Below are 144,179 nucleotides of genomic sequence, written 5' to 3'. Positions count from 1 at the left end.
CAGCGCCCTCTTCGCTGAAATAAGAGGCGAAGTTGCCTCTCACTCTCAAGGCCTCCCGTGTAGCGTTGTTGGCAGACATCCTGGATACTCCCCGGAGACAACTACCATCACCAGGCCCACGATAACTACCTCCACTGTGCCTTCTCCTCAGGGTCATGACACGCAGGTAGTTGTGGAGAACGCAAGTGGCTCTGACACACGTCTCAGCAGTAGTGGGGCTGACAGCCATCACTCTTCTGTACATTCTCCACTGTGAAGACAGAATGCCAAAAGCACACTCAACTACAAGCCTGGCACGACTGAGACAGTAGTTGTACACCCTCTGCTCTCCAGGGACATGGGGGCCAGGGAACGGGCGCATGAGGTTCCGGCGGAGGGGAAATGCCTCATCCCCTACAAACACAAATGGCATGTCACCACGATGCTCAGACCCAGGGATGACCGCAGATTCAGGGAGGTCCAGGGTACCATCTCGGAGGCCCTCACCAAAGGCAGAGTTGTAGAGGGATCCGCCGTCACTCGTCCTGCCATATCCACCAACGTCAACTACCCTGAAGAGGTAGTCGGCATCGACCACTGCCAACAGCACGATGGAATATGTACCCTTGTAATTATAGTACAGGGAGCCGGAGTTGTCTGGGGCCTGGATGACCACGTGCTTCCCATCCACCGAACCAAGACAGTTGGGGAAGTTCCAGCGATGGCTGAACCCTTCTGCAATGGCACGCCAGTCCTCCATGCATGGTGCAGGCAGGTACTCCGGCAGCAGGGCATCCCAGATGGCAGCTGACACCTCTTTCACCACTCTTCCCACAGTGCAGTGGCCCACCCTGTAGCTGCTAGATATTGTCCTGAACGAATCCCCTGTTGAGAGGTATCTGTGAAGACATTAACATATATTAAATATAATAGAAATTAACGGTGGGACGCATTGTTACGTAATCTGCATGCATATTTAAAAAAAAACTAATTCATTAATAACACTTTTTAATTAATCATTTTAAAGTGTTTATTACAAATAAATGAAAAAAAATCTATAAATTTTAAAGTGTTTATTACAAATAAATGACAAAATTATATAAATGTTAATGAACTAATAAATGAACTAATAAATGTAGTATATTCAGGCAGTACACATTAACCAGTATATGTAATCACTTTTAGATATCACACATTAACCTATTACGAAAATTTGAAAAATGAAATGTGGTGTTTCTCATTGAAATACCCTATTGATGTTGAGTATCTAGTAATTAAAGCTGCAGTCGGCAAGTCTGGCAGATTGGTTGACTTAGCCAAAATTTTGAATGTTTACAACTCTCATGCCCCTCCCCCACTACCAACGAGCACCCGCCCATAGACGTCGTGTTCGTCAGTGCATGTGTAGGCTACCTGATTTTCTGTGAACGTGCGCGTCTCTTCAGCATCGATCAACACCATGGACTCGGAGGTGGGCTGCCCTGGCTAATCTATCCATAGATAGCAATAACAGAGGAATTGGAAGCTTGTTTGTAGATTTTCTCTCCGCCATCACGCTTCGTAAAATCTCAGGCGAACTTCTTCAGGCGTGTCCTGTGCATGTGATATTGCAACGTGCGCGAGCCGCGAGGGGATCTGTGACTGTGGTGTGTGCACGACATGTGATTGACAGTCAGATCTCACACCCCTCTGCGCTGATTGGACCCGATGAGACGGGAGCGGTGGATTTTTGCAAAACAAATAACACGCCCCAGGTGGAGTTAGAAGCTCGGGTTTTTTTCTAAAACCACCTTATTTATGTTGTTCTGTCGGATTATAGTGTCAATTTCACTGAATATGATCAAAAAAATGTTGCCGACGGCAGCTTTAATTAAACAATGTTGCTTTAAAGGACCATTCCGGTAAAAAAATGAACCTAGGGGTAATTAACACACGGTTACCGAGTCGATCGTTCCCTGGGATGCGTTTTTCACCAGAATTGACCTTTAAGATCATGAGTGAACGTCCACTACTCAATTAATAACTGTATTATCTGAAGTAGCCTACCGTAGACAAATAGCCAGGCGCTGAGCAGGACCAATTGCTTGACGAAAAAAGGTGTTCGTCTTGGCAATCCGGGGTCCCACTCGCGCCAGCAGGTCGTCGAACAGCTCCTTGGACAGCCTGAAATGTTCCCTGAACATATCGTCGTCAAGCCGGAGCTCCAACACAAGGCGGTGGTACTCCCCACACTCGCGCCGGACAACTTCACTCCGGATATGGTGAACCCAGTGCCGACGACGTGGCTTCTTCCTCCGGAGGTAGAGCAGAGCAGCTACAATGATCATTCTCTTACTTCGATTCATGACTGAAATCCACAAAACACATCACTTCCTCGAACAAATGCTTTAAATAAGCAACATTTCCCGCTTGGTCAAAACCACGCCCATAGCGGCAAACTGAGGAACGCCCATCAACGTACAAATGTGGGGAGGCGTCGCGACACCACGCGACAGTCGTGTCGGACAAGTGGATCAGCGCCGTCAGCGCCAGCCAACTGCGAAAGCACATTTGAATTTAGCAGTTGATCACGTGATGCACTGGCCGTTCTATCATACGCTCCAGGGACTATGGAGGGATTATTGCTCCCTCTTATTATGAGCTCCCTCTGCTGTCCATAAGGTGCCTCTGCGCACCAGCCATTTCAAACCCAGCCTCCAGTATTTGGGCCACGCCTCCTTATTTGCATACACTCCTCAATCCCCAAATTCCCAATCCTAAATACCAAATTCATTTTTGACTTAGACTTTTAGTTTCAAATTTAGACTTTTAGTTTTCGTTTAAGACTTTTAGTTTTAGACTTTTAGTTTTAGACTTTTAGTTTTAAATCTGACCCAATAATCCCTCCATAAGGGACCAGCCAAGACTGAGCACACAATAATAGACAGTAAAAGATCACACCGGTTTGATCTTACGTGGAAAAATTCAGTGATTCCTCTGCGTACCACACTTTGAGACCCACTGCTGTAGATTCATCAGTAGGAAACTGCTGTTTTGATTGATCTCCTCTTGTGTTTGTGCCGCTCCAAATGTTCATTTTATTCTCTTTAGCCTTTTTGCTTTTGACTTGTGTATTTTGAAGTAGCTCCCCCTCTTTTTTGTTTTTTTTTGTGGGCCTGTGCTGTGTTCAAGTGCGTGCTGCTTTTCCCACACCAGTCTTTTCAGACAAGGTTAGAGGTCATCAGCACTGGAGTGGGGGTGTAAAGGATCTAGGCCTCATCTGGCTCTTCTCCCACCTTTATTTTTGGTACCTGCATGAGACATTCAGAACAGACATGTTTTTTGTTGTTGTGTTCTGCTTGGTTAATACTTTTTGTGTATTGACGTCTGTATAAGCATGCATTCTCTTTCCCCTGCGACAGTTTTGTATGCTGCTGTTTTTTGTAAATAAAATAAAATAAAAAAAACAACCACGGATCATCTAGCAGGGGGCGCTACACACACACACACACACACACACACACACACACACACACACACACAGGTCAGCTCCTCATCATCCAGTCCAGCAGGGGGCGCTGCACACACACGGGTCAGTTCACAGTCAGTCCGCCAGTGACTCACCCTGAAGAAGAAGCTCTTTAACTGAAGATGAGGACAGGTTTACTGCAGCTCAGGTAAATATCAGTTATGTTTTTCAGTGTTTCACACAGTGATAATGCTGCAGGTGTGAGTGTATGTGTGTGTGTACGCTCGTGCGCGCGCCTGTGTGTGTGTGTGTGTGTGTGTGTGTGTGTGTGTGTGTGTGTGTGTGTGTGTGTGTGTGTGTGTGTGTGTGTGTGAGCTCGTGCGTGCGTGTGTGTGTGTGTGTAGTCGGAACTGTCATACGGAACCAGTATGGTTATCTTCTCACTGCTGCGGTTAGTGCTGCCGGCAGAATGCAGTCTCATTCGAGAAAAATAACTGAAAAGATATGAACTGAATTAAACAGAATCGCTTTTCTCAAGTGCAATCAGTTTCCAGTAAGAGCAAATAAAATGACCATATCTATCTGAAGGCAAGCTCTTCTGACTTTAAGCTTACAAAACACAAAATAATGATCACATCCTTGCTGAACTGTCTTCTCCCCAAGTCCACACTGGATTGAGGACAGTATTTACACACTTCTGGCCACACACACTAAAACACACTAACATGCGCCAGGATTCCAGTTTTGGATGGGCCTTAAATTGAAAACATTAAACTAAAAGTAAAAACGTTAAATTAAAAACGTTATCCAATCACTGTTTAACCTAATAAAAATGACTGACAAATATACTGTTATATTATCTGTCTGTATACATAATATAGATTTTAATAGCTTGATGCTCTTTAAATATTCGTTGTAAAACGTTTCGGTGCATATATAGGACGGACCTATTTTGTATAAATTGTATCTTAATTTTGATCAATGTTTTATCAACCAATTCACCCTCAGACGGTCAATTTTCGGACGGACATTTTCTGTTTTGAATTTCTAAAAATCACAGCTTCATCGGAATGTTACAACACTTGGTGACTTTTATGACATTAGGCATGTGAACACACACAAAAAAAATTAGGTCATGAGCCGAGCATGCCAAGTCGCCGTAAAAAAAATAGTCACACTTGTGGTCTTCGGTCAAAAATGACCCCATAGAAAATGAATGGGAAATTGACAAAAAATCTAAAAATCCAAAACATTTATAAATAATAATTTTTAAATATTATTTTACATAAAGTGTTATAATTAAATGAATTACATTTTTTGTTACAAATTCTGTAAAAAAAAAAAAGTAAATGTGTCGATAAACAGCTGGGGAATTCACATGCCTCTCCATAGAGAGCTGTACATGCCATCTAGTGGTTACACCATGGTTCTACGCTTTCTCTTCATACTCTCACCAGATGGTGCTAATCTGCTTAAAACATTATTTTTAAAGGCCTAGACTCTATATTAAACTGAGATACTGCATTTAAAAAAAAAAAATAATATATATATATATATATATATATATATATATATATATATATATAATTTTTAAAATTATTTTCAATGGTAAAAATATTGCATAAATATTAATAAATTCAATAAAATTCTGTCAAAATATAAAATTAAAAAGAAAAAATATTATAGAACAAAAATAAATTGCATTGGTTTTACTGGGATGGAGGAAGTTTCATTTTTAACCCATTTTCCTTTATCAGAGTCAAGTCATAGGTTTAAGTATAACCGATCGACTTTTAGATTTTTGCCTCTGATTTCTCCCGGCATTTAAAACCCGCGTTAGTTGGGCTTATTGAAGTGCGGTGCGCATAAGTGCATCCAGACAGAGAGAGCACTGGTAGGAGGACATATATCGCAGACTCCGACTCTTTCTTGACCCAATAAATTAAAACGTGTTCTCATCTCGTGCAGAAGTACAGGCAAAATGCTGCAGATCTGTATCGGCATGAGAGGATAGTGTGTGTCCGTAAATTTCCCGCTGACTTGTTGAAATACTCCGAGTCAGATACAAGAATGATTAGGATCTTTTTTTACCTCACTATACCGGGAAATAACCTGATTTAGCCTATTAATAAACACTCCACCTTTGCTAGCAAAATAGAAAAAAAAATCTCATATTTAAAACAAAGTAATAAAACATGCAAATTGATGAGTAAATAAGCAAGTTATTAATCAAATAAGTAAGCCCCGCCCCCTCACGATAATATCGTGTATCGCCGATCTCACAGGCTGACGATAAGACGATATGAAAATGGAGCATATCGCCCAAGCCTAGAAAGCTTGCAATGTCTACTTTTAAATGAAAATATTCAAAACCAAAAGCAGGGATGTGATTTTTCTGGATTTATCCGGAATTCTGGATTTTCCGACCTGAAAATGTGACCTACGTGAATCATGCAGATCTGTAAAAAAAAAAAATCTCACAGCCGTCACCATGGTAACCCGGGACGGAACCACAATCGCCGTCCCCGCGCAACAGGGCCACACCGGGCGGTTTTTCACGTCAGTTTGGGTGACAAATTCATCTGAAGCCTATTTCATAGCTTAATGTGAGGGACAGAAGTCTATTTACATCAATAAAGTATACGGAAACTCGTTTTCCCTCCTCTGCGGCTGTCAATCATTCTCCATTCAGTATTCAAACAGCGCGCGCGCCTCCTCCGGTTACAGCAGGATGCACGGTAAAACTCTCTCCAATATGATATCCACATTATAATGCTTGATCTGTAGAGAAAAGGCTGGGGATTTGCATACAATGACTTTATTTTGTTGGAGTTTGTTGCTGTTTTTAAACGACTCGCTACCGTGTGCCTGTTACTAACAGTGTTAGATCACACACATCACAAGGACTATGAATCGGCATCAAACGCACAATAACTGGAATTTAAAACTGTGAAGAAACAAATGATCAATAAACTGTTGGACAGATGTGCCGTGAACTTTTAAATGCGCACTTGTGCAGCGCTGAACACTGTGACTCCATGTTGCTTTGAGCACATCATTCTGCGCCCGCGTGCGCATACGCGCTTTGTGCGCTCTGTTTTGAAGCGTTTCATATAGCCTAGGGACCGACCGATATGCATTTTTCAGGGCCGATGCCGATTCCGATTATTACAGATCAAGGATGCCGATAACCGATATGTGTGTAGTGTAAAAATGAAAATTAATGTCAAAATTAAGAATAAAAAGGCCTCTGACAAATACTCTCTTTAAATTATTTTAACACATCTTTAATTCTGAGAATTGTTCATAATAACAACATTAATATTAATAATAACAACAAACATAAAAAGTGCTGGGAGCATCCATCAGCAGCATTCTGTAAACAAAGTAAAACTTAAAGCAAATTTAAATAGCAACAAATGAACAAATAATGGAAAATAAATGTAATCTCTCTGAAGTTTTATAAAGTAAATTAAAATGGGTAACAATTAGTAGTCCCAATCCAGCAGCACCAGGTTGTGGTGCAGGAAGCAGAGCTGCTCCGCATGCTCTCCAGTGAGCCTGCTTCTTCTTTTGTCATAAATTGCAGACACTTCACTGAATACACGCTCACTAGGGACTGATGAGGGTGGAGAGCAAAGACATTTCCTTGCTTTTTTGACAAGTAGCTTGAAACGCCCTTCATTCTGTCTCCACCACTGGAGTGGATCCCCCTTACGCCGGTCAATCACTGGCTCTTTGAGGTACTGATGTAACTCTTCTTCAATACTGTCCTTGTCTGACAGATCACCAGTATGGGGACCAAGAAGAGAACTGAAAGTCTATTTGGCTGTGGCAAGGTGTCTCTTCTCTCCTTTGCCTTTAGAGGTTTGGTCTTCTGCTGGGGGCTCCTCTCCATCAGCCTGCTGCTCTTGATTGGCTCTCTCTGTTTGTAATACCTTTATTGTCCACCGAGGTGGAAAATTGTCTTTGGCTCACCAGCCATTCAAATAAATATACAGACAACAATAAAAACAGAAACATAAAACAGAACGATCGCATTTCATAGGAAATAAATAAATAATCAAGTTTCATACTATAATCATTTGGATTATCAGTTACTTGCAGAGTTGAGAATTTTAACAGCATTTGGAATAAAAGACCTCTTAAACACATTTTTATTTGCTAGAGGGGTTCTATAGCGTCTACCTGATTTCATGGGCTCAAATTGACTGAATAGAGGATGAGAACTATCTGCAAGAATAGTCCTTGCCTTCTTCTTCACCCTTTCAGCATATAGTTGAACTAATGGCCTCTGTTGACTGCCAACTATTCTGCTTGCCGTTGTCACAATTCTGGCAAGTTTGTTCTTAGATCTGCAGTTTAAATGATCATACCAGGCTGTGAGATGAAAAGTTAATACACTCTCTACTATGGATTTGTACACAAGTTCTAAAATATGCTGACTAACTCCAAGGCCACTAAGTTGTCTAAGAAGAAATAACCGTTGCGAACACTTTTTAAAAAGATAGTCTGAATTATCAACAAAATTCATGTGTGAATCAAGAATTGAGCCTAAATATTTAAACTTCTCCACAATTTCAACTTGTTGACCCACAAGTGAAATTGGCTGGATTGACATATCTACTTTTGGGCAAATAATCAATTCTTTTGTCTTTGCCACGTTAATTTCTACTTGGCTAAGGTGACACCAATTCTCCAAGGCCTTAATGTGAGCCAAATAGGCAACATCATGTAAAGAATTAGTTTTGTCCAATAGGCCCACTAAGGCCATATCATCAGCATATTTGAATAATCTGAAATGTTCTTCTTTAATCGTAAACTCGTTAGTAAAAAGAGAAAAGAGCACCGGGGAAAGGACACAGCCTTGTGGACAACCTGTACTTAAAGTTAGCATATCAGACACAGTCCCTCGAACACAAACCCTTTGTGTACGGCAAGTAAGAAAATTTCTAATCCAGCAGACTAAACCTGTATTAACATCAAGATCAACCAGTCTCGTTAAGAGAATATGTGTCTTCATTGAATTAAAAGCCGAGCTAAAATCCACGAATAAAACCCTGACATATGCTTTGGGATGCATGAGATGTTTTGTAACTGTATTAAGCAGTGTCAGTACAGCATCATCTGTACCTCTGTTACTCTTATATGCAAACTGAAGTGAATCTAACCTAGAGGCAACAGTCGAAGTTAGATGATTAGTTAAAACACATTCTCTCTGTCTCTCTTGAAGAGCACCCTCTACATCTTCTTTAAGCCATTCTTTGGCCTTGTTTAGTGTAGAGGCAGAGGAGAATGCATGACTCTTGAAACGTGGATCCAAAAGACATGCTAGAACCACATTTTTTGAGTCTTCAAGTTTGGCGAATCGCTTGATTAGGCTCTCCCTCATTACCTCCCTGAGCGTTCTGATGCCCTGTGTTGATGGCCCTTTATCTTCAAGTAGCATCTTGAGCACTGTCACACAGGGAATGATGCTGGATGCAGATGAGTTATTGTAGCTCACTTCTGGTGTCACTTCCTCAATTGGGATGAGTGTTTCAATCAAATTGGACACAATGTCCCACTGGTAGGCAGTTGGACATGTAAAACCGCCGTGTTCCCCAGAGTAGACATTAAGAGCACGCTTTTGTTCAAATGCCCTTTGCAGCATGTGGAGTGTTGAATTCCACCTTGTTGGGACTGTCTGGATTAAGTTGTGCTCTGGTAGGCCAAGGTCCCTCTGGATGTTTCTCAGATCCCACCACTGATGACCTGTTGGATATGGCTTCGCTTCTTGATACCAGCTTCAAAACCCAATACATTGACAGTAGGGCTGCACGATTATGACAAAAATCATAATTGCCGATTATTCCATTGAAATTGTAATTGCGATTATTATTTATGATTATCACAATTTACATTGAATGAATATATATATATATATATATATATATATATATATATATATATATATATATATATATATATATATAATATAGGCATATTATTATACTTATATTACTTAAAAATTGTGAACACACACACTGTCCCCTTTACTTAACATGCACATAAATTGTAAGAATATGACTAATAGTAAAGACTACTAAGAAATAAACATTAGGCCTATGCTAAAGCTATTAAATAGCAGTCGCAAACTAGCTTTTGTTAATACAATGTTGGTATGAGCCACCACAGTCATTTAAAAATATAAAAAAATAACACAAAGTGAAAATAAAGTGGCATTTTGGGGTTAATATTGAAACGACAGTTACCATGGTGAATAGTAGAATACACAATATTAACAACTGTTAATGAAACGTGGAAACTGTTCCTGGTGAATAGAATGAAAATTATCCCAGCATGCAAATCCTTCTCAGCTAACACACGACGTACCAGTAACGTGATTTATTGGCATTTTACTTTTATTTCGTGACTTACTAATTTACAACGTTGCATGCTCGTAGTTTCCTTTGCACTTAAACACAGCACGCTTATACACAGCGCGCCGCCGCATTTGCACGTGCATTTGAAGAGTATGCGCTAGCCATAGGCGCTAACGAGCACAGTATAACGGCTGAAAGGACAGGAACGTCCGTTTTTCTGAGGTGAAAGACTTTTTATTTCAGCGTACAAATACGTCACTGCATGGTAGTTCCTATTGTGCTGGGTTTTCTGAAGTAGTTGTGATTCGCCTCTCATAACATGCTCTAAATGCACGCAGAGTGGATTATTTTTATTTATTTTTTGTAATCGCAGCTTTGATCGATTACTTAATCATGGCATCCATAATCGTAATCGCGATTAGAAATTCGATTAATTTTGCAGCCCTAATTGACAGCGACAAGATAGCGGGAATACAAGCCAGAGCTGTATCTGAGCTGGAGTCTTTGCTGACCGTACAGTATCCAGCAGCATCGGTTCAACAGCCTACATCCGCCTCCACATCACAGAGCCCTGACGCAGAACAAACCCCACACAAGAAAGTAAAGAAATCAATTGCCAGCTGTTTGAAAACCTCAGGTGGTGTTTGTTGTGCATCTGCAATTTCAGGATCAACTTCCTTTTCTCTAAAAGAGGCAATAGAAGGGGAATTGAAGGGATACGTGTCCACACCAAATGCAGAAAGTGAGGTGAATCCCTTGGAATGGTGGAAAGTCCATGAGGCAAACTTTTCAAGAGTTAGCCAACTTGCCAGAAAGTACTTGTGCATTTCAGTCACAAGTGCTCCCTCAGAAAGAGCTTTTAGCACTGGTGGCAATATTGTCACATGCCAGAGGGCAACTCTCAAGCCAGATAAAGTCAATCAACTGGTTTTCCTCTCTAAAAATTTGTGATTGGGATCAGTCATACTTTACGTTCTTAGGATATATACTTTACACAAATGTGAAAGGTTTGTTCTAAAGCTGCTTAGTTTAAAAGAGTCAGGATTCATGTTTGCACCTTTGGTTGATTGTTTGGTTCTGAATCACATTGCACTTTTAAAAAAAATATTTAAGAGATTATAAAAAGGTAGTTTACATTTTGTATTTGACTTTTCTTTATTAAGCTATTTATTGTGTTGTGTTTTACCTTTTGAAGCAAATGCTATAGTCTCTGATAGGGTTGTGCCGATGGACGATATCATCGTCCATCGTGATGGCTGACCGACATTACGATGGAGAGCCACCATCGTGATGCCACGCCCCCCACCCTGTCAGACCAGCCCAGTCTCACGGCAGTTCGTTTTCGTGTGTACACCAGTGGTTGGGAACCTATGGCTCGTGTGGCTCGCAAGGTCTCTCACCCTTTACCAACAAACGATAAAAAAAATGAAGACGTGTGTGTTCAGTGCTGTTCGCGAGTGTCACGAGTCACCACAGCAATCAACCAAACGCTTACGTTTCTGTGGTAACCTAACAGTTACAGATCCTGCACTGGGATTCAAGCAGAACAGCTTGTTTAAGGTGATGGCGAAATTCATTTTAAAACAGCAATGAAAATGTAAAAGTAGGCTTTATAAACTTTAATATATCCTTTTATTGAAACGGGTGCTTTGCTGTGCAAAGAGAAACATTTCACCCGTTGGCCGCTGGTACTTTCACTTTTGCCGCAGAGACCTTTATGTCATAAATGTATCGTATTGTTGATAATCCGCACAGATTTCAGTTGACGATTATGTAAAGTTCATAACAAAACATGAATGAGAAAGAAAAGAGCAGGATGTGCTATTGAAAAGAAATATTAAAAGCACGATAAGTCGCGAAAGAGAACTGAATTCTACTGACAGGATGGTGCGCGCGCGCTCCGAGCGCAACATGGTCAAGTAGCCTAGTCTTTGTCTTCGGTTGCGCGCCTGAACGGCCAAATAAACATAGAAATATTTCAAAATGCCAAGCCGAGTATTCCCGTGGCGTAAACACAGTAGATGTAAGTAGCTACAATGTGCACTATCCCTGTCTCTTCGTGATCGTCAGCAACCCCCCCCCCCCGACGATATCATCGTCCATCGCGATGTTTTACTGTAAACATCGTCAACTGCCAATTTAGGGGACATCGCCCAACCCTAGTCTCTGAATGTACTTACATTTATAACTAGTTAAATTTTATTTAAACATTTTTATTTAACCTTTTTAAAATAAGCTTAAATTTTTTTTATTGTTTTTGATGCATCTGTTTATCTATATTTTTCATGCTAGATGCTACCTCAAAAAAATAAAAAGAGAAAAACATGCTGACAAGGGTTTTGCTCAGGGTTTACAGCTGTTGCCAATGTTTGATTTTTTTTAAAACAATGTTCATTTTGTGATGAGAAGTCTTTGATTGTAATGCAAGTCCTGTTGAATGTTCTTACTTTGCACAATTGCACTTCCATTAAATATACACTTGATTAAAATATGCTACTTTGTCATTTTTTTCCCTTTTATGTTTTGTTACCTTGTATGGCTATATTGTTTTAAATGGGGATATTAGTTTGCTTGTATTGTGGCTCAGTAATTTTCAAAATAGTCTAAAAAATCAACATGAAAAAGAATCGTGATAAAATCGTGAATCATGATTTTTCCTTATTTTTTCCATATCGACCACCCGTACTACTCAGTTTGAGGAACATTATGAGATGCTGCAACTGTAATTCCTCAGCATCAGCATTAACAAGTGCATGTCCATCAACTGATGATTTTACTTATAGGCCTACTTATTTATTTATGGTAAATGGTAAATGAACAGCATTTATATAGCGCTTTCACAGACCCAGACCTGCCAACCTTGAAAAACTTTTTTGAGTAGCAACTTACTGATTTATTGTCGAAGTTCTACACGCGGAAAAATATGCTATCACCACTGTCTTTGATGTCAATTTGGCTGGTTGGGCATTAGTATACTATAGTGTATCGTTTAGTTCACATGCTTACCAATCACTTCACCTGGTCCTGGGCCATTGTCATTTCCCCACCCACCACCATATTCAGTTATTCAACATATAAATCCACTATGAAGAAAGCAAGAACATTTTTAATAAAAAGATATATATCCACATCATAGAACATTCACTTCAACATGGACATCTGACAAAAGGGAAATGAAAATCCCAAAAGGTTTATGACCCTTATCAGAGACCTTCATAGACCTTCAACGTCATATAAATAACTCAAAATCACAAAAGAAAATATGTCCTTTTGAACATTGACAACTGGCAAACTATTGAAAGAAAGATAAAATCACTAAAGCTGTGCCATGTCCTTTATTAATAAACATTTTACTGTTGAGATGTATCACTTGTGGCAGTGGCAGCTGCTCTAGACTGTTTTGCCCCATAGGTAGCTGACTTGGCCTTCCTGAGAAGCTTGTCACTGAAGTCCTCCATGTGGCAGACAGTGCCCTTAGCAGCCATGCTCACCTTTTTCATAACCAAAGCACTGATCATATCAGTGCTCAGGCTGGCTCTTTTTTGGGTCTTGTTCTTGGTAACAAGACTGAAAACCCTCTCACAGTCAGCATTGCTATGGAATATTTCTAGTATTCCAAGTATGACTGCTGAGAGCTTGGCGAAGACCTCCCGGCCTCCCCTCTTCAACAGGCCGATGTCTCTCCAGGCCTCATCAATATGTTTCCTAAGGATGCTGGAATCAAAGCTGGTGGTTTGATACATCCTGAACTCATCCTCTACCTGATCCACTGTTACACTGCCCGGCAAAATGGAAGGAAAGTGGCTGAAGAAGAAGTTAACAGAACAGAATTTCACCTCTCTATGTCGGCCACGCAGCTCATCCCCAAACGGAAATTTGGAAGGCATGTAGTCAGCTGCAGATGAAAAGAACTTCCTCACATCCCTATAGAATGGCTTCAGCTCTAAGTTACCCTGGCTTTGGATAAAGACTTGGGTCTCATGCCCAATTGAGAGTTCCTCGTCAGGCAGCTGCTTTTTACTTGTGATGGTTGGCCTGATACCTCTACCAATTTCCTTCAACATAGTGATGATATGCTCAGTCTTACAGAATGAAAGCAATATCTTTTGCAGTTGCAGCTCCAAAGTTGGAAGCAGAATATGTAAGCATGGCTCATCTTTTTGAAGAATTTGGTTGCTGATGTCAAAAACTGGTATGACCCTCTTCAGAAAGAGTGAATACACCTTTGAACATAGGGATGGTAAGGAACTGAAGAACCTTTTCAGGTTTTGTCAGATCCTTTTTCTCTTCTTTCTCTGTTCTTTCCGCCTTTGTTTTTTCTTTTTCTTTTGCAGCTCTTTTTCCAATTTCGTTTTGCTTGAAGAGGAAATTGGTCAAGTCAAACTCGGCAGCAAGATTGCCAGGAGCTTTAGGCTTCTGGGTAGGACCAGATGGAGGTGCAGACAGCTTTGGTAGCATAGAGGATAGCTTGAGCTGCACTGTAGCTGGCATGCTGGTGGAGGGTGTGGCATTTGGCTTCTGGGTAGTACCAGGTGGAAGCTTTGGCAGATTGGAGGAACCTGAGGACTTTGTCCTCTTTTTCTTTCCTGCATCCACCTCATTACCAAACAAAACAGTAAGAGCATCCCACCGTTGCAGTAAACGGTTCACACACTGCCCCAGAGACAGCCATCTTGTGGAGGCCAGCTTAAGGATCTTTCTCACCTCTGTGTCACACATGATTTGAATATCACGTAGGCTTGACTTTCTCTTGCTGCTTTTGTCTAGATAGTAATAGATGGTAATGAGGAAGTCTTCGATGTCCACACTAAGCTGCCTGGATGCCCTCTTCGTTGTACGAAGAATGAGTTAATTATAGGCACTGAGTCTGTAGCAGACACAATTTTTAAATGTTTTTCCCCTCCACGTGCCGTCGACAGTCTGCAAAACGCATACGTATACACACACACACACTAAAGCTTCTCTTCATAATTTTAGGTTAGACTGTAAAAGTGATTAGGCAAAACTATGATTTCACCGGATTCTAAAAATATCACTTGCTCTGCACTACTACGCTATACTTCTTTTCAGTACACTTAATTTTTTTTGTTCATGATCAATATTTAATTGTATGTTATGTATGCTTATATAAACTAATAACCATAAATTAATTGTATTCAATTGTTTAATTAAAAGGGAACCAACTATTCATATGATAGCTATATTATTACCTGTAACTCCTTGATGGCTAATGTCAAAATTATAATTACACGAAGTGCAAAAGGCATGATTGGGCAGTTTAGAGGGGTGGAGGCAGGGCCACTGCTCCTGATATTTTGTCAGGAACTTCTGAGGGGCACAGACCCGCTTCTTTACAGCATCCTCTTAACATCATGTAGGCCAGGGGTTGGGAACCTTTCTTGTCCAAAGAGCTATTTTTTTATTTTTGGTTAATGCATGATTTTTCCAAAAGAGCCACAGTAAAAAAATAATCTAATATTATTATTAAAGACATACTTTTTTTTCCAATTAAATTTCCAACAGTAGCCTAAGCTTTAGTTGTCCATGGAATTAATTGTGCAGGGCTTTCACAGTGAGGTTGAGTTACTGATGAGCATAAATCCTCATCGTGTGTGTGAGAGAGAGAGAGAGAGAGAGAGAGAGAGAGAGAGAGAGAGAGAGAGAGAGAGAATGCACACAGTACTTACATCTACTGTGTTTACGTGAATACTCGACTTGGCATTTTGATATATTTCTGTGTTTATTTGGCCGTTTAGGCGCGCAACCGAAGACTCGGAGCGCGCGTGCAGCATGGCATCCTGTAAGCAGAATTCAGTTCTCTTTCACGACTTATCGCGCTTTTAACCCTCTGGGGTCTAAGGTGTTTTTGGGGTCCTTGAGATGTTCTGACATGCTCTGACATTTGTGCTTTTTTCAGTTGCTTATAAACATATTAATGGCAAAGGTGTAATTACACTCTATTTAGCACAAACAGGGCTACCATAATATGTGAGCAACATGTATGTACATGTTTGTATTTTTGAGAAAATAATGTTTAAAAAGATCTTTTGGTCACAGTGGCCAAACAAAAAAAAACATTTAAGTCAAGTCAAGTCATCTTCATTTATATAGCGCTTTTAACAATGTAGATTGTCTCAAAGCAGCTTTACAGAGATAAGCGTATAATTTAAGGTAACAGAGATTGTTTCGGCTTTACAGCAGAGTTAAGTTATTTCCATCTAAAGTTAGTTTTAATTGATTTGGTTCCGTCGCAATGATCATTTGTTATTAAATTAGGGGCCGCTAAGACGACACCATTCTCTCTACACAGACTTTAAACGCGGACCTGTGAGAAACGCTGATGGCGTTCACATGAGCATTTAGAATGGGTTCTATAGGTATGTGCGTTTGAATATACGCAGGTTTGGAATTCCCTACAAGCCAAGCCTAAACAAAATACTTGTCTTTCCTTATAAATTTTGATAAGGAATTTTATTTTATTTGTTGCTTTGGGGTAGACCGCGAGACGAATTTTCCCGACAACGCCTTATCTGTAGAGTGGTAGTGGGATCCTCCATAGGGAGAGACTAGTTGGCACTTCAGCACTGCGTTGTCATCGGTCCAGGTGAAGGTCCTTCGTCAGATCTGGATACGGCCTGGATCCGGCAGGCTGCAGGAAAAACCTTGGGATAAACACAGACACTAAAATTAGCGTAGATGCCATTCTTCTCATGATGTAACGAGTACATCAGGATTTTTGGGAAGTGTTCCCGGTTCCGGCTGACCTAATCTATGCAGCATAACATTAAATTATAGAAGTCTATAATGTATTATGTGAAAGCTAGGTCAAAGAGATGTGTCTTTAATCTGGCTTTGAACTGACAGAGTGTGTCTGCTTCCCGGACAATGGTAAGCAGAGCTGCGGAGTACTGCGGAGCTAAACCATTCAGTGCTTTGTAAGTAATCAGCAATATTTTAAAATTTATGCGATGTTTAATAGGGAGCCAATGCAGTTTTGACAGAACTGGGCTAATATGGTCATACTTCCTGGTTCTGGTAAGAACTCGAGCTGCTGCGTTTTGGACCAGCTGTAGTTTGTTTATTAAGCGTGCAGGGCAACCACCTAGTAGAGCATTACAATAATCTAGCCTTGAGGTCATGAACGCATGAACTAATTGTTCCGCATTTGTCAATGAGAGCAAATGGCGTAATCTAGATATATTTTTAAGATGGAAAAATGCAGTTTTACAGATACTAGACACGTGACTTTCAAATGAAAGATTGGTATCAAAGAGCACACCCAGGTTCCTAACCGACGACGAAGACTTAACAGAGCAGCCATCAAGTGTTAGACAGTATTCTAGATTATTACGTGAGGAAGTTTTTTGTCCAATAATTAGAAACTCTGTTTTTTTCAGAATTTAGAAGTAGGAAATTACAAGTCATCCAATTTTTTATATCCGCTATGCATTCCGTTAATTTTGTGAATTGATAAGTTTCGTTAGGTTTTGAAGAAATATAGAGCTGAGTATCATCGGCATAACAGTGAAAGCTAATGCCATGTTTCCTAATGATATCTCCTAAGGGTAGCATGTACAGAGTGAACAGCAGCGGTCCTAGTACTGAGCCTTGTGGTACGCCATACTGAACTTGTGATCGATGAGACATCTCATCATTTACTGCTACAAACTGATAACGGTCAGATAAGTATGATTTAAACCATGCTAGTGCATTTCCCGTAATGCCAACATAATGTTCTAATCTATTTAAAAGAACGTTGTGGTCGATGGTGTCAAATGCAGCACCAAGATCGAGTAACACTAATAGAGAGATACAACCACGATCGGATGATAAGAGCAAATCATTTGTGACTCTAACGAGAGCTGTTTCGGTACTATGGTACGGTCTAAATCCTGACTGGAAATCCTCGCAGATATTATTTCTTTCAAGAAAGGAACTTGATTATTTATTAATCATCGCTGCTGTTCATCGTAAAGAAAGTCTGGCTGCTGCGTGCAACGTGCATCATGGAGAGGTGGGCGGGGGCAGACCTTACGCCGCTGCGTGCACGCCTTTAGCCTGGAGAAGAAGATGGAGTTGGTGAAAAGTAAACTTGCCACTTGAATTCACCGTCGCTACTACAGGAGTGGGAAAATCAGAGGTCTGGAAAGTGTTTGGAGTGGTGCTGGTGCTGGTGCTGGAAAGGCGTGAACATTAAAGGTTGATTTGAAGTCCCGTCTGCTGGTCATGATAATACGTGTATGAGAAAAAAAAGGGCGCCGTCGGGCCGCGGGCCGGGCAGATAATTCATGTTGATGTGTCGGGTTACATCGGATCCGGGCTTTAAAAGCCACGGGCCAGGTCGGGTCGGGTTGTAATTTTCAGGCCCGCTGAGAACTCTAATTGCTCTATAGTCTTCGTCAACAGCCATTTGCACCCCCTGCTGGTGAGGTCGACTAACAGCAGATGGAGATTATGAATCAACACACTGCTATTCCTGCAGTTCCCGGATGTGAAATGTTGAATTTTCTGATGAATTTGAACCACTGAATTTGTGGGAGAATTTGTAAAGAGAAATAAAATTAAATTGCCTGTCAAATATAATAGGGTGTATAAACAGTATTTAAAAATATAAACAGTGTATAAAAAAAAAAAAAAAAACATTTTGGAAGTGAAATCTGAACGATGAATATGGATTACTGAATTTTTAATAATGAAAATGTGTGTGATTTTTTTTTAATTGAATTATTCACAGCTTAAATATACAACCATGTTGAATTTCAGACAATAAATATGCAAGCTCTAAAAATACAATGCATTAAAATCCAACCATGGTTAATGCAATGCATATTTTTTTCAACTCAACAAGCTTTTTTGTTTCAAATACATTTGTCATTATTTTATTTCCATATACTTGTATTGTAGAGGGTTGTAGTAGGAAAACTTTTAGATTGAGTGTGTAGGAAATGGGCAGTATTGCTTGGATTATTACTAATAATGACTTTCTAACTTTACTCCAACAGTTCAAATTTATGCAGCGATTATGATTCACATCTGCGGTGAAGCCATAGAAGTTCATCGGAATATACAGGAACCTTCCCACCTTTTTACAAGTGAACAAACCACTCGGATGCGCCATAAAACACATTACAGAAGAAATAAGTCCAGTTCAAACAAATACTGAGGGTATACAGTATACAGGAGGTTGTCAAAGAGGAGAGTGACAACATGAGTGAGGCATACAAAGATGAAGATACAGAGGAACAAAGAGGTTGGTGTCCATTCCTGATTCTTTTCACTTTCATTTAAATTTTCAGCTTAATTTGACTTGTGTACATCTTCATTTTAGACCTGGTGAAAGTTAAAGAAGAAAGTCAAGAGCTGAATGAAGTGGAGAAACAGGTGGAAGTTAAAGAAGAAAGTCAAGAGCTGAATGAAGTGGATAAACAGGTGAAGGTTAAAGAAGAAAGCCAAGAGCTGAATGAAGTGGAGAAACAGGTGGAAGTTAAAGAAGAAAGTCAAAAGCTGAATGAAGTGGAGAAACAGGTGGAAGTTAAAGAAGAAAGTCAAGAGCTGAATGAAGTGGAGAAACAGGTGAAGGTTAAAGAAGAAATTCAAGAGCTGAATGAAGTGGAGAAACAGGTGGAAGTTGAAGAAAGTCAAGAGCTGAATGAAGTGGAGAAACAGGAGGAAGTTAAAGAAGAAAGTCAAGAGCTGAATGAAGTGGAGAAACAGGAGGAAGTTAAAGAAGAAAGTCAAGAGCTGAATGAAGTGGAGAAACAGGTGGAAGTTAAAGAAGAAAGTCAAGAGCTGAATGAAGTGGAGAAACAGGTGAAGGTTAAAGAAAGCCAAGAGCTGAATGAAGTGGAGAAACAGGTGGAAGTTAAAGAAGAAAGTCAAGAGCTGAATGAAGTGGAGAAACAGGTGGAAGTTAAAGAAGAAAGTCAAGAGCTGAATGAAGTTGAGAAACAGGAGGAAGTTAAAGAAGAAAGTGAAGAGCTGAATGAAGTGGAGAAACAGGTGGAAGTTAAAGAAGAAAGTCAAGAGCTGAATGAAGTGGAGCAACAGGAGTTTGTCACAGGAGAGCATTCTTCTAATAGCTCACAGATTGAAATGCCTGGAGATGTTTTCACCTGCCCAGAATGTGGAAAGAGTTTCAAAGTAAAAGGACACCTTAAGGCTCACATGAGAGTTCACACTGGAGAGAAGCCGTACCCATGCCCTCAATGTGGAAAGGGTTTCAGATATAAAGGACACGTTCGCCCTCACATGAGAATTCACTCCGGAGAGATGCCTTTCAAATGCCATCAATGTGGGAAGGGCTTCAATGAAAGAGGAAATCTTAAGGCTCACATGAGAGTTCACACTGGAGAGAAGCCGTTTAAATGTGAGCAGTGTGGAAAGACATTCAAAACCAACAAAAGCCTTAAGACACACAAACAGAACGATACTGGTGAACGTGAAAGGCCTTATAGCTGCAGTCAATGTGGAATGAGTTTCTCACAGAAAAAAAACCTTTCAAAGCATGCACTAGTTCACTCTGGAGAGAGAGCTTTCACATGCCATGAGTGTGGAAAGAGTGTCAAACGTAAAGGAGAACTTCAGAGTCACCTGAGAATCCACTCTTCTGAGAAACCTTACACATGCAGTCAGTGCGGAAAGACTTTCAGATGGGCACAGATCTTCAAGAAACACATGCTCTCTCACGCTGGAGAAAGTCACTTTAACTGTGATCAGTGTGGCGAGGAGTTTAGTCTGGCAGAAAACTTGCAGACGCACCTGAAAACCCATGCGGATGAGAGGCCTTTCTTGTGTTCCTTCTGTGGAATGAGATTTCCACGACTGGACTATTTGAAGGAGCACCAGAAATTACATTCAGGAGTGAGCGCTCACGTGTGCACTGAGTGTGGGAATATCTTCACTAGTGCCACCTGTCTGAAAGAGCACAGGAGAATACATTTAGTCGTAGGAAAACCTCAGAAGTCAGGAGAGAAATCTCACAAGTCAGGAGAGAAACCTCACAAGTGTTCCCAATGTGGGAAGAGTTTCTCCCAGGCAGGAAACTTGAAGACACATGCGCGAGTGCACACAGGAGAGAAGCCGTACCCATGCCCTCTGTGTGGAAAGGGTTTCAGATATAAAGAACAAGTTCGCACTCACATGAGAATTCACTCCGGAGAGATGCCTTTCAAATGCCATCAATGTGGGAAGAGCTTCAATGAAAGAGGAAACCTTAAGGCTCACATGAGAGTTCACACTGGAGAGAAGCCATTCAAATGCCATCAATGTGGGAAGAGCTTCAATGAAAGAGGAATCCTTAAGGCTCACATGAGAGTTCACACTGGAGAGAAGCCGTTCAAATGTGAGCAGTGTGGAAAGACATTCAAAACCAACAAAAGCCTTAAGACACACAAACATAACGACACTGGTGAACTTGAAAGGCCTTATAGCTGCAGTCAATGTGAAAAGAGTTTCTCACAGAAAACAAGCCTTTCGAAGCATGCACTAGTTCACTCTGGAGAGAGAGCTTTCACATGCCATGAGTGTGGAAAGAGTGTCAAACGTAAAGGAGAACTTCAGAGTCACCTGAGAATCCACTCTTCTGAGAAACCTTACACATGCAGTCAGTGCGGAAAGACTTTCAGATGGGCACAGATCTTCAAGAAACACATGCTCTCTCATGCTGGAGAAAGTCACCATAACTGTGATAAGTGTGGTGAACAGTTTAGTCTGGCAGAAAACTTGCAGACACACCTGAAAACCCATGCGGATGAGAGGCCTTTCTTGTGTTCCTTCTGTGGAATAAGATTTCCACGACTGAACTATTTGAAGGAGCACCAGAAATTACATTCAGGAGTGAGCGCTCACGTGTGCACTGAGTGTGGGAATATCTTCACTAGTGCCACCTGTCTGAAAGAGCACAGGAGGATACATTTAGTCGTAGAGAAAACTCACAAGTCAGGAGAGAAACCTCACAAGTCAGGAGAGAAACCTCACAAGTGTTCCCAATTTGGGAAGAGTTTCTCCCAGGCAGGAAACTTGAAGACACATGTGCGAGTGCACACAGGAGAGAAGCCGTACACATGCCCTCTGTGTGGAAAGGGTTTCAGACATAAAGGACACGTTCGCCCTCACATGAGAATTCACTCCGGAGAGATGCCTTTCAAATGCCATCAATGTGGGAAGAGCTTCAATGAAAAAGGAAACCTTAAGGTTCACATGAGAGTTCACACTGGAGAGAAGCCATTCAAATGCCATCAATGTGGGAAGAGCTTCAATGAAAGAGGAATCCTTAAGGCTCACATGAGAGTTCACACTGGAGAGAAGCCGTTCAAATGTGAGCAGTGTGGAAAGACATTCAAATCCAACAAAAGCCTTAAGACACACAAACATAACAACACTGGTGAACTTGAAAGGCCTTATAGCTGTAGTCAATGTGGAATGAGTTTCTCACAGAAAACAAACCTTTTGAAGCATGCACTAGTTCACTCTGGAGAGAGAGCTTTCACATGCCATGAGTGTGGAAAGAGTGTCAAACGTAAAGGAGAACTTCAGAGTCACCTGAGAATCCACTCTTCTGAGAAACCTTACACATGCAGTCAGTGCGGAAAGACTTTCAGATGGGCACAGATCCTCAAGAAACACATGCTCTCTCACGCTGTAGAAAGTCACTATAACTGTGATCAGTGTGGCGAGGAGTTTAGTCTGGCAGAAAACTTGCAGATGCACCTGAAAACCCATGCGGATGAGAGGCCTTTCTTGTGTTCCTTCTGTGGAATAAGATTTCCACAACTGGACTATTTGAAGGAGCACCAGAAATTACATTCAGGAGTGAGCGCTCACGTGTGCACTGAGTGTGGGAATATCTTCACTAGTGCCACCTGTCTGAAAGAGCACAGGAGAATACATTTAGTCGTAGAGAAACCTCACAAGTCAGGAGAGAAACCTCACAAGTCAGGAGAAAAACCTCCCAAGTCAGGAGAGAAATTTCACAAGTCAGGAGAGAAACCTCACAAGTCAGGAGAAAAACCTCCCAAGTCATGAGAGAAACCTCACAAGTCAGGAGAGAAACCTCACAAGTCAGGAGAGAAACCTCACAAGTGTTCACAATGTGGGAAGAGTTTCTCCAAGTCAGGAAACTTGAAGACACATGCGCAAGTGCACACAGGAGAGAAGCCGTACCCATGCCCTCTGTGTGGGAAGAGTTTCAGCACAGCAGGCGCTCAAAAGAGACATAGCACTAATAACTGTCCAAAGCTTCCAATGTGAGCACGCTTCGTTTCAACCCTGAACTCTTTCAGTGCATGGGTTTAAATTCAGATAAACTTGTTCCAAATAATAAAGTTAACGTTCACAAGTTTTTGAGCATTCAAAGTTATTTTTTTGCTATTGAAAAGATATGCACAAAGAACTTAGAAGTGATCTTTTCAAGGTTAAAAGGGTTCCCTGTTGGAAGCGTGACCAACATCCCTGACAGTGTGTATGTATGATGAGCATGCTAATCACTCCTGTAAACCGACTGAAGTGGCTCCCCACATTAAACTGAACTCGTTGGAACGTTGTGCATCTTGATCAGAGAATCTGTGACCTCTTTACTTCACAGATACTAAGGCGGGCATACACTGTGTGATTTCAGTCCGATTTTGACCCAAATTCTGACTCGTGTGACACTTTTTCAGGTCTGGCCGTATTTAAATATCCATATTTGAAGCGTGTCATTTTAGTTTTTAAAGTTTTAAATATGGATATTTTTCTCACAGAAACACATCGCTTCATAAGACCTTTATTAACCCCCAGAGACATATGGATTACTGTTATGATGGATGGATGCACTTTTTTGGGCTTCCAAATCTGATCCTCCATTCACTGCCATTGTAAAGCTTGGAAGAGCCAGGAAGTTTTTTAATATAACTCTGATTAGTCTGAAAGAAGAATGTCATATACACCTAGGATGACTTGAGGTGAGATTGAACTATCCCTTTAAGGGAAAGTTTTCATTTTTGGTTGATCCCTTTAATATAGAGACCTTTGGCCTGTAGAAGGTGAACGATCCCATCTGAATGAAGTGTCTATGGGCAGTGATTTGTTGCCTACTTCTTGATCTGTGTAAATAAAGACTGATCCGCAGCATTATACCACATTCCATCCCAGATATAAATTACTTTCAGATGAACATGGAGATTTTTAGAAAAATAATCCATCGCAAGTGTACAGGACCCCAAAGTTTATGCTTCATAATGTACATAAAATCAACAAAGGTGATCCACATGAGCCCAGCTGATGAAGTAAGATAAATACTAATATTTTAAACTATAAACCATCACTTTCACTATTTACGTTCATCAGTACAATTACCCAGGTGGCTTTAACGATTTGGCCCGATAATGGCCCAGATCCGGCAGCCCGGAAGAAATAACTTGGCACAGTTGCGGTTGCCAGACTTGGGATGAATGACACCCCAGAATCAGCCCAAACACACTGACCCGAGCAGTGAAGAACTCCGAAGAACTGCAAACCTGCCGGCATTGGGCCACAACCACACCGACAAGAATGGTACACACCGAGTCTTGTTTGCCAAATTAAAAAATATACTTGCACTTACTCGTATGCAAAATAAAAAACATTTTTGTGTGTTCACTACAACTTCTAAAATATGTGTATTAAAGACTCCTTCCAGTTTTTATGGAAGGCATTCTGTCATCCAAAATGACATTGTTACCTTAAAATCCTTAAGATGGCATCTACTTCCAAATAAATGGAGTTTTAACCTTTTTATTTTTTACAGTGTCTTAGTTAAAGGTGCTCTAAGCGATGTCACACGTTTTTTAGGCCAAAACATTTTTTGTCACATACAGCAAACATCTCCCCACCATCCGCTAACTGCCTGTCCCCTGAACACACTGTAAAGACACACGGTCTCTGTAGACACCCCAGGCTCCACAAACAGCAAGAAAAACAAACTGGGCTAACCCGCACCACGAAACACAACAAACTGTTCCAGCCAATAACCGACAAGAATGATTTGGGGGTGGGGGTGGGGGTTGGGGCGTTAGTGCACGGATGAGGAGGAGGGAGGGTCTAGCTAGCCTCCGTTTTGTTTGATAATACTTCGAACGTCAACAAGAAGTGACGTCACCCAACATCACTTATACCCCTTTTCCACCAAGGCGGGGCCGGTTCGGAGTCAGTGCTGTCATAACCCGGCTCGGAGTTTATGACAAAGAAGTAAAAAACGAAAACCCTTAATAAAAATATAACCAATTTATTTACCAAACAGAACCAAAACTAAACACAAAATGCAGGCAATAACAAAAACATTAAGGAGAAGACACGCCGGGGTGAGAACCACTCTCTCCCTCCCGGAAGGCAGGGAGTAGGAAGCTTTTAACAGGACGTTAAACTCCAAACACAGGTGTCCTCCATGCACCCTCAGGATCGCAGCCCCGCCCTACTGAAACAAAGAATAACAAAGACAGGTATGCAGGCCGTCACACTCCCCCCCATAAGAAAGGGGTTCCCAAATGGAAACCTGACCACAACAATTACTCCAACTTAAGCCCAAACAATTACCCCCAACCAACATTCAGAAATAAATGAATAAATACTTAACACAAGCGATGACTGTTTCAATCTTCAGCATCTTTCATTCCTACTTCTGGTTCAGTAATCGATGTACCTAAAAAGCAATTTTAAGAATCCAGAAGAGGCAGACAACTGTAGGAACAAAAACAATTACCCTAGCGGCGCCCTGGACAGCGCATCCGCAATTACATTATCAACTCCTTTCACATAGTGAACGTCCAAACAATAGGACTGCAAAAACAATGACCATCGAATCAATCTTTGGTTCAGACACTGCAAGGAATTTAAGAAGGTCAAAGGATTATGATTGGTAAAGACCACCACAGGAGCACTGCCACTAACATACACATCAAAATGTTTTAAAGCCATAATCAAAGCCAGCGTCTCCTTTTCGATCACAGAATAATTCCCCTGGTAACGATTAAATTTCTTTGAAAAGAAACTAACTGACCTCTCGATACCACAGTCATCCTCTTGCATGAGGACCGCCCCAGCCCCTACCTGGCTCGCATCCACATACATTTTAAATGATCTGTCCAAACACGGAGCCGCTAACACCGGAGCGGTACATAGAAGCGTTTTGACATGCTAGAAGGCACTTTGACAAACAGGAGACCAAAAAATTTGACTTTATCCCTCAACAAATCAGTGAGAGGTGCCACAACACTAGAAAAGTTTCTACAGAATGCTCTATAATAACCTACCAGGCCTAAAAAACATATCAACTCTTTTTTGGAAACTGTTCCACCGCCTGAATTTTTGCATTCACCGGACGCACCTGACCCTGCCCAACTACTCGGCCAAGATAGGTCACGGTCGCCCTCGCAAACTCACACTTTGCGAGGTTGACCATGAGCTTTGCCTCCGCCAAATGAGTAAACAATTCCTGCATACGTTCTAAATGACTATCCCAAGTGTTTGAATAAATGACTACATCATCAAGATATACAGCGCAACCCTGCATGTCACCTACAACGTGATTCATGAGACGCTGAAAGGTCGCAGGTGAATTCCGAAGCCCAAACGGCATTACCTTATACGTATATAAACCCTTTGGAGTAATAAACGCAGCAATCTCACAAGCACATCTAGACAAGGGCACCTGCCAGTAGCCTTTAAGTAGGTCAAACTTACTGACAAACTTCGCAGCCCCCACCTGATCGATGCAGTCATCCATTCTCGGCAGGGGAAACGAATCCGGCTTTGTAACAGAATTAACTCTACGAAAATCAGTGCAAAAACGCATAGTCCCATCCGACTTCGGAACAAGTATACAGGGAGAAGCCCAGCTAGAAAAACTAGGTTCAGCAATGTTATTTTCCAACATATATTTTACCTGGGCCTCCATTTGTTTTTGCTTGTCCGTATTTACCCGGTAGAATCTCTGCTCTAACCATCCCATCGACCACCTCAATGTCATGTTCTATCAGATGAGTGCACGTAGGCGAATCAGAAAATAAACAGGAAAACCGATTAATTAATTCTGTCAACTGCTCCGCACGTTGCACCGGCAAATGAGCAAACAGTTTTTCCAATTCAGCCAATGTCTGTGAGTTATTAAAACCACCTATCAACATTTCTTCTACCTCATCCAATGTTTTTTCAATGTCTCTATCGTCAGCTTTAACCCTCTGGGGTCTGAGCTGTTTTTGGGGCCCTTGAGATGTTCTGACATGCCCTGACATTTGTGCTTTTTTCAGTTGCTTATAAACATATTAATGGCAAAGGTGTAAATTCACTCTATAAAGCACAAACAGGGCTACCATAATATGTGAGCCACGTGTATGTACATGTTTTCATTTTTGAGAGAATAATGTTTATGCATGGTTATTGAAAAAACTAAAAACTAAAATTTCTGAAATAAGGCCACAAAACACATAGTAAATATGTGTCAATAAGACTTTTGAATAATGGATGTCCTCGCCTAGTGTTTTTTCTTCAAAATCATGTGAAAATAGTCTTGCTTTATCGTTCACATAAAACCATACATTGATTTAAATTGATGTAAAACAGGTTTTGCTTGGAAAGCCAATATGCGAGGAGGCGTGAACGAGGAGTGGTTTACAACTTAGAACACCCACTCTGCATAATGACTGCATAATTAGCCATTCATTCAGGTGTGACACTGACTGAGCCACAATGCAAGGACAAAGGATATTTAGAAGAAGACTTATATTGATCATTTAAGATTTTGCTTACATCTATCTTGTAAATATGTTTTGCCATTTTATTAAAAAGGTTACAATTACAACAATATTACAATTTCAACAATATTTCAAGTGTACTCTTTCTTTGTAAAAAAAGAAAATGATTATAGGCCTACATTTTATCTATGTATTCATTACTTTCATATTTCGCCTGACTGTAACGTTGTTTTCATGAAATATTAGGGCATATTGTTAATTTGCAGTTTAATACGTTGCTTATACAAATAGCCTACATTTTATTTCAACATATTTCAGTCGATTTTTACTCATCTCAGTATAGCAATACAGTTTGCTGAAACATCATCAATCATTCACACACGCGATTTAAATTTAAACTGTCTTTGCCAGCTGTGGTAAACAGCGCGCATCTCTGCCGTTCATTCATTCATAAACAGAAACCCACGTGAAGAAATTCACGTGAGAAGGAAAAAAACTTACTAGTATTCCTCAGCTCGCTCCTCGATATACCCGCACTTCTGGGGGACATTTTCCATTATTATTCCTCACAGCTGCAAGACGGTGTAAACAAGTAATGATCTGAATAAACTTGTGTTTTCTCGAGCTGATATGGGGGCGTTCACAGGTTTGCGCGGATTGCCTCAGTCATTTGCGTTTGAATAGCGCGCGCTCTCCGTGGGCGGAGTCACATTACATCTGAATTAGATGTAATTAGCTCGACTGGAATCGCTCTCTTTTAATACAGATTTCACAAGATGAGAATATTTGTTTTTTATATAAATTACTTCATTAAAAAGAAGAGAATTCAAGCTTCATGCCTGTGTGACTGTATGCCTGTTTGACTGAGTATTCACTGAGTTATTGTTCATTTTCGGACGCGTTTCAGAATGGACGACACTGGCAGAGAGAAGGCAGAACTCGCTTCGTGTTTATTTTTCTTTATTTGGCAAAAAGCACAGCACTTTGTTTTTATTGTGAGTATACACAAAAATAATACACATTTAACAGAATCGATTGATGTATGAAACCTGTTTTGTAAAATCAAATTCAAAAGAGTATTTCGGGTCTCAATTCAACTCATAAGGAAAAAAGCGAGCAGATCACGCCGGCGTGATCTCCGACCTCTGAGGGTTAACTAAACCTGCAGAGACCGCGACACATGCCGCATGAGCTTGAACTACTGAAGGAGGATCTCTACACGCAGAATGCTGAAGTACACCGGTAAAATAAGGTTTTAGTAAGTTCACATGACAAAGCTGTGTACTTTTCCTACGTTCAGGAGTTGCTATAATGTAATTTTGCTCTGACACCTTCTTTACAACCGTATAGGGGCCTGCAAACTTTGCCTGAAACGGAGAACTAATTACGGGAAACAGAGCCAACACCTGGTCCCCTTGGCTAAACGTGCGTAACTCAGCATGCCTATCATACCACGATTTCATTTTCTCCTGAGATGACGTCAAAATTGTTTTTGGCGATGTCGAAACCCATTAACAAAATCTATCAGGTTTACAGGAGATTCAACATCCTTCCAACCATCTGCCAATGCTCCTAACGGACCCGCACTTTATGCGCAAACACCAGCTCATTCGGAGAAAACCCCAAGCTCTCTTGTGTAACTTCTCCAGCTGAAAGCATTAACCAGGAAAGACCTTCCTCCCAGTCCCCACCTAGTTCAGTGCAATACGCTCGTAACAGGGATTTTAACGTTTGATGGAAACGTTCTAACACTCCCTGACTCTGAGCATGATAGGCCGAGGCTTGGACATGACGGATACGAAGTTGTTTTAAAACTTGACCGAACATATGAGAGGAGAAGTTAGATCCTTGATCTGATTGAACTACCCTTGGAATGCCGAAAATCGACATAAACTGAGAAAGTGCACGAACCACAGACCTAGTAGTTATTGCCCGTAAGGGATATACCGCTGGATAACGGGTGCTCTGACACATCACTGTTAGTAAATAATTTGTCCCCGATTTCGATCTAGGCAAAGGACCTACACAGTCAATTATAAGATGTTCAAACGGCTGTCCCACCGCAGGAATAGGAAATAGCGGAGCAGGTTTTAAATTTTTATTCGGTTTATCTGTAAACTGACATGTATGACAAGTTTTAATATAAGCGGCAACATCTTTTTTTTACACAAGGTTATGTAAAAATACGTCTTCTAAATATGTAGCCTAATGTAACAATAATTATTATTATTATTATTTGTGTTTAACTATAAATGAGTTCACTTACTAATACAGTAATATGTTTGTCATAAAATAATTTGAATAATTTGAAAATAATATGAATGCTTTATAATTATAGGCTATAACCTAACATTTACTGTCTTAAGTGAACTCATTTCTAGTTATAAACTCTAATAATAATAATAATCAGGGCTTGACATTAGCACCCGCCAACCCGCCAAATGCGGGTGGATTTTGCTCGTGGCGTGTAACACAGTCACTCCAACTAGCCACTTTGGCGGGTTGAATAATTGTAGTCTTTTCAAAAGGCATCTGAAATAAGTGTGACACTACGACACTACAACTCCCATAGGGCTGTCAACGAATATTCTAAATTCGAATATATATTCGAATAGTTTTAAAAAACAGAATTTCGAAGGTGAAAATGAATATTCGAATGTGGAAAAAAGCCCGCGGTAGCAGAGGCGCGGCTGTCTGCTTTACAGGGACAGGTAACAGGAAGAAGTGTTAACGTTAAACAGAAACATTACTGAAGTGTAGGCTACTGTACTGACTGAATAGATATCGCATGAATAAGGTAGGTTAGATACAGCAGTTTCATGCACTGCAGGCTTCCACTGGTTTGATTATTTACCGTTTCATGTCAAGGAAAAGTTCCATGTTTACCACAGCACTGCTCGCTCGGAGCGTTCAATGTCGGTTCTATATACTGTAAAACTTCAATTAATGTTAATAATATTTGTTTCAATCACTGAATGAAGCCTGCTATATAAGAGTCGCGACCTTAAATTGCTTTCACAAAACTCTTGATCAGCACTCAACATTTGCTTATTGTTGTTGTTCATTAAACTGTTATGCACAGAGCGCGTGACGCCTCATTCGCGCCGCAAGACCTCCAGACGCGCGTAAACACGTCTTTACACTCGCGCCAGACGCTCTATTCGCATTTGGTGTGAACACAGCATGAGTGTGAGTGCGAGAGAGAGAAAGAGTGCCTGCGAGTGAGCGAGCGAGAGTGAGGTCTGCGGTCTTGGCCATTAGTTGATTTCCTTGTTTTCGTGTAGGTAATACGTTGTCAAATATGTTTAAACTTAAATAAACTACCTATACAAGTAGTTATGTCTCTTTGTATTAATTTGTCCTGTTATTGACGTAATGCGCGTCATTGACAAAATGCGCAACCAGATGTTCGAATAGTTCGAATATAAGCTATGTGGTTTTTTTTTAGAGGGAATATTCGAAGGTCATTTTTGAGCAATTTTGACAGCCCTAATGAGTATTGTCGCTAGTGACCGACAACACAGAATCGAAGAGACAGCTAGCTGCCCTGTTGGAGTTATGTCGTATGCCGGTGGATCAATGTGGCGACATATAATACATAATACATGGTTTTATTTTAAAAAAGGAGCTTTACACACAACCTTATCAGAGCTAATGATAATGACCTGTATTGTTATATATTTATGTAGTCTTCATTTGGGTGTGTACAGTGGTTTTACATTTAAAAGGGTTGTAAATCTAGTTCAAATAAATTTTAGCATGCCATAGTCAACTTTTATCAGGTAATTTCACAACAACAAAAATGTGGTTAGTAAAAATGCTGTGTGGCTAGTAACTTTGGAAAACCACTAGCCACATTGGCTAGTGAGCAAAAAAGTTAATGTCAAGCCCTGATAATAATAATAATAATTTATTATTATTATTACATTTTAGGCTACATATTTAGAAGACACTTTTGTCCAAAAGGGGTTTAAGCACGCAGACGCAGTCAAGACAATTTGATGTATTCCACTTAAAGGTCCCATGACATGCTACTTTTTGTAGGCTTTAATATAGGCCTTAGTGGTCCCTAGTACTGTATCTGAAATCTCTTTCCAAAAATTCAGTCTCTGTGCAGAATTATAGCCACTACAAGCCAGTCCCAGAATGAGCTTCCTTCAGACAGGCCGTTTCGGTGTCTGTAGCTTTAAATGTTAATGAGGAGGAGAAAGGCGGCGCAAGGTGGAGGGTGTGTGTGGCCTTGACCATCTGCGGCAACGGTAGACCATGCATGTTTACATTGGATATATTGCAATGGCACGAAGACACGCAGTCGTTCAAGCATTTCAGTTTGACCCAGAATCTGATCCAGATGGAGAAGCAACGGATGAAGAAGTTGCAACTCAGCGGCACCAGCAGGACGTTTCCGAATGGTTAGTTTAAAATATTATGTCTGGACTTTATTCGGATGGTTTAGTTATTATCATGTAGCTAACGCTAACCTACTGTTGCCTTTTCACGAGAGATCTGTAACGTCTGTAATTTATCTTATTACAATTACATCAAGCTCTGCGATCTTGAAATGCGGATATCGCGCACGCCGTATAACCAACAGGAAAACGCTATCCAAATAACAAAGAAGTGTACAACACTCGCGTTACAGTGTGTGTATTCACACACATACTTGATGCTATCTAACTTTACATTAGCGCAAGTAACTGCATAGCTAATGTTACAGCCACATTCTACGTGTAACAAGCTAGGTAACCATAAACAGTAAAGCAACAACTTGTATTATTAGTTGACTTACTTTGCCGAGGTGTGTAACGTTAGCTGAGCCAAAGAGAGTTGGTACTGATCCAGACTTTAGTTTCAGACGTTCAGCAAGCCCAGCTCTGTATTAACCCCTCGGTGTTCATTTGTACATCCAATTATTGAGCAATTATTATGCTTCGCTCGCTCAAAAGCCATTATATCTCTCGTGGACAAACTAAAATCGCGCGCGCGCGTTCCTACTTCCTATCGCATTTTCTCATGGGCGGAAAATATTCTCTGGGCGGGCCGGGCAAAGCAGAGACAGGGGAGGTAACATTCCTCCTTATAACGTCATAAGGAGGAGATTCAAGATCAGCCTGATTGAGCGTCCATTTTCTCAAAGGCAGAGAAAGATAGCAAAAGCTCAATTTACACCGATTAAAATTTCTAGAAACTTGGGGACCATATACAGGCTAGGGGAACTCATATTAATGTTAAAAAACCCCAGAAAGTGAAAATTTCATGTCATGGGACCTTTAATACACAATAAAACAATATAAGATTCGTTTACAACGTCGTCTTCTAAAATGAGAGTGAGTCACAAATCCGTGAGTACAGATTACAAACCCGTGGGAACGGATTGCGAAAGCGTGGGCACGGTTTATGAATTTGTACAGATGCAAAAACTGAAGGCAAGGTTTTCAAATCTGAGAGTGCGGATTAGAAACTCGTGGGTACAGTTTATTAATCCGAGGGAACAGTTTGAGAATTCGTGGATATGGTTTATAAACTGAGCGGACGGATTGCAAAACCGTCGCCACGGATAGTTTTTTTTACTCACACGGGTGACTTCCCGGGCTCCGTATCCTCCCTTAATGCTGACTTCTGTTGACTTGGTACAAGGAAATGACGCATTTTAAAGCTAATACTCACACACACAATTACCAATATAAATAGAGCTGCATAGTTATTTTTTCTTTGCGTGTCGCGCCTCCCCTGTGGCTCTTTGGCTCCCCCAGGGGAGGCGCGTCTCACCTATTGAAAACCGCTGGCCTAAACGAAATAACACTGACAGAGAAAAGATGCGTTTAAATTTAAGGGTCACTGCTACATAGAATTGACCACATTGTAAAAGGATTGCCATGAAGGACACAGATGAAGTACATGAACAGACATTCAGTACTGAAAACACAGCACAAATCTTCCATTTATTTCTGTTCAGTATGCTGAGATTGAGTGTGTGTGTGTGTGTGTGTGGTTGTGAAAATCACCAGTGACTTCAACAAGATCAAGTATAAATAATCAGAGCCCTTAAAAGTAGTGTGTGTCTCACTGTAGTGTGTACATATAGTCAGCACATGTTTATCATAACAGACTGAAACAGGCTTTACATGTGTGACAGCCGCTCACCGGCTCAGTTCTGTTAATGCGTAACAGTCCATTAATCCACAGAAGAGTCATAAAGCCAAGCCCAAATCTCAACAAACTTAATATAGATATTGCTGTACATCACATAACCTCCGCCTCTCCTTCACAAATACTGCTATCAGTTTATATAAGAAGATGTCTTAGAGCTGTAAGTTCAGAAGCAGAAGATGTGAGGACTCTGCCAGCGCTGAGGACGTTACCAAAGACTTGCACTGAGAAACTAGAGACATTTTAAAACATTTTATATGCATAACATTTCTTTTTTATATGAAATATAAACAGTTCTGATTTTTTTTTTCTCTAGAAAACTTGGCAAATGGAGATTTATGAGTAAAAAATATGATAAAATACTAAATATATAGACATCTAGAAAGCAATGACATTATAAAGACGTTTTTGGTTTATATCATCAGTAGTAGAATACATTAAATCACAGAAAACTATCACATACACGCATATATTGAGATTTATTTTCAGTAAGAATAATTCCTTTGAGTCTGTGTCCACGATACATACACTTTCAATACAAAAATATACAAAACAATGTACACGTTTCATTTCAGAAGGTTTGTCATGTGATCAAAAACGGTCTTTCAGCTCATTGGAGGAAATCTGTTGATCAGCACAAGTCTCGACAGGCCACGCCCTCTTCATGACATCACACCCTCTGTGAGCCAATCATGACTCTGGAGACGAAGTTGACGATGGCGCTGGCGGGCTGCTCGGGGTCGTGCTCCGCGAACACGTGACACTCGTTCTCCATGCCACTGCCCGCCTTCCGGGCCACGAACCCAAAGACCCTGCCGGGGGGGGGGGGAGAGTTATTACTCCTGTTAACATGATGAAGGAGACCTGACCCGTTCTGGGCTACACCTGAAACACAGTCGTACTCACTTCGCTGAGCTGCAGCCGTCTCGTCTCCACCTGTGGATGAACACGGAGAAACAGTGAAAAGGCCTATAGAAACTCAAGAGGAAGTGCATGAAAGTGCAGAAGGGACTCACTTCCGGTCCTGAGGGTCCAGCGCACAGAATATGACTGTGCCGACAGCATAGTGTCTTCTGAAGAACAGTCTGGAAAGACAACAGGTTTCATCAGCTCCATGAATATTTTTTATATTCTACAACGCCAAGGTCATGGGTTCGATTCCCAGGGAAAGCAAGAACTGATAAGAATGTAAATGTGTACCTTGAAATGCTATGTAAGTTGCTGCCAAATGCATAAATGTAATGTAAATCTAATCTAAATTAGTGCTGAAGCCCTCGCAAATCACAGCGACTTCAGGAACTACGCATCTAAATGTCTGTTTTGGTGACAGTAGCCACACTTCCATTACCCTTTAAATTGTGCAAATTGAAATTGAAATGGAAAATACACCTAATGGAAACACGTCAATTTAGCAAAAACTCACATAAATCGCAAAACAAAATGTTACACTCGCATGAGGTGGTGTTGGGAATATTTGGCAAAACTGCAATGGAAACAGATGTTGTGCGTTCACAGGTCACATGACGTGGATGGAGCGGTGTGTTTGGACAGAAGACGAGACAGAGTTCTTCATCTAACTCATAAAAGACAAAAGTATTACGGAATATTGGATTCTAAACAAAGAAATGCCATAACTTATCAAGAGCTTGAAGCAGAAATGAGGGAGAAACTCCTCATAAATGCCGCTCACAAGTGTAAGACTCTTTCCTGTCCATTAATGTTGGAAAACACGCCTACCTCTCCTTCCAGTAATAATAATGGTTAGTGGGTTGACTGTGATGTACATAAACCTACCAACATCCGTTGCCATGATGTTTGGAAAAAATGAAGTTTTAGTCACATAACGTCGGTTAATGGAAACACCGTCATTTCGCAGTAGTTTATTATCGTCATTTAGAAAATATCGCAGAAGTGGGTTCGTGTCCCAGGGAATGCATGAATTGGAAAAAAGTATACAGTCAAACCAAACATTATTCAGACACAGATATCATGTGTGATATTGTTTCACTAGTGTGTGCAGGACACTATAGTTCATTTCTGTAAGTGAGGAGAGCAAAATAAAGTAAACTGTGACATATTATACCCAGAAACTCTTCATACAGTGACTACCAGTGACATTTATAACATTTGGGCCCAGAAATGATTGGGACACTTTGAGCTGATCATGTTTTGTTGAAGTGTGTTTTCTTTAATTGCTAATGCTCTTTTTACACACAGACTGAACACAATGAAGCATTGCTTGGTGATTGGTTGAGCTAAACTGGTATTATCTAATTGTGTAGTTAAATTTAACAGCTGACAGATATTCAACATAATTCATGTGTGAGACAGTCAAACAGAAGGACGGACAAAACCAGTCAAACATCAACTGAGTTCTGCTCATATTTCATCACCATTGTCTAAACTATAGCGAATAAACTGTGATAATGTGAGAAAAGTTGAAGGTGAAATCTCTTTGAATAACAGGCATGAATGCAAGGTAGTGTTTGATGTAAGGTAAGGTAAGAGCGAGTTACTTTCTCCGGTTGTCGGTGAGCGTGATTCCCTGCGAGGACACTTTGAAGTGCACTACGGTGGAGGCCGGGAGCGCGTGCGCGTTCAGGATCTCGCTGGTGGCCTTCTGCACCGCCTGATACCCCGTCAGAGACTCCATCTCCACCGAGCCCAGGAACCACACGTTACAGGCTGGGGAACACACATCACACACGCGATCTGAGACTTCAGCAGTCACGAGGACTCGTCGCTGATCCATGCGGTCATCGCTCAGTCATTGTCCTGAATATCGTGTTTTGGACTCACCTGCTCCTTGCTTCAAGAGTTCAGCTGCAGAATTGGTAATGGACTGTGAAGATGCACTAGCAGCCTCCTCTAGAGGATCTGAAGAGACACAACACTCATGTGATCAAACATCCCTTAACCTAGAGCAGCGATGGGTGCTTTGAGAAGCTTCGAAACCTTTGCCAATCGTTTGTTTGAAACCAGTGTATAAAACCACCAAAGTCATGTGATTTCAGTGAACAAGGCTTGGTTCTCCGCTAAGATGATCTCTGTGAACCAATGAACCAGTGTCAGTATGTGATTTTGACCTGATCTTGGATCATTTTTTCCCTTTGTAGACAATTAATTACACATTTGCATAATAAAATGGAAGAGTTGTAGTTATTACTCTCTTATTGGGCTGATTAATCAAGCTCTCCACTATGGAAGCTTCCGCCACAGAGTGAAAAATAAAAAAGGTAATTGCGACTTTTAATCTCACAATTCTGACTTTTTATCTCAGAATTGCGTGATATAAAGTCGCAATTGTGAGAAATATACTTGAAATTCACTTTTTTTCTCAGAATTGCATGTTTATATCTCGCAATTCTGACTTTATAATACGCAATTGGGTGATATAAAGTCAGAATTGCATGATATAAAATCGCAATTGCGTGTTATAAAGTCAGAATTGTGAGGTATAAACTATTCTGAGGTAAACAAATAAATAAAAAAAAGTTTTTCCTTAGAATTGGACTTTATATCTCACAATTATAAGATGTCAGAATTCTGACTTTATAACACACAATTGCGACTTTATGTCACGCAATTCTGACTTTATATCTCGCAATTCTGAGAAATAAAGTCAGAATTGTGAGATGTAAACTCGCAATTGTGAGATAAAAAGTCACAATTATCTTTTAAAATGTTTTATTCTGTGGCGGAAACAAGCTTCCATACTCCACAAAACAAACAAAAGAAGCCCTACAATTTAATAAAAGAACATTATACAGACACTTTATATTTATGGTATAAGATGATTTTGTTCATTGCGTTTAGTAGATTACACTGTCAACTAACTATTTTCCATTGGTTTGTAAGAGCTGTTAAATGAGTTTTTGAGCTGCACTTACACTGTTCTGACCAGCAGAGGTCGCCAGCCTGTGGAGTTTCAATGCTTCAAAACTGGGAATTGCTTTGTGAAACAATTGGTTCAATGTTCTGAGAGCTTTGTTTCCCTTTCTGTCACTCGCTTCGACTCTTTGGAGCCCCAAACACCTCTGACGTATTCAGAATATCCGGGGAGTGTCCAGGCATGCAAATTCCACACGCCAACTTCATTGGCCTTTTCTGAGTTTCGTCAGAGGTGTTTGAGGGCTCCCAAGAGTGTCTAACAAAGTCAAATTTAGTTCAAATTGAATAACATATAAATAAAGTTGTCCTGCTGTACCTCTGTCAGGTATGATGAGTTGGCATGGAAGAGCCAGAGGAGTGATGGAGTGCTGACAGACCAGAGCCGTCAGACTGCCTGAGGAGTAGCACACACACACACACACACACACACACAGCTGATGTGAGCAGAACTCGTGTATATATGTGAATGTGCCCATCTGTGGCAGGTTTGGTAGACTCACCGAAGTAGGGTTCATTGGGGCATCCCTTGAGCCGAACGCCCCTCGGGGTGCACTCGATGAGGAAGTGCCGCACCAGCTCGCTGGACGGGTCGGCTCCTGAAACATCACACACATCAGGATGACCCAAAGTGACGGATGGCTGAGGAATATTGACATCTTCACCATTTACTCAAATATTACTATTTTTGATTTTGTAAGCACATTGTATAGTTGTGCTTGGAGTCGACTGTTTTATTTGTGATAGTTTGCCAGAAATTATGAACGTGTTTTTTTTTGCATAGTAAAATAAAAACTGTAGCTGTAGTTTGTGATTTTTGCTAAATAATTTTGTCAGATAAATACCTTAACCAAGTTTAGTGTTTTGTTCTTTCCCTCATATTTAAAATAGTTCAAACATAAGTATATTTTGATGGTTTAATTGAAGTTGTAGGGTCATTATAAACAAACATCCGCTTCGGACATCACTTTTGGCCTTTAATGTGTATTAACTTTAACTGTTGTATATTACGGAAACGGCACACATCAGTCACGACTAGCAGATTGATATATTCAGCATGAGCGGGTAACGACGCGCGAGGAAACGCTGGGTCTCTCTGGAGGTGTGTGTGTGTGTGTGTGTGTGTGTGTGTGTGTGTGTGTGTGTGTGTGTGTGTGTGTGTGTGTGTGTGTGATGTTTCTCTGCTCACCTCTCTTGCCCTGCTGCAGTGCCGATGGAGGCGCTGTGGACACTTTCATGGCCAGGCCGTACGCGCCGCGGAACGAGTGACTGTCCCGAACGATGAAGGAGCCGGGCTCTGTGTCCTTCAGCAACGCTATAGCTGTCAATCACAAGCCAGAGGTCAGATGAGAGTCAGAAACACAAGCCAGAGGTCAGATGAGAGTCAGAAACACAAGCCAGAGGTCACGGGGTTGGCTCGTACCTTGGTCTCGTGCAATGTCTGGCTTGTACCAGTATTTGGAGGTGTCCTGGACGAAGTTCACGGTCAGCTGCTTGCTGGAGAGCACCTCTGCCGCATCGGCGCGGGGGTCCGGCGCAGTCGGGGACGAGCCGGGTGGCAGCTCCGGCAGCACGCTGGGAAACGGGACACTGAGCGAGCTCCTGCTGTGAGGACTGGAGCAGCCGCTGGGAGATGTAGACGCTGACCCCTGCGAGGTCTCTCCGTCGAACGGCGGCGGCTGGCAGTCGAGTCCCTCCAGCGCCGGGCCCAGGCTGAGCATCTGCTGCAGGGCTCTGGCTCTCGGCCCGCTGAGAGGAGAGCTGTGGGCGTTCGGCACAGGGAGAGAGTGCTGAGACGGGACAGAAGACACTGGGGCGAAGCTCACGGAGTCCGAGGGATGAGCAGAGATGGACTGTGGAGACCTGCATCAACCACAACACACACTATCGTTAACTATAAAACTAGCACTGCTGGGGCTATTCTGTTACCTCGTCGTAGTGTTCACCTCTAAAGTGGACATACCGTGAACAACCCAGAAAACGTGGGTGTTTTTTTGAGCTGAGATTTCACACACACATTCTGGGGACACCATAGATACGTCACCTTTACAATCATTCAGAGCTGCAATCGGCTCTTCAGGCAGTAAAAGCTCGATTAATGTCATGAAATTATTATGATGGCTCAATTAAAATAAGTGGTAATTGTAATACAATTCACCAAAAAAAACACATTATGATAAATATAAATTCTTAACCTTTGAAAAAAGAAAGAAACAGTGAAACAAACATAACAAAATTATGACTTTACAAAAACTCATGACAAACATAAAACTTAAGAGAGCATTTGAGAAATCTAAACACAGCCTGGATGGAGCGCAACCCTGACCTAAAAGCCAACAAATCCTCCAGTTTCTCCAGGGTTTTCTGCAGAACTGAAGGATCCTCAATCATTTAAAGTCCACATGAAATCAAAATGGACAATTCTTGTTTATTTTATGGGATATTGTAGTGTTTAATATAAATGATTTTGTTGTACACATCATTATATTGTTATAACTTCATTAGGCTCACAGGGGTGTAAAAAGTACAGAAAAAAAAATATCCTCAATTAAAAGTACCATTACTTTCCAAAAGATGTAGTGTGAGTAAAAGAACTTGTCCAAAGAACAACTAGAGTAAGAGTAAAAGAGCAGTTTAAAGGGACACTTCACCCATTTGCATTAAGCTTTGCATTGTTAGAAACCCAGTCATACTATTGAATGGTCGTGCAACACTCTCTCATTTTCCCCTGAGACGGGAGAAATCCGTTATTTACCTTTTACACTTCCTCCTACAATGACGCAAAAATCATCATTTTGCGTCATTGTAGGAGGAAGTGTAAGAGGGGGGGATTTCTGTTGAGACTACAAGCACTAGTTCCTCATCTCTCCCAGGGGGCGGGACCCGCTCACGCTACAGACCTATTACAGATCAGTGGGTGGGACTTTACTCTCTGAAACTGAAAGCAATATCCTCCATCTTGTTTGAAGCTAAGCTAACAGGCGCTGTGGAGACAGATGTAAAGTTATGACAATAGCGGAGTGCTCAATATGATATAGAGGAAGAGGATTTCGGAAGTCTGATGCTTGAATCAGGTGTTTGTGGCTACCTTTACAAGCCGCATTATAGCGAAGAGCAGCCGAGGCAGAAGACCTGCCTGCCGCGGACGAGGAGCCCGGACTGGCTCGAGTTAGGACGGACTGGTGGCGCCGGTGATCTCACTATGCAACTACGAACCGCTACGAACACAGAGATAGAGTCCGTCTGCGGCAAAGAATTTCAACGATGACAATTTCTCCTGGACGAAATCTCTGAATCAGACGAGGACACGGACGTTTGTGTTGAGAACTATCCTAGATTCGCACCGCATATGTTCTGACTGAACATCCAGGTACCATGCAATAATTCACCTTTTCGAAAGAAATACAAACGAGGAGTAATGCACTATATGAGTTCGCCAACTAACTAGACATTTTGTGTGAATGTGAAATGAATTTCAAGCTCTGGTGGTAGCTAGCCTGGTAGACGGAAGAGTGATTTCTCTTATAGGCATATATGCGCTTTCTGGATTAGTGGGAGTGGCTTGCGGAGCTGTGCAATGTGGTGCATTGTGGGAGTTGTTGTCTTTCATACAAATGCGTCCTGAATTTATTTTTTTTCTTTTCTCGGTCACAAAGGCACCAAATTCAAAATTTCTTTTACATTTCGACTACATATATGACCCACTTTAAATAAAAAACAATGTTCAAATGGGTGAAATGCCCCTTTAAGCATTCGTGAGTAGTGAGTCCTGAGCTGCGGATTCTGCCCTCTGTACATACTGTAATTCACATTCTCTTTGGCTGTTTGTCAGAAAGAATAAATAATGAATAATATTGCGGCTACAATACAGCTGTACTGTAACGGACATGAAGACACACACTGCTTCAGTTTGCTCACCATCTTATTCTCAGCTTTTACTTTAGACAAACACACAATAAACAGACAGGCGGTTGATAGCGCGTGAATGATGATGATGATGATGATGATGATGACTGTACCTGTAGCTGTCGGAGAAGAACATGATGTCCCCGATGGCAGGCTGGACGAACGCTCTGTGCTGTGAAGCTTCATCTGACGCTGTGTGTCCCATAAACCCTGCAGTCTCTCTCGTGTCTGAAAGAAAACATGTGCACTGCTTACATATAAAACAATGAAATGTGAAGCGTGTCAATAGTGGAATCCCAGCTGTGCACGCAGCATCAGTGTGACACTGCATCTGTCACTCCATGCACACAATCGTCTGTTTGAGTGTCACCATCGACCCGACCGATCTGTTCAATCCATCAACCCGGAGCCATCTGCTGGCAGCCCGACCAATGAGGTGAGGGTGGGCGGAGCCATCTGCTGGCAGCCCGACCAATGAGGTGAGGGTGGGCGGAGCCATCTGCTGGCAGCCCGACCAATGAGGTGAGGGTGGGCGGAGCCATCTGCTGGCAGCCCGACCAATGAGGTGAGGGTGGGCGGAGCCATCTGTTGGCAGCTCGACCAATGAGGTGAGGGTGGGTAGAGCCATCTGTTGGCAGCTCGACCAATGAGGTGAGGGTGGGCAGAGCCATCTGTTGGCAGCTCGACCAATGAGGTGATGGTGGGCGGAGCCATCTGCTGGCAGCCCGACCAATGAGGTGAGGGTGGGCAGAGCCATATGTTGGCAGCTCGACCAATGAGGTGATGGGAGGCGGAGCCATCTGCTGGCAGCCCGACCAATGAGGTGAGGGTGGGGCGGGGCCATCTGTTGGCAGCCCGACCAATGAGTCGAGGGTGGGCGGAGTTATGTGTTGGCAGCCTGACTAATGAGGTGAGGGTGGGGCGGAGCTATATGTTGGCAGCCCGACCAATGAGTCGAGGGTGGGCGGAGCTATGTGTTGGCAGCCTGACTAATGAGGTGAGGGTGGGGCGAAGCCATCTGTTGGCAGCCCGACCAATGAGGTGAGGGTGGGCGGAGCTATATGTTGGCTTGTGTTTGAAAGCTTGTTTAAACTGGCTGTAACATGAATTAATGCATTTACTAATATTAATAATGAGCAATACATTTTTTACAGTATTTAAAGAATAGGTAGGTAGGTAATAAAAATGCAACTGTTCATTGTTAGTTCATGTTAGTTCAGATCCATTAAATAATATTAACAGATACAACTTTGATTTTAATAATGCATCAGTAAATATTCAGATTAACATGAATTAATATTAATAAATGCATTTAAAGAAAAAAGTTCCAAGGTACTTCCTCCGGTTCAAAAAAGTTTAAAAGCGTTAATTCAATCATGACTCACTCTGGAAACACTAACAGTGAGTAAAACACTGATGCATCTCCGCCCTTCAGCCTTCCCTCCTCACAGTGTGTGTCAATGAGTCACAGTGTAGTTCACTACTCTACACATACCTCTGCAGGGGGGCCTATTATATCATTAACCAGTACAAGTGTAATGTATTTGTTCAAAGTATAATGTATTTGTCTGTATGGGGTGAGCAGTGAGTCTATGTGTGTGTGACTTACCATGTTCAGCTCTATAGGATCCGAATGAAGGAGACAGAGTCTGTCTGAACGGAGGATAGTTCATCATCACACTCTTCCCTGGATCAACACACACAACAGCAGATCAGTCACACACCAGTGCGGCAGTGTGTGTGTGTGTGAGAGTGAGTGTGTGTGTGTGTGTGTGTGTGTGTGTTACCGTAAGGAGTGGATGGTGAGATGGGGAACGCTGGTGTTAAGGGCATCACGTCACTGCCAGTGTGAGATGAGAACTGACCACCGTCTGTACTGAACACTGCCGCACACTGACACACACACACACACACACACAAAAACACACACATACACACATACAATCACTGGAGTTAACAAGCAATTCACCTAATGCAGGAATAACACAGATGTTATTTGACTGTTGGTACTTTCCGAGTGTGTGTGAAATGATTGGTTACAGAGGGACTTCAACATAGTTTAGAATCATTTGAATTACTAGAAGGAATTTCACTGACTCTGAGTGTGTGTTAATTCTGCTGATAATATTATAAATCAGGGAACTGGACGAGTAAATGAGTAAAATAAAGCGTGCGTACGAGTCGACATCCTCTTGATATGTGCTTATAGGTGAAAGTGCAGTAATTCTGATGAAATGTAACGAAATTTCTCTCATGACAACAATCATGATCAGTAATCAAGATTACAATTTTGAGCAAAATAACTGAGATGATCAGTTTACCCATAATATAGCATGACTAAAACTAGAGTAAAAAAGCCCAGTCCATGAGGCAACGAGAACTTGACTGAACTTAAGTAAAGGTTATTGCTGTACCTGTGTGTGTGCGTCGCGGTCAGTGCTGGGCGTCAGTGTGTGTGTGTGATCCAGAGTCCAGGACGCGTGTCCACGAGCTGCGCTGGGATGAACACCATCTGAGGAAACACACATGAACACGGACACACACGGCGTGAGTGTGAACGAGACATCACCCGTCGTCTGGCTCGTAGTGTGTCATGAATGAAGACGTGAGAGTGGAGAGATAACAGCCACGACTCCTCAAACCTGTTTCTGTTGAGGATCTTCATCTGTGCTGAGAGTAAAGGCCCGTTACACAACACCCAGAACTATACAGACACCTATAATAGCGCCCACAACATTCACTGTAAGCGCTGCGGTTTTATCGTCTGTCTCTTTAAATGCTCGCGCTCTGTAAAGCAGGGTGGACTCTGGTGATACCGTGATATCGCTTCTCTGTGCAGTCATCATTATAGTTGCAGTGGGATATTCTTTTACATTAAGAAGGAAAAACTGTATCTTTATTATTGTTATTGTTATAGTCTTTGGTGTGAATGAGCCTTGAGACACGTGTAGCCACAGACAATCACTGAGAACACAGATAAAGCTCTGGCTCTGTTTACTGCTGGTATAAGATGCAGATCACAGGGAGACACATTCCCGTTTACACCTGGTGTTTTAATCCGCCTCTTCTGTCCACTTTACACCACAACTTCTGTCTGATCCGCAAACTACGTTTCACAACCAAACACACGCGAGAAGTGATGAGGAAATAACGCAAGATCACGCGTGCGTGTGACCGGAGTTTTCGCTCGAGACTCAAATTGTTATTAAAAATGAACGCCTGCAAGAAGCTTGCGATCCATATCGTCTGTGCAACAGATTCTGCAGGAGGAAATGTTTGGGGAGAGGCGGGGAGCAAGGAGTGTGTGTTCTGCAAAGAGAGTTGAGGGTAAATAAATACTTTTGCAATGTGATGCTGACGGTCTTTTAGTGGCTCTTTGAACACATTCGACCACATCAGCGTTTACGCTATGAAAGCAATCCGGTCGAATGTGTTTCAACTACCTCTGGAAGAGGTGAAAGTGGACAAGCTCAAAACGCTTTAGACCCGCTTACACCTGTGTTCAGTGTCGGCCTCTTGTGATCCGATCTACAAAGACGTATCTTAACACCAGGAGGAAGCGGAGCGTTTGCTAACCGGCTAACCTGAGCAGAGCTGTAATACTGTGGGTCAACAGCTGGATACACACATCACAGTAGATGTGAAGACGACTGACAGCACAGGAACAGGGACACTTCTTCACACAGATTCAGAATCATTGTATTTATTAATGCAAGACATCTGCTTCATGTTCCCGATAACTCTTTCAGGCTTATTTTATGAAGACCAGATGAATATGAATTATTCTGTGCTTGTTTGTGTCACACTCAGGTTTAATAGTTAAAGATCTGAGCTGCAACTCAAAGGTTTCCAGGTTAAACCCCTGAAAAGGCCGTTACTGGACCTCATGCTGAGAGGAAGCACATAACCTCATGCTGAGCATGTTTGATCATGATCTTACCCATCTGCCGACTCCTCTCGCTGTCCTTCTGCGCGTCCCCCGGGGCTGAGCTGGGTTTGGTGGAGATGGGCACGAAGCTGGGATCCAGGTCCAGGATGAGCTGGTTGAGCTGGTGAATGGAGTTGTCGATGTCCAGCGTGAGTGAGCTGAACTCCTCGTCATGTTTGTGGTCCGGCTCCTGGATCCGATGGGTTTCAGGCCGCTCTTTCTGCTCTGAAAACAGCCACATGACCGTCATTTATACTGGTCTAATCCAAAATCATGGTTTAAACCGGTTTTGTTCAGTTTGTCTAAGCAAATTAACACTCCCCATAGAAAAAAGGAAAAGAAACAAATGACATTAAATAGTATTTTAGCTTGATGTGCACAACAGATACTGGCAGCTTTACTGACTGCAGAAATTATTGCGGGTTTTATTGTATTTTTATGATTTTTTTTTGTCAGTCCGTCACAGAACATATGAAGCATATTTTGAGAAGAGATCACAAGAAACATTAAAGTCCCCCTGTAGTCATTAATTGTATCCCTTAAAACTCATCTTTGATCACCAAAATCATAAACATCTTTAAACGTTTTCCTTGGAAAAAAAATCGGTCATACCTTAAAATATCTTGAATGTAACTCGACACCCTTGCCTCATTTAATATACGCGGTTCTATGAATATGCAAATGAGCCCCGCCTCCAATCACTCACTCAGCTCAGAGATCCACTGGTTGACGATCACACGTTGATCTGATTGGTTACTAGGTAGTTTGTGACGTCAGAAACACCAGCGATTTCAAAGCGTGTTTTTGAGACTGTCTTTGGTTCACTGCAGTTTTAAGGAGGAAATACTCAGCAATGCTGTCGACTTATGAATATACACATATGCTTTGTTTTAAAGCATATTAAAAACACCACATAAGCCCTATTCGGACGGGATTAGCTTTACAAGGGTAGATGGAGTGATGTAATTTTACCACAGGACGTCTGTAATATTAATGGCCAATTCGCACGGGATAAGATATCTCAGTAAAACTAGCAGAAGTGGGAGAGTAACTTGATTTACTTGATTTACACACCGCCGTCACTCCAGTCATTATGTGTGTATTACATTGCTTCCTGATATCATGTGCGCAAACACATATATTTATATATATAAAACAGTTATGTCCGGTCGAACGATAAATTAATTAACTTCAGTTTGGATTGTGTTGGTAAAAGGCTCTTACCTAACGCTAAAAGATGATTCGTGCCTCTAACAAGTGCTGTCAATCTTCTCTCTGATCTGAATGCTGTGTGGAAAACACCTGAGTTGCAACTGAATGCTTTAAGCGTCTCCATACTTGAAAAACCACAGAAAAAAAGGACGGAATATTTACGTACATATTTACAGCGGGTCTATTCACACGGGATTAGTATCACCTGAGGTAATTTTTCCAGACCTTTTTACTGAAGGTAAAAGTCACCGTAATCTTTCCTGACATTGTCCGTGATGATCCACTGAGATGCACATTCGGATGGGACTAAAATCACAGAGAAGCTCTGGTAATTATTACTTTACCCCTCCTCTCCATGTTAAACGTATCCCGTCCAAATCGGGCTGGGCTATAGACATACAAACAACATTAAAAGCTGGATTTTCACCACAAGGGGACTATAAGGTCTTTCAAAGTTGTCTTTGCTTATAGTAAGTAAACTAAATCAAACAAAATGTTTTTAGTTTTATTTTGAATGGAAACTTTACTTTCGTATTACAGATAATTTAAGTTTAAGGTGAAATTAAGTTGTAAAAAGCCCCAAAGTTATTATATTGACCTGCATTAAGTAACTGTCAAAGTGTTTAGAGTACTTGGACAGTTATTTTGATATTCTTTTGTCTTGCTGTGCCTTTGTTCTCTCCCTGCATTTAGTTCCTATCTGCCTTTGTTTCCATAGTTACTATTGTTTGTTACTATGACAATTAATTAGTCTCACCTGTACCTTGTTACCTTCTTGTTATCCAGTGTTTTAGTCTTTGTGTTGGCAGGTTTTGTCTTTACTATGCCATGTAAAGCTGTTGAGTTTCTTGATGTTGAGCTGTCGAATTTTTGCTCAAAATGTTGCTTTTTTATGAAACTTACCCACATTTAAATGTTGATAAAAAAAAAGAAAGAATGCATTAAAACAGGTTTTTTGTTTAAAAGCAGAGGCTCTGTTCTTTCCTTTGATATATTGCATGTTAAGATATTCATTCAACAAAATATTCTGGGGGCCTTGACGCTTTTGTGAAAAGGTTTAAACCAAAGCATAACTGTAATGAGAGAAAGCTGCGTGTGCTAACCGGCGTGTTTGGGCAGGAGCTCCTGCGTGTGGCTGTGGAAGCGCTGCTCGCCGGCGTCCTCCTCTGGCAGGTACAGGTACTGCTGTGCCGTGACCAGCTGCTGCTGATGGACCCAGGTCTGTGTGGAGTATCCCCCGTGCGGGAACGGGTGCCTGGGGCCCGGAGAGCCGGCGGGGAGGGAAGCGCCTCTGTGAGCGACTCTCCGCTCGTACTCCTCCATGGCTCCCGTGTGCGTCTCCTCCGTACGCCCAGGGCTGCCGAAGCCGTCTGACAGCAGTGAGTTCTGGCTGCTCTTGTGGTAGGACGAGGAGAGCGTGCCCAGGCTGTCCGCGCTGTGCAGGTCGTGCCGCAAGCTCAGGACTTCGTCGTCCAGGATGTCGGTCTCACGCTCCTTGGGCCGCGGGCGCCCGTTCAGGTGGTTCTGCGGAGGGGCTCGGTTAGCCTCGTCCAGGCCGAAGCCGCTGAGCAGCCGCTTGAGCTCCACCCGCTCCTGCCGGCTGGGCTGAGGCGCTCGGGGCCCCGGGGTGGGCCAGCAGTCGGGGGCGCTGGAGAGGCCGGAGTCGGTGCTGGCCGAGAGCGTGTGGTCCGGGCTCCGCGTGGCTCCCGAGGGGGTGGAGCCTCTGCTGACGTCACGCTTCACCAGTCGCTCCAGGATCGGACCCGCTGGGGGGGGACAAACACACCTCACTCAACACGCTAAACACTGCATGAAGGAAACAAGCACGACATCTCACACTGCTCATGCATTTAGGGCCTGTTTATACCTGGTCACTTCATGCGTTTTTACTGATCATATATCTATCTGATTTATCAAACGATTCCATTTACACCTGGTCACATAAATGTGTTTTCACAAAACCGATATAAATTCGATCTTCAATTCCCGCACTATATGCAGATTTAATGGAGTGCACGTCACAGAAAGCCACAAATATGAGCTGCATTTGATTGATCATCAGCTCATTTCAAGATCAAAGACCGCAATAGGAGAGAGAGCGGCAACAGCCCTGGTAAGATCATTTTGTTTCTTTTCTTTTAATGAAGATGATTGTGTGTTAAGCGTCTGCGACTTACTTTCACTCTGATTTGCAATAGTTTGCGCGTTGGCTTGATGAATAGATGCTCAGCTGCGGTGATGCGTGTTGCAGTAGCGCTGTCATATCTGGCTATAACATGACATATAGCCTAAAACACGCTCTCACACGTTTATTTTTTAGCATTGTTGGGAGGAGTGAAATGTACATATGTGGTTTCAACAACTAGATATATTTACACTTGCCCAGTTTCGTCTGGAATGCGTCTCAGATCTCCTCCTGATGTGGTTTAAGCGATCGGATTCAAATCCGTCTCGAATGCGTTTCGGAGGGCATTTACACCTGGTCTTTTCACTATCGGATAGCTATCAGATCACAGAAAACACATGAACTGGCCAGGTGTAAACAGCTCCATAGTGGCATGAAATGAAAACTGCATTCCCTCTAATGTGAACCAATGCTGAATTAAACTGTAACTGCATTCTGTGATGAAATACTGCATTGGTGTCACGTCCTCTATGAAATTAGTTATTACACCACATTAAATCAGTGATTTTCTTTATACTTATAGCTGTTAATATTTTGAATTAGATTTAGTTTTTTCTGTTTTCCTTTTTTTCCTAAAGTTTTAATATTTTTGTTAATGCTCATGTTTTTGTCTATCTAAACGACAGTGTTTCTTATGCCTAGAAAGACTCCAGTAATGCGCTTCTCATCTTGTCTTCCTCCTGAACTGCTGAAGGTGAATTAGTTGACTGAGACTCAGGGGCGGGGCTGTTCTTCCATGTATGGAGATTGGAATGTAAAGACAGGGGGTAGGGCATGAGAGAAGAGGGCGGGGCTGTTCTTCTATATATAGAGATGGAATGGAATGTCGGGGGCGGGGCATGAGAGAAGAGGGTTTGGCTGTTCTTCCATATATGGGGTTGGAATGTAAGGACAGGGTCGGGGCATGATAGAAGAGGGCGGGGCTGCTTTTCCATATATGGAGATGGAATGTAATGACAGGGGGCGGGGCATGAGAGAAGAGGGCGGGGCTGCTCTTCCATATATCATGGAATGTAAGGACAGTGAGCGGGGCATGAGAGAAGAGGGCGGAGCTGCTCTTCCATATAGAGCTGGTAAGTCCCGCCCCTTCCGCAAAACCCCGCTGGACCTCAAAGTTGAAAAACCGTCAACGCAAGTGTATAGGAGAAAATAATTATTTTCTGGTCCCGTTTGAATTGTGCCATGAATGTGAACATATGTTGTCTGTGAATTTTTTATATAACTTTTCGTGTAAAGAATGATACAATTTAGCGGGTAGAAGTTTGATACGGTTAGATTTTGTGTGAGAGCACTTTGTGGACTACAACTCTGGACGCGTTTGAAACGTCACCACCACTAGCACACGGACACTAGCTCACGGATCCCGCTAAACATGGCTGTGTCTTTGGTGCACTTCACCGCCTTCTTTCAGGGAGAGGACAAAATCGTTGAGGTTGGTGAAAACCACGGGTAAGTCAACTTTATGGGATGACGTCACATAGGCGATATGTAGTCTTTCTCATTATGTCTTTTCCACAACTGCTAGCCGAAGAATCATACCATATACTGTCAAACTCGTAACATGAAAAGTTATATAAAAAATTCACAGACAACATATGTTCAATTCATGGCACAATTCAAACGGGATCAGAAAATAATTATTTTCTCCCATTCACTTGCATTGACGGTTTTTCAACTTTGAGGTCCAGCAGGGTTTTACGGAAGGGGCGGGACTTACCAGCTCTATATGGAGATGGAATGTAAGGACAGGGGGCGGGGCATGAGAGAAGAGGGTGGGGGCTGCTCTTCCATATTTGGAGATGGAATGTTAGGACAGGGGGCGGGGCATGAGAGAAGAGGGCAGGGCTGTTCTTCCATATATGGAATGTAAGGACAGGGGGTGGGGCATGAGAGAAGAGGGCCGGGTTGAGGATGTGTTATATGCCGTTCATTTCAGCTCAGGGTGTGTTGTATGCAGTTCAGCTCAGGGTTTACAAAATTTCTGTGTATTTTTTTTAGTTATTTTTGTAAGCAACATTAAACACTAAAATATAAATTTATATTATATTAGATGTTTTATCAGAGTTTGTGTCTATATATTGTACGAGTACTGGCCTTGTTTTATGGACAGGCAACTTTCTATTGTACCACCTGTATTATTATAGTGGTTATCACTACTTTGATCAAGGAGACTGCTATATTAACATTATATAAACTAATAAAATATATTGTTATAACCACACTTATAACTTTTGGTGTATGGCTATAGTAAAATATGCAGGCACTGATATGCCATCCAATAAAGCTGAGCTGTAAAGCTGAGATGAGAAATGACAAAGCAGAGCAGTTCTTCAAACCGAAGATGAAAGCAGACTTTTTCCACAACTAACAGATCATCCAGGCCTTCAATTAACAGAGGCTGGATCCCTCGCTCACTGCTGAGAGAGCAGATGTGCTCAACGTGTAGAGGAATGTCCAGGTTCAGTTCAGCTCCATCAGTGTTCATTAACAGAAAATACCATTACTGTCCATCAGTGTGAGAACAAGACACTGACAGCTGAAGACTCTGAGCAGGTTTCAAAGCAGGAATGCCAAGCTCAGATTCTTATTAAAGCACTCCAACGTTAATGGGATTGAACCCAGAATATTCTATAAATAGCGCTCACTGAAACATCTCAGCAACGTTCAGTTAGAGTCATTCTAGCATTTCGCCTTAGTCTGCAAAAGAAGTGCATTCATTTCTTGGCTTCCAGACGCATCTTGAGGGAGGCCGTGGGAGGAAGTTATATGGTGTTTTTCTTGTGTTTTGTCATCCGAAGCAGCCAGAATTAGCCAGCGAAAACAAAACACTGTAATTACAATTCCAGTCCCTCTTCCTGCCGAAGCCTCAGCATCACTACTGTGTGAGTCAACACCAGTTCAGCTAAACACACACTGCGCTGACCAACACACTGCTGTCACTGTACGAAACAAGCAGGACTGAACCGTGTCAAAGCTTCATTACCATTCCCATAGTGTCTGTCACAATACCAGTCCAATACGAGTCAACAGACATTAGAAACATTTTATGGAGAAAATAGCGTTGGCATTTTTTCACCCCAGCCCACTATGGCTCAGTTGTTGTGGGTGGTTGCCAGGGCGTTGCTATGCAGTTCTGTGTGGTTTCTAGGTGTAAAGTGACTCCTGATCCTCTGGTCTGTAGATGTGTCTCGAGTTCCTCTTTCAATGAGCGATTGTGAGTTTTTTCCAGCAGTTTTCTCGTCCAGCGTGTGAAAGCAGTAGCTCATTCTTCTCAACAAGCACACTAGGATTCACACTAGGATTCATACTGGGATTCACACTGGGATTCACACTAGAATTCACACTGGGATTCACACTAGGATTCACACTGGGATTCACACTAGGATTCACACTGGGATTCACACTGGGATTCACACTGGGATTAAGGATTCACACTGGGATTCACACTAGGATTCACACTGGGATTCACACTGGGATTCACACTGGGATTCACACTAGGATTCATACTGGGATTCACACTGGGATTCACACTAGAATTCACACTGGGATTCACACTAGGATTCACACTGGGATTCACACTAGGATTCACACTGGGATTCACACTGGGATTAAGGATTCACACTGGGATTCACACTAGGATTCACACTGGGATTCACACTAGAATTCACACTGGGATTCACACTGGGATTCACACTAAGATTCACACTGGGATTCACACTGGGATTCACACTGGGATTAAGGATTCACACTGGGATTCACACTAGGATTAACACTGGGATTCACACTGGGATTCACACTGGGATTCACACTAAGTCTGGTGGTCTGTTCAAATCACTTCACTAACTATGAGCAATAGTGGTGCACTTCCCTAAAGAAACAGCTCTAAAATCACACTCACAGCATGAGTCTGCCAGTGCTGTTTCCTCTAGCCCTTATTAACAGAGGCAGAGCTCAGGACGAGATGCTGAATTCCTGTGAGCTTTAGGCGTGTGCGTGTGAAAACAAGGCCTGGCGTTTGCCGCAGGAATGCACAGATGTCTGTTTGTGCTTGATCAAACCCTCTTTATTAAAGGTGCTGCAACTAGTTTCCATCAATGTGTTTTATGCAAAACAGCTGTGACTGTGGCCAAACTATTCCTGTGCCTGCCAGTTTAAGAAGGGTGTGAGTTCTGTCCGGCCATAAGCCTCACCGCAGTCAGGAAAACATGCTGGACTTCTGGGGTGGTTTTAGTATGTGTGTGTGTGTGTGTGTGTGTGTATGTGTGTGTGTGACAGCACAGCCACAGTACAGAAAAAGACTGAGTTTTGCCCAACTATGCAATACAATAAACTGAAGTAGTGTTCAGTATACAGTATACAGTATACATAGGACTGCCCTCAACTAAAGATTTTTCTAATCGACTAGTGGTCATTCATATAATCGATTAGTCGACTAATCACACGTTTATATTAATAAGCCATAAATCATAATAATGAGCCTTTAATTACCTATACATGGCCTAATCAGCGCTCTAATGCATGCATACATGTTGCCACAGAGCGCCGGCAAACGTAATAGTTATGAAAAAACAGAAGTAGACTGTTTAAACATTTTAATAATTTATTGATGTTTTCTGTGTTTTCAGCTGCAGAGATTAAGTCAATGATGCTAACCCGTCATCTATGTGCATGTTCATACGGATTACATAATCTGAGAATATCTATTTTCCATTTGAATGTGTTTATTTAAAAGTAGACAATTCAAGCTTTCTATAGATATATTTCTCAAGTCTGTGAGGCAAGTATACCTGAGTTTTGCTTCATTTATGTGATGCGCTCAAGTTCACTGAGAGCGAGACGACAGAAAGTGTCATTACTTTACAAAAGCAAAACGTTTTGTAGTTATTGTGAATTTACAGAAATAAAAAGTAGACAGTTTGCATTACTCTTATCTGAATGACGGAGTATGAGTGAGTCATTGAATCATTCACTCAACCACATTAGTGTGTTTGTGTAACCAGAGCTCAGGTGAATGTCCTTTACTAATAATCATTCGGACCATCCCTACCTTCACTGCAGATGTTTCCATACGAGTCCCATTTAGAGAGTGACTCTGTGCTGGTGTAGTCGACCGTCACATCTGGACCGTTCAGCCAGCGCTCTGAACCTGCCGATCACACAACAGAGAGATGCCAATTCAAGGTCAGCTGTAAAGCAGCTCTACAGAAGACAGTAGAGTCATTATTCAGATCAATTCAGTACAAGTTTTGTTCAGGACATGAAGTGCAAACAAGCTCTGATGTGGAGAAACGCTGGCATTCAACAACTTTAGGATTAGCAGTAAATTACAAACGAACCTGACATTGGTTCTGGGCCATCAGAGAACACTAGCTCCACTTTGCCATAATCTGGAAACCTGGCGTCTGAAAGAGAAACATCAACAGATGCTGAAACACTGACAGAAAACATCTGGAAACCCGCTGATACTGTCGCTCGCGTACTGAACCGAACTCCTCAGTTAAGGCCAAGGACAAAATACACTTTACTAACAAGACACTCGCTTTAACATTTAGACAAAGAGAAAATTTCATTCATTTATAGCCTATATTCGCTGTATGAATGCTTCATATGTTTGTACTTTAGTTTTAGGCCTTCAGGCTATATATATATACATATCACAATCCTGTAGAAGCTGGTTTTTGCCAATAAAAATAAAAAGGTAAATGCAACTTTTTACCTTTTTACTCAATTCTGACTTTTTTTTCCTTGCAATTCCGAGTTGACATGTAAACTTTGAATTGTGAGATAAAAAGTCCTGGTAATGCTTTATTTTAATGGTCTCCTTTAGACATTCTATGACCTATCAGTAACTTTGCAACTACTATTGGGTTAGGTTATTGCTGTATCATATATTTCACTGCTCACAGTCTGACTGTGAGATGTCCCCATGGTGATCACACTGTGTGTGTGGTGTTCTTGTGATGCAGTGTAAGCGGTGTGTGCGGTGACCTTCAGGTGACCCTGAAGCTGTCTGACCTTTGTTGGCGTGCTCCATGTCGTCCTTCTGAAACACAAGGCTGTAGGCCTGAACCGCTCCCGTGTGGAACTGAACCCTGAACATGACGTCTCTCTCGGACCGGCTGCTCTGCCGGAAGCCCTTCACCTGCAGACACAGCCATCGTGAGCAACACACAGTCTCTGGCTCGTCTGAGGCACACTCTGAACATCCCTTTATTCTTCAGCTAACTCATAAAGTCCTGTCTATAGGAAGTCTTTATCACCATTATCAGGCGTCTGAAGCTCTGACAGTGTTTGAAACTATCCATCTGTTGTTTGGTTCTCTGTAATGCTCTTATATTCTTCAATCCTCTGCTCTGATGAACTCTTCCTGTTACTCACTGTTATCCACAGAAGTACAGTATAGAAAGGTGAATGTGTGTTTGGTGTTAGTCAGTACCATGATGTCTCCCTTCAGCATCTGTGCCGGCTCCAGCGCTATACAGATCCTGTCTCTGTGACCGGCTCCCATGTGGCTGAGAAATATCAAATATCATATCATACACGTCATGCCAACAACATGTCAATACAGGTCTGTCAGACCAGAGCTATCGTTCTTAGCTAAAGATACAACTATACACGTCTTTTGCTGTCAAATCGATTAATCACGTTTAATCGCATCGAACATAAAAGTTTGAGTTTATATAATATGTATATATATATATATATAGGTCCCACTTTATATTAAGTGGCTTTAAGTACTATGTACTTACATTGAAATTAATAATTTGATACAATGTACTTATTGTGTAACTACATGTTTTTACATTGTACTTAAATTTAAAAATTTCCTGCATGTACTTACAGCTGTAATTAATTTATGTAATTACATTTGTAATTACACAGTTGACCCTTCACTTACACCTTAAACCTACCCAATCCACCACACCTGTCCCTAACCTTACCCGTATCACACCTCAATAGCAGCAAAAGTGTTTTACAATACAACATGAACACAATAAGTACATTGTACTTATTTTTTTATGTAAGTACATAGTACTTAACGCCACTTAATATAAAGTGGGAGCTATATATATATGTGTGTGTGTGTGTGTGTGTGTGTGTGTGTGCGTGTGTGTTATAAACACAAACTTTTATGTTAGATGCGATTAATCGATTTGACAGCACTAAAAATACATTTTTAAAATAAAATAAACATCAATTGAAACATAAAAACATACTTTAAAACTATATAGACAATAAATATGACAAACACACACAACAAAAGTTAAATTAAAGTTTAAAATTAAAATGAAACAGAAAATATTAAAATAAAATCTAATTCAAAATTTGAACAAAACTATAATAGTACATCAATGACACTAAAATAAGACTGAATCAAATAAGACAGAGTCATTAAATCAAACCTGTAAATGATTGTAATTTTAATGGCAAAACTGTAAAAGTGTAATTGGTTAAAAGTAAGTGGGAAAGCTGTAATAAATCTAACAGGATATTTCATTTAATTGTACAGGTTTTGGAAGTGTAAAACAACAAATCGTCTTATAATTCACAGTGAGAAGCCATATGCTGACACTCCCTGCGACTTCTGGAATTCTGGCTTCAATAATCAAGTTTCTTCTTGTTTTCTGGTCTCAGTGGGTTTTGTGTTGTGAAATCAGTGTGTACTGCAATACTTCAGTGTCGTGTGTGTGTGTGTGTGTGTCTGGTGTGTGTGTGTGTGTGCAGTAATGCTGATGTTCAGAGTAACTCACTATATTCCTGAGACGTACACCAGCTGCATCGCCTGATACACCTTCACATACGGCTGACACACTGCAGGAGAAGCACAGGGTTACTGGGAGAATCACACTGGGAACCAGTGTTGAGATGATGCAGGGGTTTCATGGAGTCAGATCCAGCAGCAGTTAGACTGAGACTGAACACTAATCAGCTTCAGTGTTAATGTAGTGAAGTGGTGTTGTGTGAGCGAGTAAACACACACTGACCCGCGGCGCGGTCGAAGCCCTGAAGGATGACGCAGTGCAGGAACAGAGGACTCGTGTTCATCTTGATGGAGCCGCTCAGGAGACTGTTGAGGATCCACACGTACCTGCACACACACCAGCACACACAGCTCATGATCATGTGTGTGTGTGTGTCACAGCTCTTAAAACACTTCCTGTCTACTTACACACACAGAGTTGGGGAAAGTTCCTTTGAAAAGTAATGCATTACAATATTGCGTTACTCCCTTAAAAAGTAACTAATTGCGTTACGTAGTTACTTTTTAAGAAAAGTAATGCGTTACATTATTTGTGCGTTACTTTTACTACTCTAGTCTGGGCCTTTTACGATAAAAAAGTTATATTTTTGGGCAAATGTAAAGCCCTTTAACACCAAACAGGGTGTCTACAGATATAAACAAGTAAAATTTAAGACTTTTTAAGACCTTTTTAATGCCACTTTGAATTAAATTTAAGACCAAACCTGTGATGGAAATGCACATTATATTACATGCGAATATGTAATATTTAACCTAAGTAATTGAAATAATTTAATATTCACTATTTGTTTTGAACTAAAATCAATGTAACATTTGCAATCGTGAGAATATTCAGCAAAATAGCTCCTGTCATTTTATGTTACTCAGGGCTTTTCCTGGCTCAAAATGAGGTGGAGGTGGTAAAATTGTAATAATGTATTTTAATAATAAGATAATTAAATTTGTTTTTGTTTTGTAGATCATCATATAGCCTAATGTGGGAAACACATTATTTTTGTGGGTGGAGCTTGGTACCTCTTGGGGGGTCCGGGGTAGAGCCCTGCACGGTCCTCAAATCTAGGCCCGAGCCCGGCCCTGGCCCGAGATGCTCAGGCCCTAGCCCGACCCGTGTCCGACAGCTCATCAGAATTATCAGCCCGAGTCCGACCCGAGCCCGTTTTTTTTTTTTTTTTTTTCACAGCGGCAGACTGCCATTAAAATTTGACCGTTTTGTTCGTTATGTTTCTTTTCTTTTCATTTCTTTATTAAGCTAATTTAGACAAATATTTGGAGCATAAAAAAAAAAATTACGGACGACCAAGCAGCCGAGCCAACAGCGAGTAAAACATGTTTGATCAATTTAGCCTCTCAAATCAACGCTAATACTTTACTTAGCTACAATAAAATCCATAGATATAAAACACTTCAAGCATATCACACAGACAGTTAGTTTAATGTTTATTTATTAAACCACAGTGAGTAAATTTTTTTGAAATACTGAGGCAGGCTCAGGCTGCTCGCAACAGCGCTCGCAAACGAAATGAGCAATAGTCAATCTAAACAAATTAAATTAAATAAATCAAAAACAAACTTGCAGGTTATCTTACCTCAAAAATGCACCACAGAACATGGCCATTCTTTTTTCCAGTAGTTTCCAACAGTTAAACGAAAATAAAGTCCAATCAAACGAAAAACGAAAAACATCAGTAGTTTCCAACAGTTAAACGAAAATAAAGTCCATTCAAACGAAAAGTTAGAACAGTCTCTTACAGAGCATCGCGGAGAAAAAGAATAGCATCCACAGAGGAAGATTTTAACCCAGTCCTCTCTTCTATCACGCGCGATTTTTCTCTTAATATTCTCCATTATTTGCACATGAGGTGAATCGTTGGTTCTGCTGACGGGAAACCTTCTGTGTGTGTGTGTGCGTGCTGTCATGTCAATCATATGTCAGTGTAATTATAAGATTATGAAAGTTATGAGATTATTAAATGTCTTTCTATGTTTGTTTTTCTATCGTCGACGTCAACTTCTCATTTTTTTTTAAATTAATGTCTAAAAATATAAAAAGATGGATAACTCAAAAAAGGCCCGGCCCGCATGTGAACTATGACGTGAAAATTGGCCCGAAGCCCGGCCCTAGGGGCGTAAAAAAGTCGGGGCCCGTCGAGCTCGGGCTGAAATGCAGGGCTTTAGTCCGGGGGCATGCTCTCTCTTTCATTTCAAATTCTTAAATTTGATCAATATATTCAATTAAAATAATAAGACACAGGCTGTTACCTATCAAATTAAATAATTTATATTGAAAAATGATAACTGTATTAAATGAGATTATTTTAAATATTTTTGAATATACAAATAAGGAATGTTGAAAAGAATGATACTTTATGAAACTAAACCGCCAGTAGGAGGCGGCAGGCGACCGTCTTAATGAGCGAGTCATTGAGTCATTCATTCAAACGATTCGTTCAAAACACTGAATCATTCAGTAATGCTGCTGCAACAAGTGTTGCTGTGAGATGCGCGGTGGTTCTGCGGTGATCTTTGTTTGGAACTATTTTCGCTGCAGAAACAGAACAAAAACAGTCATTGCGTCTAAAATGTAAGTGACTTAATTTTAACGATTTGTTTATTGAACTGTTATGAAATCAGTCTCGGTTTCAATCTTGATGGCATTCAGGAAAACAGCTCTCTGGTCGCGTGTAGCCTAGGCTATAGTTTCTTAACTATAATATGTTATAAATAACTGCGCGAGCCTCAACAGTGCAACATTGTTACCATCAGTACATTAGGTAATAAATAAAACAGAATCATTCTCACGTTTTCGGTGATTCCCATAGTTATTTGTTATTAACTATGATGACAAACATTTTGAATTTTTACCTCAGTATGTTTCTTTATGTTTGCCGTTATGCTCATTTGTTTTGATTTCTTCCTATAAAATCGATCACAGACACAGAGACAAGCAGCGCGAGCCTCAACAGTGTTACCAGAAAAAGCCTATTATCGTTATCAATAGCTGTTTATGTAAGAAAATCTGAATCAATCTGGCGATTCGATGCTTCACTGGTTATTTGACGGACATTAGGTCCGTCAGACTGGAGAAATTTTTGTGGTAACGTGACCAGAAATATTTAAGACCTATCGAATCTGAATTTAAGACATTTTAATACTTTTTAAGGTCTTTTATTAGGAAAACTTTATTTAAGACATTTAAAGACTTTTTAAGGACCCGCGGCCACCCTGCCAAAAGTGAAATAATAAGCCTCAGGCTGAAGGAAGTGCAGATTCACGTGTGTACAGTAGAGGGCGCCGCTCAAACTAACCTTTCAGCTTTCAACACTTCACCAATAAAAACTACAAATATTAAGTAATTTTTAGTAGTCAATATAAAGTGCATTGGTCAATAAAGTGACATTAAATGCATAAAAATATTTGTTTTATCTAACATATTTAATTTTTGGAGGTTTGCATAGTGTTCTGATTCACTCATTAAATATTCATTTTGAGGAATATTTAATACTTTTTTTGAGTGCAAGTGAGATGAGTAAATGCACACATTTAGTCTAGAACTACAATAACAAGATAACAATAAAAAATAATCTAATTACGTAACGTCTCGGTTACCCTATGTTACCCTCGATTCCTATTCGTGGCGCCGGAGTGGCCGACGGAAAGGGAACTCAAGTTATGAGACTTGATAATGTTAAAACATTAACAGTTACTGCAAACAGCAACATTTGGTAACACTTTATTTCACAGTGTCCTTGTTACAGTCATATGTTACATGTACTTACCATAGTAATAACATTTAATTATGCATAATTACATGCAACTAACCCTAAACCAAACCCTAACCCTATAGTAAGTACATGTAGTTGCTTAATATTACTCAGTACTTAAATATATAATTACACTGTAACAATGACACCTTAAAATAAAGTGTAACCAAACATTATTTCAACACCATTACAGAACAGATCAGTGCAATAGTGTGTGTGTGTGTGTGTGTGTGTGTGTGTGTGTGTGTGTGTGTGTGTGTGTGTGTGTGTGTGTGTGTGTGTGTGTGAAGGGTATCACCTCCTCTGAGATGGAGTCATCAGCGCAGAAACCTTGTCGTCGTAGAACTTCCTCATGGCGAATCGGTCCAGCGCCTGATCTGCACTGTCAGGACCAGAACATTCACATCAACTGATCCAACTCATATCAGTCAATCAAACTAAACACATTAATAAAAGCCACTGAGTTAGATCAGCTAGAGAGAGCTCAGAGTGAAGGTGTGATTCTCTACGCCTGTGACTGAAGATCACTGAAACACTCGCTTATTCAAACACTTCAAACACGCTGAAGACGTCGTTTACGGACTTTTTAAATTAAATGAAAGTAATTAAAATTGATTGAAATCACGAAACGTATATTATTTAACAACATTTTATTAAAAGTTTAAACAAAATAATTTTAGGCCCCTAAATTCCATTTTATTTTCCCCATATTCCATGTTTTCCATTTTTAATTGTTTTAATTAAACTCAATAACCAAAAATTATGTCTAATCAACTGAATTCATAAAACTCCAACTTAACTATTATTATTATTTTTTTTACAATAATAATGCCAATGAAGTGCTTTGTTTTCCAGAAATTCTGTGTTGTGCGTTGGTTATCAAATATATAATATTAACAATTTATTTAATCGTTAAAAATGTAATCAAATTAAAATTGAAAAAAATACCTTTTATTTTTTGGCAAACAATGTCTATTGTTAAAATTAAAACATGATAATTCCTTTGAGTTTTAATAATTGTACTACTATTATTATTATTATTATTGCTTTCAGAGGTACATTTTACTGTATATTTCTGTCATGATTTATACTAGTTAAACTTGTTGTGGGACAGAGCTGTGTGTGTGTGTGTGTGTGTGTGTGTGTGTGTGTGTGTGTGTGTGTATGTGTGTGTGTGTATCTGACAGTTTTCTCAGATAAAATGGTGAAATGCTGCTGAAGAGTGTCCAGCCCTACGTCTGATTTATTCATCCAAATGTTGCCAGATTCTGTGACAGGTGTGTTTTTCTGACTGGACTGGTGTGTTTTGCTCCTGGCAGAGATCATGTGACACACAGCGTGTGAGCGAGGAGTGTGTGAAGAGCGCTAGTACCTGGCAGAGACGTCTGTGAAGTGAACGAATGAGGAGATGACGACTCCGATCCGACCCTTCCCACCCTGGTGGATCAGAGAGGAGAAGTGTTAAACACACACTGATCTCCACAGCGTGTGTGTGTGTGTGTGTGTGTGTGTGTGTGTGTGAGGCGCCTCACCCTGCAGTGAATGACCACCACGTGCAGCGGGTCAGCGCTCAGCCAGTTCTCCATGGCCTTACACACAGTGCAGATCTTATCCAGAGGAGGAGCGTGGAGGTCCGGCCAGCCCGTGTCCAGAGTCTGAGGAGACACACACACACACACACACTCTTAACACTCATCCTTCCCTCTGGTCAGTCTGACCCGAAACTCATCTTGTCAAATTTTTCATCAGTGTTCATCAGAGGGGTCCAAGACTCTAGAACTTTAGTCACCACGGATACACACACAAAATTTTTTAATTGATTTGAGGAGTTTTGTGGTTGAAATTTAAAAAAGTAACAAATCTTTCCCTGGCGGGTCAGTTTGACCCCTCCAGAATGAATGGAATGCGAGGAATGCTTCAGGACACATAGAAAAACATAAAAATGCTCAAAATTCAAACTAAAAATCCTAAAACTTCTCCAAAAAAATATTTTATAATGTCCTCATGTGTATCTGAATGCACACTGAAGATGACCCAGAGGAACAGCTTATTTGCTCCATATAGAGATATAAGGCCATCTAGAGTCATGAAATATCATCTTATATATTTATTTCCCACAAGATGTCGGGAGACTCCCAATGTGAGATATTTAGAGCTGAATTAAAAGGGTTATGCATGACATTTGTGAGTTATTTTGAATTTAAGTTGAAAGAATGTGAGGAATGTGCTTAAATTATTATTTATTTATTATTTATTGACAGTGTTGGGAGTAACGAGTTACAAAAGTAATGTATTACAGTAACTTATTACTTTTTGTTGTAACGCAGTAGTGTAAGGCATTACTAATAAATTTTCAGTAATATATTACTCGGTACATGTTCAGTAACGCTTGCGTTACAACACACTTTTAGCCCAAAATAAATTGTAAAAAAAAAAAAAAAAAAAAAAATTTTCCCGGGGGAAAAACAGCCAGACCACGAGACATTAACGAATGAAAAATGCCTATAAGTTATTACATGTTCGTGGTCAGTCAATAGCCGCGTGTGGTGTCCAAGTTTGTAAATAACGACTAAATGACAGCTTCTGATATATTTGTATGGCGATTTATTTCATTCATCTCCCTCTTGCTGGTGTACCTTTGTATTGTGTGACATAGTCCAGTAAAAGCGTGTTTAGGACAGGTTTAGCAGGAGTGCAGCGAGGCATGATTTCAGTCTCTGTGCTCGCGCTGGCCCGTGGAAAAGCGGTTAATGAGAATATGGTAGAAGAAGATATATGCGCATTACTCTGTTTGTTCTGTGTTTTCTTTCTAACCAGAGAGCAGTATGTTTTCTTTTGTTTTGAATTGTTCTGTTTAAAAGTAGACATGTCTGACTGTGAGGCAAGTGCGCTGAGTTTCGGTTCATTTATGAGACGCGCTTCAGTACACGCGCCGGCGCCTCCATGCCCTGATTATCTCGTCTACTATACTACTATTAACTTCTTATTTATTAAATCCAAGCAATTGGTTGACGAAACATTGATTAAAATTAAGATACAATTAATACAAAACGAAATTCACTTTAAAGAAAGGCTTTGTGCTTTCTGTTTGAGGTCTCTGTGAAAGCTTTAAAGCAGTCTTTTAGTGCCGCTTTCAGAGCGCTCACGTCCGTAACTGAGAACTGACACGACCATTGTTTTTTCCTCATAATGCGAACACGAAAAATAAAATAAAATAAAATGAATATATTATGTTCTGTGGAGAGCCAACCCTTCTTCATCCGGTGGGTAGTAGGGTTGGGCGGTATTACGGTAATATCGGATACCGCGGGATCTTAAAATAGCACCGGTATCAGTTTCAATACCGTCATTACCGGCACTTATATAGCCTATAATATATATAATTTATTTATTGCCTAAAAAATGCTTGTGTGGTTGCAGTTTGGTAATATTTCTGGTTCCAGCCAAATGAGAAGGGAGAGGCGGTAAATACTGACGAGGCAATTTGTAAATTGTGCCATAAAAAGGTGACCGCGAGAGATGTAAACACCTCTAACCTAATGTCGCATCTCCGAAACTACCCCCCACTCACTACTGCCAGGATGCATTTTGTTCTCGAGTTCATTAAATAAGCGCATTAAGTTTCGTATTTGTTAAAATATTTTAATGTTATTTTTTCCATCTTTGTTGATTATGGAAAGTGAACAGCACAAATAAGATAGGATGCATCGGGAGTCAGACGATTTGACCACTTCAATAAATTTTGTTTTGTAAAAGGCCTCTTTAAAACGAATTTCGTTTTGTATAAATTGTATCTTAATTTTAATCCATTTTTCATCAACCAAATTGCCTGGATTTAATATAATCATGACATGATGGGCGCTGGCATGCCACGGTCACTTGCATTGAAATCTCATAAATTAACCGAAACTCAGAGATGGCGATCATCAATTTCTTTAAACAAAACAATTCAAAACGAAAAGAAATATAGGGTAGGCTACTCTCTGATTAATCCATGATGTGCATTTTTCTCTTTAGCGTTCACAGAGATGCCGATCGTCAATTTCTTTAAACGAAACAATTCAAAACGAAAAGAAAAAGGCCACTCTGATTATTTAATCCATGATGTGCATTTCTCTCTAGGCGCGTTCATACAGAGATGCGATCATCAATTTCAGTAAACGAAACCATACAAAACGAAAAGAAAAGAAATAGACTAGCCTACTCTCTGTAATCCATGATGTGCATTTCTCTCTATCGTTCACTATGGAGATGGCGATCGTCAATTTCTTTAAACGAAACAATTCAAAACGAAAATCTGATTGATCAATGATGTGCATTTCTCTCTATAGGCGCGTTCACTACAGAGATGGCGATCGTCAACTTCCATCTTTGCAGAAAAGTTTTATTAATAAAAATCAATGGACATGCGTCACCGGATTACAAAGGCACTTCTTGCTTGTTGCACGCACACAGATATTATGTTGAATAATGGTGGGCTCGGGCTCAAAATAACAGTTAATGCCGTCGGCCGGACTCAGACACAACGTGCACGGCTTGATTTTATTTTTTTTATTTTTTTTTTATCTGGCTTTCAGTTTCTGAACGGTGTAGGCACAAGCCAACAGTTTAGTGACGCCATCTGAGCCCATTATGTCATAATTTTTAATTAGTCACGGTAATACCGTATACCCCGGTAAAATAGGGAGGAGGTTTGACGGTATCAAAATTCCAATACCGCCCAAGCCTAGTGGGTAGTATTAATTTTGGTTTGCTTAGCGTAATTCACAGAATTACTAAAAAATATTTTGCTACCTAAAAGTTAAAGATTTTTTTTGTGTCACGCATGCATGCATGTCTATTTCCCTCATATTAAATATAAAATGCATGTGTGTAGATTTATATTTTTCTAATATCTGGTCTCCTTTATTAAGGGAGTAGCCTATGGATATATAAACAGCTGTTTCAATATATTGGTATTAAATGCATTTTCTGCGAATTTATATTTCACGTTTTTACAGCAAATGTCACGACCATCCATAACGCTGGAATTGCTCAATTTTAAAGAATTTATTCTCAACTAGTTTTGTGGTGTAAGTCCGTATTTTATAATGTTAATTTCAAATAATACTAATAGTAATTCAAAGATGTGGTAGCTTTGGATCTGGACGGGAAGGATAACTCTGGGAATTGGAAGGGGAAGTCCTGCCTTCTCTCACCGCACACCGTGACACAGGTTCGTGGATCTGAGTGTCACAGTTTCATATCACATATCTTTACAGCCCTAGTCATTTTAGAATGTTAAGTTCTACTTCTGTAGTTGTTTTGGTGTAACTCAAAGTAACTCAAAAGTAATACAGGAGTAATGTAACGCATTACAATTCTGAGACAGTAATATTGTAAGGTAAAGAATTACTTTTAAATAACAGTAACAAGTCATGTATAATGTATTACAGTTTGGAAGTAACTTGCACAACACTGTTTATTGATCAAATCTAGTAATTTAAAGGTAAATTAAAACAAATATATATAAAAAAAACTTGCATTAAAAAATAATAAAAGTATTATCAAAATGAAATAAAATAAGCTTTCTGGACAAAAAGGGCTTTAGGGCTTTGGGACATTGTGACCAGTGAGGGAAAGTGTGTTACAAAGTGCGAGGGAAGGATGAGGGTTAAAAATAAAGCTTGTTTATTGGCATCGATGGTTCCACGAAGAACCTTTAACATCCATGGAAACTTTCCAAGGTTCTTTATGATGGTAAAAAAGGTTCTTTAGGTTATTAAAATGTTTGTTGCACTACGAAAACATGGTTCTTTCAGGAGCTGATCCCTGAAATGTGTGTGTGTGTGTGTGTGTGTGTGTGTGTGTGTGTGTGTGTGTGTGTGTGTGTGTGTGTGTGTTCAGCGGATGCTCCACACTACCTTCGGGTTCATCTTGGTGAGCTCCTGCTTTCTCTCCGACAGGTTGATCACCTGAAACCCAGCGAGCGAGAGTTAGAAACACTATGCCGATGCTCGGGGACACGGCGAAGGGAAAGACAGAAAGCGTGTTCACCAGATAGTTGTCTGCGTGTTTGGAGCGGAGCATGCGTGTGACGTCCCTCAGGTTGCGCAGGTACGTCTCCTCGAAGCAGTCCTGAGGGAAGGACACCGCGATGATGCGCTCCGTCACGTAGGTGAGGTCCAGCTCGTATCCCTCCTCCATCTGCACACAGGGAGACCACCACTGAGCCTCAGATCAACATCATCTACCACGTGTCCTCTTTAACACTTCCAAAACATTCAGGATTTACCACAGTTTAAGTTCAATTCCATTTTCAGGTAATGTATATACTTAAAAAGTGAATAAATAGATTATAAGTACTACTTTAGTACCATAAAATCCCCTAAAAATACAAAATATTAAGGATTATCAAACTAAAATATAATACAATCATTTCATTGTAATAGAAAAAACTATTTGGTAATATTTGACTAGGGTTAAGTGCACCATCAGTGAGCGTTCATGTGTTCATGTACATGATGTGATGTTCATTCATCAACATACGTGTTGGTCAGATATTACCAAATTTTCAATACTTTTTTACAAAACATGTAAAAAATGGGTGGGGGGGGGATCAAATACATTAATCTAAACAAGTTGTGTTCCAAATTTGAGGTTGATATCTATGGAAGCTTGTTTCCGCAACAGAATAAAACATTTTTAAAGATAATTGCAACTTTTTATCTCACAATTGCGAGTTTACATCTCACAATTCTGACTTTATTTCTCAGAATTGCGAGATATAAAGTCAGAATTGCGTGAAAAAATGTCGCAATTGCGTGTTATAAAGTCAGAATTGCGAGATATAAAGTCAGAATTGCGTGATATAAAGTCAGAATTATGACTTTTTTTCTCGCAATTGCGACTTTATATCACGCAATTCTGACATCTTTTCTCAGAATTGTGAGATATATATAAGTCCAATTCTAAGGGAAAAAAAAGACAGACTTTTATTTATTTTTTACCTCAGAATGGTTTATATCTCACAATTCTGACTTTATAACACACAATTGCGACTTTATATCATGCGATTCTGACTTTATATCTCCCAATTGCGTATTATAAAGTCAGAATTGCGAGATATAAACATGCAATTCTGAGAAAAAAGAATTTTCAGAATTTCAAATAAATTTCTTGCAATTGCGAGTTTATATCTCATAATTCGGACTTTATAACACGCAATTGCGACTTTATATCACGTAATTCTGAGGTAAAAAGTCAGAATTGTGAGATGTAAACTCGCAATTGTGAGAAAAAAAGTCAGAATTGTGAGATTAAAAAGTCGCAATTACCTTTTTTATTTTTCACTCTGTGACGGAAACAAGCTTCCATAGATATCTGATAAAATGAGCTTTCGGTTTGCTTGTGTGCAGTACCAAACGCTTCCACTAGAGGAAATTCATTTATAAATGCGCTCATTTGTGAGCGCTGACAATACAAGAGCGACTTTTGTTTTCAGGACCGTTAAACCTTTTCGAATCATGAAACGATTTTTTTTATATATATATTCACACAGCAAGATGCAAAATCTTTACCAAGTTGTGTACCACTCCAATCAAGTAATACATTCTACAAAAAAACAAAGCGAAATATGTTACGATCAAAAAATGACAGAACAGTGTTTTGTTCAATAATCTAAAGAACACTTATTTAGATGTACCGACTAACATACTAAAGCACATGTAAATTACTTGATTATAATTTTAACTGTACTGTGTTATTCAATATTACATTTAAATTGTATGTATTTACTTGATTGCAACATTTTAACATGACACACAAGTTTCAATAGAAATGATATTAAATTATACCATGCTTGTCAGTACATTCAAAGACAATAGAAGTAATTATTAAAATTGCATTTGAGATGTACATGTTAATTTAACTGCAAGTAACATGCTATTAAGTGTCCAAAAGCATTACATTCACTCCGCACTGTGTTATTTCCATAATAAGTAAGTTAGGCTATCCTGTTTTTAAAAGTAAGCTAAAGTGCACTTCTTCTTCACAAGGACAGAGCTTTAGACATATCTGTGTAAAACTATGGTACTAATAGCCTATATTCCCAATCATTCTTCTATTAATGTTAAAACACGTTTGAACTTTCTATGTAAAGCATTTTGAATAACTGTTTTAATTTTCCTTTTTCTTTTAATTTTTCTTTTATTTTGTGATTATTTTTATTCCCATCTATGTAAAGCATTGTGAATTGCCATAGTATATGCAATATAAATAAACTTGCCTTGCCTTGCCTTGCCTTAATTGCCTAATGTTCCACTAGAACAAGACCAAAACATGCTAACGTCTTTGTAGCTTCCCTGAACTCTGGTGTTTTGATGCTCTTCTGGTTGTAAACACTCTTTACCTGCAGTCCAGACTCGCTCACACGCGTTGACAGACGACAGGAGACATTCCCCTGTTTTGCTCACTGACTCTTCTACAGTTTCTTATAAAGTATCCCGATTCTATTTCGGCTTGAAGAATCGCTGTAAATGATTCAGTGTGTGAGTGAACTGTCCGAGTGAATCAGATTGAACGATTTCAAATCTTTCTGCAAACCCGTTTCGTGAATCTTTTAACCCTGTCTTTGATTACTTTTAGAATAACTGCCTTTAGACATGAGATGCCATGATGACAATATTCTCCCCAAAACTCAATATCTTCCTGCATTTAATTAAACTTGTAGTTTTACAAAAAATATCATGTAGATTGAGCATTAGAGTTATGATCACATTTTCAGGGTGTATTATTCTTCACATTAGACTCACAGGTTAATATAGGCTTGAGGTTTTACCTAACCGATCTCACCAAACTTCACCAGCTGATTAATCACACTACATTCACACTTCATATTTTGTATTACAAGTTTCAGAAATGTTATGTTTTAAATATGCAACTGAGGTATTATCCAATTAAATATGCACTAATTTCCGTACATTTCCAGAACTGAAATCTGAACACTGGATAAATCCAGGTTCCTAATTCATGTTTAATTTTGTTGACATTTCTGTCAGGGTTAGTGTGTTGGTTAGGATTAGTCTTTACATGCTGTGTATAAAACAGTAGAAGCCTGTGGAATGTAGCCTACTCATTTAGATAGCTGAGTAAACGTGTGTGTGTGTGTGTGTGTGTGTGTGTGTGTGTGTGTGTGTGTGTGTGTGTGTGTGTGTGTGTGTTGGGCTCAAGAGGTCATTCAAATGTAACAACCCTAATGTAGGGTGTGCAATATTGACAAAATATCTTAATATTTTCTGGGATTTTATCGATAACGATAATTGGACGGTATATATTATAGGGATTTTTTTAACCTAATTATATGTATGCATAATCTTTTGTGTAAAATTCTTACATTTAATCAATAAATTAAATTCTAATAATAAGACACAATAGGGCTTTTACCAATCAAATTAAATCTGTATCAACACAATCTTAGCAATGCCGAGGAAACAGAAGCTACTGTACATATGAAGTGATTTAGATGCATTTACGCAGTTTAATGTAGATCAGAAAGACAGCAATGAATAAACTGCAATTACAAATGCATCACGTTTTGATGATTTAAACATGAAACCAGAGCCCGTCTACGGAGAGCCTGCCCACTCCCTATTAAGCTCTATTGTACCGAATTTTGGTTGTAGTACTACCAGAGTTCCACTGGGGGCGATCGCCATGAGTGCAAAATGAATGGGAGTCTATGGGGCTAGACGGCTAAATTTGTCTCTTTCACCCGATTGCCGTTGAGAAATCTTGATCTGATCTGATTGTAGATTTTGCAAGTTCAACATGGGTTTTAGGTCGAAAGTTGAATGAACGAGTACTTATGTCCTTTCGATTTGTTACAAGTTGAGTTGTTGTTGCCCATAACACGCTAGCATTCTGCTAATGAACGCTGATTGGTCAGTGAAGGACTGATTACGACCAGAGATACCGCTTGATGGCATCGTGTCATCCGCAGCGGGACCAGAAACAAACAAAACAAAAACTCTTCTAGCAAGTGTGTTTACCTGTGTCAGCTGTGTTTACCTGTGTCAGCTGTGTTGTCGATGCCTCGAGTGAAAAGAAAGTGCAGAGCGCGAACTCACCAAAGTGACTGAAGGATTGCCGTGAAGCAGTATTTCTGGTCGTACATGTATATGACGTCATTGACACTTTAAAATACTTTTTAAAGCAAATAAGTGACTCAAAAAAAATCTAACACCCAGCAATCTGTAATTTATTTGCATCTCCTTTCGAATACAACATTCAAATTACTAGACAAAAAATTATATCCTGAGAAAAGTGGATTTTTATTGGTATAGCGCCATAGACCTCCATTCATTCTGCACTCGTCCTGTGAGCGCCCTCATGTGGAATCAGAGTGGAACTGCAACCAGTTCAGAAGCCGGAAGTGTACTGAGAGTGAAACTTCTCGCCATATTAGACATTCTCTGATGAAACGTTGAATATTGATATTTGAAACGATTTAAAAAATGAACAGCCAGTAGGTGGCAGCAAGTCACTGTTAATGAGGGAGTCATTGAGATTCAACCGATCCATTCAAACGGCTGATTCATTCAGGAACGAAGCATTTGACTGTCTTAATGAGTGAGTCATTAAGTCATTCATTCAACTGATTCGTTCAAAAAGCTGATTCATTCAGTAATTAAACGCCGACATGTGTTTTAGAGGCGCAATTGCAGTCCTGTGGCTTTGTTTCAAACTATTTCTGTTGGCGAAATAGAGGGAAAAATTTAACTTGTAAAAAATCAAAATCACATTTGTTTTAATGCTGATATCTGGAGAAAAACAGCACTCTTCATGTGATATTGATTACCTATATTAAATTATATAAATATAAAAAACATACAGTGGCATTTTTCCAGCCTGATGATGAATTTTGGGGACATTTTAGCATTTCAATAGACTACCTTCTAGTCTAATCTACTAGACTACACATAGTGTATGCGTGCGCTGTCTGGGTGTGTGTGAGGGATATAGGCCTACTCGATAATGTCAGATTACACACCGTTAAAAGAACAGTTACAATATTATGGCAGACGATATATCACACACCCTTGAACACTGGAACATTAACTGCGCCTTGCAAATAAAATGAGCATTTTGTATTTGTAATGTGATTAAATCTGATCTGACAGCACCTCATACTGGCTCAAATACTCTTACTTGACTTTTATCACAACTCTCAAAATATTGTTATTCAATATGGCAATGTTACTGTATTCAGTCTTGTTGGACTAGATCCGCTACACACACACACACACACACACACACACGCACACTGCTGTGAGCCTGTAAGATCTGCTGCTGCATCAACAGACACACATCAGTCCTGTATCAGATCTAGACAGGTGGAGCTGGGGAGGTGGAGGCGTTCAGAGAGACTCCGATAGCTCAAACACTGAGCCATGACAATGTGTCATCAGTAATGGTGGGATTGCATGTAAAGGACCGAAATCTCTCAGATTTCATCAAATAGATCTTCATTTGTGTTCTGAAGCTCGAAAATCTTATGGGTTTGGAACGACATGAGGGTGAGTAAATCACTATCACTGCGAGTGGTGTGAAAATTCTAAACAAAAATAAGGCATGAGAAAACCAGGCATGAGTGGACAGACATCTTTAGCTCTGATTCTGTATATTAAGAGCTGGATCGTGTGAATACGGCAAGACCTGAAAACCTTCGGCAGAACATTTAGAGTCTGAAGACTCTGATATACGTCAAGTAACATCAAAGAATGAACTGCTGTGATGTCATCTCGAACAAAGTCAGGCCAAAACGAAGTTCATTTGGAGTTTGAAACAACTTGTCAAAACGAACCTTCTGGAAAAGTTGTTGTGTGTCACTAGACACCTTCGAACTCCCAGTGGTTTATGTGTCAATTATGTAATAGGTGGGTGTGGCTTGAGGCTCCGCCTTCTTTAAGGTGTAAATCTTGTCTGGTTCATTTCTTCTGTTCAGACGCGAGTAAGAACATGAACACACTGAGAGACGCTTTATAGAAGTAACTGAAGCTGTGATTCTAACTGAAAGAGACACTGTTTATCATGTTTAATACTGTAAAGCTGCTGCTTTAGATCAATCTATTGTATAAAGTGCTGTATGAATGAACGTGACGAGACATTCACGAGGTCAAACATATCTACAGTGCATCTCTATGATCTGATGCTTTCTGAACTGCTGTTCTCTCACCACTGTCATTTCTGTTGTGTGTATTTTGCAGCATATATTTACATATTTATCTAAACGCCGTGATGGACGCCGTCGGGATGTTGGCTAACAGTAAATAACAGTGCAAGAGTATTTCATACTCCTTTTTAACCCTAAGCAAAGAATGAAGAGGAACTTTGCCATGAGAACATCTGTGCCTTGAGGAGACCAAATCTGAGTGATTCGATCTGAAAGCCCAGGATCAGGGGTTTGTGTCTGAGGCAGAGGAAATCACATTGACTGTGTTGTTTCATTGAGAGGAAGGCCTGATCTAAGGTTGAACAGCAGTGGTGTGTGTTCAGTGACGTGCCCCCGCAGGTCTAACACACATGCCTGGGTGAAGGTGTGTGTGAGGAGCTTCACCTCCTGCAGGCACAGAAACACCAGACCACGTGTGTGTGATCCGGGCCTGTGGAAACAAGCTGCTGCTGGATCAGGTTTCTGTAGCCTTCAGCTAGAAGAAACACACAGGAACACACACACACACGACTGAGCCGACGAGAGTCACACCCACAGACTGCAGTCAACACCGTGGAGAACAGGTAACAGGGAACAGGGAACAGAGAACGGGACACGGGGAACATAGAACAGGGAACAGAGAACGGGAAACGGGGAACAGAGAACAGGGAACAGGGAACAGAGAACAGAGAACAGAGAACGGGGAACAGAGAACAGAGAAAAGGGAACAGAGAATGTGGAACAGCGAACAGAGAAAAGGGAACAGAGAATGGGGAAAAGCGAACAGAGAAAAGGGAACAGATAATGGGAAACAGTGAACAAAGAAAAGGGAACAGGGAACGGGGAACAGCGAACAGAGAAAATGGAACAGAGAACAGAGAATGGGGAACAGTGAACAGAGAACAGAGAAAAGGGAACGGGGAACGGGGAACAGCGAACAGAGAAAAGGGAACAGGGAACGGGGAACAGAGAACGGGGAACAGAGAACGGGGAACAACGAACAGAGAAAAGGGAACAGGGAACGGAGAACGGGGAACAGGGAACAGGGAACAGCGAACAGAGAAAAGGGAACAGAGAACGGAATGGAGAACGGGGAACAGCGAACAGAGAAAAGGGAACAGGGAATGGGGAACAGCGAACAGAGAAAAGGGAACAGAGAACAGGGAACAGGGAACAGAGAACAGAGAACAGAGAACGGGGAACAGAGAACAGAGAAAAGGGAACAGAGAATGGGGAACAGCGAACAGAGAAAAGGGAACAGAGAACGGGGAAAAGCGAACAGAGAAAAGGGAACAGATAATGGGAAACAGCGAACAAAGAAAAGGGAACAGGGAACGGGGAACAGCGAACAGAGAAAAGGGAACAGAGAACGGGGAAAAACGAACAGAGAAAATGGAACAGAGAACAGAGAATGGGGAACAGTGAACAGAGAACAGAGAAAAGGGAACAGGGAACGGGGAACAGGGAACAGGGAACAGCAAACAGAGAAAAGGGAACAGAGAATGGGGAACAGCGAACAGAGAAAAGGGAACAGGGAACGGGGAACAGAGAACGGGGAACAACGAACAGAGAAAAGGGAACAGAGAACGGGGAAAAACGAACAGAGAAAATGGAACAGAGAACAGAGAATGGGGAACAGTGAACAGAGAAAAGAGAAAAGGGAACAGGGAACGGGGAACAGGGAACAGGGAACAGCAAACAGAGAAAAGGGAACAGAGAATGGGGAACAGCGAACAGAGAAAAGGGAACAGGGAACGGGGAACAACGAACAGAGAAAAGGGAACAGGGAATGGAGAACGGGGAACAGGGAACAGCGAACAGAGAAAAGGGAACAGGGAACGGGGAACAGCGAACAGAGAAAAGGGAACAGAGAACGGAATGGAGAACGGGGAACAGCGAACAGAGAAAAGGGAACAGGGAATGGGGAACAGCGAACAGAGAAAAGGGAACAGAGAACGGGGAACGGGGAACAGCGAACAGAGAAAATGGAACAGGGAATGGGGAACAGCGAACAGAGAAAAGGGAACAGAGAACGGGGAACAGGGAACGGGGAACAGAGAACAGAGAAAGGGGAACGGGGAACAGGGAACAGCAAACAGAGAAAAGGGAACAGAGAATGGGGAACAGCGAACAGAGAAAAGGGAACAGGGAACGGGGAACAGAGAACGGGGAACAACGAACAGAGAAAAGGGAACAGGGAACGGAGAACGGGGAACAGCGAACAGAGAAAAGGGAACAGGGAACGGGGAACAGCGAACAGAGAAAAGGGAACAGAGAACGGAATGGAGAACAGGGAACAGGTAGCGGAGAAAGGGGAACAGGGAACGGAGAACAGGGTTCAGAGAAAGGGAAACAGGGAACAGAGAACGGAGAATGGGGAACAGGGAATGGGGAACGGGGAAAGAGGATGGGGGAACGGGGAAAGAGGAAGAGGGAACGGGGAAAGAGGAAGGGGGAACGGGGAAAGAGGAAGGGGGAACGGGGAAAGAGAAAGAGGGAACGGGGAAAGAGGATGGGGGAACGGGGAAAGAGGAAGGGGGAAAGAGGAAGGGGGAACGGGGAAAGAGGAAGGGGGAACGGGGAAAGAGGAAGGGGGAACGGGGAAAGAGGAAGGAGGAACGGGGAACAGGGAAAGGGAAGGGGGAACAGAGAACGGAGAATGGGGAACGGGGAGCAGGGAACAGGGAACGGGGAACAGAGAACGGGGAAAGAGGAAGGGGGAATGGGGAACAGAGAACGAGGAAAGCGGAAGGGGTAAGGGGGAACGGAGAACGGGGAACGGAGAATGGGGAACGGGGAACAGAGAACGAGGAAAGCGGAAGGGGTAAGGGGGAACGGAAAACGGAGAACAGGGAAAGGGGGAAGAGGGAACAGGGAAAGGGGAAAGGGGAACAGAGAACACGGAACAGGGAACAGAGAATGGGAACTGGGAACAGAGAATGGGAACGGGGAACAGATAACAGGGAACGGGGAACAGAGAATGGGGAACGGGGAACAGAGAAAGGTAACGGGGAACAGAGAATGGGGAACGGGGAACAGAGAACACGGAACAGGGAACAGAGAATGGGAACTGGGAACAGAGAAAGGTAACGGGGAACAGAGAATGGGAACTGGGAACAGAGAAAGGTAATGGGGAACAGAGAATGGGAACTGGGAACAGAGAAAGGTAATGGGGAACAGAGAATGGGGAACGGGGAACAGTTAACGGGTAATGGGAAATGGGGAAAGGGGAACGGGGAACAGAGAATGTGGAAGGAGGAACAGGGAACAGATAACAGGTAACGCGGAAACGGGGAAAGGGGAACAGAGAACAGGGAACAAGGCAAGGCAAGTTTATTTATATAGCACATTTCATACACTATGGCAGTTCAAAGTGCTTTACAGAAAGGAATTAAAATTATCACAAAATAAAAAGCAAGGAAAATGAAAGCAGTTCTAAAAGAAATTAAAAGAGATATATGATACAGTTATAAAATTAATTAAAAGAGTACAAAGATGATACAGGGAACAGAGAACAGAGAACGGGGAACATGGATTACACAATTACTTACATTGTTCATGGAACATTTTGTCCTGAAATATTTTAGTCAGACGTTCATCTAACAGTCTTTAAATTTTGCTACTTGTTTTAAAGATCATACAAATGTAATTTTCCCATAATTTATGAAGAATGATACAATGGAATGTTCCCTTAACAATCATATAACCAGGAAGAAACGCTTTTAAAACATTTAAAAAACTGGACATTTTGAAATGTTCAGAGAACATTCCAAAATAATGTTAATAAAAATGTTAGAAAACCGTTGCTAGAATGTAATTTTGTGAGCCGGGATGTCCAAGAAGGCCATGATAGAAGAAATAGGAAACAACCCTTGATGCATCAGACAGGATTTATATTCATAAGAAACAGCAGAGAAGCAGATGGTCAGATCTCTCTCTCTCTCACACACACACACACACACACACACACACACACACACACACACACACACACACACACACACACACACACACACACACACACACACACACACAACAACAACAACCTGCGTTAGATGCTGTGATTGACTGCTCACAATCCTGCTGTCCTACTGAATACACACCTGAAGCAGCTGAGAGAACAGGTGAACTCACACACACACACACACGTTTACATCTGTGCCTCTGACAGACACCTGAACACACACTAACGGTGAACAGTTTGGGGTCGGTAAGATTTTTAATCTGAAAGAGTCTCTTCTGCTCAGCAAAGCTGAGTTTATTTGATCAAAAATACAGTAAAACAGTGAAATATCATTCCAATGTAAATCATCTTTTTTCTATGTGAATATATAGTAAAGTGTAATTTATTCCTGTGATCAAAGCTGAACTTTTAGCATCATTACTCCAGTCTTCAGTGTCACATGATCCTTCAGAAATCACTCTAATATGATGATCTGATGCTCAAGAAACATTTATGATTATTATCAGTGTTGACCAGTGTGGATCAGTCCATTTCTCGTTTCAGGGACAGACACTGGACTAGAGCAATAACTGAGAGTATTTGTAGAATAACTGAAGAATTATAACTTAATGCTTTTTAAATATGATAGAGCACTAAAGCGTTGGACGTGTTACAGTGTATGAGGCGCATGAGCTGAAGCAGATACAGAGACGTGGAGCTGCACACACACACACACACACACACACACACACACACACACACACACACACACACACACACATGTGTCTCTCAGATCAGCACTCAATCACAGCCTCATTCACTAGATGATGTATTGATCAGGTTCATACTGTAGAGGATCAGTGATGAAGCTCAGGTGAGGACGTGTTCTGACTGTGTGTGTGTGTGTCTGTGTGTGTGTGTGTGTGTGTGTGTGTGTAACACACTGGTCAGTTTTCCCGGATGCTTCCCGTAGTGAGCTTCTGCTTCTCCTTCACCAGCTCCAGCTCTTTAACCCTTCAAACTCTCTCTGTCTCATCCGCTGCACTGCTGTACATGTGTTTCTCTTTATGTGTGTAAGTGTGTGTGTGTGAGGGACTGTGATTTATCACTGCAACACAAACACTCGACAGAGTGTTCTTCTTGGATCAAACTGAGGATCTCCAGTGAGATTTATCAATGAAAGTGGCTGTGATGGCAGTGAAGGGTGTGTGTGTGTGTGTGTGTGTGTGTGTGTGTGTGTGTGTGTGTGTGTGTGTGTGGATGTGGGGACACACTGAACATTCCTGGAGTAAAGCTTCTCGCAGCACTTGTCATTAAATGCCCAACCCTGAGGACACACACACACACACACACACACACACACACACACACACACACACACACACACACACACACACACACACACACACACACACACACACACACACACACACACACACATCAACACCGAGCCTCCATTATTCCTCCTGCAGTGAGAGACAGTGAGCGCAAACACACACTTCTGCTCATGTCTCAGATGTTGCTCCTGAGAAACAGAAGCTTGACTCCAACAGAGTCTCCAAACAAACAACTGTGCTCAGATTCACCAAGATCTCAATGATCAGAACTCTAACAGAACTAGCAGAACTCTATCAGAACTCTAGCAGGACTCTATAAGGACTCAAGCAGAACTCTAGAAGAACTCTGACAGAACTCTAGCAGAACTCTAGCAGAACTCTAGCAGGACTCTATCAGGACTCTAACAGAACTCTAGCAGAACTCTAGCAGAACTCTAACAGAACTCTATCAGAACTCTAGCAGAACTCTATCAGGACTCTAGCAGGACTCTAGCAGAACTCTAGCAGAACTCTAGCAGAACTCTAACAGAACTCTATCAGAACTCTATCAGAACTCTAGCAGAACTCTAGCAGAACTCTATCAGGACTCTAGCAGGACTCTAGCAGAACTCTATCAGGACTCTATCAGGACTCTAGCAGAACTCTATCAGGACTCTATCAGGACTCTAGCAGAACTCTAACAGAACTCTATCAGGACTCTAGCAGAACTCTATCAGGACTCTAGCAGAACTCTATCAGGACTCTATCAGGACTCTAGCAGAACTCTAACAGAACTCTATCAGAACTCTATCAGAACTCTAGCAGAACTCTAGCAGAACTCTAACAGAACTCTGACAGAACTCTGACAGAACTCTAACAAAACTCTAGCAGAACTCTAGCAGAACTCTAGCAGAACTCTAACAGAACTCTGACAGAACTCTGACAGAACTCTAACAAAACTCTAACAGAACTCTGACAGAACTCTAGCAGAACTCTAACAGAACTCTGACAGAACTCTGACAGAACTCTATCAGGACTCTAGCAGGACTCTAGCAGAACTCTATCAGGACTCTATCAGGTCTCTAGCAGAACTCTATCAGGACTCTAGCAGAACTCTAGCAGAACTCTGACAGAACTCTAGCAGAACTCTATCAGGACTCTAGCAGGACTCTAGCAGAACTCTATCAGGACTCTATCAGGACTCTAGCAGAACTCTATCAGGACTCTAGCAGAACTCTAGCAGAACTCTAACAGAACTCTAGCAGAACTCTATCAGAACTCTAACAGAACTCTGACAGAACTCTGACAGAACTCTAACAGAACTCTAGCAGAACTCTAGCAGAACTCTATCAGGACTCTAGCAGGACTCTAGCAGAACTCTATCAGGACTCTATCAGGACTCTAGCAGAACTCTATCAGGACTCTATCAGGACTCTAGCAGAACTCTAGCAGAACTCTAGCAGGACTCTAGCAGAACTCTAGCAGAACTCTGACAGAACTCTAGCAGAACTCTAGCAGAACTCTTTCAGGACTCTAACAGAACTCTAACAGGACTCTAACAGAACTCTATCAGGACTCTAGCAGGACTCTAGCAGAACTCTAGCAGAACTCTAGCAGAACTCTATCAGGACTCTAGCAGAACTCTAGCAGAACTCTATCAGGACTCTAGCAGAACTCTATCAGGACTCTATCAGGACTCTAGCAGAACTCTAGCAGAACTCTGACAGAACTCTAGCAGAACTCTAGCAGAACTCTATCAGAACTCTAGCAGAACTCTATCAGCACTCTATCAGAACTCTATCAGAACTCTAGCAGAACTCTATCAGGACTCTAGCAGAACTCTAGCAGAACTCTAACAGAACTCTGACAGAACTCTGACAGAACTCTAACAGAACTCTAGCAGAACTCTAGCAGAACTCTAGCAGAACTCTGACAGAACTCTAGCAGAACTCCAACAGAACTCTGACAGAACTCTGACAGAACTCTAACAGAACTCTAGCAGGACTCTGACAGAACTCTAGCAGAACTCTAACAGAACTCTAGCAGAACTCTAGCAGAACTCTAGCAGAACTCTGACAGAACTCTGACAGAACTCTAGCAGAACTCTAGCAGAACTCTAGTAGAACTCTGACAGAACTCTAGCAGAACTCTAGCAGAACTCTGACAGAACTCTGACAGAACTCTGACAGAACTCTAACAGAACTCTAACAGAACTCTAGCAGGACTCTAACAGAACTCTGACAGAACTCTAGCAGAACTCTGACAGAACTCTAACAAAACTCTGACAGAACTCTAGCAGGACTCTAACAGAACTCTAGCAGAACTCTAGCAGAACTCTGACAGAACTCTGACAGAACTCTGACAGAACTCTAACAGAACTCTAACAGAACTCTAACAGAACTCTAGCAGAACTCTAGCAGAACTCTGACAGAACTCTGACAGAACTCTGACAGAACTCTAACAGAACTCTAACAGAACTCTAACAGAACTCTAGCAGGACTCTAACAGAACTCTGACAGAACTCTAGCAGAACTCTGACAGAACTCTAACAAAACTCTGACAGAACTCTAGCAGGACTCTAACAGAACTCTAGCAGAACTCTAACAGAACTCTAGCAGAACTCTAACAGAACTCTAACAGAACTCTAGCAGAACTCTAGCAGAACTCTAGCAGAACTCTCATACCCCTTTTCCACCAGCATGAACCTGGTGCTAGTTCAGAGCCAGAGCTATTGCCAGTTCGGAGTTGGTTCAACTGACGAGCCTTCTCTGAACCGGTTTGCCTTTCCACAGGCCAGAGAGCCACCACAGAGCCAGATCTCACGTCACTGTATAAATCTCATGTTGCCCAGCAACACTAGCGCGGCAGCGCCACACACAAACACACCAGGCTTGTTCGAGATGGTTCGGCTTCTCGCAGACCGATCGGCGTATGACATCGAAGCACTGCGAGAACGGTCCAAAAGCACAAGGAGTCGTATGCTCTCAAATCACTCCCGCAGCTCCCATCGGTCCACGCCGCTCCGATGCATCTCCAACAAGCCTTCCATCAACAATGGCGGTCGTTGCGTTACTATTGATGCTCATGCCTTTGCGAACCTGACATCGGCATCCAAACACGGCGAATCCAGTGCGTTCCTGCAGCTCGCCATAACGTGCATAGATGGAGATTACAATCGAGCTTCTATTAACTCGATTAGCTGCTATTTAAAAAATGGCGTTCACAAGTTTGTGTTCGTCTTGTTGGTCACGATAACTCCGCCCCCAACCCCTGACGCAAGCGGTTCTTACCTCTAGACCAGCAATGTTTTGGTTCTACTTACAAACCACTTTTCATGGTTCAGAGCTGGTGCTTTGAGAGTTGAAAGACAAAGAACTGGTTTGACTAGGCTCTGGCTCTGAACCAGCACCAGCACTGCCTTGGTGGAGAAGGGGTAAATCAGAACCCAGAACTCTATCTGGACCATCAGCTAACAGGACTTCACATAACGTTCTCTCAGAGTTATGAACACACGCTCGTCTGCTACACTTATAGAACATTTGTTCAAAGTTATCTGGCCTTTAATAATGTTTTTAAAATGTTAGAATGTCACGTTTTTCAAACATTCAGCAATTACATTTTCATAACTTAATAATAACATTTTCACCATGTTCTTAGACCATATATTTTGTTAGCAGGGACACGACTGACTCATTTGTGTCTTGAGATTTTAGGGGGGAAAACCCTCTGATGTGACAAACTCATAAAGCTCTGGAAGAGAACACACACACACACACACACACACACACACACATCTGAGCCATTCAATACAGCTGTCATCAGAACCAATAAAAGCCCTGAACGCAGTGTGAAGACTGATTCATGAGAACAGAGAGAGAGAGCGGGCGAGAGAGCTGCTGCTTACCTTGGCTTGCTGGAGAGTTGGCTGGTCTTGTGTTTGTGAGATGAGAGGGAAAGGAATCTCACTTCACGTTGTCATAGTTTAGTTGTAAATCTGCTGAAGGCCGTCTGTGCTGAAGTCTCAAACTTTAGTCCAGATCTCCGAGCAGATCATTGCTTTCTCATTAGTCTCTTCCCAACTCAGATCCAGAGTTAGTGAAAAGAAAGACGGATCCTCCCTCTGCTCTCGTTCTCCCTCCACTGCTGTTCCCATGAGCCTCCCTGCCTCTCACACACACACACACACACACACACACACACACACACACGAGGGTGGGGGAAGGGACTCCAACAATACCAGCAGATTCCTCCACACACACACTCACACTGATCGGCCGAATGAGATATTCAAGACAAACACAAACGCACTGAACCATCAATATGATGTGCTTAGAAACACACAAGCTCTCATTGTCACATCATTCAACAAGGAACAATCTCACAAAACCTGTCATCATTTCAGCAACACATCAAAAACTAAGATGAAACTAACAGGAAACAAAAAGTAACAAAATGTTTAACATGAATTTTTAAATATTACTTTAAAATTGTACAAATTACAACCACAAGGAAACAAACTAATAAAAATGTATAAATAAATAAATAAAAAAAACTATATATTTAAAAATATTAAAAAGGAAATGTGAAAAAATATATAAAAAATATATAATAAGAATAAAAATGTGACAACATTTAAAATATGTATTTTAAAAAAAAATATATGCAATATAAAAAAATTAAATAACACTTTTCCCTACAAAGAAGAAATTCGCAAGTTAGATCTTTAACCTTCCAGTTGTTTGTCAGCCCTGAGATCATGTGGAGGCCTCAGATGTGTCTTATAATCTCACATATGTTTCAGAAGATCTCAACAGTGTCTCAAATCTGTGCTCACATTCTAAACTCACTACACATTTTCCATCAGATGAGACTTATTTTATAGCTCTATACACTGCAAAAAAAAAAAAAAAAAATAGTTTCTCAGTATTTTGTCTTGTTTTTCAGTACACATATCTAAACATTTTTAAATCTAGACTTGAGGAGCAAATTTCTTGCGACATTGGGTTTTGTGTTTTGAAACAATGTATCACAATGAAGTGGTTATGCTTAAAACAAGAAAGCATATCTGCCAATGAAGTCAGAAAAATAAACTTGTTTTCCCTTTTTTCTGACCCCATTGGCAGATATTTGTTCTTATTTTAAGAAGAAACTTTTTTTCTCCAGAAAACAAGACTTGATATCTTCAGTCATTTTTCTTCTCCAGTAAATGTATCTTTACTTAAGAATGTTTGTACTGGAAAACAAGACAAACATTCTGAGGAAGAACATCATTTTGTGCAGTGTAGATGTCATCTGGATGCCAACTATGTCTCATGTCTGTCTATTGTTATTTCCTCAAGTATTAAGTCTCCTGAGTTTTTAAAGAGCAGCATCGAGCAGTAATACAAGCGTCCTCTGGCTCAATATAACTTTAGCGTTCACATTTTGTTCATTGTTGTAGGTGTAACCGAACGCAGTTAGTCACATGAGCTCGGGCCAGACACTTGAAGACAGCCGTTCATTGGTCTTCCGAAGGCGCAGGAATGTGGCATTACATAACATGGCTTTGTGTGTGGTGATCTCTGATAACTGCTCAATGATTTACCGCGGTTCCAGACATCAGAGAACAGCGCACGAGACGCTGATCTGCTTGTGAATGTCTTGTTCCTGCACTGATTCATGTGTAGGCTATAGTTAACCCTGATGAATGAGCTGCTTCTGTGTGCGATACGCCACCTACAGGTGAGCTGACAGCACTGCAGCCGTCAGGTGTTCCTGCCCTGATATTAATGTCTGCTGTGTGCAAGCTAAGACAGGTTTGAGACACGTTTAACAGTCTCTGTATGAAACTGTACAATGGTCCTCCTTCGCCCTCAGAAGGAAAGTCAATTTATTGATTTGTATTGCTAAAGCACTAATGGGTAAATTACCCCTCTACATGTCAAATTTGCTTACTTACCAAAATAGTGTTTACAGGACAAGGTTGTCAAAAAAATACTATTAATTATTCCATCAACAAGAACAGAACTTGGTAAAAAGCTTTCTCATCATATGCACCAAATGTCTGGAATGAAGTCCAAAACACCTTAAATCTAGAATCAATTGCATCTATTAATACTTTTAAAAACCTTTTAAAGTCAACTCTGACTGAACGGTGTGATTGCTTTTAACTAGGTACCCTTTAAATTGTATGTCTGCATTTGCTTATGTTAAGGGGACTTTTCCTGGTTAAATAAAGGTAAAAAAAAAAAAAATTAAGGGAGTCTTATTTTACTTTTTTTAGTTATTTAATGTGTAAAGTTCTAAAGCACAAAGTCACTCCAAGTGGAGTAATTTTCTATATCAGTGTCAGTGTTTCTGAACTCCCTGAAACGAACACATCACAATATTCCTCATTATAATAATTAATACGCAGAATAAAGGGGCGGGGCCTGGTTGAGTTAGTTAGTAGTGTGTTAAACTGGCGGTTATGGTAAGGGGCGGGACAGTTCCCAAACACAATCAGAGCACAGTGTGCTTTTCAGAAGGAGGGGCTTCATAGAGACAGGTGTGTGGGCCCTTGGAATCATCCAAACTCCCCTCCCACCTTCAACTCTCGTCTGAAGGAGACACACAGGTAAGGCATGGCAACAAAATGCAGCATCTTGTTCTCCTTCTCAGGGAACCGGGTTGCAGGGGAACCGCTAGCAATTTGCAAGCCCCCTACCACACCCATTCCATTAATAAAATCGATCTCTAGGGGCCCCAAAAGTGTGTGGGCCCTTGGAATCGTCCAATCTCCCCTCCCAGCCCCTTAGCGGCGCCCCTGCCAGGTTGCATAAACAACTTGAGACATTCCCTATCGAACGTGGAACTTCGATACTGGTCTTGGTGTCGCTAGGCGACTTACGCCACAAGAGTAACCCCTAAAACGATGTATGACGTAGGATGTAGGAATATCATAAGCTTTGACGCCTCTCGCGGTTCAAACAAATAGAGCTGGGCAACAAACTCAACAACTCCTCTTATATCAAATTTGCGAAAAATTTTAGACTTCATTTTAGACTTCTAATTCTTTGTTTTGCTCCTCAGGCTGTATCTCCCGTCCAGAGGGTGAAAGTTTTCTTTTTTATCTTTTTAATGCCTGAAAGATTTAACCAAAGATGCCTTTCTGCAACCACCATCCCGGGGATCAAATGACTGATATCAGTGGCCATTTGTTTGGTGTCACGGAAAGCCATGACACCAAACTTAGTTCAGCAATCACTTCAGGAGACAATCCCTGCCCCTGATGCAAGTCTTTCAGCAGGTCAGCTTGATATGCAGGGCACCACCAGCTTGACCCGCTGCCGCACACACCTTGCACCTTCAATGAGGGTGCCTCACTCTACGAGAGATAGCTAGCCATATCACATATCCTTACTCATGCAATCCTTTCACATTTGCGTAATTCTAATGTTGAAAGGGAATAATGCATGCCGAATATGGCTTCTTCCAGGACTTCTCCATCTCGTTGAGAAGATCTGGAAGAAAAGTAAGGCTCATGGGGGAGGGATGATCATGGCTCACCAGAAATCGCTCATCCAGTCTACCGAAGTGAGAGAACAGTGTTTTTCACGTGACCAGGTCAGATTCCACCTGGCTATGACGCAGGCCATTACATACAACAATTCCTCATATGCGGGGCTGACAGAAGGCGGAGCTCAACAAACTCACTTTCTTCACCCCCTCCAACCACGTCAAGCTCCTCTAGAGTTAGACGCCGCCAGCAACATGCTTTCTGCTGGATCAGTAGATGCCAAAGAGTGGGCTTCCGGATCCAGAAGATCACTTTACATAAGCAGTGCCAGCCCGACCTGTGAGCGCTATGCCCTGCTCCGCTCTCAAGTAGACAACGCAAAAACCATGGGTGTCCTCAGGTGTTATAAAACGAGGACACAGAGACATGGACTTTCTAAAATATTGAAATATCCAAAAATTGGAATCTTCTTTTCCACGTGCTACAAACAAACAGCACCTGCAGACAAAATAGTTGATGATGTGTAACTCGGACAGCCATTTATCCTCACAGGCACTCCGTGTGCAACGTCCTGGACTACCGTCTGTCAATGAATATTGCTGTGTGTTTACATGTGACACCGGTCATGCTGTTGGAGTTTCCCATAGCATCAACACCAAGACACAGCATCAGAGATCCACTTCGAAAAGTAAACTATTCTAGTAGAGCCCAAAATCAAAATCAAGACTTTGCAAAAAGGGCATAATAAATCCCCTTTAAACACTTAAAAATACGGTTCATTGGTCCAGAGAGCTGACACATACTGCTATGTTATAACTGCTATGTACAAATGCTATTCCAATTGCACATTATTACTTATTGCTTTTAAAACAGCAGCATGGATGTAAGTACAACTAAAGAATGAATGGTTTGGCTTGTTGACACACTGTGGCTCTGTTTACAGCTGGTATTAAGATGCGTTTTGGTCGATCGGATCATAAGTAGACAACGCTAAATACAGGTGTAGACAAGGTCTAAAACGTTTTGAGCTTGTCCACTTTCCACAACTTCCAGAGGTAGTCGAAAATGCATTCGACTTGCTTTCATAGTGCAAACACTCATGTGGTCGAATGACCTGCAAACAGCCACTAAAAACCTGCAAAACGCCTACTCTCTGCCTACTGACCTAATGCGTAAACATTACGGGGAGCGTACTAGCCAGACAGGATTTATACTTTGTCGGCTGAAGACCCAAGTTTGGTTTGAAGATGAGAAACTTAAGCTGCTGCTCTCTGTGTGTTTTTTTTTTTTCTCCAGTTGCATTCATGTGTATGGTAATTTGCAAGAGCTTATTTCGTCCATTAGATCGAAAGATCTAAAAATACCCATACATTAACCCGCCCATAGACCATTCCCTCGAAGAAATCAGGACAGACGTGGTTTAAAGTGGACAAAAGAGGCGGATTAAAACACCAGGTGTAACCGGGAATGCGTCTCCCTATGATCCGATCGACCAAAACACATCTTATACCATCAGTAAACAGGGCCTGTGTTGTGGATGAGTCTCATGACTGTTCTTTGACCCACACGGGTCCAGTTCATCCACCTCTCTTATCACATCCCTCATTGATTCATCTCCGCTGTCATGAGTCTGGCTTACGCTTGGGTTAGTCATTAACATACACCAGTGGAGAGAATCAGCTCTACATCAAAGCATTCTGGGACTCTGTCAGAAAAGATGGCAAAAAACGTCAGCTTGTGATTGGGGCAGAACCCTTAAAGCGACAAGTTTATACTTTATCCACCCTAAAAGTTCATAGTAGCACTTTAACCATATAACGGCATTATAATTGATATGCACATTTCTAGGCGTCTAAATTACCAACATGATCAAAACTTTGCTGATAAAGCTCTTGCACACAATCTACTACAGCCCTTCTGTGCTTCGATTGATAGTTTAGGCTTTTTTAGCAAGTAAAATGCCTTTTGGTATTACAGTACAAACGTCCTCCTTCAGCGCGTGGTTCACGTGTCTTTTTGCTGTGAAATATTTATTATTTTTTAGCCAGCAAATATAAAAATAACTTTGATATTGTTTTTAGTTATATTTCAAGAAGAACACTTACTGGACGGAAGCAACTGAGTTTTACTTGATTATCCATACATCATTTTATAGAAAATGGAGAAATGTTTATTTATTCATCTCTCAATCATCATTGTATTACATGTTTTAAAACTACAGAACTTTAATCATAAAACTAAGCATTATAATATCATCTTACTAAGACATATTATTGGCAGATATAAAGTGACTACCAATATGTGTATGAATTTTATGTAAGTATCTGCTATACTGTTATAAAGATCTCATTGATTTACATAACAAGCATCAGAAGTTTATATAAATATCAGCATGTGCACCAAATTGCACATTTTTGCTCAGTTTGAGCCTCTAAATAAAATTGAGCTGTTTTCCCTCCATATTCTCAGGATATCAGAATATTTGAGCCATAAAAGCCTGATGTACCAAATATGATATAAAACCTAAAACGCATATGCAAACAAATATGTATCTTTTTCTTTTTTATATATATTTTGTCCAAAGGTTCAACAAACCTTAAATTGAAAAAAACAGTACACTTTTTGCTCTTTTTTTCTGAGAGTGTATGAGGTTGGTTCTTTGCCGTGTGTGCTGTTGAACGAGAGCACTAAGCCGTCCCACTGGAGCATCCGGCAGGCGCTGGCCACTCTTTGCTCACGACTCTTTCTGATTCACTTCCATCCCCAAATTCAAAAAGAGCCTGAAACTTCACGCTGGTGCATTTAGTGAGTTTGCACTGAACAGTTGCCTGGCCTTTGAAGTTTCGGAGTGAGCAGTGAACGCCACCATCGCCATCATCGCCATCAACTGGGATCTCGGTAACGTTTGTCTCGGAGGAGCTGGAGTTTTTCCCACAGACGATCCGCTCCTCGTCCACGGACACCAGGCTGTGCCCTCGGATGAACTCGGGAGCTTGACAGTAAACCCGCGTCACATCCTCCACGTTCCTGAGGTTGTTCCTGATCCAGTCGGAGAGGTAGCGTATCCCACAGTCGCAGTGCCAGGGGTTCCCGTGGAGCTGAACGAAGCACTGGAAGTCCAGATCGTCGAAGAAGCCGTGCGGGACTCTCCGGAGCCGGTTCATGGACAGGTACAACTGCTCCATGTCGTGCTGATCCTTCAGCAGATCCTCCTCCAGTGAGCTCAGGTTGTTCTTCTGCAGATGGATGGCTTTCACACCGAAAAGCCCTTTGAAGACGGTGCCGGGAAGCGTTGTAATCCGGTTCTCGGACAGATCCAGCTTTTTCAGCGAGATGAGGTTCTGGAAGAGATTCGCAGGAACCTCGGAGAGACGATTCTGAGACAAGTCCAGATAGGTAATGTGCAGCAGTTTGTGGAAGACCGAGGGGTGGAGCTGCACCAGATTGTTCTTCTTGAGGATCAGCTTCCGGAGGCTGGGCGGGAACACGTCGACGCTCAGGTTGCGTATGCGATTGCCCCGGAGGTTCAGCTCCTCCAGGAGATCCAGGTGGGAGAAGATCCCCTCCGGAAGCTGCGAGATCATGTTGGCCTGCAGCGAGAGCGCTCTCAGGAGAGAGTTGTTCTGGAAAACATCCGCCGAGACTGAGCTGATGTGGTTGAAGGACAGGTCCAGCTCCTGCAGTTTGTGGAGACGATGGAAGGGACGAACGGGAAGAGACAGCAAGTCGTTCCCTCTCAACTGCAGCATCTCCAGCTTCTGCAAAGAGTCAAAGATGCGGGCGTCCAGAACGCCGATCTTGTCGTGGTTAAGCATCAGTCTCGTGAGGTTGGCCAGCGAGCCGAAGGTCTGCACTTCAAGCCTCAGCCAGGAGTTCCCGCTGATCTCCAGCTCCCGCAGCTCCGGCAGCCGGTCGAAGGCGTCGCCCGAGACAGACTTCACCTGGCCGTTGAGGAACACCAGTTTGCTGAGTCTGAGGTTCTGTCTGAAGGATTGTCCGTCCAGACGCGTGAGGCCCGACGCCACTACGATCAGCTCTCTGACCTGAGCTGAGATGTTGAGCGGGAGCGCTCTCATGGCGTCGTCTGCGCAGACCACCTTAGCAGCCGAGAAGCACTGGCACAGTTCAGGACAGCCACGACTGCAGTGCAGCTGGATCAGGACCAGCAAAAGCGCAGGCCAGGGTTTGCTCATGACTTCTGGGAATAGAAAAGCCACAGGTCAGCTGCAGTTGCTGCGTCTCTTCCAGTTTTCAAAGATAATAGCATTTTCCTCTCATATGCAGTTTGCAAATGTTACGTGAGGTTCAAAGATCTCTGCATTTTCATGAAGATTCATTACAGTGAGTAGAAGAAAACACGCTGGATGTCATCTAATGCACATTAGGCCTTGATGATTGAAAGCAAATGAAAGGTTTTGCTTAACCTTTCAGTATATTCCCTCAGAAATCAGACCCATTACTTTTACACTTCACAATAAGGTTTTACTTGTTAACGTTAGTTAACTACATTGACTGACATGAACTAAGAATGAAAAATACGTCTAAAGCATTTGTTAATCTTAGTTAATGTTAATGTCAACATTTACTAACTTATTGTCAGAAATAACATTTAATAACTTTAATAACTGAACGAATATGAACTAACAATGAACAGTTATTTTTATGAACCAATATTAACAAAGATGACTAAATACTGTAACAGATGTATTGCTCATTGTTAGATAGTGTTTGTTAATGCATTAACTAACTTTAACTAACAGGACCTTATTATTGCGTAAACAATGAATTAACAATTAACAACAGTATATTTATGAACTGACATTAACCTAGATTAATAAAAGCTGTAAAATAATGTTGTCTATTGTTCATGATACCCGACTAATGGTAATGAATTCAGTTTTGAATGGTTAAGATCTCATTTATCGGCTTATTTATTCCAATGAAAAGTATTTATATTAATAGTATCCAAAAAGTACATTTGGTAACACTTTACAATAGGGTTCATTATTTAACATTAGTTAACATGAAATAAGAATGAACAATACTTCTTCAGCATTTATTAATCTTAGTTAATATTAATTCCAACATTTACTAATACATTATTAAAATCAAAGGTTGTATTTGTTACCATTAGTTAATGCACTGTGAACTATAACATGAACAAACAATAAACAGCTGGATTTTTATAAACTAACATTAACAAATAGAGTAACAAATGTATTGCTCATTGTTAGTTAATGTTAGTTAATACAGTAACTAATGTTAACTAATGAACCTTATTGTAAAGTGTTACCGAACATTTAAATTTGGTTGTAAAATAGGATCAGGGGACTACAAGTAAAAATGCATGAAATAAAGAAACAAAATGCATGAAAGTAATGCCTTGCTCTTCTTTGGAAATAAACAGTGTTGTGACGTACCGCTGTTGCACACATCAGCTCCAGGAGAAATGAGTGACTCTGAGGATCTCCGTCTGATGATATCTCTGTCTGAGGAGGCTCACTGTGATTGGTCGAGTTGATCTATGAGACCGACTGTGACTGCTGAAACACAATGAGTGCTGGTCAAAATATCATTCATTTAGTTCAGCATTAATGAAGAATTCTCCCGAATCCAGAGCTGATGTGTTGGTAATCCCCGGACAGAGGAAGGTTTGAGCGGAGCGAGACTAATGGATTGACACACACGGACCGTTGAGCAACACCAGAAGTGCAGCCTTTGATTTATTTGCTTTTCTATAGTAAACAGAATTCAGGTGGATTTCAGAACTGACAGAAACTCACATAAATCAACATCATTTACAAATTCAATCTCACATTTTCACAGGCCAAACATCTGTTAGTTTGTGAAAGTTTAAAGTGTCCCAAAAAATCCTAAAATGGATTTTTGAGATTGTCCTTTCATGTAGTGTGTAACACAGCTCTAAATGCATGAAAACATCCTGCAAAGTTTTAAATCTGAAAGTTCACCGTATTTGAAGTTATTGTCATTCAAAAGTATGAGTCGACTCTGAGTCAGTGAAGTGAATCGTTTTTTCAAATGAGTCATAAGCCGTTTCGTTGTGAAGTCAAGACGAAACATTAGCATATTGCCCGCCCACTTATAGCGTGCGCAGACACCAGGGAAAACTCAAACCCCAAACCTGCAGCTGATCCTGTGGACACTGGAGAGCATCATGTCCAGGAGATGCTGTGCTCTACAATATGAAGGTAAAGACAGTGTTTTCACTGCCCAAGGACGAGCATGAGGAGAATCAGTGGTTAAAGGTCATCTTTCCCACGGTAGTATAATCTTAAACTTTTGCTGTGTTCCCTTTATTTTACTGATGACTGCTTTTCAGATCTCGAAGTTCAATGCAGGATTCGCAAACCACTTTCTCGTGAAAAATGGTGTTCAAAATACTTAGTTTTGAGTTTTATATTGTGTAGGTCTCCTGCTAACTGGCTAACTCACGTTATCACTGTCTTACTGAAATACTTCAGCTAATCAGCTGTAGACACGATTACCTATAACTGTGTCTATTAATGCAGATCGTCTGTCGTTCTCACTACTTTGAGGAAAGATTGAGCATGGAGCAAGATTTATTTTACGTTTATATTACACCAGTCATTCACGCTAGAGCTCGGCTAATGTATGCACTGTTATTAATACAGTTTCCACATGTTCACCACAATATATTAGAAAAATACTCTGCAAAATAAATAAGTAGGCCTATAAGAAAAATAATGGGTTTGTTGATGGACATGCACTTGTTAATGCTGATGGTGAGGAATTACAGTTGGAACATCTCATAATGTTCCTCAAACTGAGTAGAGATTCACTGAGAAACACTGAGTCCTGCTCGAGTCGTCCTGATGGAGGTTTCATCATCGGACTCGCGCTCGCACTGATATGGTCAAATCAACGTCCTTGTTCGTTACTGTTTAGTTTACAGTGTAGGAAGCCTCAGGACACGCAGAGCTGATGTTGTTATGGCAATGGGCGATTTTGTTTTCTTGTTGTTATTTTGCTGTACGGGTAAACCAATCACAACAGACTGAGCTGGCCAATCAGAGCAGATTAGACCAACAGACTGAGCTGTCTGGCCAATCAGAGCAGATTAGACCAACAGACTGAGCTGTCTGGCCAATTAGAGCAGAGTAGACCGATCACAACAGACTGAGCTGTCTGGCCAATCAGAGCAGAGTAGACCAATCACAACAGACTGAGCTGTCTGGCCAATCAGAGCAGAGTAGACCAATCACAACAGACTGAGCTGTCTGGCCAATCAGAGCAGAGTAGACCAATCACAACAGACTGAGCTGTCTGGCCAATCAGAGCAGAGTAGACCGATCACAACAGACTGAGCTGTCTGGCCAATCAGAGCAGAGTAGACCGATCACAATAGACTGAGCTGTCTGGCCAATCAGAGCAGAGTAGACCAATCACAACAGACTGAGCTGTCTGGCCAATCAGAGCAGAGTAGACCAATCACAACAGACTGAGCTGTCTGGCCAATCAGAGCAGAGTAGACCAATCACAACAGACTGAGCTGTCTGTCCAATCAGAGCAGAGTAGACCAATCACAACAGACTGAGCTGTCTGGCCAATCAGGGTAGAGTAGACCAATCACAACAGATTGAGCTGTCTGGCCAATCAGAGCAGAGTAGACCAATCACAACAGACTGAGCTGTCTGGCCAATCAGAGCAGAGTAGACCGATCACAACAGACTGAGCTGTCTGGCCAATCAGAGCAGAGTAGACCAATCACAACAGACTGAGCTGTCTGTCCAATCAGAGCAGAGTAGACCAATCACAACAGACTGAGCTGTCTGGCCAATCAGAGCTGAGTAAACCAATCACAACAGACTGAGCTGTCTGGCCAATCAGGGTAGAGTAGACCAATCACAACAGATTGAGCTGTCTGGCCAATCAGAGCAGAGTAGACCAATCACAACAGACTGAGCTGTCTGGCCAATCAGAGCAGAGTAGACCAATCACAGCAGACTTAGCTGTCTGGCCAATCAGAGCTGAGTAAACCAATCACAACAGACTTAGCTGTCTGGCCAATCAGAGCAGAGTAGACCAATCACAGCAGACTTAGCTGTCTGGCCAATCAGAGCTGAGTAAACCAATCACAACAGACTGAGCTGTCTGGCCAATCAGAGCAGAGTAGACCGATCACAATAGACTGAGCTATCTGGCCAATCAGAGCTGAGTAAACCAATCACAACAGACTGAGCTGTCTGGCCAATCAGAGCTGAGTAAACCAATCACAACAGACTGAGCTGTCTGGCCAATCAGAGCAGAGTAGACCAATCACAACAGACTGAGCAATCTGACCAATCAGAACAGAGTAGACCAATCACAACAGACTGAGCTGTCTGGCCAATCAGAGCAGAGTAGACCAATCACAACAGACTGAGCTGTCTGGCCAATCAGAGCTGAGTAAACCAATCACAACAGACTGAGCTGTCTGGCCAATCAGAGCAGAGTAGACCAATCACAACAGACTGAGCTATCTGACCAATCAGAACAGAGTAGACCAATCACAACAGACTGAGCTGTCTGGCCAATCAGAGCTGAGTAAACCAATCACAACAGACTGAGCTGTCTGGCCAATCAGAGCAGAGTAAACCAATCACAACAGACTGAGCTGTCTGGCCAATCAGAGCAGAGTAGACCAATCACAACAGACTGAGCTATCTGACCAATCAGAGCAGAGTAGACCAATCACAACAGACTGAGCAATCTGACCAATCAGAGCAGATTAGACCAACAGACTGAGCTGTCTGGCCAATCAGAGCAGAGTAGACCAATCACAACAGACTGAGCTGTCTGGCCAATCAGAGCTGAGTAAACCAATCACAACAGACTGAGCTGTCTGGCCAATCAGGGTAGAGTAGACCAATCACAACAGACTGAGCTGTCTGGCCAATCAGAGCTGAGTAAACCAATCACAACAGACTGAGCTGTCTGGCCAATCAGAGCAGAGTAGACCAATCACAACAGACTTAGCTGTCTGGCCAATCAGAGCTGAGTAAACCAATCACAACAGACTGAGCTGTCTGGCCAATCAGAGCAGAGTAGACCGATCACAACAGACTGAGCTGTCTGGCCAATCAGAGCAGAGTAGACCAATCACAACAGACTGAGCTGTCTGGCCAATCAGAGCAGAGTAGACCAATCACAGCAGACTTAGCTGTCTGGCCAATCAGAGCTGAGTAAACCAATCACAACAGACTGAGCTGTCTGGCCAATCAGAGCAGAGTAGACCAATCACAGCAGACTTAGCTGTCTGGCCAATCAGAGCTGAGTAAACCAATCACAACAGACTGAGCTGTCTGGCCAATCAGAGCAGAGTAGACCGATCACAACAGACTGAGCTGTCTGGCCAATCAGAGCAGAGTAGACCAATCACAACAGACTGAGCTGTCTGGCCAATCAGAGCAGAGTAGACCAATCACAACAGACTGAGCTGTCTGGCCAATCAGAGTAGAGTAGGCCAATCACAACAGACTGAGCTGCTGCTGTCTGGCCAATCAGAGCAGAGTAGGCCAATCACAACAGACTGAGCTGCTGCTGTCTGGCCAATCAGAGCAGAGTAGACCAATGCAGAGGTCTAATCCTCCAAAATATTTTCCCACCTCAGGCACAAAATCCTTGATAAAAATATTATCCTTTTTATTCAGGCAAGGGAGTCTTTCTTGTACCACCCATAGACAGTATATAAACTGGACACAGCGACCCCATAGACTTCAACGGAGACAAGTGAAGTCAATTAGAAGCTCTTCTTCCTGATGGCTGAGCGTACTGCGCAGACTCACACTGAGCTTGACGACGTACAGTGCTATGCATAAGTTTAGACACCCATGCTAAAGTTGACTAAAAAGAGGAATAAAAAAATCATCTTTTGGAAATTGAACTTAATGCCTTAATTAAAAAAATTAGGAAAAATCCAACCTTTAAGGACACCAATTTTCTTTGTGAATGAATAATGTATCGTAAATAAATAAATGTTCTTCCTTAAAATACAGGGTGCATAAGTCTGGACACCCCTATGTTAAATTCCCATAGAGGCAGGCAGATTTTTATTTTTAAAGGCCAGTTACTTCATGGATCCAGGATACTATGCATCCTGATAAAGTTCCCTTGGCCTCTGGAATTAAAATAGCCCCACATCATCACATAGCCTTCACCATACCTAGAGATTGGCATACCTTATGCATAGCACTGTAGATGTGACGTGAGCAACCCGTCTGTCTTCTAGTAGCTGTGCCGAGAGAAATCTGAATCATTCCCTTCCGGAACTTGCAGAGACGGAGAGTGTGAGTAGGAGCTGTCCATGAGCTAGGAGCAGGAGCAACTTTATGACTCTCTATGGGCTTCTCCCTTGAGTTTATCAGACTTTTTGCCTCCACGCCCCCCCGATTGCCTGTGAGCTTCTCCTCCCGTCTATACGGTAATCTCTCTACTGTGCGACAGAGAGCGCGTGGTTATTACGCAATCGTTAGCCTATATTTACAAAAACTGCTTCTACGGCTCCATAACGTAAGATACAAGGTAATGGAGCCTTTTATACATTGTCGTGTTTCTTTAGAAATAAATCACGGACAACATGTGTGCCAGTAGAGTAGTAAAAAAAGAAATGTATTTTGTTAAATCTAATGTTTTCCTAATAGTAAAATGTTCCTTTTTTGGAAACCATCAATAGAAATTCTCATTGTTTGTACTGAAAAAATGAATACACTTAAAAAATACATATAAAGTGACATTTATTTGATTAGTTCACACAACAAGAACATCATTCAACAATAAAATTTCATTTCTTTTACATTTTTAACAAAAGGACCCAGTGACGGGGTGGTAACCTATGGTTGACTGTGATGGGGTGGTGTGGAAAAAGTGTTTCTTTATATCATATGCTTGTTTTAAACTTTATAAAACTGGGGGAGGGAAACATTAAAATTGGAGATTTAATGGAGCACATGCAACTAATTTCTGTTTGGTGAGTGAAAGAGATAGTGAGTAATAAGTGAGTGAGTGAATGAACAAAAGAGGGTTAAAGGTAAGTAACTAAGTAACTTTTTTAACTTAACCGAACAGCTTCGGAGTCATTGGAATAGTTATATAACTTTTTTTGGGTTGAATGGTGGTCGTCTCTCAACCCCCCAGCGCCTGTGAGCCGAAAAACCACCCTTGCAACTTTGTCTGTTTAAAGCAACATCATGTAGTTTTTGCTCTCAGGGTCCCCCTACAGTTGGGAAACAGTATTGTCTTCAACTACTGTCGTAAAATCTGTCATGGTAACACATTTGTTGATAAGCCGATACCCTGAACTCTGCAGAAGGAGTTCTCACGTCTTGGGCAGACTGCCTGCGCTGCGTGTGAAATGTCTTCATCCCAGGTACAGTGGCATATATTTCAGCATGTCGTATGAATATAATTTCATGGGTTTTGTTTTTTCAAACGGCAAAAGATCGCGTAGCTCACGTTTACAAGCCAGCGTCATTATAGTAGCCTATTGGCTACTGTTTTACAGAATGCTAATTCAATTCAATGTTTGTGGGGTAGGTAATAGCCATATATCGTCAATATTATAATATCAACCTACCATAGATGAATCTGCAAAGTTGAAAAATCGATTTGCATTATAGCCTGAGTCAAGACACTTTCACCAGAAAAATAAACAAACAAACATGACTATCAGCCTGCAGTCATTAGGCTAGTTAACCTAAAAGATGATTTTGTCTGTCTAATCATGTATTATTTACTTGCAAGAATGTAGACCCTACCAAACTTGTACACGCCGTTTAGACACACAGTAGGCTTACTTCTGACTTTTTTTTGTCCGTTGCTGCTTCGGCCATGACAAAAACATACGCGCGAAAGCCGGAAAACAAACGCTGGTTGGCCTCTCAAGTCCGAATTTGAGGAAGTGGTGGGGGAAGTGACGTATGCAGTCAAGCAGTCGAATTTTGTAGTTCTTTTTGTGCTCGGGTTACTACCTGAACCCCGAAGTTACGTAGTGCCAGTAAAAGCGATACAAACCCCGTCAGGCTATGGCAGACGTGTCATTCAACCTACTGTAAGTCGATGTACCATCACAAGGGTCTTGGAAATATATTATGAAGGTTGAAAAGCTACATAGTGTTCCTATAATGAACATGACTTTAAACTCATGACTTGTATTATCTTATGGACATTACTTTTCTGCCAGAAGATGCTCTCCAGTGAGTAGCAGTCACATCTAGCTGATTAAAGGATGTTCTGCTATTGTATAACCTTGAACAAGCATTTTCTGTAAAGCTGCTATGAAACCATTTGCATTGTGAAAAGCACTAGGCTATAATGGTTTTACTATGGTAAAACGGTACCAACCATGTTATTGTTTTTTTTGTTTTTTTAAACCATGGTTCAATTAGTAATACTGCTGTAATACTAGAGTAAAACTATGGTAATTGTGACTATAACCATAGGTTTTGAAACCATGGTTCATTTTGTTAGCTACAGTACTTTTTACTGCAAATGCTGTGGTAAACCCATGGTTAATTTTCATAAGGGTACAAATATACTTAAATTCTCCTATAATGTACTTGACTAATAGTCACATTAGATAAAAGAATCTGATAAAATGTACTTGACTAATAGTCACATTAGATAAAAGAATCTGATAAATGTATTCATTCAGCAGACGCTTTTATCCAAAGCGACTTACATTTCAAGGTACACATTTACATTCTTATCAGTTTTTCCCTGGGAATCGAACCCATGACCTTGACGTTGCAAGCGCCTACTGTTCTCTAGCGCTCTACTCTGTGAGCGACAGCAAACCTGTAGCTCAAACATTTAACCTGTTCACTGGAAATTTAATACAAATAAATTTGCAACTGCTATTGAAACTGGTGTGCATTGCTTATTCTTTTATCCATTATAGTATCTGCCTTCTGCAAACAACCTCCAGATCATGTTTTCTGGAGAACACAAAACATGAAGATAGACTAAATCTCAGTTCGAGCTGGAACTGAAAACTGCTAATGTGAACACCAGTACACTTCATATTCTAAGCGCTGCAATTATACTGAGAGAATATTTATCTTAATTTAGATTATTCTCACTTTTGTTCGGGTAGATTTCTATGCTTTAGATTCTTTACTGTCTTTAAAGCGTGCACCATGTATTTCCTGTGACCAGTGTTTTTTGTGATACTCTGGAAATGTTGTGTAAATTCTGCGGGGTGAGTGTAACCGGTACAGAAATTATACTGTTAAATACATTTAGTAGACTTAACACAATAGTTAAGTCATTTGCAGCTCCTGATCAAAATGAGTGCTTTCCCTATTGTTGTGATGTCACTTCCTGTTCTGGCTCCTCCTCTTCCCTTTTGCATTGACATCTCATATCTATATGTTCACTCCAATTCATGTGTATAATGTTAATTTACTTACCTATGTGACTGTCTTTGCCATTTCCCCCTGTCTGAGTTATGTTCTTGTCTTCTGCTGAGGATGTGGACATGAAGCACACAGTAGCTGTGTCCCAATGTGAAGACTGCATCCTTCGAAGGCTGCGGACTTCAAACGATGCAGCCTATGCGTCCTCCGAACGACACACCATGCAGCCTTCGTAGGATTTCCTAATTGCGCAGCCAGGTGTTCCCGATTACCGCTCCAGGCGCCAAGCAACGGTGCGAGAGTAGCCTATGCTGCCATCCTGACAATTCATTTGATAAAATTAAGTAAACAGCTATGGAGCCAGAATTGTCATTTTTTATATTTTACTGGAGGACATGGTATTAAGGATGTTTCAGGTCATGTACTTTCGGCTTAGCCGAAGATTCAAATGTTCATTTATATCTTACCTTGATGCGATTTTGTAGGCTAGTGTATTCTTTTTTTATTATGCACATAAATGGACCTTGGTAAATATATTTACACAGGTTTTCAACCCTATTTGAATATAAAAACCCAGTTGAATAAAGTCCAGTGCGAATGTAACTCCCGCTTGTGATCGGCAGCTGTCAGTCACTACTGTTGCTAGGCGACAAGAACAATCCTCCATAGGCTAGACCGGTCCGGTAGGCTACTCGAAGTGATTTTCCCACACAGGACTACAAAATTATGTTATTTTATAATATGATGCATTGTTTTACAATAAACTACACAAAAGTACATAAATGTATCAACCTTAAAAATATTCCGAAGTAAAATGCAACATATGCAGTAATATAAAAGCAGAACCATCATAAAAACCCTGACAAGTTTTTTTCCCCTCCAGAATTCCTTTACTTTTACTCTTGATACCTTAAGCACATTAGAGTATGCAAGATAATTTTGCTTAACTAGGGTTAGAAATATATGACTAGTAGTTTTTCACCAAAGCGGTATTAGTGGTTATTAAAAGTACTTCAGTGTAATAAAGTATCTCAATATTTATTCCATAAGTCATCCCAGCAAACCTGTTGGTAGACAACTTAGTGGATAGTGAAAATATGCAGTCAAACACTCTGGAGCCCATCCCAGATGATGTCCCACCAGCAGGAGGCGTTACCAGGGACTCTATTGTGGAGCCCATCCCGGTCCAGCAGCACACCAGTGTCTCCAACTCAGCTGAATAAGTCTACATCATTTTTCTTATTTTATGTACTGTACAATTTAAATGTTTATGTTGATTTTGAGATGTTTAACGTTTGTTGTAAATAGTTGGGGGAAAAACGTTATAGAAGAATTTGTTTCATGTAGAAATTATGACTGTCATTACAAAAATAAACAATGTCCAAAGCAATGAATTCTCTTTTATTTACACATTTAAAGTTGCATAATTTTTTTCCTTTTAAAAAAATATAAGTGAAAAAAGTTAAAGAATATAATATATATACATATTTTTCAATCATTCTTTCAAGAAGAGAAAACAGCCTGTCCATTCTCTCTTGTGCTCTCCTCGCCTCTGCAGTCCCATGTCTTCTCTAATCAAGTCCAAAACCTCGTCCTCTCTGTCTCGCCTTCATTGTGGTGCTGGTGCTGCTGGTAATGATGCTGGTGCTGCTGCTGCTGCCCCTGGCTCCTCCTCTTCTTGGTCACACACTGCTGAACTCGGCCCTGGTGTGTCCTCAGGGATTGAGGCAATGAGGGTGCAATGCCTCTGTCCCAACATCTCATCCATGAGGACAAACTAGGGCCTAGTTTCAGCAGTGGGTTTCCCACTCACACCATCACCTGTCCCAGGACACGTGCAATCCTAAGGCAGAGCAAATTAACCATGGCTTGTTAACAACAACAGCACAATACATTTCAGCAAAGATGTGATCTCAACTTTCTTACTTTGTATTTTTAAAATCATTCATATTCAGAAATCATATTCATGAATACTCAAATTTGGTTAAAACCTTTGTAGACATGGCTTGCATGACAGCACTACAAAAACACATACAAGTGAAACCCCATTGCCTCATCTATGGTACTGCTTTTCCTATTGTTGTGGGCTTTATAGGGTGAGTGATATTTCTTATTTACACAAGTTTGACAGACTAGTGCAAATATTACAATAAAATGTCATTTAATTTATTTAGTTTTTTTTTTTTTTATTGCAGTTTAATAAATTGAGCTGTCTGCTCCTTGCTCCCTGAAACAATTATTAAACTATTAGCACAAGTTTTGCCTCAGACCACCTGACAAATGAAGCCACGCAATGGTGATGGAGTTAAGGTGAAGTTTATAAGAAAGAAAAACTTGTGGCTTTTAACTCAGGTTCCCTTTCGTTGTCACTCCGAGTTACGTCGGATGACGACGAATGGGGTTTCGCTTAGAAATCCTATCATCTTCGAGTATTAAAACACGAGCCAATGGCAATGAAATGCCATGGGTCTGCGGAATTTGCATAGCGTAACTCCGCCCCATGCAGGGGGTATATAAGGAAGTGCGCGAGCAACATGCAGACTATGTTTTCGCTTCGGAGCCAAGTTCAGTACTTCACTCCACAAGCCTTTTGAGTGTCATCTCAAATCTCTTCGAGACGAGCGGCTCTTCAGTGTGTTGGTGTGACGGCGCTTCCAGCGAGATCGCATTTCCTGCTGCTGATTTGTGCAGTAATCTGCCGACAGTGAGTGTGTTTCTCCCTGGGTGCTTCAGCACTCTGCTGAGCTTTTCCACTCTCTAAAAGAGCTGCACGCGGCACGTCTTTTTCAAGACGGTTCGCCCGTGTATTTTCTGGATGTGTGTGCGTCAGTCATCTGCCTAACGGTCGCGAGCGCTGTTTTGCGTGTTGGGCTTAATCACGCTTGGCAGCGCTCGTTGATGAGTCATGTTTTCATTGCGGGAACATGACCATCGCGATGTTTATAGATCAAGACTCAATGATCTCCATGTGATTAGAGTCCCCTCTGCCACACCCCAATTTATCTCTTCCTCGAGAAGGGATACTTTGGCTGGTGGCCAGGGTGATCTGAGGGTTTGGTGTGGCACAACAACCGACGAGTCAATTCCTCGGGCCACACCCCCCTCCACATCGCAGACCATGCACTCACAGCATCACAAGGCGGGCTTGATTCCTCTGGAAATGAAGTTTCGACTGCGTTGCCTCCCACGGGAGTGCCATCGTTGCCGGGACCGATCCAGAGCTGTCAGCCATGCTTTCCCGGGCAGCTGAAAGCATCGGCTGGAGTGGCCCCGCCCTCCCCCCGAGCGCTGTAAGCTTCTCCCGGACGTGCATCAGGACACCTGCGCTGCGCGAAACTCCACGTGACTTTCGCGGCCCGCGGGTGTCCTCCGCCTTCGCTGCTTTCGATCGCACGGCGATCATGGTCTGTATGTTCCCTGTCACTATAGTGGCACGGTCATGCAGTGCTGTGTGTCGCCTGCGCCTTCGATGCAGTGCTGTCCCGGGAGTTCTGTCGAACCGGCCGCAGTGGAACGCTAGTCCTTCCCTGGCCAACCCTGGCAGAACGCGGAAATTCTAACCACGCCCCTATGCTGGGACGCTATGCCTCCCATGCCCGGCCTGGTTGTTCCGCCACGCACACTACTGACCTCGCTCTCGGGCGACATCGGTACCTGCGTGATCCTGGGTCAGGTGATGTCCACTATGTGGTCCAGACATGGGCTTAGCCAGGTTGATGTGGCAGGGTCTGAGAATTCATTTTCTCAGCTCCCCCATGTCCCAGGCTGAGCTCTTTGGCGGTGTGGCTTCGACCACCTGAAGCAGACTCGGGTCCGGCACCGATGGTCATCCATCCGTGCGGCCTCCTCAGTCTGCTTCCCGCCAAGCCCCCATCCATGCAGCTGCTCCCCTCTGGCCTGCAAACGGACCTGAGCAGGAGGAAGCCGCAGGAGGGCGGCGCTGCCCGTCTCCGCCCCTTAGACTGCCACGCCAGCCTAAGCAGCACCTTGAGGCGGGCTGCCTGGTCGGCGGGGTGGTTGAGGACTGCGCCCAACAGTCTTCGATCAATCCACAAGCAGACTGAGGCTTCTGCACTGACGGTCATCTGTCGGTGTGGTCTGCTTAGTCTGCTTCCCGCCGACGCCGCCTCCTTGCGGCTCCTCCCCTCGAGCCTTCACTGGCCTGAGCACAAGGGGGTCGCTGGAGGCTGGCACCGCCTGTCTCTGCCCCTTAGCCGGCTAACACCTGGCTGAGCAGCACAAAACCTGAGACAGGCAGCTTGGAGTTAGGGCTCAGTTCTTCAGGAGCTGGTAGCAGGATCACTCCTTCCCCCGCTTGAGGGCTGGGTGAAGATCTCTACAAAAGAACTAATGCTCTTTCTCTGAGCCCCAAGAGGCTGTGGATGACAGCACGCGCCGCCCACGGGCCACGCTCCTCTCATCCCCCTCTGTCGCCAGACCCCTGCCAGAGCACGCCCCCGTGGGACGCTGGTCCTCCCCTGGCCTCCTCTGGCAGGACACGGTTTATGGCCGTGCCCCCGCACCGGGCCGCTATGCCACCCACGCCTGGGCCGGTCATTCCGCCTCGCTGCACCCCCGACGGTACGTCTGTGGTTCGAATAACCCCGCTGGCGCAGTTTCTGGAGGCCTGGCTAGAGCTTTCCGGACTGTCCCGCCGGGTCGGAGAACCATCAGGCTCGGCTACGTGATTCAGTTCGCGTGGTCTCCTCCCCGCCTCAGGGGAATCCACTCACTATGGCCGGTGGCAATGCCCCTGTCATGAGAGCGGAGGTCGCTACCCTACTGGCGAAGGGTGCGATCGAGACTGTCCCTCCAGCCGAAATGAAGTCTGGGTTTTACAGCCCCTACTTTATTGTACCGAAGAATCCGGTGGGTTACGACCAATCCTGGACCTGCGCGTCTTGAACCGCTCCCTTCAAAAAAGAGGACGCCGTTCAAGTTGCTCACGGCCAAACGCATTTTCGAATGCGTGCGGCCGCAGGATTGGTTTGCAGCGATCGACCTGAAGGACGCCTACTCCCATGTCTCCATTTTTCCTCGACACAGACCGTTTCTACGGTTTGCTTTCGAGGGACAGGCATACAGTACGCGGTTCTCCCTTTCGGGCTAGCCCTGTCTCCTCGCGTCTTCACGAAGGTCGTCGAGGCAGCCCTTGTTCCCCTACGCGAACACGGGGTTCGCATCCTGAGCTATCTCGACGACTGGCTGATCCTAGCTCACTCTCGAGACCAGGTTTGCGAACACAGGGACCTTGTGCTCCGGCACCTAGCTCGTCTGGGCCTTCGGGTCAACTGGGAGAAGAGCAAACTCTGCCAGTGCAGAGGATCTCTTTTCTCGGTATGGAAATCGACTCGGTCGCCATGTGCGCGCAGCTTACGAGCGAGCGCGCGCAGTCACTGCTGACATGTCTTCGTCAGTTCGAGGGCAAGAGTGCGGTCCCACTGAAACTTTTTCAGAGGCTCCTGGGGCATATGGCATCCACAGCCGCAGTAACGCCGTTCGGTTTGCTTCATATGAGACCGCTTCAGCTTTGGCTTCGTGATCGAGTCCCGAGGTGGGCATGGCAACACGGCAGGCTCCGAGTCCCAGTGACTCCGACCTGCCATCAGACCTTCTCCCCGTGGTCGAACCTCAATTTTCTACGGGCCAGAGTTCCCTTAGAAAGAGCTTCCAGGCATGTTGTTGTATCAACAGATGCCTCCGCCACGGGTTGGGGTGCCATGTGCAATGGACATGCTGCCGCGGGCTCCTGGACAGGACCCCAGCGCCTTTGGCATGTCAATTGCCTCGAGTTGCTGGCTGTACGCCTTGCCCTGCACCGCTTTCGGGCGTTGCTCAGGGGTCAACACGTACTAGTCCGATCAGACAATACCGCCACAGTAGCGTACATCAACCGTCAAGGTGGTCTACGCTCCCGCTGTATGTCTTAACTCGCCCGCCACCTCCTCATATGGAGTCAAGCCTCTGAGGTCGCTTCGAGCCATTTATATCCCGGGAGACCTGAACCAGGCGGCCGACGAGCTGTCTCGGCTTCGGCCTCTCGCTGGAAAATGGCGACTCCATCCCCAGACGGTTCAGCTGTTTTGGGATCAGTTCGGGGACGCACAGGTAGACCTGTTTGCCTCCCACGACTCGTCCCACTGCGACCTGTTTTATTCCCTGACCGAGGGCACGCTCGGCACGGATGCACTGGCGCACAGCTGGCCGCGGGGCCTCCGCAAGTATGCGTTTCCCCCAGTGAGCCTTCTTGCGCAGACCTTGCGCAAGATCAGGGAGGACGAGGAGCAGGTAATTTTGGTTGCCCCATACTGGCACAACCGCACCTGGTTCCCAGAACTAGTACTCCTCGCGACAGCACTTCCCTGGCCTATTCCCCTGAGGAAGGACCTGCTTTCTCAGGGACGGGGCACCTTATGGCACCCTCGTCCCGATCTGTGGAACCTCCACGTGTGGCTCCTGGACGGGACGAGGTAGGTTTGAGTACCCTACCACCAGCGGTGGTGGCTACCATCACTTCCGCTAGAGCATCGCGAGACATGTCTATGCGTTGAAGTGGAACCTCTTCGTCAACTGGTGTTCTTCTAAAAATCTTGAACCCACGAAATGCCCCATCAGTGTCGTGCTTTCCTTCCTGCAAGAAGGGTGGAGCGAAGGCTGTCTCCCCCCACCCTGAAAGTGTATGTTGCCGCCATTGCCGCTCATCACGACGCAGTTGATGGTAAGTCCTTGAGGAAGCACGACCTGGTCGTCAGGTTCCTGAGGGGAGAGAGGAGATTGAATCCTCCTCGTCCTCCCCTCGTACCCTCTTGGGACCTCTCAGTGGTTTTAACTGCCCTGCAGAGTGCTCCCTTTGAGCCTCTGCAATCAGTGGAGCTTAAGTTCCTGTCAATGAAGAAGACAGCGCTCCTGGTTGCATTGGCCTCCATCAAGAGGGTAGGGGACCTGCAGGCATTTTCGGTTGACGAAGCGTGCCTGGAATTCGGGCCGGCTAACTCTCATGTGATCCTGAGACCCCGGCCTGGATGTGTGCCCAAGGTTCCCACCACACCTTTTCGAGATCAGGTGGTGAACCTGCAAGCGCTGCCTTTGGAGGAGGCAGACCCAGCCTTGGCACTGCTCTGTCCAGTACGCGCCCTCTGTGCTTACGTAGACAGAACGCAGTGTTTCAGGACCTCAGACCAGCTCTTTGTCTGTTATGGTGGGAAGCTGAAGGGAAAGGCTCTCTCCAAGCAAAGGTTGTCTCACTGGATAGTGGACGCCATTGCTTGGCTTACCAGCAGCAAGGTCGACCATGCCCCCTTGGTGTGACGGCCCACTCCACCCGGAGTGTGGCATCCTCTTGGGCTCTAGCGCATGGCGCCTCGCTAACAGACATCTGCAGAGCTGCAGGCTGGGCGACACCTAACACATTCGCGAGATTCTACAATCTCCGAGTGGAGCCAGTTTCTTCTCATGTACTCGCCTCAACTAGCCGGTACTAGATTCTGCTCAGGTGTCTTCGCTTGCTCGCCATTCCTCTCCACGGACGGGATACGTGCGATATTTCCTCAGGTGAGCCTAATAAGCCCTGAGTCTCCTCCAGCACTGACGACGTCAACGCCAGAGTTATGCCACCGGCAGCTTTCGCGTTGGCTAGGTGCCTCCATGTGCATGGTTCCCCTCCGGGCGACCCCCACATGTGTATTCCACTGTAAGCCTCCTTGAGCATGTGTCTTTCCCTTGGCAAGCCACCTTGCCACCCCTGGGGTTGAAATATTCCACCTGCGGCTGGACACCCCAGTGATTCTCCTTATGCAGTTCCTTCGGGTCATATGTGTATTCTTAAGTCCCCCCCTTCGGGCTGGGCATGATTGCATATTTCTACTGGATATGCTTCCCAGTGTACCTTGGTATTCCTGTGTTAAGTAGGAGTCCTTCGTCCGTGCTAGTCTCACGACAGGGAGCTCAGACTTACGCAGGGCACTGGAAGACAGTCGAGAGGTGGCGTGATTACACTGGGAACCCCATTCGTCGTCATCCGACGTAACTCGGAGTGACAACGAAAGGGAACGTCTCGGTTACGTATGTAACCCTCGTTCCCTGAGTAGGGAACGGAGACGTTACGTCTCCCTGCCACTTCCGCTGTACCGCTGGAACGCCTGAGTTCAGTCTCGGCTCCTCAGCGAAGACATAGTCTGCATGTTGCTCGCGCACTTCCTTATATACCCCCTGCATGGGGCGGAGTTACGCTATGCAAATTCCGCAGACCCATGGCATTTCATTGCCATTGGCTCGTGTTTTAATACTCGAAGATGATAGGATTTCTAAGCGAAACCCCATTCGTCGTCATCCGACGTAACGTCTCCGTTCCCTACTCAGGGAACGAGGGTTACATACGTAACCGAGACGTTTCACTAGCTAAGTTATTTGAGTAAATGAAAACATAATATTTACATTTAAATGTGAATTTGCCGTCCACCAGCGAACTCTCGGCCGTCTTTTTTTTTTTTTATAAAAATGTTGTCGTCACCGCCGCGCGATGAATTATGGGGTAGGATAGTCCGCAAAGTGTCCATTTATGTATCCTTCCTTTCACGGGGAAACGAAGGGTGCATTTGGCGTCGCTTTAGCCTTCGTCGCGCCGCGATGACGCAACCGGCCTTCGAATACGGACTTCGGAGGATGCAGAATTGAATTGGGACAGCCTTCATAGCGCCGCGGTGACGCAATCGGCCTTCAAATGCGACCTCCGAAGTGTGCAGCCTTTGAATTGGGACATCCTTCGTCGCTCCGCTGTGACGTTTCGACGCGCCGATGTGACGCAATCGGCCTTCAAATACGGACTTCGGAGGATGCAGACTTCACATTGGGACACAGCTAGTGACTGGTGTACATCTCATGAACTCAGTACTCATGAACTTATGTTTCATGCTTTTTCCCTTTTGCATTCTTAATGCATGACATAACAAGGGCAGGTTTGCAGGGAATGCTTGTTTGATTGTCTTTAAAGGTGCACTATGTAATTTTTTTTGCCGCTAGGGGTCGCTAACTTCTTACAATAACAAAGGCGTAGGTTGATGACACAAAGCATTAAGCGGAATTATGGATCTTGTCGTCAAGCTGATGGATCTAATAATGTACCAAACTTCCTGCAAGTTCTGAATTACTGCTCACACAGGTCAGTTCATCAGACGAATTAAACTTGTGAGGAAACGCAGCGATGTTTCACTTGGTCTAACATTACACTATCACTAAACTGCATTTGAGTGTGGTGAAAGCTAAAATTGTATTCTGTGTTAGTTCGTTTGCTATACGAGACTAGCAGTAAGCTAGATCAACATTAGAATAACATACAGATCATATTCTAACATTTCATCATGTTGAGCTTTATAACATTGATTAGTTTTATGTGCATTTGCTCACCTGTCTAATAAAGTACATGCAACACTCTTGACAGACGCCGCTTGCGTCTCTGTCGAGTCGAAGTCAGTCACGGACGCATCACCATGTTTACTATGGCAGTACGAGCGGTAAACCAAGGGTAACGCGGTTTGACGCCATTGACTGGCGACTCCCTCACACATCCTTGGTTAAAATTGCAATTTTCTCACGGTTTACAAATAGTTGGAAACATTTGGGATATTGTAAGTAATCAATTAAACAAAATATATAACACACACACACATATATATATATATATACACACACACACACAAATATAGCCAAGTGTTTTTTTTTACTTCATTTTACTTCATTATATTATATATATATATTATATTTCAGCCATGAACTTCAGTCCCCATAATCCTTTGCCTGGACTCGTCATGAATTATTGCATTCACCTGTTTGTCATTATTGTTTGTCTCAGCCTATTTATACCATGTTCTCTCAGTCATTTCTCATCGAGGTTTTGTAGTTGTCACACTGCACGTCTGAGCGCTCTCCCTTGTCTCTTGTGTTTTTATTGTGGATTGTTTGCAAGTGTTTTGACCCTTTGTCTGGCATATGACTATGATTCTGGATTTTCCAATGAAGCTGCGCTTGGATCTCACTAAAGTCTCAGAGCGATCCGTGACGTGTTCCCCTCCCAGTCTAGGGGTCGGGAGAAGAGGTAACGAAGGAAAAGAAAGTATGATAATGTAGAGATCTAAAAATATGTGCAGAACACACTTCAGTCTCAGAGTGAAAATATAACACAACTTTAAGGAAAAGTAAAAGTATTTATTTCCTTCATATATCAAAAAGGTTTAACAAAAGATGGGAATAAATCTTCAGGAGAGAGTAATACCTAAAATAATAACATTAAAGAATCAACAACACAAACTTCCCTGAGCTTCCTCTCTACTGAAAAAAAATAAATAAATATATATATATACAGGGTTTTTCCTGGCTCAAAATGAGGCTGAGGTGGTAAAATCGTAACACTAGGGGGGTCCGGGGGCATGCCCCCCCGGGAGAAAATTTTGTACATTTTAAAGATAAATTCCTTAATCTGGTGCACTTTGAGTCACTCGAATCTGTTGTTAAAAATGAATAATAATCCACCCGCCAACCACCCATATTCTTTGATTTAGATATCTGCATCTGATCATCACATTACAATTATTCAATTAAGCATGATAATATGGTAACATATCACACTGAAGTAGGCTGATTTAAAATTAACATTTATTTAAATTAAAAGTTCTTTTGGCAAAATTACATTTCATTTATAGCCTAAACAGAGGCTTTACTCCCTTTAAACTTAAATTGTCAATGTTTCATTTTTGAAAACACTCTTATCGGAATAATTTTTGTACCTTTTATAAAGAGCATTTTCCCCTAATTTTATTTAATGTATGCTCTAAATTTCATTTCAAATGCTTACATTTTATCAATACATTCAATTAAAATAATAAGACACTAGGCTGTTACCAATCAAATTAAATAATTTACATTGAAAAATTATAACTGTATTAAATGAGATTATGAGATTGTTTTAAATATTTTTTAAGGAATGTTGAAAAGAATGCTACTTTATGAAACTAAACCGCCAGTAGGAGGCGGCAGGCGGCCGTCTTAATGAGCGAGTCATTGAGTCATTCATTTAAACGATTCGTTCAAACCATAGACTGGTTCAAACGGCTGATTTATTCAGAATGAGGCGGTTTAATAATGGGTAATTGAATCTTTGACTCGAGTGATTAGTTCAAAACGCTGAATCATTCAGTAATGAATCATAGATGCGTGTTGCTGTGAGATGCTCTATGTTTCTATTGTTTGGAACTATTTTCGCTGCTGAAACAGAACAAAAACAGTCATTGCATCTAAAAATGTAAGTAATTTAATTTCAACTATTTGTTTAACTGTTATGAAATCAATATCTCGGTTTCAATCGTGGTGGCATTCAGGAAAACGGAACTCTGGTCGTGTGTAGCCTATATAACTAATATATTATAATTAATATGTTATAAATAACGGCGCGAACCTCAACAGCGCTGTTACCGTCCGTACATTAGGTAAGTTACCATGATGGGAGTTCCGTGTCTTTATTACACTCAACACATTATAATGATTTATCTGTCTTCCACCTTTGATTGAATGGAATGTTGTTATTACTTGGCCCGCTCGGCCCGCGGATTATGATCCGTGCAGCACTATGGACACAAGCGGGAACCGCAACAGAACCGTCACGGTGGAAAAAGTGTATGAGCACGTGACTGTCTGTCCGAGTTTTGTCGAGAGGCGGAGGCGGCACGAAATTTGACGGAGGCGGCCGCCTCATAATTGTCTATGCAGGAAAAACCCTGATATATATATATATATATATATATATATATATATATATATATATATGTGAAGAGTTCAGATGCAAAAGCCTCTAAGTGCCATCTGAAATTTTCCTCTAGAATGATCATTTTTATCAAGCTTGTATATGTTAGTTCAATAATTTCACTTAAATGGCAATGCAAATGACCTATTAATTGTCATTTAAGTGAAATTACTTAACTTAAATATACAAGCTTTATAAAAATAATTTCAGATGGCACTTAGAGGCTTTTGCATCTGAACTCTTCATATATAGACACACAAAAAAACTCGATCCCTACATTTCCCAGATAACCATAATCAAGTGAACCGAGCTAATAAGTTATACAATACATTGTAATTACCAACAGAAAATGAAGTAAATGCCTCCTTTCACAATATCTTTTAGTTATCCACAGGTAAAGAGTCATCACTAAAATGATATATGTTCCAGGTCCCTCACAAGGATAAACTGGCAAGCCAACTAACCGTTGTTGGCACACAGCAAAGTTTGACAGTTTTTTTGACAAAAACAGAATTAAAGACAATTATGACAAAAATTTGTCAAGGCAAATCAAACACTGACACAACAGAATAGAGAATTTCAGCATCCTAAGCAAACAGAATATTAATATGCACTGTGAGTCAATCAACCAAAGGCTAGATTTAAGGCTTTACAGCAACTTACAGGGACTAATTAGCAGGTAGGTCAGTAGAACAGTAATGTGAAGCAGTGGTAATTATCACAGGAGATTACAGCGATTTCTTCTCTAGTTCATCTTGAAGGATTTCACTCTGTCCTTACAGTAACTCATATCCATCATGTTCTTCCTCCAGCTTATGCCTGAGAGCCCAAATCTGCTCCTTATACATTTCCTCTGCTTTAGTTCTGCCATCATATTTCTCCCGAATCCTGTATAATTACATTTCATACCATGTTGTTTTCTGTCTTTTAAGATCTGCCATCATCTTCTTCATTTGTTCTCTCCAGGGCCGGATTATCCATAGACGGGATTGGGCGAGTGCCCTGGGGCACCAGCCAATAGGGGGGCACCAAGTGATTAAGAGAATGACTAGACTTTAAAATATTTTTCATGTTTTGTATTTATTATTTTGCTGGAAGAGATGCAGATACAAAATGATCAGTTAATAATACAATATACACAGAGAGAATATTAATTATATCCATAAAGAATTGAGATTGGGTCAGGTGACAGGTCACAGTGCATTTGCCCCTCCCCCAGTCCGAGTCGAGCCCGCCGATTTAAAACATTAAATTCAAAATGGATAGGCAGCATCAGCTTAGCGGTTGTGCCAAACGTAAACTAAAAAAAGAGAAAATAACACGACAGATAGCCACCCTTCAAAAAGTACCTGCTATATCCAGTTTTTTTCTTCGAAATGAAGAAAAGACAGAGACATCAGCATCACCAGCAGAAGTCACTAGCAGCAGCGAAACTAATGCCTCAAACGGTCCGACTGAAGCAGCTAATGTGAGCAAAGACGATAACGTGCTGGAGAGTGGAGGCAACGGAGAGGATGAGGGCGGGTTGGCTCACGAGATTGATGGAAATGCACGTAGGTCGGAGGATCAGGTGCAGCAGTCGCCGGCGCCGCCAGAGGATTTTACCATCTCAACGGACCCTGAACTATGGGGAGCTATCACGGACCACGTCAGGGAAGTTGCTGTTTCTCAAGGTCCCGCGGCCTATCAGAATAGGGCGCCTAAATACCCAGCATCTGTGCGGGACATCGGTATTGGAAGTGAAACGCGATCACTTACCAATGATTTATTGCATTGTTGCCTCCCAAACAATGAGGTAGTGTCTAGAGAGTGGTTAATATACTCACCATCAGCAGGTATGGTTTACTGCTTTGCTTGTAAACTACTATCCTCACAATGTAATGCTTTTACGTCTGGGTTCTCTAACTGGAGACATCCTGAGCGAATTTCGGACCATGAGAAGAGTGCAAACCACAGGCACAGCATGCTGGATTTATTGTGCCGATCGAAGAATGTGGGCACAGTGGTTGCTTCGCTCAGGCGGCAGAGGGATGCTGAGGGAAAATACTGGAAGGAGGTCTTGAGGCGCATTGTGGCTGTAATTAAATTCTTGAGTGAGAGAGGCCTAGCATTCAGAGGCGATGATGAACTTTTGTGCTCTTCAAGTAATGGCAATTACCTCGGATTACTGGAACTTATTGCACAGTTTGATCCGTTTTTAAGAGAACACATAGAAAAGTATGGTCAAAAGGGACGAGGGACAACATCATACCTGTCATCCACTGTGTGTGAGGAGTTCATTTGCTTGATGGGTGAAAAAGTAAAGAAAACAATTGCAGACACACTACAGCATGCTAAGTATTTCTCAGTCATCGTAGATTCAACCCCTGATATGTCTCACGTTGACCAGTTGACATTGGTTTTTAGATTTGTCAGCGAGGAAGGGAAAGTGGCGGAGAGATTCATTGGTTTCGAGCCTATTCACAGCCACACTGGAGCAAGTCTTGCTGAATGCGTTATAAAAATGGTTCATGATTTGGGGTTAGACTTGGCAAATTGCCGGGGACAAAGTTATGACAACGCCAGTAATATGGCTGGTAAATATAACGGTCTTCAGGCACATCTGAAAAAAGTTAACCCTCTGATTCATTATGTGCCTTGTGCTGGACATTCACTTAATCTTGTTGGTGTAAACAGCATTGACAACAGCTGTAAAGATGCGAGTGATTTTTTTTATCTTCTTCAGTCACTGTATGTGTTTTGTGCCGCATCCCCTCACCGTTGCAGTCGGATATTTAACAACAAAGATCTGAAGATCAGCTGTACTCTTAAACCACTTTCAAATACTAGATGGAGTTGTAGAGCAGACTCCACCCAAGCTTTGAGAGAAAACTACAGTGCAATAAGAGAGGCCTTGGGAAGGTTCGCCACAGATGCAGAGGAAAAAAATTACGCAAAGCGCGAGGCTGCTGCGCTCGGTCATAAACTTGATAAATTGGAGACTGCAATAATGGCAAATCTATGGGATACTGTGCTGAGTAGGTTCAAAGCCACAAGTGACACGTTGCAGAAGCGTGATATAAACTTGGATACTGCACAGCGTTTGCTAGAATCTCTTCATTTGTTTGTGGCAACACTCAGAGATCAATTTTCTCAGTTTGAAAAGTCATCACGGGACATGAAGTGTGTGACTCATTTCTATCAACACGAGACACAGCGGGTGAGAAAAAGAAAAATATTTGCAGATGAGTCCACGGAGAATGACGAGATCCTAAATGGAAGTCAGCGATTTAAGGTGGAAACGTATAATGTGATCATTGACAACTTGCTGTCCTGTCTTTCTAAACGCATTGATGCATACAGGGACTTGAATGAACTATTTGGGGTTTTGTTTGATACCGATACAGACTGTGATTGTGTGCGCAAACGTGCTGCTGCGCTCTCATCCACATGACCTGGACAGAGACTTTGGAGATGAACTTCTTCAGTTCAAGAATTTCGTGCGGGAAGAGAAAAATCGTTAACCAGAGGATATGATGCAATTTCTACGAAAAAATGGGCTACAGACTACTTTCCCAAGTGTATTCGTTGCACTCAGACTGTTCTTAACCCTGCCCGTTACCAACTGCGAGGGAGAGAGATCATTCTCTCAACTTAAAAGAGTGAAAAATGAACTCAGGACAACCATGAGACAGAAGCGACTGTCTGCACTCTCCCTGCTGGCTATTGAATCCGAACTAGTCAAGGGAATGGACTTTGAGGAATTAATTAACGATTTTGCATGCACAAAGTCTAGAAAAAAGATATTATGCTAAAGGTAAGGCTTATTTGCCATTACTTCTGTGCACATATGTGACGATGTTGTTGAAAAGAAATTTGTGGAATGTTTTTTTTTCTTTTAGCTGGTTGCTTTAGAGATGCTTGTAAAGTTCAGTATGTGTGTGTTGCTGCCATCCGTCTCTATGGTGCTGAATTCAGCTGTTGATATGGTTGCTTAGTTACAACAGTCTTTCTTGGGTCTTTCTTGAGCAGCTCTTGGACTAAAGATCTTCTTTATCAGATCTACTGTGTCCATCTCTTCTCTTGTAAATCTTCCCAAACTCAACCCAATGATGAACACATGAGGTGACAACATGGAAATACATTTCAATATTTATTTTACTGCTTGATCATTCGTCAGTGTCGTGTCAATGGCCTCGTTTACACTGTCAGTGAAATGTGAACCAATTCCGATTTTTTTGCTCATACGATTTTCTGAGGCATTAGGCAACATCTCCGCGGTTTAATGACGAGAGAAACCCCGACGCGCGTCTGCAAAGGGACGGATGACCCGACGAAACGTGTCATCGTAGAGGAATGTGGACAGGGGCACGGGAAGTGTTTTCACAGGATTGTAAATGTAACGAAAATTTGTTCATTTACATTTATTTTAAGCATTTAGTAATTTATTTGTAATAAACACTTTAAGTGGGCTATTTAAAAAGTGTTAGGACTATTTACATGTCAATTATATTTTTTAAAACATACGCATAGAGTGACAATATTGTGTGTGCATAGAAAGAATTCATCAGCAGCCGCTCAAAAAAGAAAAAGAAAACAGCTGCTCTACTCCTGAGCGCTACTCCACTGTCAGTGTTAGGCTATATAAGTACAGGCGTTAGGCTGTTTTTTTTGTGTTCATTTCTATTTCCTGTCGCTGTGCATGCTCTTTAGTATGACAGTGAACAGTCCAATAACCCCTTTATTTTAAGGCTTAATTTATGTCCCGTAGATCGGTCCGTTGCATTGCGATTGAAAGCAGTATCAATAATGTCAAATAGCCATGTGATGTGTGCAGTCAAGTTCGATTGTGTGTGTATTCTGTTTTAATGAGTGTTCTCGCTGATACGCTTGTGATTCGTGGAGTTTAAATGAGTTTTATAGACAATTTTTTTCTTATTCAAAAGTGGTGTTTGGCAACTTCGCATATCGCAGAGCATGAAGCATATTTCGTGTTCGTCCATCTGTGCAACAGAATTGAACCCTTTAAGCATGCGTGATACTGTATGTTTCAGATAGTAGCCAATGGCAAGTGTAAACTGTAAACACATGAATTGGATATGGGTCACAATTTAAAGAACGTGTAAACAGACAGTCAGAAAAATCGGATATAGGCAACAAATCAGAATTGGGCATCAAGACCTGCAGTGTAAACGAGGCCAAAGAGACCTGGAGTATCAACAACAGTTACTGGTCGACCATCAACTTCACCAACTCTCTTTTCACAAACTGAGTCGTGACTGAATCTAGTCTTAATTCACTGACAAACTCATCTCTTCCCAGAATACTGTTTCCTGTTGCACTCTTCCCATTTCCTGTCTTCCTGATCAGAGCAATCCTCAGACACTCCTGATCATCTTGTTCATCTTCAGCACCTGAAAATCAGAGCGGTAGAAAACTTAGTGAAATGAAGCTCAGAACTTTAATATTGTTATGTTGGATTGTAGAAATTGCAGCTGAATGCTAATTATGAACTGAAAAAAACTTGTCAAGTCACTTCCAATAATAAAAATAATAATAATAATAAAAGCTGCAAGCAGCATTTATCGGGGTTCAAGCAGTTAATGCCTTTAAGCACAAAAACATCAAAATACATCAAGTTTTATTTAGCAAGCATGTAACCACTGATATAATAGATGGAAAAGAGCATTTACAGACAATATAGGCAATGTCCCATAGGAAACATATCGTTTTCAAAGCTTTTCGACAGTTATAGCGCCCATAATGATTCGTTCTGCTCGGCCTCCCTTAACCATGTCTTATAGGCGCACAATCTTCATTGGCTGATGGCGGCCAATGTTTTTCGAGATAACTCGAAAACTAAGCATGCTTGAACACTCATGCACACACATTTTGTTGTAGATATAGATATTATATGGAATAAATGATAGGTAACAAAATTATTATTGCAAATCTCCTCTAGACCATTTTCAGGTTTCACATTAATCATCAAGAGGCAGAATTGTCGAAACTAAGAGCTCAGTACAAATGGAGTTATAATAGTGATTTTCATGCAAGTCATTTTATATTGTCTAAATATGAATTCCAAAGTACATGTGAAAAGACTTAATTGATAAGTAGAAGGTCCAGGAGAGGGCAGTAGAAGACCACTTATTGGCTCACTTTAATTTTAAACTCCTTGGTTTCCACCAATAAAGCAAAGCAGTTTTTCCATGTGAACTCCATGAAGCATGCTTACACGCGCACACACACACACACACACACACACACACACACACACACACACACACACACACACACACAAGTATGTTTTCAATGTTTTTGGGATATGTTATTGAGAAAATATATGTAATTGCCTATAGGCATTTCTTTGTGATCTAATAATATAAAACTTCATAATCATAATAAAAAAAATTATACAAATATCATAAAATAAAAAAGCTTTTTAAAGCATTTGTTTGTTTCCCAATACTGAAGGCTAATGAAAAGATCATGTGTAATCTTGCTGCTCCGTCTAGTTGACAACAGTGGTATTACAGCTTACATCTTACAGTTTAAGTGATTGAATGAATGAATGAATGGGAATTTGGTTTTTCATTTATATCTCGGGAACCAGAAGGCGAAAAATTCTGAAACTCAGAGCATAGATAGTGCTTGAGGAGCCCTGTTGAATGAGACCATTGTGGTGTTTTTGGGTGATTGGGGCCGGGAGTTATGACCGTTCAAAGGCATATCTTTTGGGGCTTTTAACTCTGGAATGCCCAGGGCAAATTACACCAAATTTGAATCAAAGCTAGTCAAGGATGGGCCCTTTCCAACGAGCTCTCACCAAGATTCTGGGTGCTGCTCTGGGTCGGGAGTTACGGACCACAGAGAGTCAGGATCTCGGTTTTACGTCTCATCCGAAGGACAGTATAGTGTCCCAGTTACTACACTAGGGCATTAGGACCCACACAGACCACAGGGTGAGCGCCCCCTGCTGGCCTCACTCACACCAAATCCAGCAGCAACCTGGTTTCCCCAGGAGTCTCCCATCCAGGTACTGACCAGGCTCAGCCCTGCTTAGCTTCAGTGGGAGACCAGTCTTGGGCTACAGGGTGATATGGCTGCTGACTCTTTAAGAGAGTCTATCATTCCAATGGCAGTGTCCATCGAGATGTTCACTGCTTGCATTGCCTTGCTGACATGGTGATCTCTGACAATAGATCATACCAAACCAAGAGGCACAAGGAACACCATGCTGACAATCTCGCCAGACAGAGACAGTTTTGCCATCTTTTTCCACTTCCTCAAGCTTTTCCAAAGCATCAAGAACCCCCCCCCCCTCCACTCTAAGTGGAGTCTTAATGTACCTTACATCTATTGGTTGTGATCAGCATGATGAGAGAAATCAGGTGTACTAAGCTTCATGTCTCTAGATCAAAGGGTTCAAAAGTTAACCATTTCAATGTTGAATTTTTTAACTGGTGGTGGCGCTATAGAGTTGGTCCTAGAGGCTCAAAAATTTGTCCAATTACTATTCATTAGCATCACTAGAAGTGTACCAAATTTCATCATTTTTCTATGTACGGTTCATAGGGCTGCAATAGACTTACATTGGTGGAAGAATAATAATAATAATAATAAATATAGCTGCAAGCAGCAATACAGGGGACAAGCCCTTAAACACACCGGAAGCAGAACAAGTATGGTGCACAGCAAGCACATCAAGCACAGCCAGCACATTATGTACAGCAACACAACAAGTACTGTAAGCACTGCAGCGCAGCAAGCATTTTAGCACCAACAGCAGTGCGGAGCCAGAAGTACAAAAAGAGCAGAAATTGAATATACATGTAAATGTACATAAAGCACAGCGAGCATGTAAGCACCAACAGCAGTGCAGCGCCAGAAGGAATTGAAATTACAACTTAATACAGAATTTTAAAGTTGTCCCACACAGGACTCGAACCCATGACCAGAATGGTTAGGGATTCATGACACGTGGTTTAACACATTGCGCCACTCAGAGGACGTGAATTGCAAAGCTGCAGAGGAGAGGCTTCAGTGTAAGAATAAGCACAAAAAAGCATGTTAACCAGATTAGCATGCTAAGATATCTTAATGCTAATGTAGCTTATGGTTAACCTGATAGCTGAAGGGCCACATTAGAAAGAATGGCATCTGGTTAGCATGCTAACCAATTATTAGGCTAAGCTAACTAGCATAAGGCAACAAACACAGGCTAGGTCAATTTTGCAGATGAATATCTCGGGAACGGTAGCGAATATCAAAAATCTGTTCAGTCATTTCTGTGCGGCTCGGTCCAATGTAGCTTATGGTTAACCTGATAGCTGAAGGGCCACATTAGAAAGAATGGCATCTGGTTAACATGCTAACCAATTATTATGCTAAGCTAACTAGCATAAGGCAACAAACATAGGCTATGTCAAATTTGCAGACGAATATCTCGGGAACGGTAGCGAATATCAAAAATCTGTTCAGTCATTTCTGTGCGGCTCGGTCCAAAGATCCTTTGGGCAAAATTGAGCAAGATTTGAAGGAGGAGTAGCGAAAACACTGTCCGTCATATTGAAGCAAATGGTAAACAGTCACATTCTTGGAAAATGAGAAATGTGATATCGTCGGAATCGGCATAATCCAAGGAACATAATGACATAAAGAAATTAAATTTTGACTTATGTTTTCAAAAGTTATAAACGTATTGGCAAAACACCTTATACCTCTGGAACACTAGGTGGCGCTGTGTTCAAAGTTCTCAGGTACCTTCAGGCCATGCTAAAGATGATCCTTACCAATTTTTGTGCCGATATGTCAAATATTTTATAAGATATTGCAATTTATGACAAAATTCAAAATGGTGGACACATGGTTCATCCAATCTCAGATAATCCAGTATCCACGGATTCAGCATGACACAATGAATCCATAGATACCACATTTATGATTTTCTGACAAACTGTTCAAAAGTTATTGGCCAAAATAACCATTTTCCATATCTCATGACCCGCTGTTCCCAACTTTGGCATGGAATCTCAGAGCATACTTCCGATGAAGTGTACCAATTTTCGTTTCGATTGATCAATTTTTGGCTGAGATTTGGCTTAGCCAATTTTGGGTCGACCTTGTTAACTTTACGTCATCATAACTTTTTTTTCCCAGTATAGCAAACAATTCTGTTCAGTCATTTCTATGCGGCTCAGTCTGAAGATCATTTGAGCACCTTTGGCCAAAATTAGACCAATTTTGAAGGAGGAGTAGCGAAAAAACGGAATACTGTACTTTCCAAAATGGTCACTACTGTAATGGGCAGAGTCTTAATGTAAGGTATTGCTTGTGATCAGCATGATGAGAGGAATAAGGTGTACTAAGTTTCATGTCTCTAGATCAAAGGGTTCAAAAGTTATAACCATTTCAATGTTGAATTTTTGAACTGCTGGTGGCGCTATGGAGTTGGTCCTAGAGACTCAAAAATTGCTACATTTACTATTCATGGCCATCACTACAAGTGTGCCAAATTTCATAATTATCCTACTTAGGGTTCATAGGGCTGCCATAGACTTCCATTGGCGGAAGAATAATAATAAGAAAACTAACAGATACAATAGGTGCCTCAGCCCCTTCGGGGCTTGGCCCCTAATAAGAAAACTAACAGATACAATAGGTGCCTTGCCCCTACGGGGCTTGGCCCCTAAATAGGCTACATGTACAAACACCGTTTCACCAAGGCACAGTGGCCCCCTCAGCAGTCAGCAGCACACAAGAAAAAAAAGAGAAAAAGCACGGACTTACTAATTACGAAACTTAGATGTGGTTGAACAGGTAAACAAGTCACAAATTCTCCTGGAACCAAAACATTAAACTTCAAAACAAAAGTTTGCGCAGCTACACAACTATTTACACAAATATATCCTTCTCAGTAGGCTACGAGTTATGAAGGAAGAAAACAGCGTTGAGAGTTGATGGTTTCAGCGCCGCCCTCTGATTAGAGTGTTGTGTCTGAAATAGCACGCGCAGGTGCGCAAAACAGTTTTGTAACATGATATAGGCTATGATCAAATAAAAATTATTCATATATCATTTTACAAAATTTTAAAGGAATACTCCACCGTCTTTTCATATTAAACTATGTTATTCCCTTAACTAAAACGAGTTGATGCATACCTCTCTCGTCTCAGTGCGTGCACTCAATCGCTCTGGCGCGCGGAGAAACTTTGTTCACTCAGTTCATTCAATACGGGCCAAGCAGAGAAGCTACCAAACACCTCCACGGTTTCCCTATTTAAACACAGTTACTCGCGTAGTGTAACTCGACCTAGGACGGTGACACAAAACAAAACGTTGCGCTTTTCTAAGCATGTAAAATGGATAACTATATTGTATGGCGGAATACCATAGCAAGTGCTTATGAGCACTTCGACTTGGCGGAGTAATATCTTCACTCGTGAAAAATCCTCTCACCGGCCCCCGCTCCCTCTGGTGAGGATATTACTCCGCCAAGACGAAGTGCTCACAAGCACTTGCTATGGTATTCCGCCCTACAATATAGTTATCCATTTTACATGCTTAGAAAAGCGCAACGTTTTGTTTTGTGTCACCGTCCTAGGTCGAGTTACACTACGCGAGTAACTGTGTTTAAATAGGGAAACCGTGGAGGTGTTTGGTAGCTTCTCTGCTTGGCCCGTATTGAATGAACTGAGTGAACAAAGTTTCTCCGCGCGCCAGAGCGATTGAGTGCACGCACTGAGACGAGAGAGGTATGTATCAACTCGTCTTAGTTAAGGGAATAACATAGTTTAATATGAAAAGACGGTGGAGTATTCCTTTAAGCATGTGCTCCCTTACGCACTATTTCGGTCACAACACCACAATCAGAGGAGGGCGGCTGAAACTGCGCACGCAACCTAATTTCTCTCTTGGGTGCTCATATAAATATGATAACAACACAGCAAGCAGCCAAACACACGGCACGCAAACTGTATACAGTGGGGAGCACAAGTATTTAATAAATTGCAGATTTTGCAGGTTTTCCCACTTACAAAGCATGTAGAAGTCTGTCATTTTTATCATAGGTACTCTTCAACTGTGAGTGACAGAATCTAAAACAAAAATCCAGAAAATCACATTGTATGAGTAAGTAATTAATTTGCATTTTATTGCATGACATAAGTATTTGATACATCAGAAAAGCAGAACTTAATATTTGGTACAGAAACCTTTGTTTGCAATTACAGAGATCATGCGTTTCCTGTAGTTCTTGACCAGGTTTGCACACACTGCAGCAGGGATTTTGGCCCACTCCTCCATATAGACCTTCTCCAGATCCTTCAGGTTTCGGGGCTGTTGCTGGGCAATACGAACTTTCAGCTCCCTCCAAAGATTTTCTATTGGGTTCAGGTCTGGAGACTGGCTAGGCCACTCCAGGACCTTGAGATGCTTCTTACAGAGCCACACCTTAGTTGCCCTGGCTGTGTGTTTCGGGTCGTTGTCATGCTGGAAGATCCAGCCATGACCCATCTTCAATGCTCTTACTGAGGGAAGGAGGTTGTTGACCAAGATCTCACGATACATGGCTCCATCCATCCTCCCCTCAATACGGTGCAGTTATCCTGTCCCCTTTGCAGAAAAGCATCCCCAAAGAATGATGTTTCCACCTCCATGCTTCACGGTTGGGATGGTGTTCTTGGGGTTGTACTCATCCTTCTTCCTCCAAACACGGCGAGTGGAGTTTAGACCAAAAAGCTCTTTTTTTGTCTCATCAGACCACATGACCTTCTCCCATTCCTCCTCTGGATCATCCAGATGGTCATTGGCAAACTTCAGATGGGCCTGGACATGCGCTGGCTTGAGCAGGGGGACCTTGCGTGCGCTGCAGGATTTTAATCCATGATGGCATAGTGTGTTACTAATGGTTTTCTTTGAGACTGTGGTCCCAGCTCTCTTCAGGTCATTGACCAGGTCCTGTCGTGTAGTTCTGGGCTGATCCCTCACTTTCCTCATGATCATTGATGCCCAACGAGGTGAGATCTTGAATGGTGCCCCAGACCGAGGGAGATTGACCATCATCTTGAACTTCTTCCATATTCTAATTATTGCGCCAACAGTTGTTGCCTTCTCACCAAGCTGCTTGCCTATTGTCCTGTAGCCCATCCCAGCCTTGTGCAGGTCTACAATTTTATCCCTGATATCCTTACACAGCTCTCTGGTCTGTTTGTTTGAGTGTGTGGACAGGTGTCTTTTATACAGGTAACAAGTTCAAACAGGTGCAGTTAATACAGGTAATGAGTGGAGAACAGGAGGGCTTTTTAAAGAAAAACTAACAGGTCTGTGAGAGCCGGAATTATTACTGGTTGGTAGGTGATCAAATACTTATGTCATGCAATAAAACGCAAATTAATTATTTAAAAATCATACAATGTGATTTTCTGGATTTTTGTTTTAGATTCCATCTCTCACAGTTGAAGAGTACCTATGATAAAAATTACAGACTTCAGGAAAACCTGCAAAATCGGCAGAGTATCAAATACTTGTTCTCCCCACTGTATATGTATAAGCCTATACAGTTTTACTAAGTTATAAACCCGAAACCGAACCTGACCCGAACCCAAGGCTATTCATTAAACATTAACCCGAACCTGACCCGAAAGCCGTGAGCTTTTCGGGACCCGTCGGGCTCGGGTCGGGTAGCAGACCTCTACTCTGGACACTTCTTCTGCACCAATGCTTGCACACCCTTGTGTACCACTCATATTTGAGCCATTGTCATAGCTCTGCCCCTACAGTTAGCCAACTCCAACCCAAGGTTATCCAGCACCCCAGTCAGTGTTTCTGTGAGGCCTTTACCAGTTGTGTCCTTCACGACTGTGAAGCCAACAAAAGACTCATTGATGGTGGCATTCTTGTTGTCGTCTGTATGAACATACAGGATTATTACGGAGGCCAGCTCCTGCTTTGAAATGTCAGGTGTGCAATCCAACTCCACTTCAAAGTACTTGGAGGCTTTGAGCTGGGCAAAAATTTGACCTAGTACACATTCAGAAATTGAATCTAAAAATTAATTTTGAGTGCACCAGGAAAGATATCCTGTGGTTTCTTTAGAGGCTACCTTTCTAAAATGCTCTGCTAGTGTGACAACATATTGTGCTATGACATCAAGGACACCCAGGAAAGTTCCATTTTTAGGATCTCCTAACTTAGCATTCTTCCCCTTCTGTTGCAAGCATTTATGTGATCAACACTGATTTCATGATGCTGCAGCATTTTTTGAAAGACACTGAAAGTTATTGTACCCCACCACAAAGCGTGTCAACAACTCTAGCTCCACCAAAAAGCTTACACGCAAAACAATACACTTTATTTGTCCTTTTGGAGTACAGTAACCAATCCCACTGCACTTTTTCTCCATTGGACATTGAACAAAAACAGTATGCTTTGGAAAAACACTGTCTACTCTTGTCTGATCTTGGATATGGCCCATCAGGACATTTCTGTGGGCCATTCTCAACCATACAATGCCTAAATGAGTCCCCAATCTGGTGTGGTGGTGGCCAGTCAGATGGATCTTTTGAGTAAGGCCTTGTCTCAGCTCTCTCCTCTTCACCTCTCTGTTCCATTTCCACCTCCCTCTCCTCTTCACCTCAATGTTCCACATTCTCTTCCACCTACTCTGAGCAATGCCTGAACTTTGTACTTTGGAGCACTTCTAGCATAGTTTTTTGCCTCTTCACGATGACTTGCTTGCTTTAGTCCTCAGTTGTAAGTCACTTTGGATAAAAGCGTCTGCTAAATGACTAAATGTAAACCTCATCTTCACCTATATTTTACACATTATCCTCCAATTCCTCCTCAGTGGTGAGTGGCTTTCCATCTCTGTCTGCACTATTTTTTACCCAAAAAGGACAGTGAATAGGTTGGTCAACAGAACTTCAGACCATACTGGACATTTAGTTTTGTGTGGTCTAACTAATAGAACTCCTACCTGATGTCATCACTGGTCTCATCTGTACTTGATGCCTGTGTTCTTCTCCACTAAGACATATTGTCAAACAAACAGTATGTAATAGATTTTCCATATTACTTTTTCCATATTAATAATATTAAGAAATTAATCTGTTGGTATCAAGTGGCTCCCCTATACTTCCAAATAATGTTAGACCTACCTGTTGCCTTCCCCTGTCTTTCCTGATCCACCATCCTCACACCTGAATGAAATGAACTCACTGTTAAATATAGCAGCCTAAATTCAACTCTTAAATCAGCCTAGTGATGGCATCAGATCTCTTGAAAGAGTCCTGGCAGAAAGCGATGCATAAGTATGTAGTGTAACGACGCCCAGTTCCAGGAATGCACTAATATTTTGTTGGTTGTACCAGTTTGCAACAATTATTAGTTAACACTAAGTTGTCAACACTTCGGAAAAAAACAATAATTCGTCGTTACACTACATCCTTATGCATCGCTTACTGCCAGGACTTTTACATGCTTTTCCCAAATCACTGAAGTGACCTCGACGTCCGGGTTAGCAGTAGCATGAATCTGCCAGCTCTGTGTAGTAATGGTGTTGCGTGATCAAGATCGGCCCACGAGTAAACCGCTGTCTAGTATTGCTCTGAGCTGAAAAACTTTGCGCTGCGCAGCTCAAACAAGTAGCGTGGTTTCATTCTGCTTTCGTTTGCCGTGTGCCAGGAAAAAAAGGTCGCAAAATGAGACCATTTACTTGCAGTCTAGAGCCCTGTATAGTGCTTTATTTCTGCTTTACATGAGCGCCACCTACTGTCAGAGCGAATTTGTGTTTTTTTTGCATTGATCTGAACTGACAAATTAGACATTCCTGTTGGTTGAACACAAGTTAATAGATATCAATCAACAGTGTCCTGTGCTCATCACACCGGCTATAGGTGGAGAGGAGAGATTTGGCTATAGGGTAATGTGTGGCTAACTTACACAGAAGAGACTTTGTTGCTCAGCACACGAAAACAAACTACTTACTGTGATCTCAGACTGTGCTTAAGTGGTTTCTCCACTGCATGGATCTTCATGTGTAGATTCAAGCGACTTCTAATAGTGAAACTCTTTCCACACTGATCACACGTGTGCGTCTTCTCTCCAGTGTGGATCATCTCATGTGTTTTCAGCTTTGCTGACAGACTGAATCTCTTGTCACAGTGTGAACACTTGTAAGGTTGTTCTCCAGTGTGGATCATCTCATGTGTTTTCAGATGTTCTGATCGACTGAATCTCTGGTCACAGTGTGAACACTTGTAAGGTTTCTCTCCAGTGTGGATCATCTCATGTGTTTTCAGATGTTCTGATCGACTGAATCTCTGGTCACAGTGTGAACACTTGTAAGGTTTCTCTCCAGTGTGGATCCTCTCATGTGTTTTCAGAGACGATGAATGACTGAATCTCTTGTCACAGTGTGAACACTTGTAAGGTTTTTCTCCAGTGTGGATCCTCTCATGTGTTTTCAGATGTGCTGAATGACTGAATCTCTTGTCACAGTGTGAACACTTGTAAGGTTGTTCTCCAGTGTGGATCATCTCATGTGTTTTCAGATTTGCTGACAGATTGAATCTCTTGTCACAGTGTGAACACTTGTAAGGTTGTTCTCCAGTGTGGATCCTCTCATGTGTTTTCAGATGTGCTGAATGACTGATTCTCTTGTCACAGTGTGAACACTTGTAAGGTTGTTCTCCAGTGTGGATCCTCTCATGTGTTTTCAGAGTTGATGGCTGACTGAATCTCTTGTCGCAGTGTGAACACTTGTAAGGTTGTTCTCCAGTGTGGATCATCTCATGTGTTTTCAGATTTGATGGCTGATTGAATCTCTTGTCACAGTGTGAACACTTGTAAGGTTGCTCTCCAGTGTGGATCATCTCATGTGTTTTCAGAGTTGATGGCTGATTGAATCTCTTGTCGCAGTGTGAACATTTGTAACGTTGTTCTCCAGTGTGGATCATCTCATGTGTTTTCAGATTTGATGGCTGACTGAATCTCTTGTCACAGTGTGAACACTTGTAAGGTTTTTCTCCAGTGTGGATCCTCTTATGTGTTTTCAGAGATGATGGCTGACTGAATCTCTTGTCGCAGTGTGAACACTTGTAAGGTTTTTCTCCAGTGTGAATTCTCTGGTGCAGTTTTAAACTGTTTGCTGTAGTAAAAGTCTTCTCACACTCAAAGCACATGTACTCTCTGACACCAGTGTGAATTTTCTGATGTGCGTGTAAATACAGCAGAAGTGAAAAACTCTTTCCACACACAGAACATAAATGTGGCTTCTCCTTCGTATGAACTTTCAAGTGTGTCTTCAGGACTGATGCCCTAAGAAATGTTTTGTCGCAGTGATCACATGAGAACGGCTTTTCTCCAGTGTGGATCCTCATGTGTTGATTACAATTTGCTCTGTCTTTGAAACTCTTCCCGCATTGATCACATGAGAACGGCTTCTCTCCAGTGTGGATCCTCATGTGAACATTAAGGTATGATGATTGACTGAAACCCTTCCCGCATTGATCGCATGAGAACGGCTTCTCTCCGGTGTGGATCCTCATGTGTTGATTACGATTTGCTCTGTCTTTGAAACTCTTCCCACATTGATCACATGAGAACGGCTTCTCTCCGGTGTGGATCCTCATGTGATTCTCAAGATTTTGTTTGCTTGTGAAACTCTTTCCACACTGAGTGCAGGTGAAAGATTTCTTGGCTCTTATTTCCTTTAAAAATGTCAGTTCTTCACTCTCCTCCTTCACTTCCATCAGTTCTTCACTCTCCTCCTTCACTTCACTCAGTTCTTCTCTCTCCTCCTTCACTTCACTCAGTTCTTCACTCTCCTCCTTCACTTCACTCAGTTCTTCACTCTCCTCCTTCACTTCACTCAGTTCTTCACTCTCCTCCTTCACTTCACTCAGTTCTTCACTCTCCTCCTTCACTTCACTCAGTTCTTCACTCTCCTCCTTCACTTCCATCAGTTCATCACTCTCCTCCTTCACTTCCATCAGTTCATCACTCTCCTCCTTCACTTCACTCAGTTCTTCACTCTCCTCCTTCACTTCACTCAGTTCTTCACTCTCCTCCTTCACTTCACTCAGTTCTTCACTCTCCTCCTTCACTTCCATCAGGTCTGACATGAAAGAAAAAAAATATTCAATTTAATTTTCAGTACATCAAAATAATTAACCGAGAGAAATATAAAGTGAAAAGACATGAAAGTGAGCCCTGATGTAATGGTAGAAAGTGGACAACTGCTATAAAATATTATGATAATTTAATGCCTTTTTATGAATTGATTACATGTCCTTGAAACTTTCCATGATTGTGAAGAGATGGAAAAGTTAGCGTCAAAATTGAATTGATAATTTGTATCTGCCTATTATCATCTGGAGATATACAGTCCCCTCCAAAAGTATTGGAACTTTTGGCAATTCCTTTCATTTTTCTGTAGACTGAAAATATTTGGGTTTGACATCAAAAGATGAATATGACGGAAGAGATCAACATTTCAGCTTTTATTTCCAGATATTTTCATCTGGATCTGATACACAACTTAGAAGATATAACCTTTTGTTTGAACCCAACCATTGCTCATGTGACCAAAAGTATTGGAACATGTGACTGGCAGGTGTGTTTTGTTGCCCTGGTGTGTCCTATTACATTGATTATTCAAACAATAAATAGCACTGAATGTCTGCGCTCAGTTTCAGATTTTGATTTTGCCTGTGCAGACTGCATTTATAGTTAGACGTGTAACCAACATGAAAACCAGAGAGCTGTCTATGGGTGAAAAACAAGCAATTGTGAAGCTGAGAGAAGATGGAAAATCAATCAGAGCCATTGCACACACATTGGCCATAGCCAGTACAACCATTTGGAATGTCCTGAGATTAACCTTTACCAAAGTGATGGAAAGGCTAAAGTTTGGAGAGAAAATAGGATCTGCTCATGACCCTAAACACACAAGCTCATCAGTGAAACACGGTGGAGGTAATGTCATGGCTTGGGCTTGCATGGCTTCTTCTGGGACGGGCTCATTAATCTTCACTGATGATGTAACACATGATGGCGGCAGCAGCAAAATGAACTCAGAAGTGTTTTGTCTGCCAATTTACAGAAAGATGCAACCAAACTGATTGGGAGATCTTTCATCATGCAGCAAGAATGACCCAAAACACAGTGCCAAAACAACAAAGAAGTTCATCAGGGTCAAGAAGTGGAAAGTTTTAGACTGGCCAAGTATATCTCCAGACTTAAACCCTATAGAGTAGTGGTCGACCGATATGGGATTTTTAATGGTAGATGCCGATGCCGATATTGAGAAAGCAATCTGGCCGATTGGCCGATATGAGGCCGATACAATACATATAATACAGTAAATGAGAGACATAAAGAATATTGGTGAAACTAAATGAACATTTATTGAACATACTATTTATGCAAAATTCTTTTTGCAATAAAAAATATTTACTAAGAAATTAAAATGTAGCCTAAACAAACAGGTAAGGTACACTTCAATAAATAAAGTTTTAGTGCAGCTTCTTGTCTGCTTTAATATTTACAGTCATTTTTTCAGTCACATAAATAATTACTGCTGCTTACTGCAGGTTACAAATAACATTTATCATTAATGAACCAATCGAAACAATATTCATAAATTAATGACAAAATAGTATGTGAAATTACATACATTTTATGTACAATACATAGTTAAATATAAATCTCACATAGTTTATTTACACTATTTACTTTAAACAGGTTTTACTTCAAGTATATTTAATAATGATTTATGTGTTTAGTTTTGCTTGTTTGTTTCTTTAAAACGTTGCAAGCCGTCACATGTATTTGCATGACATACATGAACATGAAAATGTATACTACACACGATATTACGCCAATCATGGATAAATAAATACAGTAGATAGTGAATAACATTTTCAAAGTTTTATTTTCAAACGTAATATTATTACATAGTGTTCTCCTCTCATTCACCTCACGCGACCACTGATCTGTAATGCACGCGGCCCAGCTTTTCCGTGCACGCGAGTCCGTTGAAAACAGCGTCTATTTTAACCCTCTGAGGTCTGAGCTGTTTTCTGGGCCCTGGAGGTGTTCTGACATGCTCTGACATTTGTGGTTATTTCTGTTACTTGTGACATTTTCATGGCTAAAGTCTAATTACACTGTATTCAGCACAAACTCTGCTACAATAATATATCAGCAGCATGTATGTAAAAGTTTGTAGTTTTGAGATAATGACATTTATGTGTGGTTTGTGAAAATACAAAAATAAATTCTCACTGAAATAAGGTCATGAAACCCATACTGATTATTTCTTCACAAGACTTTTGAAAATTGTATCACGTAGCCTAGAATATTTGCTCTAAAACTATGTGAGAATCACCCTGACTGCTCATTCAGAGAAGACAATATATTGATTTAAAAATTTTACGACGTGTTTTGTGTTAGAAAGCAATATGCGAAGGGGCGGATCACCTCATTAATATGAAAGCTTTCCACACCTGAGAAAGACAAAGAACCTCCCTAATGGCCCTATTAGGAGCTTATCAGGGCCCATCATTCTGACCATCCTTGCACAAAGAATGAGGAGATTTAAAAAAGAATGGCTTTTAAAATTGTTTGGATTTATTTACAACACAACATAATCCAAAGATACACAACAAAAAAGCACTTATTGAAGAAAGAGACCTTTGTGCCATTCCTAAAAACATTGTACATACCTTTCATTTTCTAAGGTGTTTGATTTTCACTTTACCATGTTCATGTACAGAGACATGTACTGTGAATGTTGAAGTCAGCAGGACTCAGTGGCATCTGGGCCCTGAAAAAAAAAAAAGTGAACATACTGATATCAAGAGAAAGGCCTGCACGATTTTGGGAATACATTTTAGATTTTTCTTGTTAAAATTGCTTTTTAAAATTCACAGAATACACACACACACTCACACAAATGTTTCCAACAATATATAATGAACACCAGGTTTGTTGTGCCTTGTAGGTATAGGCTATGCGCAGTGCTGCATAAAATAATAACAATATAGCAGCCTATATATATTTTCAAAAAGATTTCAGTAACAACTAAGCTAGAGAAAAATATATTGATTATCATGTTACTTCAAATGTTTCCATTCTTTATGATGATATGAAATGAGATAATAGTAAAAACATGAAGCCGTTTGGAGCGTTTTGCTTTTCCAAAATATGATACATTCAAACGCGATCGCGATCAAAAATATGATACATTAAAACGCGATCGCGATCAAAAATATGATACATTAAAACGCGATTGCGATCAAATATAAAACATTATGGTTAGGCCTACCATATACATAGCCTATCTACGTTTGAGCAGATATCCACAAACACAGTAACAGTAAACACGGGTCTAAATATTATAATATTCACCATATATCTAGCAACAGTTCAACTGCAATGTGAAATTTATCCAACAATAGCAAACTAATATGTAAGAATTACTTACCTTATCTTTCTTGTCTTCAAATATCGTTCTTCTTCTTCTGATGTAAATCCAATGTAAGCTCAGGCACGTCTTTCAAACTCGACGAAAAGTGAAGTGAAGTGTTTTGTTGTTGAGGTAATGAGGGCGATCGCGTTCCATGTGGAGATTTGCATGTGAATATCTTTTGCGCGAGTGGGCGTGGCCGAATTAAAAATAATTAGGAAGCGTTTGAGAAGCTGGAAATCTTGTTGGTTTTATACAAATTACTTAAACAGAGAATATTTGTTTTCGTTTTGAATCCGATCATTTAAAAGTACACACTTAAATGTTTATAAAGGTGTATGGCTCATAAATGTGTGACAAGTATTCGCTGAGTTTTGTTTCAGTTTATAGACGTGCTCAAGAAAAAAAAGTTCACCGCGACGGAGAGGCAGAACACACACACTGTTTATTTTCTTTATTTTACAAAAGCACAATGTTTTGATTTGATTGGAAGTGGACACATACAAAAGTAGAAATACCACAGATTCTTTTTTTATATTTATTTTTTCTGTATGACCATAAATGACGGAGAAATTTAAGTTTATAGTGCTACAATGTGGAGAAAATCCAGCAAAACGCGCCGGCGCGTTTGTCGACCTCAGAGGGTTAAATGTAACCCGAGAACAACGCGCATATCTGAGGAGCAGCCAGTCACAGGTTTTTCGACTGTTTGTGAGGTAAAATGTTTTCAGTTTTGTTTGAATTCGTTTATATCACATCTGTGACCCCCACTGGAGCTACCGCTGGGCTGCGGATCTGACATATCACGCTACTGTTTGAATAGACTCTGCTGCACGCCGGAGTGTTTTTGTGTGTAACACAGAAAAAGCACGCTTTTCACAGTAGAAAGCGAATGCGAATGGTCATTTACTGTGTCTGTCAGATGTCTGCTTCACTTCTGAGTGGCTTGTCTTATGGTGCTGGGCGGAGCAGAGCGAGTGTATTCAGGTCATTCACGCTCGCTCTGTTCGCGTCAGTGGAAAAAAGCGCTAATGCACAGTCACAAATTGTTTTGAAATATATCGGCCAAACGGAAAGATTTATCAACCGATGCCGATATCTAAAAAATTCCAAATATCAGCCGATATATCAGCCTCGGCGATATATCGGTCGACCACTACTATAGAGCATGCATTTTACCTGCTAAAAAAAGAAAAAAAGAGACTGAAGGGAGTAACCCCCCAAAACAAATAACAACTGAAAAAGGCCCCGGTGAAAGCCTGGAAAACCATTACAAAAGAAGACTGCAGAAGTTTGGTGATGTCAATGGGTCACAGGCTTGATGCAGTTATTGCAAGCAAAGGATTTGCAACTAAATATTAAGTCTTATTCACTTAAAGAATAAGGACCGGGAACACTTCCCATAAATCCTGATGTACTTGGTACATCATAAAAAGGATGCCGTATATGCTAATATTAGTCTCTCTGTTAATCCCGAGGTTTACCGCTGTCCGCCGGATCCAGGCCGTATCCAGATCTGATGAAGGACCAGCGCCAGGACACAAAGACAACGCAGTCCTTAAGTGTCAACTAGTCTCTCCCCTGTGAAGGCCTCCTTCCCTTTACCTCTATACAGATAAAACGGTGTCGGGATCATTTTGGTTTGCGTGGCTACGCAGACGTGACAATTTCTGAATTAAAAATTAAGGCCCAACAAGTAGTTTGTTGAGGGTTGATCTGTGAAGGACTACACGTCTGCGCACATATATATTCAAACGTGCACACTTATCAACCGAACACGTGATGCGCATGTGCGCGCCATCTGCGTTTTTGTGGTTAGCGCAGAGAAAACGGATAATCGTTTGCTCTTTCGAACCTATTTTAGGGAGTGCGTTCTGGAGACACCAGGGACTTTTTGTGTGTATGGGCGGCCGGAACGCGTTAAGGGTTTTCTGTTAGAACAGTGTCGTGTTAGCGGCCCCTAAGTTAATGACTAATGATCTTCACAACTTTACAGTTACGCTAATTTCTATTATCACTGTAAAGCTGCTTTGAAACAATCCATACTGTTAAAAGCGCTATAAATGAAGGTGACTTAACTTGACTTAAAACACAGTGGTCGAATGTATCAAAGGCTTTTTGTAAGTCTAACATGACCATGCCACAGAAGTTTCCATTATCTACCTCCTTTTTTATATAGTCAGTTAGAAACAGGAATCCGTAGAGTGTGATTTACGAAAGCCAGACTGGAACTCATGAAGTAGGTTTTGTGATTTTAAGTAATTATCAATCAGCCCAAAAATGATCCCTTCAATTATCTTTGACAGACAACCGAGAATTGAGACAGGTCTATAATTACCAGGGTCTAGTTTACTCCCTTTCTTATATAATTGATCACTCTGGCAATCTTGAGGTCATTGGGAAAGTATCCTTGTTCTTATTGACCTGTTTATAGTAATGCTCGGAGTAATGATCTCAGCGGCATCCCTCACGATTCTAGATGGAATCGAATCTAATCCTGTGGCTTTAGAGACATCAAGCCTCTTCAGCTTCTCAAGAGCAAGTGCCTCCCTCACCAGTTGTTTTGTTACACTTTAGTGCATTGTTATTATATTGTGTCTTTTTTTGTGGATGTTTTGGTGAGATATGTCTTCGCTATTTATCTAATAATTTCTTCTATATTGTGATTTTTGACTATTCTATATTACGTAACCAGGTGATTGTCACATGAATAACTAATTGCTGCTTAAAAGGACTCTGAGTGTGTTTGCTACCCACACCCTGATGAAAGCTCAATAGCCGCAATGTGTTGGTGTGCGTTTTTTTGTGTAATTTTGTCAAGTCAAGTCATCTTCATTTATATAGCGCTTTGAACAATGTAGAAAAACTCTTTCCACACACAGAACATAAATGTGGCTTCCAATGTAATAGGAAATTAAAGCAACAGTAGGGGTGTGACGGTTAGTATATAACCGTGAGACACACGGTTATAGTTGAACACCGTCATTAGAACTCTATAACCGCCAAAACCGTGTTAAAATATTTTTTACAAACATTTTTTTATCATAGAGAATGTTTAAATACTAATTAAAAACAATTGTTAACAGTCTGTGTCATTAATGGTCTACGTCGTTTCCAACTGTCTTTGCCAAGTAGCCTACCAATGCAAGTTTTGTTTTGTAAATCGTCAGACATGATTTTTACCACTTAAGTTTTGCTTTTTAGAAAGCCTTTCTTTTAAGTAAATTTCGTTTTGTACAAATTGTATCTTGATTTTTTTAAGATACAATTTATACAAAACGAAATTCACTTAAAAAAGGCTTTCTACAAAACAAAACTAAACAAATTAAGTGGTCAAAATCATGTCTGACCCACTCCATTCTCTCGAAATAGTATGCATCCTATCTTACTCGTGTGGTTCACTTTTCATAATCAACAACAGATGAAAAAATAACATTATAATATTTTAACAAAGATGAAACTAAAATGAGCTTATTTAATGGCTACAACAGGTAGGCTATAGTAGGACTCTATTTGTACAAATTGCTGCACATTCATTTTATTCTGAATTTTGCACACATAAGTTGAAAGGCATGATAATTTCACTGATAATTGTGCGTGCATTTAATAATTATTATCTTAATGAATAACGTAACAAGGACAAGCATGTAATCTGCGTTGTTTGTTTAGAATGCAATGGATCGCAAATGGATCCGAATGAAGAAACGTACAAAACCATAATAGAAAATGGGTAGCGCCGCGGCTGCAGGGCAGACGCCAGGATGAAGCGTGCAAAGAAAAGTAGTGTGTGGGACCATTTCACCAAAAAGAATGACAGAGATGTAAGTTGCAACTTGTGTGATACAGTGCTATCATCTTTCTTTATTATTTTTAGCACTACCTCAAACTAAAGCGGCGTCTCTTCGGAGCTGTCATTTTTTTAAATGAGCCGCGGCAATGTTTCAAATGAGCTTCTAACGCTAGACAAACGCCTTTATTTTCAACGCGATCACCTTGTAACTGTTACCCAAACCATTTCGAAACTAAGGAGCCATTGTCCTCCGATTACATACATGCTCCTCGGCACCGCGTTTGCGGGACTTATGTTTCGCGCTGTAGGGGATTTAAAAAAAAGTGACGTGAGTCTTCGGCGAAGGGCAGTGTGTGATCGGGAGGCAGAGTGGCAGAGAGATTCGACAGAGTTGCGAAATTGCAGGCGCGGCTCGAAATGGCTGTTATTTCAAATAGCGTAGCATATTTTAAACTAATCGGTTAACCGGTTTCAACCGGCTAATGAGGCTTGGTGGTCGGTCAAGAACATTTTTTGTTTTCGCCATCCTTATTCCCAAGGCTGATTCATCGGTTCGGTTCTGCACTGACTATCGCAAAGTTAATGCAGTAACTAAACCTGTCTCTTTCCCACTTCCACATATGGAAGACTGCATAGATCGAGTTGGTCCCGCAAAGTTTGTTACAAAATTAGATCTTCTAAAGGGGTACTGGCAAGTTCCTCTTACTCCTCGGGCCTCAGAGATTTCAGCGTTTGTAACCCCTGATGACTTCATGCAGTAGTCCGTTATGGCGTTTGGAATGTGAAACGCGCCTTCAACGTTTAATGCATATTGTACTAAGTGGAGTTCAGAAGTGTGAGGCTTATCTGGACGATGTTGTGATCTATTCTTCTAGTTGGGAAGTTCCTTAAGTGAAGTGCTTTCACGCTTTTGTGATGCATCTTTGACTTTGAACCTAGCCAAATGTGAGTTCGCCAGGGCAACAGTGGTTTACTTGGGGAAAAGAGTGGGTCAAGGTCAGGTATGTCCGATTGATGCGAAGATTGCATCTGTTATGAAGTTTCCAGTACCAGTGAATAAAAGAGAATTGCGTCGATTTTTGGGGATGGCAGGATACTACAGAGGGTTCTGTCGTAATTTTGCCAGTGTTGTATCACCATTAGCTGATCTTCTCAGCACAGCTCGAGTTTTCGTGTGGTCTCCTGCTTGTGAGCAGGCTTTTCATACAGCTAAGGATTTGCTGTGCAACGCTCCTGTTTTGGCAGCCCCAGACGTGCTCTTTCAAGTTGGAAGTGGATGCCTCTGCTACTGGAGCTGGTGCGGTTTTACTTCAAGAGAGTGAGTTTGAGGTTGATCACCCAGTTTGTTACTTCTCGAAAAAGTTCACGTTATGTCAACGCAGATATAGTACCATCGAAAAAGAGGCTCTTGCGTTGCTATTAGCGTTGCAACATTTCGAGGTGTATTTAGGTGGAAGTTCATTTCCAATTGTGGTGTATACCGACCACAACCCACTTGTCTTTTTGACTCGGATGTCTAATTCGAATCAACGCTTAATGCATTGGGCATTAATATTTAAAGAGTTTAATTTGGATATCTGACATAAAAAAGCTCGCAGAATACTGTCACGGATGCGCTGTCCCGAGTTTATGGTGCTGAAGAGTAAAATAATTGCAGTTGTGCAGTGTAGTAGATACAAACTTCCTGTTAGCATCTTTTTGGTGGGGCGGTGTTACGTGGGAGTGTATTTACTGAGTGGTGTTCATGGGGAAGATGTGTATTGGTGGTCTAGTTTTCCCTGGCGCGTGTTCTCTCTCTCTCTCTCTCTCTCTCTCTCTCTCTCTCTCTCTCTCTCGTTACTCTCACTGTAATGACTCACAGGTGGAGCTGCTAACGACCTGATTGGTGACTGGAGTGATTGGTGCTGTATTTAAGTCTCCTGAACCATGGATCTACAGCTCCCTGCTCTCATGGCTTCCTCAACTGACAGACAGATGTGTTGCTTATATAATATGGTGCCCATAGTGATTGTTAAATGATTGATATGAGACATTTGATGTAAACCACTACCTTTTGCTAAGTTGTGATTTGTTAAGCTCTAATCCTTATCTACTTGGAGCATGGTAGGGAGGTGGTGCCTTTTTGATTTATTATTTGTTTTCTCTTGGTTATGATAATTAGGAAGGGAAGCTTTTGTACTTTTTTTTGTTTATCTTAATGCTAAGTTAGTATCTCTAAAATTAGTTAGCTTTGTTTTGTTATTTGTTTTGGCTTTTCCCCCTCCTGAAGCCTATTTACTTTTGTTTAATAAATTCACTTTTTCACTTTAAAGAGTGTTTTTGGTGTTTTGAAGCCTTGGGAGTGAGAGCGGGGACTCCAGGGAGTCTGTTGATTAGATCCCTGTTAATTATTATGAATGGTTTTAATGCTCTTTGAGTAGAGATTTCACTTAATTCGTAACAGTATTATCAACTGGCTGGAATTTTGAGAGCGCAATAGACGTGAAGGACTATAATGCGTTAAGAGCTCGCTCAAGTACTGCGGAGCTAAACCATTTAGTGCTTTGTAAGTAATCAGCAATATTTTTAAATGTATACGATGTTTATTAGGGAGCCAATGCAGTGTTGACAGAACTGGGCTAATATGGTCATGTATGGGCTAATTTTCTAAGGCGGTTTACACGAGAATGCTCGGGGGTGAAAACGTAAAAATATTTTATCAGATGTGCCTTTCGTTTAGACGGCGACTGCGTTTTTGGGGCTTCAAAGCGCAAAAAAGTGAAACCACCCTCCAGAGTGGAAATCTTAAAAACGCTCCACCGGCTCCCAGTGTTTAAATATTACTATTGGGCAGCAAATGCCAGCGCTCTAGCATATTGGCAGAGGGGTATTCCTAGTGAAACTTTCTCTGTGGCTGATCCTCTATGGCTTAGGATAGAGACATTTTCTCTTACAACATCTTGTCTCCCAGTTTTACTTTTCTCAAAAGTCTCTCCCTCAACAAAAATAATTGGTACTAATATAATAGTTAAAAATTCAATCCGAATATTAAATCAAATAAGGAAACATCTTAAATCACCTGACGTCTCGATCCTCACACCCATCGCTAACAATCACATGTTTAGACCCTCTCAGCTAGACCGAGGTTTTATTGAATGGAAAAGTAAAGGTCTGATGTCTATTGGGGACCTTTATATAGATGGTAAATTTGCATCTTTTAGCCAATTGCAATCTGCATTTAATCTTCCAAGGTCCGACTTTTTTCGATATCTACAAGTGAGACATTTTGTTCAAACGGTTATTCCACAATTTATTGACAAACCAGAGATTAACTCATTTGAGCACACTTTTTTGGTAAATCCAAGCTCTAGACATCAGGTTTCACGCTGTGTTAATTCTTTCCAACTGCCTGTGAACACCAATCATATAAAAGAAGCCTGGACTAGGGATTTTGATGAAGAAGTGTCTGATGAAACCTGGAATGACAGTCTCAAAAAGATCCAAGATTGCTCAATAAATGTGAGACACAGGTTGATTCAGTTTAAAGTGGTGCATAGATTTTATTATTCCAAAACGAAGTTGAGTAAAATATACAATTCTATTTCTCCAGTTTGCAACAGATGTAAAATAGAGGAGGGTTCTTTGTCACACATGTTTTGGTTTTGTCACAAACTGTTTAATTTTTGGACTGATATATTTGATTTTTTTTTCAAAAGTCTTTCAAAAGGAGGTAAAGCCAGACCATGGTCTTGCAATTCTTGGATCCTCTGAGACATTGAATACTCTTCCAAGATCGCAGCAACGACCTCTATTGATGGGCATGACTCTTGCGAAAAAAACAATACTTCTAAACTGGAAATCTTCAGACTCTCCATCGTTCAAAGCTTGGTTATGTCATACAACTGGAGAGGATACGTTCCTTGGAGTTCCAATCTCATCGGCAATTTCAAACTATATGGCAGCCCTTCTTAGATTTCCTCAAGTCTGAATAGTGTATAATTATTGTTCTCACTGTAATAATTCATCTAGGATTAAGTCTTGTTTATGTTTTGTTTTGTTTTGTTATGGTTGTATTGTTTGGTTTTCTTTGTATTCTTAAATTTGTACACTATGTAAAATGTAAAATGTAAAACACAGAACACACACAGATACAGTCATACGATCTACAGCAAGTGTAAATGTAAATGTATACTGAAATGAATTCCGTTAAAGGTAATGCTATTATAATCAATGTTGAAACGTTCAAAAGAACATGTTTATTTGAAATCTTGAATCCGGGACGGGCCATTATTTAATTTTTAATTCATTATTAATTTCTCTGAAATAAAAAATATTTGGAGACTTTTGGGATATTGTAAGTACACAACTGCAGGAAATATAGTGATTTTGGGGATTTTTTTCTTACATATTAAATAAACACACACACACACACACACACACACACACAAAAAATAATAATAATAATAATAATATTATATATATATATACAAACCACTATGTTATTTAAATTGTTATTCGTACACAACAACATTATGGAAGAAGCTGGATGATCATTTTGCTCATCCAACACATTATAACATGCAACACAACAAATTATATGTTTATTGCATTATGATACTGTATGCTCAGCCATAAATTCAGCTTTTCTATAATGTCTTAATATGTGTGGGGGTGCTGCTGCTGCTGCTGCTGTAGGCTACTTATTTTCTTTATATTTCTAATATTCTGACCACCTCATGTAAATAGGGCTGACTAAACAAAACTATTAAGTGCAACATCACATTATTTAACTATGACCTCAGGACTGAATTTACACATTTCTGACTGGTAGCGAACATTAGTGAAGTGTTGGTCACTAAGCTAGCTGCAATTAACTATTATCTTCCAATAAACACTAACTAAAGCTGGCTACATAGAATAGACTACTGACTAGATTCACGAGAGGACGGCTGAAGTGTTTAAAAGTGAAAAATACAGTAATTTCATCATCTTACCAGCGCGCGTGCTTCGGAAACACTGGAAATGAATGGGGTCCAGTCATAGACTGTAAAAAAAGGGTTCAGTGCTGGAGCTGTCTGTGTTTGCCTATGGTGTTTGCTGGGACTATCGGCTGTGCTATCCATAGGGATGCTATATCAGCTGCTCCGCGACACGCGTCACTTCCGCATTTATGACCGACCGTTCCCTTAGAATTCACCTGGAGGTGATCGCGGGCGAGTGCAGACTGAATGGGAGTCAATGGGGCTAGACGGCTAAATGTGTCTCTTTCACCCGATTGCCGTTGAGAAATCTCAGATTTTATTGTAGATTTTGCAAGTTCAACATGGGTTATAGGTCGAAAATTGAATGAACGAGTACTTATTTCTTTTCGATTTCTTACAGGTTGAGTTGTTGTTGCCCATAACACGCTAGCATTCTGCTAATGACGTCAGCATTCTGACGTCATTGACATTTTAAAAGACTTTTTAAACCAAATAAGTGACTCTAAAAAAATCTAACAACTAGCAATGTGTAATTTCTTTGCATCTCCTTTCGAATACAACATTCAAATTACTAGACAAAAAGTGGATTTTGAGGGTTTTTCGCCTTTAGACCTCCGTTCATTCTGCACTCGCCTGCGAGCGCCCCCGCATGGACAGAGACGTGTTACTGCAGCCAGTCCAGAAACCAGAAGTAAGCAGAGTGCCAATTTTTTTTAACAACTTTATTGAGTTTTTTCCTTACCACAATAAAGAATAAAGACGTTTGACAAAGAAGAAAAATGGCATTCTCAAAATATACAAAATAAATCTTATTGTATTATAAACTAAGAGTCACACCTCCTGCAAATCATCTGAAAAGACATTTTCTATACTGTTCACATGACAAGGGAGAACAAACTAGATTGAAAGAACTCAAAACAATAAAAATAAACTAAAACAAAATAAATAACATAAAACAAACCAAATAAGAGGGACTCAGCTCATCTGAAGTGTTATTAAACGTTTATGCAGTTTTTTAGCCTGGGCATTCTCAACCTTTATAAGACAGTTTTGAAACAGCAAAAGTTCATTTTTAAGTGCAGACCATGTGGGGGAGGACTTAGCAAATCGACATTTATGTATATAATATTTTGTTGCTATAATTAGATTATTGACCAAAAATTCGTCATTTTTATTTTGTAGGATTACACCCATCTGAAAGTTTTGATATGAAAAGAAATCTATGTTTATAGATCAGGAGGACAACAGGTTGTGAAGAGATTTCCATAAATTCTGAGCCAGTTGACATTCATAAAACAGGTGTTCAGTTGTTTCAACATTAATGTTGCAGATATGACAATTGTCTACCTCAAACTTGAATCTTTTCTTTACAAACTCATTAGAGGGATATATATTATTTATTGTTTTAAAATGTACTTCCTTAAATTTAGGGGGAATTGGATATTTTAGGAATTTTGTTCTAATTGAAGATATTTCAGATTTGTTATAACCAAGAAAGAAGAGAGTGCTTCTTGTTCTACCCGGGTACAAAATGTTAACAAGAGTTTGCTTAAGGAATTTATTATTACATTTTGTATCTACCAGGTCCACATAATCGATTTTAATTTTGTGTAGTCTTGGTGATGCAATGTTCAAAAGATTATTCTTTATTGCTTGAATAAGGACCTTTGGAATGTTCTGTGTTACTTTGTTGTAATCCACAATTGAGCAGATAATATTACATTTAGAATTAAATTCCTCCAATTCAAGAATAATACCAATTTCATCCAATATATGAACAATTGGCCATATTTGTTTTTCCCACCAGTCTTTCAGAAACAGAGATTTCCTTCTACACAATATAACTCTGTTGTTCCAGAATGGAACATTGTGGGGACTGAAGTTATGTTTAAACATCAGTTTCCACTGTAACAAAACCTGTTGATGAAAAGTTGAAAGTTTTATAGGCAATTTAGATATTTCAAAGTCACATGTTATTAAAAATGTAATACCTCCCACTTTATCAAAGATATATGCCGGTAAGGAGAACCATATCTCTTCGCCATTCCTCAAAAAGGACTGGGGCCATTTAATTTTCAATATTCCGTTCATAATTTCAAAGTCGATTGCCTTTATGCCCCTTCCTCATAATTTATCAACAGATCCCCTTTTCTAATGTAGTGATGTTTATTTTTCCAAATAAAATTAAAATTGATTCTATTAATTTCTTTAATTAACTTTGGAGAAATAGCAAGAGAGTAGGATGGATATATCAGTCTGGAAATAGATTCAATCTTGGTCAACATCGTTCTTCCAAATAATGTTAAATCTCTTTGTAGCCAACTGTTTAATGTTTTTCCACATTTATCAATATTATCTTGGATATTCTTTTTTTCACTTGTATCTGGTAATCCAAATACCTAGATATCTAATGTCATTTTTGACTGGTATATTATATAGTGAGGATTCAGAGCAGTTATGAATGCTCATCGGTTCACATTTACTCAGATTCACTTATGAGTAACTTGTGGTTGTTTATCTCTAAACCTTTAATATTTGGATTTTTAACCACAATTGCTAGTAGTTCAGTCACTGCAATGAATAAAAGAGGAGAAATATTACAGCCCTGTCTTATTCCTCGTTCAACCTTAAATCTAGGACATGTACCTTCTGAGAGGGAAACACAGCTATTAATAACATAGTGATCATATCAAGAAACTTATTTCCAAAGCCAAAGTGTCTCAGTGTGTTAACAATAAATAAATGTTCCACTGAATCGAATGCTTTATGGAAATCCAAAAAAAAGGATAAAACCATCTTCCTTAATTAAATAATTATAATCAATGAGATCCAGGACCAGGCGGATGTTATTATGGATGGATCTTCCTTTAAGAAAACCAGATTATGTTGGGCTGATTAATTTAGATATACCCGTCTTTAATCTTGCTGCCAAAACTGTTGTTAGAATCTTGTAGTCTGTATTCAACAGTGTAATAGGTCTTAAATTGCTTAATATTTTCTTATTTTTTCCAGGTTTTGGAATCAATTTTATTATTCCTTGTTTCATAGTTTGCATCAGTTCTTTTTGATTAATACATTCATTTATAGCCTGAAACAATAGGTGTTTTAAGTCTTCCCAAAAGTGTTTATAAAAGTTAGATGTAATACCGTCTGGACCCGGCGAACGATCAGAAGCCATTGTTTTTATAGCAAAGTCAAATTCTACAATTCTTAGTTCCTCATCACAAACTTCTTTAAAATTTTCACCAATAACAGGAATCAAGTTGATAATTTTATCAAAAAAAGATGAGGCATCTTGTTCTGAGTAGGAAGATTTATAAAGATTCCTATAAAAATTGAAAACTTCTTTTTCAATGCGTTTGGGTTCTGTACATTCCTCTCCATCAACTGTTAGACTACAAATCGAATTATATTCTTGTCTGCGTTTTTCTAATTTGCAGAAGTATGCAGTATTCTTTTCTCCTTCTTCAATCCACCGGGCCCTGGATCTAATATATGCACCTTTAGCTTTATCTATATACATTCTATCCAATTTGGATTGCAAATTACTTATTTTTTCTTTGTCCTCTTTACTCCAATCTGATTTACTATAAAGAGTCATGAGTTCTTTAACCACTGTTACTTCTTGAGCTCTCTTTTCTTTATTCACTTTTTTACCAAACGTTATTGAATGCTTTCTAATACTAAATTTCAGAAATTCCCATTTTAGTATAGATGTGTCTAGTGTATTGTCATTTCTTATATCAAAAATAATTATTTTAATGGAATGACAAAACTCTGAGTTTTTTAGTAACTGAGAGTTAAATTTCCAATAATCTTTTGGTTTGTTATTTGTATTACTGTTCCGGATTTTCAGGTTAATAATACAATGATCACTTAAAGGACAGTTAACAATTTCTGTTTCTGTGACATGATCTGATATTGAGTTTGCTATCAACCAATAATCAATTCGTGATTTGTTTTGACCATTAGGTTTATGCCAGGTAAACTGTTTCACTCCACTATGTAAACTTCTCCAGATGTCTATCAATTGGTTATTATTAGCAAAAGCTTCCAAAATTGGGTTTCCCTTTCGTTGTCACTCCGAGTTACGTCGGATGACGACGAATGGGGTTTCGCTTAGAAATCCTATCATCTTCGAGTATTCAAACACGAGCCAATGGCAAAGAAAATGCCATGGGTCTGCGGAATTTGCATAGCGTAACTCCGCCCCACCCTGGGGGTATATAAGGAAGTCGCTGGCAAGATGCAGATATGTTTTCGCTTCGGAGCCAAGTTGATTTACTTCACTCCACAGCCAAATCCTGAGTTCATCTCCTTATCTCTTCGAGACGAGCCTCTCTCCAGGTGTTGGTGTGACAGCGAGTTCCAGCGAGTGCACATTCCCTGCTGATCTGTGCAGTGATTTGCCAGAGTTTGTGTGTTCTCTCCCTGGTCGCTTCAACACTCTGCGGAGAAATCTCCTTTCACAAAAGAGCATTGCACGCGGCACGTCTTTTTAAAGATGCCTCGCCCGTGCACTTCTGGTTGCGGTCTATTTGTGTCTGACTCTGATGGGCACAATCGCTGTCTTGTGTGTCTGGGTGTTGAGCACGCT

General features: G+C 41.4%; 5 protein-coding genes across 6 annotated transcripts in view; 1 reads left to right on the top strand and 4 right to left on the bottom strand.

Moving 5' to 3' along the window:
* The window catches only part of LOC308695667 (uncharacterized protein), a gene marked incomplete at both ends in the record, with an annotated part of 2,329 nt that extends 23 nt beyond the window's left edge, over nucleotides 1-2,306 (bottom strand). Inside the window, 2 exons of the mRNA XM_081373846.1 lie at nucleotides 1-878; nucleotides 2,026-2,306. The exon at nucleotides 1-878 is cut by the window's left edge and continues 23 nt beyond it. Of these exons, the coding sequence (XP_081229972.1) occupies nucleotides 1-878; nucleotides 2,026-2,306 (1,159 nt within the window). The remainder of the gene's footprint in view (nucleotides 879-2,025) is intronic.
* Nucleotides 2,307-3,540: 1,234 nt separating this feature from the next.
* Nucleotides 3,541-23,131, top strand: LOC308695527 (uncharacterized protein). The gene is made up of 3 exons (XM_081373702.1): nucleotides 3,541-3,635; nucleotides 18,795-19,042; nucleotides 19,121-23,131. The coding sequence occupies exons 2-3, from the start codon at nucleotides 19,000-19,002 to the stop codon at nucleotides 22,813-22,815; spliced, it is 3,738 nt and encodes a 1,245-aa protein (XP_081229828.1). The 5' UTR covers nucleotides 3,541-3,635; nucleotides 18,795-18,999; the 3' UTR covers nucleotides 22,816-23,131.
* Nucleotides 23,132-34,107: 10,976 nt separating this feature from the next.
* Nucleotides 34,108-81,910, bottom strand: tns3 (tensin 3). Of its 2 annotated transcripts, none has more exons than XM_081373414.1 (27): nucleotides 81,643-81,910; nucleotides 66,326-66,475; nucleotides 66,193-66,243; nucleotides 61,822-61,944; nucleotides 61,662-61,726; nucleotides 60,588-60,671; nucleotides 56,752-56,855; nucleotides 56,518-56,578; nucleotides 55,203-55,278; nucleotides 54,782-54,908; nucleotides 54,103-54,168; nucleotides 53,814-53,912; nucleotides 47,685-48,347; nucleotides 45,382-45,594; nucleotides 43,856-43,953; nucleotides 43,229-43,334; nucleotides 43,051-43,128; nucleotides 41,555-41,669; nucleotides 38,959-39,398; nucleotides 38,725-38,856; nucleotides 38,039-38,134; nucleotides 37,855-37,932; nucleotides 36,447-36,524; nucleotides 36,164-36,332; nucleotides 34,664-34,732; nucleotides 34,554-34,583; nucleotides 34,108-34,459 (listed from the first exon to the last, which is right to left on the bottom strand). In XM_081373414.1, exons 2-27 carry the CDS (start codon nucleotides 66,473-66,475, stop codon nucleotides 34,318-34,320), a joined length of 3,513 nt encoding a protein of 1,170 aa, XP_081229540.1. In that variant the 5' UTR covers nucleotides 81,643-81,910; the 3' UTR covers nucleotides 34,108-34,317. The 2 variants fall into 2 exon arrangements, with proteins under 2 accessions (XP_081229540.1, XP_081229541.1); XM_081373415.1 differs by lacking the exon at nucleotides 81,643-81,910 and adding an exon at nucleotides 72,885-72,940.
* Nucleotides 81,911-87,323: 5,413 nt separating this feature from the next.
* Nucleotides 87,324-90,914, bottom strand: LOC308695721 (uncharacterized protein). The gene is made up of 2 exons (XM_081373902.1): nucleotides 90,636-90,914; nucleotides 87,324-89,413 (listed from the first exon to the last, which is right to left on the bottom strand). The coding sequence occupies exon 2, from the start codon at nucleotides 89,406-89,408 to the stop codon at nucleotides 87,903-87,905; it is 1,506 nt and encodes a 501-aa protein (XP_081230028.1). The 5' UTR covers nucleotides 89,409-89,413; nucleotides 90,636-90,914; the 3' UTR covers nucleotides 87,324-87,902.
* Nucleotides 90,915-114,493: 23,579 nt separating this feature from the next.
* LOC308695900 (uncharacterized protein) lies at nucleotides 114,494-139,755 on the bottom strand. Its single transcript, XM_081374164.1, has 3 exons — nucleotides 139,595-139,755; nucleotides 125,347-127,477; nucleotides 114,494-115,772 (listed from the first exon to the last, which is right to left on the bottom strand). Exons 2-3 carry the CDS (start codon nucleotides 127,470-127,472, stop codon nucleotides 115,766-115,768), a joined length of 2,133 nt encoding a protein of 710 aa, XP_081230290.1. The 5' UTR covers nucleotides 127,473-127,477; nucleotides 139,595-139,755; the 3' UTR covers nucleotides 114,494-115,765.
* Nucleotides 139,756-144,179: the final 4,424 nt, after the last annotated feature.

This window comes from Scardinius erythrophthalmus (genome assembly GCF_964197995.2).
Source record: "Scardinius erythrophthalmus genome assembly, chromosome: 9".
In the NCBI taxonomy this organism is placed as follows: domain Eukaryota; kingdom Metazoa; phylum Chordata; class Actinopteri; order Cypriniformes; family Leuciscidae; genus Scardinius; species Scardinius erythrophthalmus.
The sequence above is the reverse complement of the archived record's forward strand: the minus strand, read 5'-3'. Positions and strand labels throughout refer to the sequence as shown.

Bases quoted from the DNA above. Each gene is read 5' to 3' on its own strand.
- LOC308695900 (XM_081374164.1), bottom strand. From the start codon at position 127,472: ATGGAAGTGAAGGAGGAGAGTGAAGAACTGAGTGAAGTGAAGGAGGAG.
- LOC308695527 (XM_081373702.1), top strand. From the start codon at position 19,000: ATGAGTGAGGCATACAAAGATGAAGATACAGAGGAACAAAGAG. The intron at 19,043-19,120 runs GTTGGTGTCCAT...TCTTCATTTTAG, and splicing joins AGATACAGAGGAACAAAGAG to ACCTGGTGAAAGTTAAAGAA.
- LOC308695721 (XM_081373902.1), bottom strand. From the start codon at position 89,408: ATGAGCAAACCCTGGCCTGCGCTTTTGCTGGTCCTGATCCAGCTGCAC.
- tns3 (XM_081373414.1), bottom strand. From the start codon at position 66,475: ATGGAGGAGGGATACGAGCTGGACCTCACCTACGTGACGGAGCGCATC. The intron at 56,579-56,751 runs GTCAGTGTGTGT...CTTCTCCTGCAG, and splicing joins GGGCTTCGACCGCGCCGCGG to TGTGTCAGCCGTATGTGAAG. The intron at 34,460-34,553 runs GTGAGTACGACT...CCCCCCCGGCAG, and splicing joins GACGGCTGCAGCTCAGCGAA to GGTCTTTGGGTTCGTGGCCC.